The 144,179-nt window shown below is 44.7% G+C and overlaps 1 protein-coding gene and 1 pseudogene across 1 annotated transcript; both read right to left on the reverse strand.

The window, feature by feature from the left end:
• Positions 1 to 212: 212 nt before the first annotated feature.
• Positions 213 to 739, reverse strand: LOC128104207 (eukaryotic translation elongation factor 1 epsilon-1-like; annotated as a pseudogene).
• A 25,970-nt stretch (positions 740 to 26,709) lies between these two features.
• On the reverse strand, positions 26,710 to 117,050 carry LOC128124380 (aromatase). The gene is made up of 10 exons (XM_052760543.1): positions 116,950 to 117,050; positions 63,219 to 63,400; positions 56,278 to 56,428; positions 49,816 to 49,970; positions 44,954 to 45,130; positions 42,150 to 42,264; positions 41,476 to 41,590; positions 40,580 to 40,742; positions 29,191 to 29,432; positions 26,710 to 27,634 (listed from the first exon to the last, which is right to left on the reverse strand). Exons 2-10 carry the CDS (start codon positions 63,361 to 63,363, stop codon positions 27,383 to 27,385), a joined length of 1,515 nt encoding a protein of 504 aa, XP_052616503.1. The 5' UTR covers positions 63,364 to 63,400; positions 116,950 to 117,050; the 3' UTR covers positions 26,710 to 27,382.
• Positions 117,051 to 144,179: the final 27,129 nt, after the last annotated feature.

Raw genomic sequence — 144,179 nt, forward strand, 5'->3', positions numbered from 1 at the left:
GATTTGTTTGGATAACAGTTGAATTTTTACATTAAAAAACTGCAAAACTTCAACTAAGGGGCAAATAAAACATTCAGACTTGAGTTTACACTTTAAAAATTCTACGAACATTAACAAAGAAACAATGATGTCGTATTCATTTACATCAGTTCTGTGATCCAAAATACATTTTCCACTATTCTTCTAATCCTGCTGCCACACAGCAGGGGCTTCTAGTGGGAGTTAGCATCCAGTCTGTTCTTGATGAAGACAACACTAGACAGATGTTGCCTGATGTCTGGGTAAGGCTGAATGTGACAAAACCAGTGAGACACATTGAGATATTTTGCCTTTTCTTGAACCATCAGGCCAACTATAAAGTGATAGAGCCTGTATGTAGTGCAGTAGGCTATCCACCAAGGTAAAGTTACATCCTGCGAGGTAGACTTAATCTTCGAGATAGGAGTTAAGATCCCTCGGCAGAGTATGGGGATAGTCTTTACTGGAGTATCCGTCTGTTCTAAAGACTTTGTACTCTAACTGCTGCTGAACTGTTGCCTCTTCTTCTGCAGTACCCCCCAGCGAGAGTTCTTTATCCATTCGCTTGACTGGATGGGTCACCATCGCAATCAACACCCTTAGACATGGACCATTGTTTATAGAACTGGAATCTGTAGCTTGCTCTGAGCGCTGGACTTGCTGCTCTCTGGCCTCAGTCCCAGAGACTTTTCAGTGGTCTCAGCTCTACGGCCGCAGCCATCTTCTCCCCTTTTCTCTTCTTGATTCTTTTGGATAGCTCTAATACTATTTTTTATATTTTTAACCTTCATTGAAGTGAAATTTATATAACATAAATTGAACCATTTAAAAATGAATAACCCGCCGGGCGGTGGTGGTGCACGCCTTTAATCCCAGCACTCGGGAGGCAGAGCCAGGCGGATCTCTGTGAGTTCGAGGCCAGCCTGGGCTACTAAGTGAGTTCCAGGACAGGCGCAAAGCTACACAGAGAAACTCTGTCTCGAAAAACCAAAAAAATAAATAAATAAAAATAAAAATGAATAACCCAACGGTGTCTGGTACCTTCTCTGTGTTTCTGACCAATACCTCTGTCTAAATCCAGGCCATTTTCATCATCCCACAAGGAGATCTCACATCCAGCCCACTTTTGTGTACTGAAAATGGAACCCAGGGCCTTGCACAGACTGAGTAAGCACTCTACCACTGAGCTACATCCCTAGCCCTTTGTGTTTTAAGATAAAGCCTCACTACGTAGCCCAGGCTGGCCTCAAACTCAGCCTTGCTGCCTGTCTTTGGAATGCTGGTATCACACACAGAGGCCACTGTACCCCACTTCCCTTTGGGCAGTTGCTTCCTAGTCTCCTCTTCCCTGCCCCTGGTAACCACAAATCTGTATTGTTTCTATGGATTATGGATAAATCAAGTGGTTTTTTTTCCATTCCTTCTCTGCCAGCTGGTTAATTACACATTATTTTGCTTTTCTTTTAGTGATTATCTCAGAGGTTACCAATGCCCATCCCTAGCTTCTTAGAGTGTACATAAAATATACCTTTATTGCTTCCAGGGCAAGGAAAATACTTAAGAACACCCACTTAGCTTTCCCTCAGCACCTGTGAAGTTGCTGAAAGCCAAGTTTAGCTGCTGGACTGTTGGTCCCATGTTCTCCTCGGCTTCCTGTCTACTCAGATCAGCAACTATATTGTGGAGGAAGGTGCCCACAGAATACCCAGTGCGCACCAGCATGCTCCCTTCTCTCTGAGACTTCGTCTCCTCGGTGTTAGCTGCATGCATCTCTCCACTGCCTTTTAACTTAGTGTTTTTGATGGCTTTGTAATCTTGTCTAGCATTTTCAGGTGTCTGTGAGGTTGGTCTTCAATAAACTACTCTGCCATCTTTGAGGGCAAAGTCTGGTGCCTTCATTTTGTAGCAAGGACAGAGTGGCCTGGAGGGAGATGTCAGTAGTCTAATTTTACTGCTAATTAAGATAGGTTGAATTTAGAACTCGGGCCTCCTGGTGCCCATGTCAGCACTGTCTACCACAGCAGCCTGGGCGACAAAGCAGTCTTACTCCACCAAACTTCCGATGAGCCATTGTTTGTGCATTTAAGAAATATTTCTTTGGGGGTTGCTCTATTTCCAAGCACTGGGCAAATAAGCAAGTTTTCTTTCTTTCTTTCTTTTTTTTTGCCATTAAGATCTTATCTTTGGATTTTCATCAGTCTTATTTTGATTTGATAATTGTAGTTTTCTTTGAATTTATCCTATTTTGATCATAGTTTCATGAATCTAAGCCAGTGGCCCACAGGGGTCACATTTCAGATATTCTGCATATTAGATATCTACATTATGATTCATAACAGTGTCAAAATTACAGTTGTGAAGTAGCAACAAAATAATTTTATGGTTGGGGCTCCCCACAACATGAGGAACTGTATTAAAGGGTCTCAGTGTTAGGAAGGTTGAGAACCATGGATAAGCTTTGAGAGTTTTTGACAGTTTTGTGATATTATATCTTGAATTATAGCACATGCTTCATGTTCTTCATCTTATCATTCAGAGATTCTACTTGCACGTGTAACCCCTTCAAGAATGCAGACGTGAAGTGTGGATTGGACATAGGCAAGTACATAGTTTAAGAAATGGGTATAGCTGTGTGTTACAGAGACACAGAACAAGGGTAGCTGAAATCAAACATCTTGTTATCTTTACTTAACAAACAAGAGCGAGGCACCCAGGTTTGCCATAGCATCCTTTCCTTTCTGGTGCCAGTTGTCCTCATCTGCTTGAACCTACGTGGCTTACTGCTATAACTCTGCTCGAATCAGCAGGACGGACAGAGGGGAGAGCTGCTCATAACCCCTCCCTTCAAGTTCTTCCCTAGATATCTTGTTCACATAGTCACAAGCAATGTAAGGGAGACTGGGAAATGTATTCTTTTTTTTTTTTTTTTTGGTTTTTTTTTTGAGACAGGGTTTCTCTGTGTAGCTTTGCGCCTTTCCTGGAACTCACTTGGTAGCCCAGGTTGGCCTCGAACTCATAGAGATCCGCCTGGCTCTGCCTCTCGAGTGCTGGGATTAAAGGCATGCACCACCACCGCCCAGCTGGGAAATGTATTCTTTATTCTGGGATATCACTTCTCGGGCTGACATTTAGAGATTCTATTATTGTAGGGAAAGGATAGTAAATGCTGAAGGACAGTAGCTTTTTTTTTAATAAGTAGCTATCTTTTATAAGGCAATAGGTTATAAGCTGAGGCCTTGGAAAAAATGTCACAAAGATTGGGCATTAAAGGGTGAATACAAGTTTAGTCAAAGAGCATTCGGGGTCAAATGCTCATGCCAGCCTTCCTGCCTGGAATGTTCTTTGACTGAACTCGCATTTGCCTGCCACCTGAGAGATTACAGTGTAGATATTGCTTAATATAACTGATTTCTAGGGTGGAGACATGAGGATTTTATGCTGGAGAATGGAGGCCAAGGGATGGGAAGAGCTGTTGTTTCACTGTGGGGGAGAAAAAGGATGCATACCGCTGTGGGTAAAGTAACTTCAGGTAACAGTGGGTATGCCAAGTTCAACCCACACTCCAGGCAGCTGGGAGAAAGCACAGATAGATGTGAGGACTGGAGATGCGGGTTTGGGGCTTACCTTTGGACTGTGGCAGGTAAAACTGTCGGAAAAAGTAGTTGCCTCGAGAAGACATCGGTCAAGAGCCCAGGTAAGGACTGATACCCGTGGTGGGAAGAAAACCAGCAAATTGACAGGATATCTGTGCAGGGCAGCAGTGCCCAGAGGGTTTGCCCTCACCGCCCAGCCTTGTCTCCTCCGTCCCTGGCCACACCACCCTTCTGTATTCTGTTCTTCCCTTAACTCTAGTTAGTCCCCCCCCTAAATAATTCATTTCCTGGTCACCAAACGTTCACTAGCTAGATGATTGCACTTTGTAAAAGGGCCTGAGGCAATATTCCGCTTAACTTTTATTATACAAGCAATGCACATTCACATTTTTAAATATTAGAAAATAGAGTGAAACAAAAAGACATTAATATCACATATAATTCCTTCACCTGAACTAATGTTTTGGCTAAGATGTGTCCAGACTTTTACCTATGTGTCTCCCTCTCTGATAATATTCATGAGCTCTCACTGTATGCCAATCACCGTTCTAAGTCTCACATCTGCATTTCATTAATCCTTCCGGCAACGTGTAAGGTAAGAATTATCATCTCAGATGAAGCAGAGCAGAGAGAAGTTTAGAAACTTACTCCATCGTTCAGGTACTGATAACCTAACCTATATATACATACTGGCTTATTTTTGTTTTTAGCTTTTGATTATAAAAACTTTAACTATACAGCATTGGAGGCGGAACACTAGTGAAGGACCACATACCCAATCTTAGTTCCAGGGGCCAGCAGTTCACCATCAGCCTTGTTTTATTTGTTATGCTAGCCAGCCTGGACCCTGATTATTCTAAAGCAAATTGCAAACTCCACCCCACCCCACCCAAAGCTCATGTGTCTCCAGTGAGGACTTGCTTAAAGCATATACCACCCAAATGAACAACTTGTACGTGATATACTTCACACTAGTGGTTCAGCCTCAGATAAGTGTTTATGCATGGTTTGTTTGACTCAGGACCACACATGCTCCCCCAAACAAGAATCCACAGTGAGACTAATGTTCCCAGCACCCTGTGCTCTTTGCATACACTCAACCTACCTTATGGGCTAGAGAACCTCCATGACTCATGCATCTATTTGCTCATAACATTTTATAGATTTGAGGGATTGACTTAATCAGGCAAATTAAGATATTAATTTGCAATTTTTCTTTCTGAAGGAACCATTAAAAGGCATTAGCATGCTCTATCCTTTCTGGCATAAATTTCTTTTATGACCTGCAGGGTTTTTTGATCTCTAATGAGTTTCCATTCTATTTTTGTTTCACAGTTAGCTGGTCTGAGATCTTAAGTGGATCCTTATAATGCTTTTAATCCATCTACACATTCATCCAGCAAATTAACTGAGTACCAATTATTTGACAGAGAGTGTGACTGACAGATATGTTCTCCTCTTCTATGGATGTTAGTCTATGAGAGAGAAAGGAAAAACATAGGCAGACAAATAATTAGAACAACCTCAAGTCATGATAAATAGCATATAAAAGGAAATAAGGAACAAATATAGAAAAGTATGGTAGAAACTGCTTTTTAAAACATTTACAAATAACTTGCTTTTACTTGCTTGAAATTTCTTTTAAAAGCAGCCTCTATTGCTGGTATCAATAAGCAATTGCAACTTTCAATACGATTTTGGTAACTGGTTACTGCTAGCTACTTATTATGTCCTGGATGGTTTTTCTTTTCTTATTTGTGACCCTGCAGTTTTCCTTCAACATCTCCGTAATTTGAACACTCCCTGTCAGACTTCTCAGGTGGTGGTACTGGGGCCTTTGTACTCGGTTTCCTTGGTTGAAGGAGTGATTTCCCTGAAAACACATCTTCCATTGGGCAGTAGCAGGCTTGCCATAAGGCTGGTCAGTCCTGCTTTTAGATGGTGGTTGCTTAATCCATGAGTTTTCTTTTTTAAAAAACTTAGATTAGAGCATGTAGCATGAATCTTAGAGATTCTTATTAGTAAAATCAAACCCGAGGCCAGTTATTGGGGTGAATGCTGGTAGATCAGAGAGACAGAATAAGCCACAGCTACCTCACCTCGCCGGATCCTCAGCTGGTCTTATCTCCTCAGACGGGAGGCCTCTGAGTCCTCATCCAGAATGGGTCTCAGCTGAATTGCTGCTCAAAAGTCTGAACGCTTAACCAGCCAAATGCTTCTAGTTTCTGGTCTTCACGCCTTATAAACCTTTCTGCTTTCTACCACCACTCCCTGGGATTAAAGGCTGTTTTCTGGGATTAAAGGCGTGAGTCACCATGCCTGGCTGTTTCCAATGCGGCCTTGAACTAACAGAGATCCAGAGGGATTTCTGTCTCTGGAATGTTAGAATTAAAGGCGTGTGCTAACATTTTCTAGCCTAAGTATCTTGTGGCTGTTCTGTTCTCTGACCCCAGATAAGTTTATTAAGGTACACAATATTTTGGGGAACACAATACCACCACAAGAGCAAGGTCATTGAAAAAGAATAAAGGCTCAAATAGTACTTCTTAGTCTAATCCCTAGTCCTCAAGCATGATCTCACACACATTCACCCAACAAATTAATTGAGCACTTAGTATTTGCCAAAGTCTGTGACTGACAGATATGGTCCCCACTCCTATGAACTTATAGTCGATGAACAAGATAGACTGGGGGAGACTGTTTGGCAGGTCTCTAATGGCAGATGTGTGGGATGGAGCTGTCTGGAAGTCAGGCTGATGACGAGGACACTGTGGAGAGCGTCTGAGTCTCTGGGGCACTGTGAACATTACCGGCACTGGCTTCTCTTGTTAATGTTCTTTGAAATTTGCCTTTTGAGCTGGATGCAGCTTAGCACATGGCCACTTGGCAATTTTTGGAGATAAAAATATCACTAAGTGTTGTTATAACCATTTTGTCACTGTGGGGCTTCCGTTTTTTCCAAATTGAAGCAAACCACAGAAAGAGAGGATCTTATGCCATCAAAGTCATCAAGTCCAACACAGCAGGCTGTTTAAAGGAAGGCTGTCCAAGTAATGTCCCAGCAGGTCCCGCAGTGCCGGGGTAGCGCAAACACGCAGGCATAACCACTTTGATGAGAATTAACTGTGTAATTGATGATTACGAAATCAAGTGTATTTAGTTCAAAACACTTTAATCTCATTCTGGAAAAATAAGCCAAATATGAATTTATGAATAATGTTCTGCAGCATGCTGTTTTCACCCATAATAGCCACATTCCACACAGCCCTGTGTCATCCCTTGATGGAGGTTGTGGAGTTCTGTCTGCAGCATGAGTACTCTGAACTGTATCCAATAGCTCCCCTGCTCCTAGATGCTGAGCACGCCTCTAATCATACACCAGGATCAATGTTACAGCAAATATTTCTGTACAATGTTCCTGAATGTGTGTTTCCCATAGGCTAGACTCTTAGAAGAGAATGTCTGGGTAAAAGGATATACACATTAGAAGTGTTCAATAGACCTGATTGCTTTCCGACGCCATTTAAACACAGCACCAAGTATAAAAGTGGTCTTTTTTTTTTAAGGTTTTTTTTTTTGAGGTGGGGTCTTATGTAGCCCAAGCTGGAAGAAAATATGTTAATACTTTTCACATTATTCTTGGGTTTGGTCCATATTTCCTGCTTATTACCTATATATGTACATGTGTTGCTTAAGGCTCATTGGGCAAAGGTACTCAAAGCTGAGCCTGTCAAATCTAAGTTCAATCCCTCAGTTTGACATAATGGAAGGAGAGAACTCCCACAAGTTGTCCACTGACTGCCACATGGACACTGTAGCACACACACACACACACACACACACACACACACACACACACACACGAATGTGATAACAAAAACTTTAAAATGTACTTTTTTTTTAAAGCCGAGGATGGTAGCACACCACGATACTAACAGAACTTGGAAAGGTGAAGCAGGAGGAATGTGATTGTGAGGCCACTCTTTTCTTTTCTTTTTTTTTTTTTTTTGGCTTTTCGAGACAGGGTTTCTCTGTGTAGCTTTGCGCCTTTCCTGGGACTCACTTGGTAGCCCAGGCTGGCCTCGGACTCACAGAGATCCGCCTGGCTCTGCCTCCCGAGTGCTGGGATTAAAGGCGTGCGCCACCACCGCCCGGCCGAGGCCACTCTTCTACAAAGCAAGCTCCAGGCCAGTTAGTTCCACACACACAGACTCTCTTTCATTAACAACAACAAAACATGTATTACTTTCACATTAGAAAAACCACTCTAAACATAGTTCTTGATGAACACAGGGAGTTAGGGGAATTGATGGTTTTAACGGGTCAGGTTGAGATAAAGTGAGGTGTTTGGCTCACAATAAGGATATGTGAATATCCCAGGATGCTCCTGCAGGTTCCTCCCAGGTGTAATTAATACTTCACACACAGACCCTGCTTCCGCATCAGCTTCTGCCCGCCGTGTTCAGTCCTGGACGGTGGACATTGCTGTGTGCCCTGTCTACTGGAGGCTCAGCCCTGCTTTTCCAAGGATCCCTGCTTTCAAGGGACTCTGCATTTCCCTGTCATGATCTAGAGTAGGTAATTTAAAATTGAACTCTCCAGGAATAATTTGATTTCATTTACTTCCTCTGCAACGCTAATGGCTACGTAAGCCTGGACCCTGCACTCATTTGGAGTCTGATGAAGCTGCTCCCCAGGTAGTAGTCAAGAACTCATCACAGTTAACATTTGCTGGGAACACCGCCCACACAGAAAAGTATTGTTCTCATATAGACAGAAGAAAACCCCCTGCACAGAGGGGGCTCCCCAAACTGGATTAGGCATGAACAGCACTCAAACACTGTTTTCAGAGAGATCCTTTACTAAGCAGGGAAGAGAGTTAAAGTGGCTGCTTTCTGACTCAGGGAGAACACAGCAGCAAATGACCTTGCAGGTGTGATTTTTTTTTTTTTTTTTTTGGTTTTTCGAGACAGGGTTTCTCTGTGTAGCTTTGCGCCTTTCCTGGATCTCGCTCTGTAGACCAGGCTGGCCTCGAACTCACAAAGACCCACCAGCCTCTGCCTCCCAACCTTCTTCTCTCTCTTTTTAAGAAGAGAAAAAGGGCCAGGTGGTGGTGGCGCAGGCAGTTAATCCCAGCACTCAGGAGTCAGAGCCAGGTGGATCTCTGTGAGTTCGAGGCCAGCCTGGGCTACAGAGTGAGATGCAGGGAGGGCAGGCAGGGCGATGGGGGAGGGGGGAGGAAGGAGTCTTAGTTCCTGACTGTGGGTCTCTGCCTCTGCTTCCATCAGTTCCTCTATGATGACAGTTAGGGCAGTCACCAATCTGACTACAGGAGAAGGCCAGTTCAGCACCCTCTCCACTATTGCCAGGAGTCTTAGCTGGGGTCATTCTTGTAGATTCCTGAGAGTTTCCCTTACCCCAGGTTTCTGCTTGACCCGGAAATGATACCCTCCCTTTCCAGTCATCTCTTCCAGTACTCTCCCCCTTTATCCACCCTCAAGATCTCTTCTATTTCCCCTTCCCAGGGAGATCCATGCATCTGACCTTGGGCCCCGTGGAGGCACTTTCATAATGGAGGTTCCCTCCTCTCAGATGACTTTAACTTGTGTCAAATTGACATAAAGCTTATCCAGCACAGAAGATGTCATTAATATTCCTGTCACGGATGCAAATCTAGTCATATGGGGGGCGGGGGGAGGCAGAGAGAATCTGAGGATTTGCTTCCATAAGAACAGGCACATTTGTGGGGTATTTTCCTAATTGACCAATTGAAGGAAGAAGCTCCAGCATACTGTGGGTGGTATCATCCCTGGGCAGGTGGGCCTGGGCTGTACAAGAAAGGAAGCCCAATGTGAGCCTGGGAGAAAGCCAGTCCAGTGAGCAGTGAGTGGTTCTCTGCAGACTGTTTCACTTCCTGCTTCCAGGTTCCTGCCTTGGCTTCCCTTGCTGATAGATTGTGACCTGGGAGTTGTAAGATGAAATAATATGCCCCCCACCCCCCGCCTTGTTTTTTGGTTAGTGTTTTATCACGGCAACAGAAACCAAGCTTGGACAAATCCTGGGCTAGTGTTTCCGTGGTGTGCATTCTTATTCCTCTTGGGTCCAAGGGCTCTGGGTCTTTGGGCAGGTGTGTATTCAAGTTTTTGTTGTTTTTCACGCTAGCATTTACAAATCGTTATATAATTTCATATTCCCATCAGCAGTGAATGGGAGCTCAAGCTGCTTCATGTCTTACAAGTATCTGTTCTTTTCGGTCTTTTTTTTAGCCATTCTAGTAGTTTTAATTTCTATTTCTTTGATAACTAATGGCTTTTTAGGGCACAAGCATTCCCCAGTCTTGGTTTTGGCTCATTTTCTGCTCTGTTTCTCTAAAGTGGGAATAGTGTGGTTCCTGAGGTTTTTTGGAATTAAACTCAAAGGAATAGATCACAAAGTTCAAGGATGCTCTATACATTCCTAATTCAGATTACCATAAGCCTTTGTTAATAAGACAAAAAATTGTAATTAATCACATGCATATAATTTACTTGCATTTGTTCTGTTTTGTAAAGCTGATTTCAATTATAGATATTTATAAAGAAAATGAGTATCTGGCATTGTTTACAAGCTAACACTTCCAGAGTTTTTATGAAAATTATATGAGTTAAAAGATGAATTTTCATAAATTTTCCTTAGCAGTCTTTTTTATTTTTAGAAAGTAATACAAACTGTTCAAGGCTAGCATCAACGTATTGCCCGACTTGTGAGTGTGCTTGGTGCTCCACACTGCTTTTGTGTCTGTTCAATACGCCTGCTACATCCCTGAGTGGTGTTATCTGCATTTTACAGGTGGCACCAGAGCAGCCTCAGAGACGTTACGTGACGTGTCCAAAGTGTTGAAGTTGGTACTAGATCATGAATGAAGACAAATAGGTTTGTGTCACAGTTGGCACTGGTTTTAACAGGACTCATCTGGACTCTTCAGGAGCTTGGTGTGTTATCTAACTCTATGAAAACAGCCAATTTGATTGCTTCATTTAACTAGCACCATGCTCCAGCCCCGGGGTCCGGGTCCAGCCAAGGATAGGGAAGGTCTTCATTTGGTTAGAGCGATGGACTAGAGACAGATGTTTCTTTTGGTTTTCTGTAGAGAAGGAGGTTTCTTTCATGGAGAATCAGCTGGGGACAGTAATGTGAATGAAGCCTCTCTAGCCTCGCTGAGGAAACACTTCCATGCCTCAGGAGTCTCTGTCAGGATGCAGGCTCAGCCCATCCTTCCCTCCCGGGCATAGCATTAACAATGTCTTGACTTTCTCCTTTGTTGACTGATAGGTAAGTTCAGCTCATTTTAAGGTGGCTTCATCCACATTTCTAAGCCCTTACTCTGGATCCACATGGTGGAAGCAGCATGCTTACCCAGCTTTCTCACACGTTGTTCCTGGTTTAAAATGGCATGACTATGAGGAAAAACCCCCAACTGCAGTCTACACATTCTTTCCTCAAAGAAAAGACTCACTTCAATACTGTCCATCTAGTAATACACTGGCCCGTTATAGATCTTCTGAACTATGGAATGACTTTGGAATTATAACAAAAGCATGCAAAATAATTTTTAAAGAAAACATCTACATAGTACTGCAAAAGCAAACAAACAAAAAACTATAGCCATCTGCTACTAAGGACCATGTCTGGGTCCCTAGCCCTAACACAGCCAGGTTCTATGTTGATGTTCTTGGTCATGGTACCACTAGAGGCCACACAGATGCCCAGGGTCTGGGCTGCAACCTATGGGCATGTTGGTGTCTGAGGACTGTACCACCACTGGGGTCATGCCGATCTTGGTGGCCTCTACTGCCGCACAGGGCCATCATGTCATCTGGGACCAGGCTGCTGCCATGGACCATGTCTGGGTCTGTGGTCCAGCAGCAGCCAGGGTCTGGGTAGATGCCCATGGCTCCTGTTGCCACCAGGGACTGTGCAGATGACCAGGGTCTGGACAACCACCTGAGACCATGTTGGTGTCCGAGGGCCTTGCTGCTACCAGGTCATCCTGATCTGGGTGGCCTGTGCTGCCACTGGGGCCATGGTGACATCTGGGCTCGAGCTGCTGCCCAAGGCCATGTTTGGGTCAGTGTTCTGCTGTACCTGGGATCTGTGATGACGTCCATGGCCCACATTTCCACAGGGGGTCATAGGAACCACGCATGTTGAAATCCAAGGGCTGTGCTTAGCCAGCCCTCCTCCTCACTGACCCTAGGACAGCTGGCCCTGCCCCTTGCTGGACACTGCAGCAGAGCTGGTCCTACCCCCCATGGGATGGGCATGGGAGAGCTGGCCTCAATGGCATGGGCTAGGAGAGCTGGCTCTGACCCTTGCCTGAGGGAGGCGGTCCCGGTGGCCCAGACCGACCAGCTCAGCTACCACCCAGACCCATATCCTGGGCCTTGAGGTGGCCCACCTTAACATCCACCCCATCTATGACCTGCTGGAGTGTGCGAAGGGACTGGTCCTGCAGAACAATAACCACAGGATCTCCATGACTTGGGGCAACAGAAGGATATCAGAGAGGAGTTTTAGTGAGGGTCCAGTGATGAAGGTGTGCCAGAGGCCTTGAGCCAGACCAATGACTCATGGCAATGAACATTTTGTGGGTGGGGCTGATTGGACAAAGGGGTACACCAAGTGACGCACCATGGCCCACGAATCCACTAGGATGAATGAAGAGGTGTTAGAAAGACAGAGGAGCGAGGGGTTTTTGTTTGTTTGTTTGTTTGTTTCATTTTGTTTTTAATTTTCAGGGGGGTTCCTTTGGGAGGCATGCTGCAGGGGTGAGGGGTGGATGGAGGGACTGTAAGGTGAGCGGGATTCGGTACATGATGTGAAATTCCCAAAAAATTCATAAATAATTATGTTTAAAAAAAATTGTAGCCGGGCGGTGGTGGCACACGCCTTTAATCCCAGCACTCGGGAGGCAGAGCCAGGCGGATCTCTGTGAGTTCGGGGCCAGTCTGGACTCCCAAGTGAGTTCCAGGAAAGGCGCAAAGCTACACAGAGACACCCTGTCTCGAAAAACCAAAAAAAAAAAAAAAAAAAAAAAAAAAAAATTGTAGCTATGGAAGGAGGGGTTTGGACCTGCCTCAGTTGAATGTACCAGGCTCTGCTGATTCCCCATGGGAGACCTTGCCTTGGAGGAGGTGGGAATGGGTGGTGGGTTGGGGGGAATGCTGGGGGGTGGGAGGAGGGAGGACAGGGGAATCTGTGGTTGGTATATAAAATGAATAGAAAAATCTCTTAATAAAAAAAATTTATTTAAAAAAAGAGCAAAAAGAAAAAATTGTAGCTATAAGCTCAACTTAAAAAAAAAGATTAATAAAACCAGAACCTTCCCTCATGCTCTCCCACTCCAAATATCAACTTTCCCACTTTCTTGTCACCTGTGACACTTTTCCCAACTTCTCAACACCTCTTACCCCGACTTCTCCTATCTAGTTTCATGGTCTCGTCCCATTCTTATAAACACTTATGCACAGACAGACATTAAAAGATAATATCTGCATATGAGAAGGGGTACAAGATTTTGTTTTTGTTTTTGTTTTTGTTTTTGTTTTTTTTCTGAAACTGGATCACCTCATTTAGCAGAATGCTTTCTAGTTCCATCATTTTGTCTATCCATAGAAGAGTGGATGATGAAAATGTGGCAAGTAGACACAATGGGATTTTACTAAACTGTTAGTAAAAATGAAGTTTGTGGTGTTCTCCTATGTGACAGTTCTCTTCGTAGAGACACTAATAGGGGAGCAGCCAGGTGCTCATCCCAAACTTTGAGCGGACTCTGCGGTTTATACTTTAGCAGGACACATCTTGGATAGTTGACCAACACAATTTGTTAGTCTTCTCAGGAAGCTGCTCAGGCCTGAAAAAAATGCAGCTCTTTTATTTCTCTTTTGCATCTGCATTGGCTCCAATGTCCCTGTTACAATCTATTGTTTTTCTCTTTACTGGGTCACTTTGTTCCTTACCACACCCCTGCCACATACACACATTTCGCCAGAATTTAATTTGATCTGCGTTTTACATTAATCTCCATGGCTCTCACTTTATCCTCTTCATTAGTTGAACTGTTTCCAGAACAGACTGCTTCCTTTCTCTGGGAGAAGGGCACTCTCATATGCTCACTGGACCATTTGTAGAATTATCTGTTAGTTTGTTATCTTAGTTACTTCTGTATTGCTGTGCCAAAACACCATAGCCAAGGTAACTTTCAAAAGGAAGAGTTTATTTGGCTCTTACAGCTTCAGAGGATGAGTTAGAGGCCATGACTATCATGGCGAGGAGCATGCAGCAGGTAAGCAGCCATGGTCCTGCAACAGTAGCTGGCAGCTTACATCTTGATCTTCATCATGAGGCAGAAAGGGTTAACCAGGGTTGTCTTGGGCTTTTGAAACCCCATAGCCTTCCCCCAGTGACACACCTCCTCCAACGAAGCCACACCTCCCAATCCTTCCCAAATAGTTCCATCACCTAGGGACCAAGTATTCAAACATTCTTCATTCAAACAGGAGCCATTCTCATTCAAATCACTACACTTATACAAACCTCAGAGAAAGTAAACAATTTTCACCTAGTTATAATATGAATATTTCTTTAGTAGCCTCTAAAGTGATGGTTTAACTTCTGGGCATAGCACTAACTATAGTTCGTTTTATAGTTAAGTTAACAACTACTCCGTTATTCCTTTTAAATCACTGACCAACTATTTATCATTTTCTTGTGTCATCCTTTAAGCCAACTTTTTTCACTCTGCCTTCCCTCATTAATGAATTATGTAAATCTTTTGACACATGCTCCTTATATATTTGTATAAAATTATATTTTTAGAATTTTGAAGATTATGCTTTGACACCCCCAAATGTAACTGAAATTGAATTTCTCACCATTCTGGAGAGCTGTCAAAGCTCAATTTAGTTGAGTGAGATAAAATGAAGTAATATGAAATCCTTGCTCCTGAGTCTGGTGATTTAAGAACCAGCATTAGGTATAGAAAATTAGAAGAAACCTCAAATATTTCCTGAGATCAATACTTATAGATTAAGAATATGAAATGCATTGATTGGAATAATGTTCCACTGTGCAATGTATATTATATATTCATTTATTTAAGTAGTCATTTTCTCACCTAGAACACGTTTGGTGCATATCCTCTATCTGCTAGATACTCTTGTAGAATCTAAAATCTAGAATATAGAATATATTAGAATACAGAAGTGAATTAGACTTCTAGAAGTTTTCAGGATGTTGTAGGTGGACACACACAGGGCCCTTGTTATACTAGTGATAGGTAATACACAGTGTGATATAAGAGCAGCAGAGGGTAGGTGTGAGTGTAGCACTATGGGAGCATTCAGAAGTAGCCGCTGACACCTCTTGAGCAATTGTTAAAACTGAGGCTTCATGTATGAGTAGGACTTAATCAGATCTGAAATGAGAAAAGACCATTCTGAGCAGAAAATAATGGGGAAAAAAAAGCCAGGGAGGAAGATGGAGGCACGTGTGCAGAGGCTGTGGTGTGAGGCAAGGAGTGGCGTGCTCTGTGAACAGGTTTTTATCTCTGCGGTGGTTAATTTTATGTCTTGGCTTGATGTGGGCCATGGGATGACCACATAACTGTTTAATCACTACTGGGGGGTTCTGGGTGAGACTATTTCCGGGTGAGATGATCATTAGAATTCTAGAACTGAGTAAAGATGGGCTTCCCTGAGGTCGGTGGCAATCATTCAACCTGGTGTATAGAGCAGGGGGAGTATAGAAGTTGAATTCTATCCCTGGCTGACAGTTGAGACATTGGTCTTGCCCTGCCTTGTGACTGGTACGTACTCCATCAGAGCTCCTTCTTCACAGGGCTCTAGCTCATACTAAACGGAACCACTAGCTTTCCCAAGTCTCCAGCTCTCCTGTAGCAGCAGATAAAAGGACTTCTCAGTCTCCAGAATCATGTGAGCCAGGCCCTCAAAATTTTAAAACATCTGTCTGCCAATTACCTTTCTCCCTGATGACCTAACCGTCTCCCTGAGTTCTCCATGCCTCTCTTTGCCTTGATGCGATTGGTCCCTTGATGTGAAGTCCCAGCATGGTATCTATCAGCCGTCGCTGTTTTGAGACCCCTGGTTACAATACTGTTAGCAGCCCCTGGAAGCAGCTGTTGTCACCAGGTCCTCATCCTGGTGTTAAAAAGCTGCAGCCGCATCCCCACAGTGGTTACCATGCTGCCGTTTATAGAGCTGATGGTGTGCCAGGAGCTCTTGATTTATATTCTGTTGTTTATTCTCAGGGTACTCCTGGGAGGCAGGAGCTGCCATTTAGAACTGGAGAGATCTAGTTTACAGAAGTTAAATGAATCACTGAGTATCACAGAGTGGCTAAGAGTTGGGGTGTATGGTCTGAATATAGGGCTCAATATTCTCCAATGAGTGTTATCAGCATCCTGCATTTTTTCTGAGCATATTATATCCAGACACATGGTGTATAGAGGCCCGGGGTCCAGCACAGATCAGTCTAGGGAAAAGTAGCATTAAGAAGTCCTGACTTGAGCACCTTGTGCCTCTGTCTTTTGTGTGTATGTGTGTGTGTGTGTGTGTGTGTGTGTGTTAGCCCTTTGGAGAACAAATGTCAAAAAAAAAAAAAAGAAAAGAAAATGGTAGTTGGCATTTACTTGTCAATGAAAGTTGCTCTGCCTGAACCTGTGGCTAATTGATAACAGTGTTTCTTCCCCTCACTTGGACAAACTGGTATGTTTACTATATGTGGGGGGCTTGGGGGATGGGGAGCAGTTTGGTTTTCTTGATTTCCTTCAGAGCAGGGCAGTACCATCTCCCCCCACCACACACCCCACATCGGCGCCTCATCATCCTGGCTTTACTGCCGTTAGTGGCTAAGGGTGTTGATTGGCCTCTTGAGAACCAGGCCTGCCCAGATAAGCTGGGAGCCGACTTGAAAGCACTGTTCTAAGGTAAAGTTGCCCATGCTTCACAATTCGATACCTCTGGTAGTAGCAGGAACTGTCACCAGAGACAGGTTTGTCAAAGATTCCCAAAGTGCACTGTAGCATAGAATTCCACTGGCCTGTGTTCATTCTCTCTGGAAAATTCTAGGCTGTCAAAGCAGACAGCATTTCTGTCTAACGCAGCTGCACAGTCCACAGCAGCAGGACAATAATTCTGCTACCCTGCCTAGATTGCTTGGGGAGTTTGTGTGTGTGTGTGTGTGTGTGTGTGTGTGTGTGTGTGTGTGTGTGTTCTTATTCTATTTTTCCATCTGGTGACTTTTGTTTTCTTCTAAATGACGCTGTTTAAATGCTTTCCACAAATGGAATCTTGAAAAATAAACACATTGAATGGATAAGAACAAAAGAGGGATTCGTCTCAATGTTGGTCACTGCTGGGAGATTTTCTCAGCTGCAGAGAGATGGGAGGAAGCAGATGAGGAGGCCATCCATGTGAAAAGCCCCCAAGGGTATGGTTGGTATTCAAGTCTCAACAGAATGGCACGAACAGACAGCCTCAAACAGTGGGCACCGGTCAGCAACCAGAGCCCTAGAAAACTTATGAGACACATCTCATAGCTGGCCCTGGCTTCATGCCTTCTAGAACCTAACAGAAGAGGGAAGACTTATAGCTAAATCATTGTTTCATCTCTCAGAGGTTTCCTTGTCAACTGTTAACATCATTCCCCGACTCGATCCTCGGGCGGTGGTGCTGTTTGGGGAGGTTATGGAACCTTTAGGGGGTGGAGCTTCGGTGGAGGGAGTGTGTCGTTGGAGGCAGACTTGGGTGTTTATAGCCTTCCCTCACTTCCTCACCTCTCTCTTTGCTTCCTGCATGTGGATGAAATGAGATTAGCCGGCTTCCTGCTCCTGCCGACGTGCCTGCCTGCTGCTCTGCCTTCTGGGCCATGATGAATCCTTATTCCTCTAGAGCTGTGAGCCAAGCTAAACCTGCTCTTCCTTAAGCTGCTTCTAATCATGATATTTTATCACAGCAACAAAAAGTAACTCATTTAGTGCCTTAGTGCCTTTCTGTACTGTGGACCTGCAGTATCTGATTTGGGGAAATTGGAATCTTTCCTTCGTGTGTGTGTGTGTGTGTGTGTGTGTGTGTGTGTGTGTGTGTGTATGTATGTATGTATGTATGTGTGTGTATATATATATATATATATATATATATATGAAGGAAAAAGTCACATATATATTCTTCTTTTCATACATGTATATAATGTATTTGATCATACCCAACCACCGTTTCCCCCATCCAATCCTCCCTGTCTCCCCATGCCCCTTCTCCTTGCTCTCCACAACTCAGAGGTGGGCCCAGACTTCTCTCATGGAAAGGGAAATCTGTCATATTGCCTCATGCTTGGCAACAGCCAGGAAGCCTTCCTCACAGAGACAGTATTTCTCTTATCCCCAGAGACATGCCAAGGGTTCCCAGTTTACTAGGTGTGGTGGTTTGAATAAGAATGGCTCCCATAGCTCATGTATTTGAATGCTTGGTCATTAGGGAGTGACACTACTTGAGAAGGATTAGAAGGTGTGGCCTTCTTGGAAGGAGTATGTCACTGAAAGTGGCTTTGGGGTTTCAGAAGCCCAAGTCAGGCCCAGTGGCTCTCTCTCTCTTCCTGCTGCCTGTGGATCCAGATGTAGAACTCTAAGCTCCTCCAGCACCATGTCTGCCTGCATGCCACCATGCTTCCTGCCATACTGATAATGAACTAAACCTCTGAAACTATAAGCAAGCCCCAGTTAAATGCCTTCCTTTATAAGAGTTGCTGTGGTCTCCCACCAGCAACTTGGGAGAGCAGGTCCTGCACCCTGCCAGGGCAGCATAACAGATCTAAACCTGTTAGCAGAGGTGTGGGTGAGTCACCCCTGAAATCATGAGCAAGGGACAGCTGTCCTCATTTCTCATCTGGCAGACCAATGCTACCGCTGCCCAGGCCCAGACCCAGGATTATTTCTTGGCCTCCCCAACATCCACCCCAAGTATGATCTGCTGGAGCACATGAAGGGACCTGACCCACAGACCCAAAGCTGCAGGATCTGCACAACACAGGGCAACAGTGGGATGTCCAGGAAGAGTCCTAGTGGGGCCCAGCATTGATTGTGGAGTGGGGACCAGAGGCCTCGAACCAGACCAATGACTCCTTGCAATGAATACTTCAAGTAGAGATGTACGGACCAAGGAATATACAGTGTGACTTGTTGGGTCACACTACAGCTTCCATGAGATTTTTAATTCCTTCCCTTTTTTTTCTTTTCTTTTTAAATTTTTTTTTCTCATTTTATTTTCTTCATTTTTTTCTCTTGAATTTTGTTTTCTTGAGGAGGATGCAGGGGCGGAGGGCATATGCAAAGGGACAGGAATTGAATGAGATCAAGATACATGATATGAAAAACATGTAGAATAAGTAAATTTTTTTTTTTTTTTTTTTTTTTTTGGTTTTTCGAGACAGGGTTTCTCTGTGTAGCTTTGCACCTCTCCTGGAACTCACTTGGTAGCCTAGGCTGGCCTCGAACTCACAGAGATCCGCCTGGCTCTGCCTCCCAAATTTTATTAATAAAAAAAGAGTTGCTGTGGTCATGCGATGATCATCACAGCAATTGAACACTGACTAAGTTATTACGATTGGAGCCCATGTGGGGACACTCTCTAAAGGTAGTCTGAGTAGCTACCACAGTAGTACCAAGGACTGTCAAGCTTGTTGGCTTTCCCCTCGAAATGTGTACAGAAACCTAGTCCTATTTTGAGGCATCCGATTACCCCTTTATTCACACGGCCATCGTCTCTTGCCCAATTACTGCAGTTGACTACTAAGTGATCTCCCATGTTCTCCACTCCATTTAGCTGTGTATAAAGTGGCCAGGGTGTTTCTTTTGCAGACAACCGATTATGTTCTGCTCAGACCCTTTCCATCCCACTCAGCGTTGACGGACTTCCTTGTGTATAACACCAACTCTCTAGCTTTGTCTCCACACACTTGCCCTTATCTATTGTGGTTTGACTGTGACAGCTGCTTTGTGGGCTTTGTTTTGTTTCTGCTAGCATGCCAAGGACCCTCTCATCTCAGGGCCCCTGTGTTGCTATTCCCACCTTCTAGATGGTTCTTCCCCAGGTTGCTGTGTGACTCATTATCCCATCTCCTTCAGGTTTTCTATAACTAGCCCTCAGTGAAGTGAGGACTTCCTATAAGCACTGCAGGTCCATCTCAGTCCTCTGCCTACCCCTGGCCCTCTGCATTCTTTTTCTCTTTATTTTCTCTATGAAAAGTGTCCCTAACAAACACGCTATATATTTCACTTATTAGTTTTAGTATGTGCCCGCCCCACTAGAATTTTAGCCCTAAAGACAAGTTTTTATTTTTTTTCCTGACATACAGTCCTTCATAAATTTTTGTGAAATGCATAAAATATTTATCTTCTCCTTATTATCATACTGTTGTTACAACTTGTGATGAATAGCATCGCCTGAAGGTCCTGTCAGTGCCTCAGATGCCCCTCGCTCCTTAGGATCCAGGATCAGACCTCCTGGAATCTATATACAGAGTAGAGTGGGGTTGATTGACTTTAGCCTGGGTTTAAATCCCAACTCCACTTCCCCTCCCCGCTAGCAAAGGGTCATGGCACACCCCACCTCATGAGACTGCTATTGGCTTGTGCTCAGTGAGGGATAAAAACAACAGGTCATGAAGCCCCAGGAACAGAGAGCAAACACTCAACAAGCCATTGCCATCACTACTGCTGTCCTTAATCACTCATGGTTTTCTTTTCAAAATGCCCTTGGATCACCTTTTTTTGATGTAGTTAAGAATGAAAACATACGCACTTCTTTCTTGGACAGATTAATGAGAACCTGACTTCTCTTTCAGTTGGGTTGCGTTTCACTTGGGAAGGGTTATGATTCTTCTTTTGTGCTCGGGAAATACTAGAAATAAATCATGTTCTGCTGCTGAACCCACCCCTCCAAGGAAAGTCCTCAGGAGTTTCCACACCAGCATTTATTCACTGTATCCTCATTCTCACACTTCCCTCTCCCCATTAGATTGTGGTAGCTCTGAAACTTTAAAGAGGAAGAAGTAGAATTTAGAGAACATATTAGGCATCTTTTCATTCATACGGCAATGCCTGAGGTAACCAGGCTGTGAGTGATCGATCGGCTTTGCTGCTTTGGGGCTGTGGTGAGGCAGCCCATCATGGCAGGGATACTGCAGTGAAGCAAGATTTCTCACCTCATACCCAAGGAGTAAATAACGAAAGAAAGGGGCCGGGGTCCCAGGGCTTCCTTCCATGGCGTGGCCCTTGACCACCTGCAGACCTCTAGTTAACCCACTTCTTAAAGGTACTGCCATTTCCATTAGTACTATGCCGATAACTGGGACTTTAAACTCATGGAGTGGTGGTGGAGAGTGGGTCCTTAAGGCCCAAACTCTGGTAGGGAATTTGAATAATTTGCCAAGACCACAGAACTAGAATATAAGCACAGAAGGTCCCTAAGTCTAACTCCAAAATCCAGTATTTATAACTTCCCAGTATTGCGCCCTTTAATTTTTTTCACTATCAAACTCCATTGGTCTAGTCAGAGGCCTGAGTCCACCCCCATTTGTCTACTGTTAAATGCCTCCAGGCTGCACAGAGTTCTTCCCAAAGTCCAACTGTCCTGCCAATGTCCTCATCAACCCTGGCCAGGAAGCAGAATACAAGGCCAAACCTGGGCCTTGGGCTAGCGCCTGCTCTGTGAAATCCCCTGAGATCTCCTGCAGCAGTGAGCCTTCCTCAGGAAACTCGGGGCCACAGGAACTAAATCTGACCTCTCCCCATGGTTCTCAGAGAATTGTAAAAGGAACATATAGTAAAGATCTAACTCATTAACTGAATTGGGGGCGGGGGCGGGTGTTAGATGTTATAGCTCAAAATGACAGGTTCATGTGGAACAAAAGAATGTTGAAATGACTTTTTTATATGGGCTTGGAGCTTGCTTTACTACTTGGGAAAGAGAAAAATTATTTACAGGTCTACAGACATGAATTACATTTCTGTGATAATTTACAGCGATGTAACACAAGGCAATAAAAGTCAGAGCCCCTATAGAATCAGATAACCTGGGAGGGTTCCAACATCCCATTAAAAGGCTATTTGGTAATCACCTTCACTTATCCCAAACTCTTAAATGTTTCCTTGCAAATGAGTGATTTCCCATGGGATATTTCTGCTAGTTACTCCATCCCAGGAATGAGTTTCCATTTATCCTTAGGAAGTCTTAGATTGTAGGCTTTCAAGGTTGACAAGCCTTGAGGTCAGAATCTCCATGTAGCATTGCTAACGTGTGGCTTCATGCAGATCAGCTGGCTAAATCCCCCTCTTACTAGAACTGTGGGGACCTAAGTGTCCGACAAGTAGTAATACAGAACCACTTTCTTGATCTTTTTACTCTGTGCAAGTCACAATTCCTAATGCAATCTGTTCAACACACTACCATCTCTGATCTATATTCGTGGGAACTGAGGTCCCAGGAAGTTCTGCCCTGGACCAGAGTCAGGCTCTTTGGAGTTGGGATGTCATGTGGGGCAGTTAGTGTTTGCTGTGCTCAGGGCTGCCAGTCTTTGCATGAACTGGTTTGACTGTCCTTGCTAAGGTGCCAGCTATGAGACTGGTGGTCCATCTCTCTTTCACCTGATTGCTGTACCCAGTTGGCACTGGATTGTGGCATAGGTGCGTGGCTCATTGCTCTTTCTAGGCCTTGCTGGGTCAAGGCTTCAGGGTCTATTTGTGTGTTTATTTTTCAGGTTCTTGTTGTCTATTTGTAATTTTTATTGACATATACTTACAGAAAAAATACAGCTCAGTGAATTTCCACAAAGTGAACACAAATACACACAAGAGCACTCAGATCAAGAAACAGAACATTGCTAGCATCCCAAGACCACCTCACATGGAATCTAGTCCTCACCCCTAGGGTGACCATTCCCCTGACCTCTAATAGCATAGCATATGTTGATATAAAGGCAATCATAGTCCACAGTGTGTGTGTGTGTGTGTGTGTGTGTGTGTGTTTGGGGGTGTGTGTGTTCATTCATCAATGTTCTGTCAGTGAGATTTATCCACATTGTTGAATGTAGTTGATTTGTTTGTTCCCAGTGATGCATAAAGATACAATTAATTTATCTTCTATATAATGGGCAGACATTTGAGAAGATTCTACTTTGTGGTTACAGTATATGCCTTTTGGCCCACAGGGTCCCATATTTTTGTAGTATTTTTTTAAGTTATTGAGTTACTTAGAAAGACATTTTCTTGACTCAGGCTTAACAGATGGGTCTGCCTCATTTCTCCTTCACCACTACCAGCAACTTTTCTTTCATACTTTTCCTTTGTTAGGGTCAAAGATGCCATACCATTTGCAGGCCCCTAATATGTGCTGAGCAAGGTCCAAAGCTGACCTGTTATGGCTCTAATGTTTACAAGACCAGCTCTTTATATCCACATCCGCAGAGAGCAGTATCAGCTTCCTAGGGCAGGCTCACAGTCCCCGGGAGGACCTCGGGAACTCAACAGTTGACCCTGTAACTCGTTTCCCCTCAGACTCAGTTTTCCCACTGTGGAGACGATGCTTTCTGTATTCCTCTTCTCTGAGTCCTGATGGAAAAGCATTTCTATTCTATTGAAAAGAATCCTCCTGCTTTGTTCTGCTCCTAAGATGGATGAAAGTGGCTTCTCTCCTCACCTCACAGCCTCTTCCTTTTTCTCCTCTGCCCACACAGGGGCTGGATCGGGTCCAGGTCTTTACTTTCGTTGTTTGTCCGGTGCAGTGGATTCAGCCTGTCTTTCTCTGAGATGTTTTGATCATTGGTGGTTTCTGTTTCCTCCCCTTCCCCTCAGGCCCCCTTAGTCATTTCCTTACCTGAAATCTCTTTTTCCAGATTGGCAGCCCTCCTGCTCCCAGAATGCCTGGCGATGACTTTCCACCAGGAAGGGTAAAGCACAGGTCTCTTAGATGAAGCAGGTCAGGTCAAAGGTTTATACACTGACTTGGTAAAGTATGAGGCATAAACAGTTGTGAGAGCCAACCAGAAAGAAGAATGTGAGTCAGACAACTAAAGGGATAAAAACAGGAGGAAGCACGGGCTTCAGAGTTGGGCTGAGCTTCCTTGTAATGAAAGAAATGAAAGATTATAGTGTTGCTATTACCATGACAATAGACTAAACCTTGGAAATAATATTTATAATAGGTTTGAGAGACTGTCTTATTATTATTTCTCTTGAACACCCAGCATAGTGTGGTCTATAAACATTTTTAAGGCTAAATTAACAAGTTCCTATTATCCCTGGATCATATGTATTGAATATTCACTAGATAGCGGGTAGTTCCCAATGTGTCACACCTCCAGCAGGTGGATGCTATGCTTCCCCTGTGTTCAAATGTAGAGAGCAGAGCTCAGGGGGTAACTTTCCGGAAGTCATAGCTCTCAGTGGACAGTTTCTGATTTAAACTCCCATGAACTAGTAGAGCCAACCTCTAAGGAATCTGAAATGACAAAATAAATGGGTATTCAGGGGCATTTCCATTTACCAGACAATAATACCAACATGTGGGGAGCGACTGCCAGAAGCTTGGGCAGGCTGTACTCCCCTCCACTGGAAGCTGTCAGACTTCCAAACTAACAAACCTTTGCCACGTCTGCCCCTACTGCCTGATTGGAGCATTGCTGCTCTCTCTCTCCCAGCTTGACAACACATCCTCCTAAGTAAGGGTAGTGGTGCTGGGAGAGCCTCGTTGTCATTTTTTAGGGAGTGGTGTATTGCCTAAATTCCAAATTGGAACCTATGCTCGGACAAGTAAGAATGTCTTAGCATAGGCTCTGTGAAACTGACTGCTGTCCTGGCCATTTTACACCAGAGGAGCTAAAGGTTTGGAAGACATGGGTTCCAACAGAGTCACATCTTCAAGAGAGAGATCCGGTTTAAACATTGAGTTTTTACTAACAGAATCTGGAGATTTCCCATGTGTGATGGGTTATGTGCGGGTAGAAGAGGGGATCTCCGGTCAGTAGGCAACAAACAATGAAAATAGGGAGGTAAAAGGGATGCATCATAAAATGGAGAAATAACTTCCTAAATTCAGTTGAGCATCTAACTGAAAGTATCACATATTCCAATTCATTTCCAAGTTCAGTTTAGCCAGAGGTCAGCCCCGGAGCTGATACAAGAGATGAAAGAGAGTCCAACGAGCATTATTTCAGGACGTCTGCGTCACGTACTACTTGGTGAAAAGTGATTCTTAGAAATACAGAATGGCAACTTCCAACAGCCATTTCCCAATCTGAGAAAGACCTTCAGAACCTGATTAATTCCCACTTGGAAAGAGAAACGTACCATCTCAGTGAAAGCCTGGTGTAAGGGAGGCAATCAACACACAGAGAGAAGGCGTATCTGCGCTCACAACTTGACAGTGATAAAGCTTGCACACACGGGTTTTACTGGTGACACACACAATCTGGAAACTGACAACAACAGAATCTGTGGCGCATTCAAGAGTAGCAAGCGCTTCACAATATACAAGATTTTTGAAGAGATACTAGGATTTTCAAATATGTGTCCATCAGCACATACCACTGCACCGTGCAACCTGTGGGAACACGTGTTGCTCGTGTAAAGAGACTAAGTTCAACCATTAACCAGGGGTTTGATTCTGAGAGAACCTTCGTCCATCGGCCCAGCACTTCTCTTTCTGTCCTGTCCAGGTTCCTACTCCAAACTCCTGGGGTTTTTTCCCCCAACATCACTTTGTGTCCACATTATCTAGGTATAACTCTTTCAACTTCCCGCTTCACTATAAAAAGATAGGCTCGGATGCACATTTACATATGAAATCAAAGTAGATATTCCAGGAAAATTAGGTGAGTGAAAAATACTGGTAAGAAGTCTCTTCAACCACACAGCTCCAGAGACAGCAATAATAATCAATAGACTATTATAATTATTATAATTAGAACAATATATTATTCTATTATACTTAGAATATTCTGATATAATTAGCAATAGAATATCAAGTGAACTAGCTTGAGTCACGGACCCTCACCTTGATCATGAGAGTCAAAATTACTTGGATGAAGCCGGGCGGTGGTGGCGCAAGCCTTTAATCCCAGCACTCGGGAGGCAGAGCCAGGCGGATTTCTGTGAGTTCGAGGCCAGCCTGGGCTACCAAGTGAGTTCCAGGAAAGGCGCAAAGCTACACAGAGAAACCCTGTCTCGAAAAACCAAAAAAAAAAAAAAAAAAAAAAAAAAATTACTTGGATGATTATCTAGATCTGTAAACAGACAGATTTGTGTGGATAGTTACCCACTATCTGTCTTTAAACCATATAACTTCAAGCTGAAATATGTCCTTCCTAACAATGTTCATCCTTGAATTTTTTAGGATATCTATGAACAAGTATGTCTCTGTCGAGCTGATCTTGGCAGTGAATAAGGAAAGTCAGATTAGGAAGGGAGAAAGAGTGAGGTGGGTAACAAAAGACAGTTCATGCTTTAAGGCTCCTACATATATTTTACACCCATCTGTGGCCTTGTTACTAAGCGGTAAGGCAAAAGAATGTTCATGCAGGGCATGATGGCTGTCAGCTGGATGGAAACATGTCATGTTCGTAAGGGAGCTTTAACTTTCAGTTTTTAAGTTACCGAATGCTGACTATTACATATATTTACAGTGACTTTAGAACACAAAGTGATATAGAGAAAATTAATCGTTTATTTGACTCCTTCTAGAGAGCTAATTCCATGGTGTACATTTGATCTATGGCTATAGTGATTCAGTGGGCCAGTTATTTGCTAAATCTCTAAGGTAACTATTAAATCTGAGGTAGGATGAAAAAAAAAAAAAGATTTGCAACAAAGGTTGTAAACAAAGGTTTGACCTTTGTTCTTGGAAAGAATGGGGTCATGGGGGGGCATGGTAAGAATGTATGTCAAATGAAGAGATAGCTTTAGAAGTCAGGGCCCACTGGGATGCTGCATTAGATGTCGACAGAGAGGACTCTCCTTTCCCCAAACTGAACTAAAGGAACTAAGCAACAATGCAAACAAAAAACAAAGACTTATTTATTTGAGGTGCACCATGTGATTTCCCTCTACATCACGTACAGAGTCCTAACGCTATTTTACTTAAGCTAGTATTAATTAGGTCTGTTTGACTTGAATTTATGCCTACTACGGTCAAACTCCATGTCTGGGAGCATGAATTGAGAGTATGAAAGGATACTCTTCATGTTTAACTTTTGCCCCAAACAGCTTACATGTGGGTCCATCAGAAGTAACTGGGCTTAACTTGTGGGAAGAGTCTAGACTGTTGCTTCCTATCCACTCTTAACACACATGCACATACACACGAAAATTCCTTTATTCCTTTATCCACAGTAACAGGTTTGCTTGGCCTTTCTAACAACTCGAGTCCTTCTGCCAGAGGCGTTGGCTGAGCTGACGAGAGCAGCATTGGGACTCTGGCAGGAGACCAGACAGGTTTAACTGATGACTTGTCTTTCCCAAAGTATAGTTTGTAGGCTCTGTCCTTTAAGACGTCAGTCTCTCTCCTTTCCTTTGCATATTGGCTCTCTGGATGAGTGCCCATCTTGCTGAAAAACCACAAGAGCTATGATCATAAGACGCTTCAAGCCATCACAGATTCATTGTGAGGTTGAACCACTCGTCCACTAAAATGGATGGCTTCCATGTCACTACTGACACAGTTTTTTTACTGCTTGAGGTACTTGTCTGAATTCCTCGGGGTGAAAACTATTTCCACGAGGTGCTGGCTGTCCTCATCTGGGTGCAAGGACAAATCGTTTTTTTTCGGTATGTTTTCCATACATCTTTCTTGCAATGTCTTCACATGGAACCGCTTCAAAACTGTGACCAGGACGACTTTCATCATCACCATGGCGATGTACTTCCCGGCGCAGCTGCGGGGCCCAAAGCCAAATGGCTGGAAATACCTGTAGGGAACCTGTGAAAACGAACAGATGGTTATGCAGGGTCACACAGCCGTCTATGGAAACACTTGTCAGTCAGAATGCCTCGGCTTGACCCTCAGCCACCCTGCTTCCTCCCAGAGACAAACAGCTGTGGCTGAAGAAGCACCCTTCTCATCCACTGTGCCTCTCTTGTGACACAGACAGTCCCGGCCTCAGATCGTCCCTGATTTTGCTGTACATGTCAGTAAGCTGGATTGTCAGGGCAAGTCACCACATGGGCAGTATTAGTTATCCAGAAACTCTGCTTTCCTAGTGCTTTGCAAGTTACTGAGACAAAGTTTATTTTTGTGTGACCCGTATAGTGGATAACATGAAGATAAAAGATATGGATTTCCAGACGATTAGTGTCAAGCTTCTTGTGTATGTGAGAGTGGAGGGATCTCTGTGGCCTGGGCTGGCCCCAGAATTCTAGTCCTCTTGCCTCTACCTCAGAGTGTAGGATTCCAGGAATGCGCCACTACACCAGGTCTTCTAACTACTTTTAGTTACTGTGAAAATTAATGTGGATCATGTCTGTCTGTCTTGTCCGATCTAGATTTACATGACTTCGACATACTAGCACTACAAAATAAATAAAATTTATTGACCAGTTGACAAGGCATTGTCTGGGTTTCCTGTCTAGAAACATTAATCAGAGTGCCGAATCAACGCTGGGTCTCTAGGCTACATGCAAGTAGGAAAGGAAGCAACAGGGAGCTATTTGGAAAATTCTGTCCTAACAACATTGTTTTGACATAATGAAGCAAAAATCTCTCCTATATTCCAGCTAGATAAAGAAGAAGGCTGATGCTTTTAATCATTGAGTTTTATTTGGAGTAAGATCCACTGCTTGAGGCCATTTGATAGAATAAAGGCAGTGATAAAACTAAATTTTGTTTGATTTCTATCTAAAGCAGAAATGGATTTCCTTTGCTTAGCTGGTGGAACTGTTGAAGCTAGATGATGCTAGAGCGATGTATTTACTGGTTTTTTTAAATTTTTACTTTATTATAGAAGAAGTGATAAATTCTGGGCCAGAGAGATGGCTTGGTGGTTAAGAGCACTGGCTGATTTTCCAGAGGTCCCAGGGTCAGTTCGCAGTACGCACATGGTGGTTCACAACCCTCCATAACTCCAAGAGATGCGATACCCTCTTCTGAACTCTGTGTGTACCAGGCACATACATGGTACACTTACATGCATGCAGGCAAATTACTCATATGCATAAGAGATTTTTTAAAAATTAAATGATAAATTTGAGTGGAAGAGTTATTTAATCAGTTGCCTTAAATAACTCTTTGCCCAATTAAGGATTTTTCATATTTTGCTTTCCTGGGTGGCAAATTTACAGAGATTTTACACACACCAATAGCTTTGGCTTGGGATGAATGTGTTGGCCATGTTCTAAGCTATAGGGCACAGGTGCTCCCATGAAGCCGTTGAAGGGTGAGTGAAGGAAGCTAAGGACGTCCTGCCCAAGCACAGAACTGGAGCAGGTCTGACCACACCACCAGAAACAGCATGCTCAGGTCCAAGGAGGAGCTCTTACATTTTTTTCAAAGTTTTCTAAGGTAAATTCATTGGGCTTGGGGAAATACTCCAGTCTGTGCATTCTTCCGATATTCAGAATGATGTTCGTTCCCTTTTTGACTGGGTAGCCATCAATCACATCATCATCCAGGGCTCGACGCATGACCAAGTCCACAACGGGCTGGTACCGCAAGCTTTCATTAATGAAGTTTTCTACCACTTTTAAATTTTGGATATCCTCAATCCTTATGTCTCTGTCACCTGTGGAACAGACCAGAAGGACAAAGACAGCAATGCTAGTTTTACATGTGACAAGCGCTATAGCTCCTCCTTTTTTCCATAGAAGAAGTTGTTCTTGGTTAAAAAAAAAAAAATGCTTGTAATTCTAGTGCATACCACCCACTGGAAACAGTTGTGTTATATTTGGTCTGCAAAGGTCTTTATAAAAGTTCAGACGTGAAATCATTTCTGGAAATTTTCATAACCACAACAAAAAAGATTTCCTAAAAATATCAGAAAATTTGCTCATGCAAGACCCACATTCCCACCTGCAGACAATGGGCAGAAGATGTGGTGGGGGCAGCTACCCCTTCAGAGGGACATACACTCTGTAATTCCATGTCGGCCACACCTACTCCACATCTCATACTCCTCTTGTCTGTGCGCCTCAAGTCTTTGAGTGTTCCATCTACTCCACATTCTAGGGAACATTTACTTTGTCTCTTAATATGTGAGCCTACTAGCACAATAACCATCCCAAACATGGGTGCACAGGCTGCTGCAGGGTCAGGGAGATCAACTGAGTCCATTTTATAATGTCACTCCTGTGGTGGTATTTTACTTATACTGAAATGTGATTTTAATTGTATGTTAATAAATAAAGTTGTCTGGGGGTCAGAGCTATTAGAGTCATAGCAAGTGCATGGCGGCGGTGGCGCACGCCTTTAAGGACCTGGAGGGCGGTACATTCAGGTAGTGACGAGGCAGTCACATGTTTGGGTTTACAACCAATGAGAAGGCAGAACAGGAAGACTTTAAAGACAAACACACAGGAAGTAGGTCCTTTTCGGAGAGCTCTCTTACCTGGAGAGGATCCCTGAATCAGGAAGGGTGAGGCTCTTAGCTCTGACCTCTTGGCTTTCTTCTCTGAATTGGCTCTGTGTTTCTTATTTGGTTACATCTACATTTGGCGCCCAACGTGACAAGAATCCATTAAAAACCGCTTAACTTGGCTTGGCGGCAGGTCCGGTTTCCCGCCAGGGCGGCCGGCAGGTCCCGTTTCCGCCAGGGCGACCGGCTCCCTAGCCCGGGCCCAGGTCGGCTTGGCCTCAGGCCGGACTAACTTTGAGCTACTTGCTTAAAGCCGGTGCTACAGACAATTCAGGCCTGCCCTGCCGAACAGGGCCCCTGCCTGTAAAGCCAACACACGTGGTTGGAGCTTAAGGTAGCCAGAGCCAAGGCTTGACTAGGCTCAAGCGGGAACAGGTGCCTGGATTCAAGTTCTTAGTCAGAACTTGTGGCTACGGTTCTTGCGTGTTCTCTCTCTCTCTCTCTCTCTCTCTCTCTCTGGATTCACACCTCGGACACTAGGAGGCTGTTTTGAAATTCCCTTGGATTGGTACTGTTCTACGAGGACTTGGTAAGTCACTTAACATATCGAATATTTTAAAGGAAACTATTTAAAAGAGAAATTTTTTTCCACATTTAAAAAAAAATGGGTTTTCTGTGTTCATTGGAAGAAAATTGGGCTTTGTTTGCAATTTTAGACAGTCTGACAATGGAACAGCTATATGAGAAGATTAATGTTGACCGAATTATGCATTTTATTACTATGCTTATTCTCATTTTACTATTTAAAAAAGATAGTCAATTTAAGTGCCAGGATGACAGCTTTAGAAAAACTTGATAAACCTGTAAAAACTCAGACAGAAGAAACTAACAGTGAAGTTGCTTCAAGATTGGATCATAGGGTTACAGAAAGAAAGCCTGTGTTCACACAGTCACCCTTAGTTTGTCCAGTAACCGTACAGCAGTTGCCTGATCAAATGACTACACAAAATATTTGGGCTCCAATTGAAATGTTAGATTTACGAAGGTTTAAGGAGGCAATAGTATCTTATGGCATGCATTCCCCATATGTAAAGCAAATGTTAAACTCTTGGTCAACATATAATAGGATTGTACCACAGGATTGGCGGGAGCTGGCACAAGCTGTTCTTGAACCCAGTCAAAGGCTTCAGTGGCTAACTTGGTTCAAGGATGAAGCTAAAAACATAGAAAAACAGTGGAGGGATAAAGGAATACAAGTCTGCCAGGATCAGCTTATTGGAGAAGGTCAATATGCTTCAGCACAAGCACAATGTTTATATGATGTCCAAACCCTAATTTTATGTCGAACAGCAGCCTTGAATGCATGGGACAGAGTTGAGGAACCAGGAAAAAAAACTGAGTCATTTACAAAGGTTGTACAAGGCCCAAAAGAATCTTTCACAGATTTTTTACAAAGACTGGCTTCAGCAGTAAAGAGAATGGTCCCGGATTCAGAAGCTAGTAAGATAATAATTGAAACTTTGGCCTTTGAGAATGCGAATGCAGCATGCAAAACAATAATCAGGCCATTAAAGGCAAGATCTGCACCTTTGGAAGATTGGATTAGAGACACGGTTAATGTTGAAGCTCATGAGCATGATGATACGTGGGTAGGAGAAGCAATTTCAAAAGGTTTGAGGAATGTTAGATGTTTTGGATGTGGAAAGGAAGGACATTTGAAAAGGGACTGTAAACAGGTCATTCCTAGAAACAATGTTTCTTCAAGGAACAATGGCAACAGACTGCCCCTTCCTTCTGGAGTATGCAGAAGGTGTGGTAAGGGAAAACACTGGACCAACGAGTGTAGATCAACAAGGGACAGACAGGGTAATCCTTTGCCTCAGTCTTCGGGAAACTCCCAGAGGGGCCTCATGCAGGCCCCAATAGCAAATCCAGTTCAAACCTTTCCTGCAGTCGTAGAGGAAACTCCTACTCAGAGCAATTAAATAACCAAATGCCTATTGGAATAAGTCATGCTGGTCAGGATGATGAAACAGAGAGAATAGAAAATTCAGGAGAAAACATAAAGAAAATTTTTTGGCAAACTTCTATTAATGAACAAAGACCAAAATTATCGATAAAAATAAATGGTGTTTTGTTGTCTGGTCTGGTAGACACAGGTGCGGACGTTACCATAATTGCACCAGAATTTTGGCATCCAACTTGGCCTCTTCAGGAGGTAAACATTCAACTGTTAGGAATTGGGACATTATCTCAGGTGAAACAGAGTGCAAGATGGCTCAAATGTATAGGTCCAGAAGGACAGAGAACAAAATTAAAACCATATGTGGCTAACATAGCTATGAACCTGTGGGGTCGAGACTTGTTACAACAATGGAATACTCAGATTAACATCCCTCCAATCTCAGAAACAAATCATAAACTAGCACATGTTTCTGAGAGAAATATTAGAAGGCATTATTCTGAGTGGTCACCAGCCATCCATATTATACAAGAACAGGGCACAACAACTGATGATCTTCCAAAGACATCAACAGCTCTACCTTTAAAATGGTTAACAGACAAGCCTGTATGGGTCCAGCAATGGCCTTTAACAACAGAGAAACTCCAGGCTTTAGAAGAGCTGGTAGAAAAACAGTTAAATGCTCAGCATATTGAAGAATCAACCAGCCCTTGGAATTCTCCTGTATTTGTTATTAAGAAGAAATCTGGTAAATGGAGAATGGTAACAGACCTTAGAGCAATTAACAAAGTAATTCAGCCAATGGGCTCTCTACAATCTGGAATTCCTTTGCCTACTCTGTTACCAAAAGGATGGCCTCTCATAGTTATTGATTTAAAAGACTGTTTCTTTTCAATACCCTTACAAGAAAAAAGACAGAGAAAGATTTGCTTTCACAGTGCCTACTTACAATAATTCTCAACCGGTTAAAAGATTTCAATGGAGAGTCCTCCCACAAGGAATGTTGAATAGCCCAACTCTGTGCCAATATTTTGTACAACAGCCATTGGAAGTGATACGTAAAAAATTTCCTAAATCTATAATTTATCATTATATGGATGATATTTTTCTAGCTGACTCAAATGCAGATACTTTAGAAAGAATGTTTGAAGAAGTAAAGAAAATTTTGCCTTGCTGGGGATTACAAATTGCTCCTGAAAAGATACAAAGAGGAGATTCTATTAATTACTTAGGATATAAAATAGAGCTACAAAAAATTAGACCCCAAAAGGTGCAAATTAGGAGAGATAGACTACAGACTCTTAATGACTTTCAAAGATTATTTAGAGATATTTCTCATCTAAGAACTATTGTTGGGGTAAAAAATGATGAACTGCATAATTTGTTCAAAACCTTAGAAGGTGACAAGGACTTAAATAGTCCAAGAGAATTATCACCTGAAGCTGAGAAAGAATTGGCCTTGGTAGAAAAGAAAGTACATGAAGGACACGTGGATCGTATTGATCCAAAGCTGGATTGCATTTTGGTTATTTTACCTTCTAGACATTCTCCTACAGGAATATTAATGCAGAGGGAAGATATTATATTAGAATGGATATTTTTACCAAATAAACCAAATAAAAAATTAAAAACTTATGTGGAAAAAATCTCTGACTTGATTTGGAAAGGAAAATCGAGACTTCGTCAATTAGCAGGAATAGATCCAGCAGAAATTGTCGTACCTTTAACTAAGGAGGATATTGAAAAATTATGGACAGAAAGTGAACCTTGGCAAAGAGCTTGCAGTAATTTTTTGGGAGAAATTAACAGCAAATATCCCAAAAGCGATAGAATTGATCTTATAAAGAGAGCTGATTGGATCTTGCCTCGAATTGTACGGGAAAAACCCATATCTGGAGTTCGTACATTTTATACAGATGCCAACAAACAAGGAAAGGCAGGTTACAAATCAGAAAATTTAAGTAAAGTGGTTCAAAGTCCTTATAATTCAGTTCAAAAATCAGAATTGTATGCTATTCTGTTGGTATTAATGGATTTTTCAGAACCTCTCAACATAGTAACCGACTCTCAGTATGCTGAAAGAGTAGTATTACATATTGAAACTGCAGAATTTATCCCTGATGCTTCAGAATTAACTTCACTATTTATTCAATTACAAGATACAATCAGGAAAAGGAGTCATCCTTTATATATAACTCACATTTGATCCCATACTGGTCTGCCAGGCCCTCTAGCACAAGGCAATGATGAGATTGATAAATTATTGATAGGAAATGTGCTGGAGGCCTCAGAATTTCATAAAAAACATCATGTCAATAGTAAAGGTTTAAAAAAGGATTTTTCCATAACCTGGCAACAAGCCAAAGAAATAGTAAAGAAATGTCCTACTTGTTCCTTCTACAATCAAATGCCATTACCAGCTGGATGTAACCCAAAAGGTACTCAAAGGAATGAAATCTGGCAGATGGATGTGTTTCACTTTGCAGAATTTGGAAAACTGAAATATGTACACCACACTATCGATACTTATTCAGGATTTCAGTGGGCAACTGCTTTGAGTTCTGAAAAAGCTGATTCTGTAATCACTCATTTGCTCGAAGTTATGGCCATCATGGGTATACCTGCACAAATCAAAACTGATAATGCTCCATCATATGTCTCTGTTAAAATGAAACAGTTTTTTGCTTATTACAATATAAAGCATATTACAGGCATACCACATAACCCTACAGGTCAAGCAATTGTAGAAAGATCAAACAGAACTCTAAAGGATATGCTAAATAAACAGAAAGGGGTAACAAAACCCCCCAGAAACAGACTGCATAATGCTCTATTAACTTTGAATTTTCTTAATGCCAATGAGAAAGGAACAACAGCTGCAGAGATACATTGGATAATAGAAAAAACTACGGAATTAAATCAGCCTATATACTTTAAGGATGTGCTGACCTCAGAATGGAAACCAGGGTATGTGTTACATTGGGGACGAGGTTTTGCTTTTGTTTCTACAGGAGAAGATAAGTTGTGGGTACCATCAAAATTGATAAAGGTTCGATTTGAACAAGAGAAACCTCTTAATTAGAGGAGGTGATAGTTCTTCAACCAGCATGAACATCCAATTTAAACTAACTTATACCAGTAACACATGTCTTTTCATTTAATCAGATAATAACTTGCCAAAAAGGAACATCCCCAAAATTAGTCTTGGGGAAAGGTTTTTGTTTTTGTCTTTTAGGAGAATGAAGGTTAAGGAATCTGAAGAACACTGGACAAATGAGACAACTGAGAAAAGGGACAAATCATCTATCCCAGGAAACAGAGTGAAACGGCGTATGGGTATATATTATCTAAAAAATTTTATGTCTTCCTAAATGTTTGTTTCTGCTTTTCTCTAAAAATTTAACACTATTGGTCTTCTAATAGTCCCAGTTCAATTAAAATTTAAAGCTGACTTTAGAGTTGGAGAATGGCTCTCTCCTTCTTTAAACTCAAGCATGTTGTTAAAAGGAAAATGCAAACCCCCTGTATCATGCCAGAATAAAAGAGCCATCTTCTGCTATGGGACAGGAGAAAAGCCAAATTAACTAAGGGACTATTCTATTACTAATCTCAACTCTTTGATTCTATTCTGATTCTTTAAAACTTTTCTTAAAGTATAAATTTTATATCAAAATTTACAAGATTAATATATAGATATATAGATATATATACATTTTAACCTTTGTTAAGATATGAATGGTCATATAGAGTATTAATTAATTCTAGAAAAAAGGCTTCAATTAGCTGCATATATATGTCCTTGTGTTCGAGTCTCTTATCAGTTTTCTGCAGGAAATCATGGCCAGGCCTAACATCAACTGAAGTCTCCAGGAAGAAGTTGGGGCCCCACAACAACAACAATTCCACGTGGACAATAATAATGTCACTAAGCTGACAAACATCATCTACAGATCAGCTTTGAACTACAAGGTGCTCATAGCAATTTTGAGATGACTAGCTGAGATGATCCAGTCTCAAAGACTACTTGAATAAAGACTTGAGATAAACCCTGAACTTTGGCATTATACACAGACTGGATAATGAAGGATATGGTTACCTTTCCTAGAATTTGACAATTAACCTAAAATTTTTCTTTCAGGATAAAGATAACTTCGCCCATACCCAGCAGGAAGCAATTTTAAGAATACGATGCCCACATTCCCAAAGAGGTGGTGTGGGGCGGGTGGTTTTTTTGGTCTTTTTAATGGGTTTTGGGTCTGGGATAATTTTCATTGTTTAGGGGAGTTGGTTATAAGTTGTTGTCAAGGGTTAGGAAAAAGGCTAAGCAAAGGAGATTAGATTTAAGGTTCTTGTTTAAAAAAAAAAGAGAAAGAAAGAAGAAGAAAAAGACAATTACTAGTTTTAAATACTTTACATTGGATTGGATTGTTTTATATTGTATACAAATTATATATATTGAAATTGATATTGTTAGAAAATGCTATATGTATATCTCTAATTGTACTTATACCATTCATTTAACAATGCAATTTTCTGATCCTTGAATGTTATTATTACCAACTATTAGGATATAAAGAAATGAAAGTTAGTAGTTACACATTACAATAGAACTTGTAGTCATATTAGATATGTTTTAAAAATTGAGCAGATATATTTTAGACAGGTCATCTTCAAACCCTTCAGAGATCTACAGAATATGGCATTTAAAATGTTTTAATAACTTAGAAAATTTTTCTTGTTATGATTATGAGACATGTCGGCTCCTGGCAGTACCAATCTACTTCAGGGAAAATATGGGCATTGAAGAAACTGTGTATGGAGTTAACTTTCATTGTGGCAAAAGTTAGCCACTGGACAACAAAGTATCCTTGAATCAACTGCTGACAAAATGGACAGACAGGACATGAAACAAAGGACTACTGATTCTTGCCAAAACAAGTGTGGTTAGGCTTTATCAAAAGGCATCTTCTGAGGCCAGGACAATATGGCACCATCCCTGAAGTGGCCTTCGCAATTCGGAAAAGGTACAGTGCCCTTTTCTTCGAAGGCAGCTGAATAAGCAGTGGGCCGATGGCTTCTGATGTGCAATGGAACAGCAGCTGAAACAGTTATTCTTGAAGAGTAACTAAGCTCATGCCTCGCAATAGTAAACTGGCATTTGACAGAGGGATGTGGAGAAGAACGGGATGCTAAGATGAAGCCATATATACACAGCCAAGAAGAATGAACAGCTGAATTAAAAAATCAACAACAATTTCCAGAATTTAAAATCCTGAATCATGACATGACACTAGTGGAATTCAGGTGTTTCTGGTACATGGACTGCTCTCACCCAATGTGAGGTTGAACTGTTGACCTTGTGTACATCCTACTTCACAAATGAGTCTGTCAGATATGCTAAGCCTATAGGCTGAAGATGATGCCCCAACACTGTGGAGAAACCTCAGGTGACTGTCCAGGCAGCTGGCTGTTTCTGTCAACTCACAAATTTTTTGGAAGTTGCTTGCATGCACTTTCTGTTTTTATTTTTGTTAGCTATTATTATTTCCTTCTTGGGTCTCTGAGGGAGTTGAAGATTAGGTAGTTATAGTTGAAGGTTAGTTAGTTATAGTTGAAGATTAATTAGGATAGAAAGTGAATTAGATACATTTTGGACTTAACAAAATAGGATAGATAATGAAATTATTTTCTCTGAATTTGTCAAATACAAATGGACTAGACATTGTTTAGACATTTATTACTTGTATATATTGTATATAGTCATTGTACTTTTGTATATAGTTTTTCTTTTGTTAGTTATAACCTTTTTCTTTTTTTTCCTTTTTATTAAAATAGAAAAGGGGAAATGTGGTGGTATTTTACTAATACTGAAATGTGATTTTAATTGTATGTTAATAAATAAAGTTGTCTGGGGGTCAGAGCTATTAGAGTCATAGCAAGTGCATGGCGGCGGCGGCGCACGCCTTTAAGGACCTGGAGGGCGGTACATTCAGGCAGTGACGAGGCAGTCACATGTTTGGGTTTACAACCAATGAGAAGGCAGAACAGGAAGACTTTAAAGACAGACACACAGGAAGTAGGTCCTTTTCGGAGAGCTCTCTTGGCTGGAGAGGATCCCTGAATCAGGAAGGGTGAGGCTCTTAGCTCTGACTTCTTGGTTTTCTTCTCTGAATTGGCTCTGTGTTTCTTATTTGATAAGACCGTTGGTTACATCTACACACTCCTTAGTCATCTGTACAGCTACCTTCCCACACATGTCACTGGCAGGCCCGCCACGTCTGACCATGAACAAATTGTTCCTGGAAAATGGCAAGACGCTTACTACTCCCCATCATGAAAAGTCAGGACCCCACCTATCCCTGGATGCGGCTCCCACTGCCTCAGCCTGACCTGACATTGGTCAAAGAGGCTTAGATTTGTCCCAGATATGGCAAGATTTCCAAGTACCCTCAAATGAGCCACCACTTTTACAGAATCAAAGTGTCCCGGGGTCCCCAGGTGTCCCGGTCTCCTGTAAAACCAAGCCATGTAGGAAGGTCTAGTTCAGTAAGAAAAGTCTAGGAAGAGAGCCTGCGTTTTAAGTACTGTGCTCTGTAACCAAGGACCAGACAGAGTGGAGAGGCTGAGGGAAGACAGAGGTATTCGCTGGGAAGTAATGTCCATGTGTGGACCACAAGAGGGAGCATGTTGCATCCCGTTCTGCTGCTTTCCCATCTTTACAGAGTCTGATGGAGAGTCAGGGAGACACTAGGAAGCACAAAGCGGCTCACTCTCAAGGAACTTATGTTAGAGGTCTGATAAAAGCGCGCTCTCAAAATCAGTTTTACCTCCTCCATCCTCCTACAGTGCCCTCTCTCTTCACTCCATTACAACTGAGTTCTCTTTCTCCCACCAGCCTCCCAGCCTCCCCAGTGAATGCCTCAGCGAAACATCGAGAAAGCATTCGGGGATTTGGGGCAATGTTACCCTGTCTCTTTGTTCTCCTCCCCCTTTACCGACGCCCCTACAGAACCCTTCTCGAGTTCATTTGAACTAAGGCAGTCTTTCCTTAGTGTCAACTACTTCTAGCCGCCATAAAAGTGCTTGTTAAAGGTGGTGCTGTTTCATGTCCAATAACTTCTTGCACCAGCGCTTCGTCAAGCCGGGAAAGTCCATCTCATACTGTGTCTTCTCCCATTGCTAAGTAAGATGTTCCTAAAAAGATCAGCCAGGTGAAGGCAATCCCTGATAAGTTTTTGGTTTCTCCCAGAAAAGAGTTCTGATTTTGTGTTTCTAAAGCAGTGTGGGGACAGGATGACGCTGGGGCAGAGCCATGAAAATGGGGGTGGGAGAACTGAATGGAGCCCTGGGGGCTTCTCTGCAGAGGAAAGAGTGGGGAGGAAGGGGCCGCCACTGGATTGCAGCAGAGAAGGAAGCCCATGGCTTCGCCTCTGCTCCCCTCCCCTCCTCCTCCTGCCACCCAGTGAAATCCACAAACACTTGTGTAAGCAACAGATAGCTAAAAGGATTTATGTAACCCACAAGGCAGGCAGAGCATACACTCAAGTTCCCCATCTATGGATTCAACTAGGAGCATTAAAAATATTTTGTGTGTGTTTGTACTGAACGTGCACAGCCTTTATTTTGTAGTTACTCTCCAGATTGTACGGTATCATAATTCTTTATACAGCATTACATTGCATTAGGTATTATAAACAACAGAGAGATGGCTTAGTCTGTGGGAGGTTGTAAGCAGGTTATATGCAAGTACTCTAGTATGTTCTAAGACAGACAAACGTGACTATATATATATCTGTGTGCACATGGAGTGAGGTCTCAGGCTGGGTGGATGACTCAACAGGTAAATGTGTGTCCCCAAGACTGAAAACATGGGTTCCATAACCAGAACTCAGATGGGTGAGGGAGAGAACTGACTCTCGCAAGTTGTCCTCTGTGGCATGTGTGCTAACACATTCTCTCTCCTCTCTCTCTCTCTCTCTCTCTCTCTCTCTCTCTCTCTCTCTCTCTCTCTCTCACACACACACACACACACACACACACACACACACACACACACACTAAAAAGCCCTTGAAGAACACACAGAAAACAGGTAGTAGTGGATGAGAACGAGGCTCTAAGGCAGTGAGAAGAATGAGGACATTCACTTTTTGCTTTGCACGTTGCTCTGGTGTTGGAAGTTTTCAATAAGCCCACACTATTTTTGGGATTTATACAACATACAAATAGGAGGGACAGTCATTTTAACCTACTCAGCATAGCCAAGATGTGGCAGGACTACTTCCTTTATTTTTCCTTCAGGTTTTACGTTTACCATCAGATTCTTAAGACATGAGAAGCCACTGACTTTCACATTCAGAAGGGTTTTTTTTTTAAGCACTGTAATTTACAGCTTACCAACAACAGTGTGGATTTCCTTCAGTATTGCTGTTTCGACCTCGGGGTACTCCGCCACGAGGAGTAACATGAAGTACAGGGTGACAGACATGGTGTCGGGGGCCGCGATCAGCATTTCCAGAATACACTGGTTCACGTTCTCTTTCGTCAGATCTCCACGTCTCTGAAGAATTGGACAGAGGAGAAAAAGGTTGGAAGACGGAATCCAAGTTTCAGAAAATGAGGGGAGGTGACTGACCCTCAAGTATCAACAGTCTCAACAAAATAAAGTTACAGGTCTCTGTAATTAGTGCCAACATTTTTACATATTAACACTCTGCTTAAAGATAAACAAATAGTAATTACCTATGTCCCATTGACCCTCCATATACTCGAGTTTCACATCTATGGATTTAACTAACTGGGCATCACATATATTTTTGTTGTGTTTTTATTAAATGGATACTGACTTTTTCATAGTTTTTCTCTAAATAATACAATATCATAACTATTAGCATAGCATTATACTGTATTAGGTATTATAAACAATCCAGAGGTGAGTGGATCCTGTGGGAGGACATAGTATGTGCAAGTGCTATGGCATGGTAGAGATAAGATTTGCATGTTCTTAGATTTTTGTATCTGGGGAGGGTTCTGGAATTAAAAGTTCCAGATATTGAGGGATGCTTTTATTTAGTGTCTTAGGTCTCCTCTCTTCCTGGTTTCATGTATTGTATTATAATACAGAAGAATTTGAATGATGAACGTCATAAAATGGCTGGTGTTTAAGCTATTTTGGTGGACTATCATAAGACTGCCTGCTCGGGGAATTTTTAAAGAGAAACCATGCCACAATTCTAAAAAGAATTCTTTAAATAATGGTACGCCATCATAATGGGGTTCGTTCAGGTCAATACCTCAGCAAAAATCAAATCAGTTGCAAAATCCATACAGTCTTCCAGTTTCTCCGCTGTGGAGACCTTGTTTCTTTTTTCTTCCACCAAAATGGCTATCTCATCTTTCAAGTCCTTGCTGTGGGGGAAAACGTCAAAATTTTCTCAGTTTAGACATCCTACAAAACAGACTCTGCTTGGTTTAAAGCCATTGGCACTCATGAGTAAGTGAGTTCATATTTCATTTCTTCACAAATATACGTAAGTTACATAAAGCATGCGTTCATTGTATGCTACCAGAGTTCACTGCGGTTTCTAAAACACTGGTAGTAATCTCAAAGCTGTGACTTGAATTCTACATTTCCATTTTTTCTAGATCTGCAGAAAGTTCTGACGAGTGTCAATGTTAGGGTGGCCCAGGCTTTTCTGTCAACTCAAAATGTACTGCAGCGCCCTTGTTCCAGGGAGCCCTCGGGCCACACATTTGGCTCCTTGTTGAGCAGGTTCTTGGCCAAGGGTTCCTTTAGTCTTTGGTCTGTCCCAATGCAGCTGCATTGCTATGGATGCTTCCCATGTTACTTAGCCACCACGCCCCTCTGCACTCTGGGGAGCATCGGACATACCAAAGCGGCCAACAGCAGCAGAGACACAAGGCAGTGTGACCACGCTTGTAAACCCTCCAAGCTTGTGCTACTTACACGGATCTTTCATACTTTCTGTAGAGCCAAGAAATCTTAAAGAAGATGTTTGGTTTGATGAGGAGAGCTTGCCATGCATTAAAATAACCCTGGATTTTTTTCACAATGGCACTTTCTGTTGAGACAAAAACAAGAAGAAATTCACTGAGGAAAATACAAGCCTATGAGCAGAACTCTGGACAGGTTCTTTTCCGAGTCACCAGTGATGATCCAGCTATATAATACTATGAGGCAAATCACTTATTAATTTATCTACTTGGCCTCTAAATTGACTAAGTTATCCATAGAGTTGCCAGTTTTCAAGCTTGTGTTTCAGACCACAGCCTGGACTCTCACACTCCCTTTTTTTGTTTGTTTGTTTGTTTCTTCGAGACAGGGTTTCTCTGTGTAGCTTTGCGCCTTTCCTGGAACTCACTCCGTAGCCCAGGCTGACCTTGAACTCACAGAGATCCACCTGCCTTTGCCTCCCAAGTGCTGAGATTAAAGGCGTGGCCACCGCCCGGCCTCACACTCCCTTTTGGTTGAGCTCCCCCCTCCCCCAACTTTTCTGGACAGAGGGGAGTGATTAGTTATTGCATCCCTGCTCCTGGCAGGGGTGTTATTTGGACAAGCTAGATGGCTTAGTGGATGAAGGTCCTTGCTTCCCAATGATCGTAATTCAATTCCTGGAACCCTCATAAAGGTGGGAGGAGACAAATAGCTCCAGAGCTGTCCTCTGACCTCCACAGGTACACAGAGTAGCACATGTGCCCCTCCCCTCTCCCGTTAATAATGAAGATGACATTAATTTTAAACCTCCAAGCCTGTTGTGCTGCTAACACTGTCCAGCTGATTTTGGAGTTTGGTGAGACATTAACTGGACCGTGCATGTGCTTGGATTACCCACCTAATTAACAGTTCCTCAGTGTCTCACTTCTCAGTGCTATATTCATGTGTGCACTCTTCACACAACCTTCATACTGACCTACGTTTGGCCCAAAGTGAAGAATTGTCCTGAGCCTCGTGCATTGTTAGTAACAGATAAATGATAATGAGTTAAGCTGAATAATGAAGAAAAAAGTCATTGCTTATTTTTTTTCACATTACACCAGACCTATATAAAAATGGGAAAGGAATCAACATTTATTCTCAACTGCCAAAATGCCAATCACTTCTAGGTTGCTTTACAGAGCTTTTAAGTTTAATCCTTATAGTCTTGCCAGGGGAGTGATAGTGTCTTTGATTTGCAAATAAAAAAAGTACAACTGATAGAAATTAAGGATGCAGCTGATATGGCCAGCAGGTCAGCTTGGGAGTTTAACAAATACCCGGTATAAAAGGAAACACAGGTAACCCACACTGGTTATACAGGTGTTGTGGCATCACAGTCTGAACCCAGTCATTGACTAAGGGAGAGATCTACAGTTCTCTTGACACAACCCTTCCTGACAATCCAGGCCTGGGGGAAGCCAAGGAGCAGGGTGGGATCAGCGTGTCTAGTTAACCTCAGCAGAAACGTATTCAGGGAGGTTAGAAGCAGACCAGGCAAAAGGTGACGCAAAAACTTCCCAGAGTAAATGCATAGTTAGATAAAGTTTCTATAGCCCTCCTGAGGAACAGTCGACTAGAGAAGACAATCTCCTCCCGGCCATGGGAGAAAGGGAGGTCTCATAGCTGATCTTGTTCAAATGTGGGAAGTCAGGTGACACATGGATGACTCAGAAGGGTTTCCTCAAATGCTAGGGCGTAGACATCGTTCTCCTGCCTACACTGTTGTCTTTCAGCTCTGCACATGGCTGTGACTTCACTTTGTTCAGGCTGTGTTTAAATGTCCTCTGTGAAGAGATCTTTCCTGACCACTCAACTCCATAATGACTATGCCCACACTGCCACCCCGTCTCAGTCCCTGCCCTTTTACCTTGGTTTGGTTTTGCCTCAAGGCATTTATTATTGCCTACTGTGTAATTTGGTAATTACTTGTTTTACTGCCCATACACCCCTACTGCAATATAAGCTCCTCAAAGGTGAAAATTGTACCCATCTTCCTGGCTCTCCTCAGAACCTAAAACATTGAATAGCAGCCAATACATGTTGTTGAGTGAATGAATGAACCAATGAACATGGTTATAAATTAATTTAGAAAAGTCTCATACTAATGTCAATGGCAGAGTGGAATTTACCCAAATAACTGTTTGCTTTTAGGTGGTGGTAGTAATGTGTACATTTAAAAATATTCATCTTTTCTAGCTTAGTGGAGAAGGTGAGATGTCAGGTTGGTATAAATATTAAATGGCAGACATGTACATAAAGTGTCTTTTCATATTGTTTGGTATATAATAGATACTAAATTAGTGGCAGCTGTTATCATCATTTCTGGCATTATAGGCAGCATTGTTACCTCCTTTTATCATATACAGTCAAGTTCTCATAGAGAGTACCTTTGAGAGAAGGAATATGTACCATATAAATAAATAGTTGCATGGGTATATATCATGCCCAAAAGAATGATTGGAAATTGTTAAATACATCCAATTTTCCAGCTCTATGTTAATGACCACACAAACTGATAATCTTTGCCTAGAGTAGAGTGTTATGTCCCAGAGCAACACAGGAGGCAGAGAAGAGATGGAGGTTGACCTCTGCTTTGAAAGTTTATAGCCTAGAAATGAACAGGGAGAAACACTACAGGGAAATGCCCTACGGAATACTTAGAAACGCTCACTTAACCATGAGCAACATACAGAGTAGCACTTTGCTTCAGCGTGCTGTCCCCATGTGCCCTGTTTAAAAGGGGGCAGGAGGCATGAGAATTCAAAATCCAGTACCATCCAGGGGGATCCCCAGGAACAGCATGTTAGAGGTGTCCAGCATGATGTGCCGCATGAGGGTCAACACATCCACGTAGCCTGAGTTGTCGGTGACTTCGTCCAGCCTGTCCAAATGCTGCTTGATGGACTCTGTGCAAACTTCTACCATTCGAATGAGACCGGGGCCTGTCAGAGCTGAAGGACAGAGATTTGGCCATCACAAACACCAGGACACACACGAGCAGGCTGTTTTGCCTTTTTATGTCAGGAGCAATTGCCCTCACCTTTACATTCGATAACAGGATGAGAATTTGCATAATCTTCTCCATACCTTCCTGTGTTATCCTGATTTTCTGTAAGAAGTGCTTATCGTTTTGACTAAAAATTAGTGAATGTTAATTTTAAAAGATGATTCAAATTCAAGCCCTTTTTTAAGCCCTAGTTAATCATTTGTGAGGCTGCAGATGAAACAGTCATTTTTTCTGGGTACAATAACCAACGGTACTTTTTTACACTTACTGTACGTATTTCCCTTGAGATGATGGTTCGGATTTGGTCAGGATCACATTTCCTTTACGTTTTAGCATGTGGAAGGACAATACTACAGAACCAGTGAAGCTGGTCCTTAACCATTTCACCTAAGATGCGTGCGTCCTAGTTAGCACGGGTGTGCAATGCCAGTCTTAGGAACACCGACCGTGTGTCCTTCTCTTACCCTTAGCCGTTCTTCAGATTAGCTCCAGATTCATTTTACACAGCAAAGGCAGGCAGAGCAATTGCTCGTTTGCTTTACAGGCTTCAATGACCAAGGAACTTCTCAAAGAGGGTGACAACTACTTCCTGGCATTGTCCTTCAACCAATCTTGCATAAGGGTCCTCAACACATGTTTGTCAAATAAATGAATGAGCAAATGGATGGACAAATGAGTGGATGGGTGGATGAATGAATGAACGAATGAATGAATACAGGTAAAGTGACTTGGCTCTGCCCTCCCTTTGCTCTGCTCCTGGCCCTCTGGGTACTGGCCCTGGTAGCCCATCGTGGTAGTTTCTTTAAGTTTCCTTTGGGACTATTCTCTATTTTTGTGTCTTCTGTTATTCAGACTTGCTGAGAAAGATCTTTAAATGACATGGAAATTTTTGGGGTACCTTGAAGGCAATCATTCTCTCAAATCAGGAGATCATTCTCTCAAAAAGGAGAAACATATATCAGAAGGCCGACTTAGCAAATAAGAAAGGGCCGGGCGGTGGTGGCTCACGCCTTTAATCCCAGCACTCGGGAGGCAGAGCCAGGCGGATCTCTGTGAGTTCGAGGCCAGCCTGGTCTACAGAGCGAGTACCAGGAAAGGCGCAAAAGCTACACAGAGAAACCCTGTCTCGAAAAACAAAAAAAAAAAACAAAAAAAACAAAGCAAATAAGAAAGGAAGCTTGCCAGCATGGCAGCTCACACCAATAATCCCAGCACTCTAGGGCCTGTGGCAGAAGGATTCTTAGAAGTTCAAGGCCGGTTTGGGCCCCATAATGAGTTTCAGGCCAGTATAGGCTACAGAGTAGGATCTTGTCAAGAAAGAATGTGGTAGACAGTGTGTGTTGGGGGTGGAGGATGGGGAGAAGGAAGGGAAGGGAGGGAAAATGGAGTAGCAGAGATCTGGGGATACCAGTCTAAAGACACTCTAAAGATCCCCAAATGTGTTAAAGAAGGCTGAAGTAGAAGCCTTCCTCCAAGTGGAGGAAGTTCTCTGTTCTCTGGGTAATGATCACATTCAAGAGAAGGACAAATCATCCCTTAATGACTCAGCTTTTGGTATGGAAGGGGTGGCTCCACATGTCACTCACGGTTTCCTTCCAGGTGAGTGCAGGATTTGCCTCTATGACCAAGAACTTGAAGCCATACTTCACAGACCAGCAGAGTACAATATGATGGCTTATGGGCATTAGTGTATGTAGATATGATTTAACGCTTAAATGTACTTAAAAGTACTCTCATCTTGGTCAAGAGAAGAATCAGCAAGTAATCAAATTTCATCTATAAATAGCTCTTTGGGCAGTTTCAGTGCACAACTTCTCTCTACTCCTACCTACCTCTCCCCCATCTCCCAGGATGAACCATTTCCACAGCTGTGTCTACCTGCTTCCCTACACTCCCCATAGATTAACACTTCATAATGTTACTGGCTTAGACTCCAACATGTGTCCCATTTTTTTCTACTTTCCCAGGAAAACCAAAAGACTCTAACTCCAAAAGAAGAGTTGTTGAGATGCTTAGGACTCTCATTAATTTTATAAAGATGTCAGGCACTTCAGTATGCTTTTTAGTAAGTAATTAGCTTACTGTTTTTGGAATTTACTTGGGGTCTAATTTTATAACATTTTATTAAAAAGTCTGATCTCAGATATACAGGGCTAGTCTAAAACATTTACCAAGATGTGTTGACAAATCTCCAAGTTCTGCTAAAATGTCCCCCTTTCCACCGTTCTTGTCCCCATGACCTCTCCTCTGCCTGCCTCTCGTCGCTGCAGTAACCCCCACACGTTTTCATTCTCCGTGGTTGTGTTTTGTTCTCCTTAACTTTCGTCTGTTCCCAAGGACAGACACACAGACATATGTCCATATCATTTTCATTGAAAGATTTAGCGAATCCTTGTAACTCCTGAGACATGCTCAAGTCCTTGACTTAATAAGAAGTGTCTTGAGTGATTTGGACCTGTCTTTCTCTTGCCTGATGTTTGTCCATGAAAGGTTCCTGGATATGCCCTGACGCTCCGTCTTTCTCAGCTGTCAAATATCCCATCCTTTGCTCCTACAGGGTCTTTCTTTGTTACACTTTGTTAGATTTTACTTCATTCAAAATTCATCATAAACATCCACTGCCCTAAAGTGTCTTTCCTGATCCCTTAGTGGCTTCAGGTGGCCCATGTATCTAGTCTCTGCTGTCTGGTGCAACCTCACCTAGACAGTATTTGGTGATACACAGGCCCACCTTACCCAGCCTTCCCATTACATGGTCCTCAAAGGGCAGAACCAAGTCTTTCTTATCATTGTATTATTAGTATCTAATACAATGATGAGAACAGTAGTTTGTTAAAGAAAAATAAATTAATAGAATTTAGAGATTCTATTAATTCTTGAATGTTAAGAGTACAGGATATTGGTATGTGAAAGTTAGCTACTCCTAAATGCTAATTGACATATTCTTAGTAAAGCTGGGTCAAATGACAAAGTAAAATACAATTTATATTTCTATGGAGTCAGACACGTATATGTGTTCTTTACAACAGCTCATGTCCCAGTTCTATAATATGCATCAATTTCTGTGGATTAAGAAAGCACACAGATACTAATTGACTTGCTGAAGTCCTCCTATAAGTAGTAAACGACAGTGTTGGGACATGAGCCCACTATAATCCTGAGACACGTACCTTTCCACTAACCCAGCGTCAGTCTTGTAAGGCACAGGGAGATGGATCTGCTTCAACATAGTAGCACACACACAAAAACTCTCCAAAGTTGTCTAGGGTCCTAATCCCAAAATGATTCAAGTGTGTGTCCTCAAGAAGAGGAGATTATGGTGTGTCATCATGGTAAGCCCAAACCAATCCCAAGAGTCATTAGTGAGGAAATTTTCCCATCTGAGGTCATAAGCGAAGGTGGGGCAGAGGTGTGCGGTGTGAAGAGGAGTGGACCTGTCACCCCCAGACAAGGAATGAACGTGGGGCTCCGAAGCTGGAAGAGTTGAGATCAATGACGCCTCCTATCCACGGGCTTGCCATGGCCTGCTGAGACCCACAACAGACCTCTGACTGGCAGAAGTTTAAGACAGCAAGCCTGTCACTCACCCCAAGCTGTCTAGTGTGTTACAGCAGCCAGAGGAAGCCCTTGGCTTCCTATAGCAGCGTGGCTAGGTCCTAGAGATCTGCAGAGCCTGCATGGAAAGAAGAATTTGGATGGTACACGGTCATACCTAAAATCCATGTAGCTCCAGATGCCATCTCTGACAAGGTTGCCAAGGCATGGCTATCTTTTCTGATACTTGATTTAGCATCAAAAAATGGCCTTATATAGTCCTCAACAGCTTCATTTTCCGAATGATATAGTAAGGGGTAAGTGCTGGATAAGGAGGCTTGGACCTGAGTCTCTGCTGACCTCTGCCTTCTCTGCTGGTGCAAATCTCATCCCTTCTAGGACTTCATTTCTTCAACCACAAAACTCAGAGGCCAGATGAAGTCACACACAGTCTTCCCCTGTAAGATTCTCTCGTTGTCCTCTCTTAAAATGTGTGGCCTGTCAGAGAGCGGGTCTGCCAGTGTGTTGTGTAGTCGTGTTTAGATCAAACACTGAGCTAAAACGCTAAATCCTTAGTTGAAATGACCCTCGGGCAGGTCAATCTCTTCCGTTTGGCTATATCCATAGACTCTGGGATTGTATTCTGGGGGCTAATGTTGTAATCTTGGGCAAGTAATTTAACCTGTTTGAAACTTGTTTTCCTGCCTATAAAATGCAGGTGATATGAAATGTCTCCATATGAGGTTGCTGTGGAATTACAATGTCAAGTGTCTAGGATGATGTTTGATGCATAAGCAAAGGTATAAAGAAGCTTTATTCATATTATTTCAAAATTATGTGGCAGCAAAATTTGAATCATATTTTTTTTTTTTTTTTTTTTTTTTACTTTTTCGAGACAGAGTTTCTCTGTGCAGTTTTGGTGCCTGTTCTGGATCTGTAGACTAGACTGGCCTCGAACTCACAGAGATCCGCCTGCCTCTGCCTCCCGAGTGCTGGGATTAAAGGCGTGCACCGCCACCGCCCGGCTTAAATCATATTTTTTTAAAAAGAAGTACATTTATAGACCTGAGAAAAGAATGTAGCATTCCTGTTTACCTTTCATAAAGAAAGGGCGAATTGTTTTCCAAAGGTCGGGGTTATTGTTAAATATGATGCCATTCTCATGCATTCCGATGCACTGCAGTCCACGTTTACTGCCAAATCTGGAGATGTAGTTACTGTGCTTCATGACATGGAACATACTTGAGGACCTGTAAAGAAAGCGAACCTTGGTGTTAAGCCGACGGAGGGGAGGGGATTTATGGCAGTTCATTCAGACTGTGTGGTGACTTTCTTAACAGAAGCATGTTGATCCAAATACAAAGTATGGTTTCTAGTATTCAGGTTGAGTAAGCATGCTGGGAAGCATGAGAACACCCTAGTTTAATCTACTTTCTGATCCCTTACGTATCACGGTAGGGAGAGGGGGAAGCCCTGAGTCTCGGAGTCCTGAGTCAATGAATGTGTGCTGTTGACAAGGGCACCGCCATGTCAGTGATCAGAAGAAAACGGCAGAGCCTTCCTTCCCTTCTGGTCCACGTGTGGATGTTGACAGTGCGTACAGAAAACACCCACCATCACGTCCTCCCCCGGATGGACTGCTCCCCTATAGAGACTGTTCCCAGTGGGATTAGCTAAAGCTGCCTCCTTGATCCAACTGTATACCATAAACCCCGCCTCCTTATCTGTATGTAACAACCCCAGTCCTTGCTCAGCTGTATGCAGTGACCCTGCCTCCCTGTTCAACCCTACATAATAAGCATGCTGAGTTTGGGGGATGAGGGGAATGCCCGTGGTTTATTCTACTGGAATTAATTTAAAAATAAAAAAACTCTAAAATAATAATAATGCTAAGAAATAACTTATTTAGTTGACATTTATTTCAGAAAAAACTTAAATAAAAGCTATCAAAACAAAGTCTCCCAATTTAATTTCCAATAATATTCTTAAAATGACTCAAGTTTTTGACAAGTTTTTCTTTCTAAAAACAAAAACAAAAATTCACACGGTTCAAATTGAATGCCAACAAATTAACCTGGCGTTTCAAATTTTACTTAGGTAGAATTATCACTCTATAAAACAGACTGAAATTACTGACAACTAAAATAAGACCTATTGCTTCCCTTCCCTTTTCCTAGCTTACTCTATAAGTAAAGCATTCTTCGTTCACAACCTTGTAGCTAACGATTTTCAGTACCTGAGGGATGGACAGAGCCTTGTTTTTTTTTTTTTTCTGCCCTGGCTCCCAAGGATTATGTATACTACATTTGTCTTGTGGACCCTACTGAACGTTAGCTACCGTTTAAAAATCCACGTGTCCCTTAGGGGGCGCTATCGTCCCAGTTATCTTCAGTCGGAAGTTCTGCCAAGCAGAGAAACCATCAGGGGAAAATGCCAGCCGCAGAAAGGCCCTTTCAAGCAAGGTCATTTATCAAAGTGAGGCGGAATGAATAAAGCGGTAAATTGGACAGCGAGGGAGAAGACTATTGAAGGACAAGGGGCCCCAGGCCACGCTCCTCCTGGCCCTCCCAGAGACCTGGCCCTGAAGCCAAGCCAGGCTGGGGAAAACGTCCTGTTTGGGAGAGTGAATATTTGTCAGCAGAGTCCCCAGGTTCAGAAGAGACAGTGAACAGTGTAACGCCACTGAGGTCAGAGGTCATACTTTTAAACATGGCTGAAGTTAAGACATCACCAAAATGGGCAACCCCCCCCCCCAGCTTGGTATTTCTACTCTGTCTCCCTCATCCGTCCTCTCTCTCATCTCTGTTGTGAGTCTGTCTCCAAACTAAGACTTGAGAGATTTTCCTGAGGAAAGAGTAGTAGCTAGAAGACAACCCCTGGGACCCACGCTATGTGCTCGGCCTTCCTTCCCATTGCTATGGTTGAAATGTTATGTCCTTATTCAAGACTAGTCCCCCAACATGTCCCTGAGACAGCTTCACATTTCACATAGCACCCCCTTTTCTTCATTAGCAATTCCTCGGTAGTTCACCAATCCCACCACAACTCCCAGGCGCAACATGACCAGATGCCTTCTTATCTCTAATCAAGTCTTTACCGAGATTCCTTTCAGATTCCTTTCAGGCCCTCTGCCATCGTTGCTGTGCTCCTGCCTCACGGCCCCTGCTTCTGCTGCTCCTTCTGTATGATGCACTTTTCTCCAGAGCTCTGTCTGGATCACATCTTCACTTCGAGTCTTTTGAAAGGTGTATTTTATCTTTCCTTTTTCGTGTGTGTGTGTGTGTGTGTGTGTGTGTGTGTGTGTGTGTGTGTACCTATGTCTACATCTATGTAGGCAGACGTGTGTGAGTGTAGACACGGAAGCCTTCAGTTGATGCCAGGAATCATCTTTGGTCAATCTTCCACCTTATTCATTGGTGCATTTCCCAGCCCTCCTTTTGAGTCTGCCATCAACAAGGCCTGCCCCAAACTACCAACTCACTCACAATTATACATACAACGATCCCCACAACTAGTCCTCCTAACCTCCCCCCACCCCATATAGTACATATCTACTAATATATATCTATACATAACTACATATCTATAATCCTTGGGACTGTCTCAACTTCAGCACTAAAAGTCCCCTAGCTTAGAAAATCTCCTAATCTCAGGCAAACTGAACAGTTGGCCATCATGTATACACTTGCATCACAGATGGACTGCACAGTTAACAATGTGGCCCCATGAGATTATGTCACTTAATTACTATAGTGACCATCTTATATACTGTATGATGCTCATACACTGACAAAATATCCTAAGAATGCATTTCCCAGAATGCATTTCGCAGAATGCACCCATCATTAAGGAATGCATGACTAGACTGTACATTTCATTTGTTTATTCACAGCATACTAACTGTATGTTGTCCCACGATGGCGGGAACTTTGAGCCATTTTTATTCTCCAAATATAATACTACTGTGTTCCTAGAGTAGAACCTGGTGTTCAGTATCTTCTCATTTATCAAAGGAATAAAAAGCCAATCAGTACTGTTAGTGTTAAGTCTCAAACCTGGGACAAATGGCTAACGAACTGAGGGGCCTATTTAACATACTGCTCCTAGGTATGTTGGAGGAGAAAGTTTATTGTAGATATGAGGTGCAGCATAGGCAGAGATGGAGATAGAGACATCTGGGAGAGTCCAGGGTGAACATGGCCAGACTGAACTGGGCCATGTGAGGAGAGGAGGCGGGGAGAGGGGACAGCTGCCAACCAAGATGGGTGGCCTGGGCCAAGAGACTGGCCAATAGGGTAATGGAGAGACTAAAAGAGCCAGGTAACCAAAATGGCTGATTATACAGGGAAGGGCAGCTGGGGGAAGGGCAGCCCAGTCCCAGGGCTGGAGAAGTTTAAGGTAGGGGGCAAGGTTTGCCAGCCACACCCTGTAACAGGTAGGGGCTGAGGAATGCTGGGAGAACCTGGCAGCCAGGTCCACTTTGATATGTTAAATAGGCACCTCAGTTAGCCATTTGTTCAGGGTTGGAGAGCTGACACTTAGTACATACGCTCTTAATATAAGTTGAATGAATTCCTTGTAAATTTACACATAATTAAGACAGGTGTGCAAATGAAACTTTCCCTGCCATATTAATCGTGAATTATCCTTTACGAATGCCATTTAAATTATTTTATTTTTGTATTTGTGACAAAATGAATTGTACACACATACTGGACATACAGTATAGCATCTGTAGGTGTGGAGCGGAACTGCCCGAGGGCACTGTGCTTGCTCTTTGGCGGATTCCATAGTCACGCACATCTCAGAGCCTTACCTCAAAGCCTCCAGGATGTGCAGGCAGCATGCAAGCAGCCCCCCTCCTGACTGCCCCCCCTGAAATTCTGCAGCCTCTGATCCTTTGGGACAGGGCTGATTGGAAAAGTTGGACTGCCGTCACTCCACGGTAGTAATGACTCTACACCTCAAACTTTTCAAAAGGAAGAGAGATCTGGCGAACCATCCAAATCAAAACAACAATCTTGCGGAGGTCCGACGGGTTTGTTTCAAGAGGTACAGGTAGTTCTGGAAAGGACTTGAAGAGCAGGCAAGGGAAGGAGATGGGAACAAACTCATCCTATTCCAGAGGGGAGCTCAGCCCTTAACAATAAAATGGAGGGCTTGGAGGCAATTAAGGAGATCACAAAGGCTCCAACAAGTGAAAGGACTTCGGGAACATAACAAGAAATGAGCTGGAGGAGCTGGGGGAGGGGAGGTAGGCTGTATCCGTGCCTGTGCCTCCGTGACTGCTGGCCAGAGTCTCTAAAGTTGCTTCCCTCATGGAGAAGGAAGGGTAGGATGGTCCTGACTGTGACAAGGACCCCACTTTAGGAGTTGTATGTGGACATCCAATGGATTTGTCTGGTGACCTAAGTTTCTAAATGTCCACTCTCTGGGAGCAACGTTACCTAGGACTCGGTTCTCAAATCTATCATTCTTCGTTTCAAATCTAGTCTTAGACCCATCACCTTGGCTAGTCTCAAGGGTAATGCAGCAAGAGGAGAGATACTCCAGAGCTGCTTAGCTGTTTGCCCTAGTCCCAGAGAAAGGCGCTCTGGCTCCAGGAACAACTTTTTCCTCCTTTCCCAAGCTCCACAGGTAGGAGTTTCCCAAGCTCCACAGCTCTCTGGAATCACCCAGAGAGCTTAAACAGCACTGGCATCTGTCCACACCCAGGCTTGATCTCAGAGCCCAAGCATTAGGGTTCCTACTGCTCCCTGGCTGGCTTGCCCATGAAAGAACTGCTGCGCTTCTGGATAAATATCCCGAGGCATATTTCACCTGTTTGCCAGGGGAAAGGGGAAAGGAAGCCATGCTAAGCAGAGTAGAGCTAGCAGGCCTGTCGATGTGCCAAAAAGCAGAAGTGACTGTCCCCATCCCCAAACCTAAATGGCATCAGTTACAAGACATTTTTTTAAGACAATAACCAATTGAAAAGTGACTGAAACACCGAAGACATAGCGAAAATGTGTCAAATCGGCTTGAGTTAGGCTGGCCAGAGCTCAGTAGACCATAACAGAGCAAATCAAAGCTGTGATCCCGGCATTGGAGCAAGGCCTCGGAACCATCTGGAAACTTGTCAAAGCAGACCATGGGGGCCTAGTCCAGATTTTTATTTAGTAGGTCCTGGTGGAGTACAAGCATGTACATTTCTAATGAGTTCTGAGCTCTGTGGTGGTTTGCTGCTGAAGGAATCCTGCCAGGAAACCTCAGCGTTGGTCCGTGAGGAGCTTGACACTTTCGCCCACAGCTGCTCAGGACTGTGTAGATGTGGTCTGCCTTAGCCGTTCTTCAAAATGCTATAACATCAGACTAAATGAAACAAGGAAACCTCAGGCCAAAACTAAGGAACTGGATAGATCCAAAACAGCACCACCGGGGATATTGAAATATTTGAAATTATAGGATGTTTTTCTTCCTTGTGTCCCTTCCAGTATTTACTTCAAAGAACTGGGCTTCAGGATACTATTAGATTCAATAAAATGATATATATATATAATCAAATGAATCAGTAAAACGCCTCAGTAGATTTTAGCTTGTGGGAAAAGTTCTATCAGAGGTTATAAAATATTTATGATATGGTGGTTGTAGATAACTTTGCTAAAAAATTAACTTGAGATAGCTGGAAGTCTAGTGGCATATACCTTCTTTTAATTCCTCCATCTTCTCAAATCAATAGACAAGAAAACTAGCAAACAAGAAAACAGTTCATTTTTTTTTTTTTTTTTTTTTATCATTCTTAATAGTCGATTCGTATTTAGTTAATCCTAGGACAGATGCAATCCAGCAAAGTACGGCAGTGTGGGAGGGAGGGCTTTGGTTTGTAATGGGCACTTCTGATCCTGATTGGTTTCAGGTGAATCAGCCATGATGCCAGCACAGAGCCAGAGGGCAGCAGCTGGTGGCTTCCCTCTGTGCTGTTTGCTGCCTCAAAGATGTCCAGGAACCTGCAGGGTGACCACGCTAAGATCAGCCTCTCTTTTGCTGCTGTTTAAGGATTGGGGGGATTGTTTTGGTTTGGTTTTTATTTTCTGTACACTGACTTGTAGAAATAATCTCAGGAAAGCAGAAAAAAAAGTTATCTTTTCCCTAAAGCATGCTTGGCCAAAACCATTTGGACCCTGAGTTACCACATTTGCTACTCAGAGAAATTTTGAATGACTTCCCAACTGTCTATGGTTCTACGTGTCTCTGGCTTCGACTCAAGAAACTTTCAATTATTTTGCTTATCAGACTGCTACATGGCCGTTTTTCTGTCTTCATTTCCACAAGGGTGGGCGGGGGGTGGGGAGAGAAGCTTTACCAAAATATGGTTTTTTTTTTAGTAGGAAAAACTCAATATTGTTTTTAAAAAATAGGAAAAGTTTCCGCCTTGCTTTAAAGGGAGCAACAGGAGTAGTCGAAGCGGTAGTGGCGTTTGTACGGAGTATTGAACCCAGGCCCGGCACACACTAAGCGCACATTCTTGCTGAGGTAACCCTCCTCGGCCATTCCAGCCCGGTTTAGTCATAGACTCACTTGCTGATAATGAGTGTTTCCTCTCCGCTGATCCAGACTCTCATGAACTCTCCGTACATCTTATTATAGTAATTGCAGGCACCTCCAATCCCCATCCACAAGAATCTGCCATGGGAGATGAGGGGTCCGATTCCCAGACAGTAGCCAGGACCTACAACAGTCATGAGATGATGGTGAACTTCTTAATAACGCCAAAAGAGTTGTTCTTCCTTTTTTAAAAATAATATGTATTTGTATTTTATGTACATTGGTGTTTTGCCTGCATGTAGGTCCGTGTGAGGGTGTCAGATCCGCTGGAATAGGAGTTATAGACAGTGGTGAACTGCCACGTGGGTGCTGGGAATTGAACCTGGGTCCTCTGGAAGAGTAGCCAATGCTCTTAACTGCTGAGCCATCTCGCCAGCCCCAGAGTTGTTCTTTCATATTTAATTTTTTTTTTACATCTTCTGGTCTATATGGGAGTTCAACATGATTTAGAACAAAACACGAGACTCTCTACCTCTTCATGAGTGAGAAGCACATGGCTACACACTAATTCCTCATGGTCTGTCATTTCAGTCCCACTCAACAGGAGGCTCTTTGCTAATTTCTGAGAGTCATGAATAAAAATCATTTGATCTGTCTGCTAATAAGCATAGAAACTGTGACAGATGACAAGCTGAGGAACTGTATGGCTTCCTGCTGCTCTTTATCCGGAAGCTCTTGGTTGTGAACAGCCCGGTTGAGAGAATGAATGGGTTAGAACTGAGCATGGCTTCCTTTTGTGAGAGAGAAGGTCTGCAAGGATAATGTCCAATCTCAGAGCATCCACTGCCTACAAAAGGCTCAGTTTATAAAGAGGAGCCTTAAGCAAAAATCTTACGAGGTAACACAAACCTGAGAACTCATTACCTATGCCAGAGCTCATGTACCAGGATCCAGTTTCAGCCAAGAGCAATAGCCAGCTTATAGCCTTGCTTACATGGATAATGGCAGCAGCGTTCAGAGCATGAACTCGGGGAAAAGGTAGGAAACTTCATGTGGTTTATATCACAAGATGAACTGGTAGCTTGAATTTGTTCTGTTAAAGTGCTAGGTTAGCATGCAAAGTAATGGGTTTCATTATGTTACCAGCATTTTTACACATATGCTCTGTGTACTTAGTTTATTTTTTTTTTTGAGAACAGGTTTAAACTACTTAGTTCAGGGTGTCCTTGAACATCAAGATTCTCCTGCCTCAGTTTCCCAAGTATTAGGATTCCAATCAAACCTGCTAGACTTTATTTTACTAGTGACTGATAAAAAGTTAGATAAAAAGAATTCAATATTATAAAAATTGCCATGTAAAATAATTTTCCTAAATCTTTTTTAAAATGTCATGTTGTCAATGACATTGCTATAAAGCCGAACGTGTATGAGACAACAAGAGCGATGTGATAATCTGGAAGGTGTACGCTCTTAGTTGACTCATCTGACCTGGATATTTACTCCCAAGTTAGCAATTTTAACCACTCATTTTATAGTAACGAGTTCCTATTAATACAGTTATCAGACTTCTTCCCCATGTTTGAAGCAAAGATCTTTGAATCAAAAGAGCAATAGGATCAAAGTTTTCAATCTTCTAACTCTAGTAGCACTACATTATCCCATAGATGACTGACATATCAAAGTAATTCCCTTACATTCTTTCAAAGATGTAAACAAGCAGATTTGACTGAATATATATTTCTTCAAAATATCAGCTGTATCAACTTTTAATCTATTAAAATATGTGTTGTAAACAAAATACCATTTATATTATAAATTAGTACATCACAGATGCTTACTTAGTAAATGTTTTCAAATAAACAAGGTATGTGCATATAATATAAAGAGTGAACTTTTGAATGTTGTTCTTGACACACACGTACACACAGAACACACACATATACAGACACATACACATGCACATACAAGTAAAATTTTTAAATGCAATAAGAGCAATTTTTATTCTTCCTTAGGGTGCTTTAGGTTGTATTTACATTTTGATAAAAAATGGAAGACTCACAGGGCAGCAGTGGTGCACACCTTTAATCCCAGCACTTGGGAGGCAGAGCCAGGAGGATCTCTGTGAGTTCGAGGCCAGCCTGGTCTACAGAACGAGATCCAGAACAGGCACCAAAACTACACAGAGAAACTTGTCTTGAGAAGAAGAAGAAGAAGAAGAAGAAGAAGAAGAAGAAGAAGAAGAAGAAGAAGAAGAAGAAGAAGAAGAAGAAGAAGAAGAAGAAGAGCAAGAAGAAGAAGAACAAGAAGAACAAGAAGAAGAAGAAGAAGAAGAACAAGAAGAACAAGAAGAAGAAGAAGAAGAACAAGAAGAAGAAGAAGAACAAGAACAAGAAGAACAAGAACAAGAAGAAGAACAAGAAGAACAAGAACAAGAAGAACAAGAACAAGAAGAACAAGAACAAGAACAAGAACAAGAAGAACAAGAACAAGAAGAACAAGAACAAGAACAAGAAGAAGAACAAGAAGAAGAAGAAGAAGAACAAGAAGAAGAACAAGAAGAAGAACAAGAAGAACAAGAACAAGAAGAAGAACAAGAACAAGAACAAGAAGAACAAGAAGAACAAGAACAAGAAGAACAAGAACAAGAACAAGAAGAACAAGAACAAGAAGGAAGAGGAGGAGGTGAAGGAGGAGGAGGAGGAGGAGGAGAAGGAGAAGAAGAAGAAGAAGAAGAAGAAGAAGAAGAAGAAGAAGAAGAAGAAGAAGAAGAAGAAGAAGAAGAAGAAGAAGAAGAAGAAGACTAACACAAAATCTGAAGCTCTCTGAGATCTGTCTGCCTCTACCTTCCAAGTGCTGGGATTAAAGATGTGTGCCACCTTGCCTGACCAAAGTGAAACATTTGTTTAAAAAATATGACAATGGAGATTTTTATCTACTGGAAAATGAAGATTGCTAGACAGTACATGGGTTAAGAACCTGAGGGTTCTGCCAGGATGAGAAGCAGAGTTTGGGGTCATTAATGACCACCTGTCTATCACCTTAGTTTATCCAAGAAACACTTATGGAGGCCCTATTGTAGACATTTGTTCCAAGTCAGGGTCTAGAGATTCCATGGTAAGTATAATAATTCTATATTCTTCAGGGTAGTTGAGAAGATGTGAAAACTATAAAAGCAGGTAATTATAACACATTGTGGGTGTGTGTGTGCACATATTCCTTGCATCTACATGAAAATCTTGCACTACGCCCAGATGGAAAGCTACTCTAAGTGGTAAAATATGAGGGAAGTATTCTAGTCACTTCCACATTAGGCAGCTCTCTGCTTCTCAGATTGGGAATGCTTCTCTAGGCATAGGATGATTGTGAGAGACCCCTCACCTGCTCCAGGAGCAGTATATACTTCACTGTACACTGATATGCCCAGATTGCCCCCTAAAAGCTAGCAGCTAGGAACACTTACCAGCTCTCCTAGTCAGAGAATGATATTCACACCTATGAATATACCCTCAAGAGCCTCAGGCACACACTGTTACAGCAATGCTGTCCACAGTAACCCAACTGGAGACATTGTCTGATGAATAAACCATGAGATATGCATAACATCCAAAACTATATGATGGCGAAAAGGAAGCACACTGATATCACCATCATGGATGGATCTTACATACAGTAATCAGAAGGGGCAAGAAAGACAAGTAGTATACAATTTATTGCTAAAATATTTAAAACAAGACAAAAACTATATTGTCTGGGAATGTGAAATTGGGTCCCAAATTGTAACATAACAAGGCAGTAATTGCTACAAAATCAAGCAAAATGTTTACCTCTGAGTGAGACCAAAGGAAAAAGAGAAGGAGGCAGAGACGGGGAGAGGGGAGAAGAGAGGGGTCGGGAGAAGGGGAGAGAGGGAGAAGGGAGGCGTCAAGAGCATCTGGCACACTGTTAACATCCTATTCCTTGTGCAGGACTCTGACAGCAAATCTGTCATCACCCTGTACATTTTTTTTTTTTTTTGTGAATTATTCTCTTAAGAGAAAAAGAGGGACATGTTGTCATGTCCGCTTCCTCGTGTCTTGCTCTGGGTACGTGATGCTCAGGGAAGAGTGTTATCTGGAGGGAGAAGACCAATGTCAAGACTGGAGTGGCAGTGTGTTCTCCAGGTGGGGAGGGTTACCAGGTGGCTAACAACAAGTCCTGACCAGAGAGCAGAGGACTTGGGATATTTCTCAGAATCGAAGTGACACCACCTCCCACAGGAACCAGTTTTTACTCCTCAACACTCGCAGCCCCCTCCCCCTCCTTATCAGCCGGTCTTTGCCACTCTCCAGGTCAGGACCCACACCTTTCTTCTTTCCACAAACCTTGCCGCCAAGCACCAGGTCTAGCCGGAGTTTTCAGCAAGAATAAACGAAGCAGCTTACACCTGAGCCCCTGAGCCATGACGCACTGGGTCAAATCTCTCCTCTTCCAGACCACTTTGGTCTCCAAAAAAGGGGCACTGTCACCAACCTCGCCTGACAGAGAGGAAGCTGCTGTAACTGGAACTTACTAAGTAAGGGCTTTTAACCACGACACCTTTTGAATTCCCTTAGGGTTTTTGAGGACCCAAAGTACCCTAAAACTTGTGAATCAAAGAGCCTGGAGAGCCATGATTCAAGAGCAATGACAGAGGAGCTGGGAGAACCGCCAGTTTTCTTATTTCCTAGGCCTGACAGGAGCCCAATAATCCTGGGCTGTGCCCCTGGAGAGAACAGACCAGACCTCGTATTTCCAAGGCAAAGCATGAAAGTAGGTAGGAGCTCACAGTCTGAGACTAGAGACTCCCAGCCCTCTGCTGGGGCTCCTATCTTCCTTCTAGCTTGGCATCAGCAAGCCATTTCCCTCCTCCAGGATTTAATCCTTTATTTTGTTTGGACTTTCTGCCTTCTCTTACCTGTCATAACACATTACCCGGCAATACAGAGCATCTCTCAGGGGCTTTCCCCTTCTATCACGTGGAGGATCTCTGTGGCTCTCAACCTTGACTGCTCTTGAAACACCAAGGAAGGTTTGAGAGTCTCAACCTGGAGGCCCTACCTCAGACAGAGCTGAGGACCACTGTACTGTCTAGGTGGCTGCCACTGGTGACAGACAGTACCATATCAGTGGCCCAGAAGTGGTAGGTACAAATAAGTGCCACCTAGCTTCCTGATTCAGGCCTGGGGGCTGTCAGTTCTCACTCTGCTTCTTTTCAAAGTACATGTTTTAGCTGGGTGTGGTGGTGCAGGACTTTAATCCCAGCACTCAGGAAGCAGAGGACGGCGGATCTCTGGGTTCAACACAGGCCTGGTCTACATTACGTAGTAAGTTCCAGGCCAGTCAGATGGCCAGAGCTACATAGTGAGAACATTTTAAGGGCATTGCAATTCAAACACTCCGGGGAAGGGCTTGAAGATCAGCTAGCCTACTCACACCTTCCAGGTTGTTTTTTTTTTTTTTTTTTTTTTTTTTTTTTTTTTTTTTTTTGGTTTTTCGAGACAGGGTTTCTCTGTGTAGCTTTGCGCCTTTCCTGGAACTCGCTTTGGAGACCAGGCTGGCCTCGAACTCACAGAGATCCGCCTGACTCTGCCTCCCGAGTGCTGGGATTAAAGGCGTGCGCCACCACCGCCCGGCTCCAGGTTGTTCTTATACTAAAATTTGACAGTGTGTGGCTTCCTTGATTGATGGCCAGTGCTGACCTGTTTGCAAGATGCTCTTATAATACAGGTGACTTGGACTTGAGCACCTGAGCCTATGACAGGACAAAGAAGGAAAAGCATTGTACTGCACCCTACCTTCAGTCTCAACTTCAACTTCTTTACTCTGACCAAGGACCTCCCCATGGGAAGGGAAATCTGTGGAAGGCGGCATCCAAGCCAAAGTCATGGAGGAGTTTCCTTCAGACCTTCTCCTCCAGAGGTGACCCCACCAGGGAGAAGAGAACAAACTCAACAATGCTCAGCTAAATTGGAAATTCAAGTAACCTGAAGTGCAAGGCTGAATCGGAGAGATGGGCGATTCTCTGGACTACTTCAAAAAGAATTCAGACACAGCATTTTGTCCCCGCTGTCCCCAGGCCAGCTGCTACTTTCAATCACCCTGTGCAGAGCCTTGGCATGTTTGTGAATGGGTGGTCCCTAGGATGTTGACGCAAACCTTATTGGATATCTTATGGCGTTAGAAACTAGTGATAACCGTGAGGTATTCACACCCAAATTTAAAGACATTATCTGGGCTTTCTGTTTATTCTGAATTAATTTGATAATTGATCACTTCAGCAGCAGTGTCAAAATTTTTCACTGGGATTATCAGAATAATTATATCAGTCTCTACTTATGATTGACACACAGACCTGGTTGACAATTCCTTCAGGATGCGGTGCTCCCAGAGAATGGTTCCAGTTCCTATTCTCCCACTACTCAGCTCCCAGTCAACCCTATGGTGACACCAGGATGCCAATAAGAGAAAGTGAAGGATAAGATTAAGAGAAAGAAGAAATACAAGGAAAGGAGAAGGTGTGGATGAGACAAAGAGAGAGAAAACAGACAGGGGCGGGGGCGGGAGGCACAGAGACACTTCCACCTCCAGAGCAGAACTGGAATGAATTTGAATCAGTTGTTTTTCTTTTAATTAACAAAATCTCTAGAATTTTACCTTGCCCCACTCCATCTCAAGCTTGCCTTTAAGGTACTTTCTGTGCCAAATCAAACCTTCCAAAAACACTATGCAGACTGGAGGAAGCATCTACACAGCATTTGTGATGTGTTCATCTGCCACGTGCAGATGATCAGTTTAACATTTCTCATTTCACTGCTCACTTGCTAGCACAGCTGTGGTCTTCAGAAACCTTCCGAGGTTTGCTCTTTGTCTTTTTACAAACAAATATTTTTGTTGCCACGGACCAAAGAGCCCAGTGAAACATTCTGCTTAGGTATAGAACTTAAAAAGTGGCTTACCTGGTATTGAAGATGCGCTCTCACAATTCCAAATCAGGAGGAGGAGGCCCATGATCAGCAGGAGCGGCATGGCACTGATGGACATAGCTTCAGGGACCATGTTGGTGACATTATAGTGCATGGGATTCAGCATTTCCAGGAACATCTTGTGATCTTTGGCCTCAGAAGAAAAATTCACAGTTCTATAGGAACAAATCGGTGGTGAGGTCAGAAACTAAACCCCTGGGTTTGGCTACGGCTCCTGTCACTTCTAGGGGTGCTAGAAAGGAGAGATGGGCACTTTGTTTTATAGTGATTGGACATTTAGACAAGACAAATTTGTGGTTACAAGTCAAAACAAGGATGGCCTTGGTAGACTCAGGTCCTGTTCAACGGTTGGTCTGATAGAACTTTATCATCTTGCCCTTGAGTGTGTAGAGTGACGTACATGCTCAATTGAGAGTCAACTCTCTGAAGTTCATTCCAGAGGAACAAACACTGTGTTACTTCAGCAGCAGCTTGACTTAGGCAATCCTCTTTCTTTAAAGCAGACTCAATTAATGAAACAAGTCAAGGGCAGGTAAAGGCTCCCACCACTAAGTCTAACAACCTGAGTCCAGCCCCCGGGACTCACATGCACACTCGTGCGCATGCACGCACGCACACACACGCACACACACACACACACACACACACACACACACACACACAGTAAATATATCAATACAAAAATAAAGAGATAAAATTAAACAAATACAAGCAATGTCCCAGTCCCTTCCCTTGATCAAAATTACTTTCTCAGATTGTACATTTCTACAGAAAGAATGCATTTCTTAGACACTATCCAAGTGTTCTGGGTCTTCATTAGGGTGTCTATGAAATTCAAGACGTGCTACACGTGACAGTCTTTCTCTGGTGGCTTTAATGGGGATCTAGGGAAGTAGAACCCCAGACCAGTTAGACAATGTTCTTGGGGGTAAGTATGAGAGGTGGGCTGGGGGTGGGAGAGGCAGATAGGAGAGAGAGAATAAAGAGAAGAGAAACAAAATGAAGGGGATGGAGAAAGAGAATCAGCAGAGCAGCATGCCCTGGCAGCAGGCTCAGGGGCCACGCAGCCGGCGGGTCCCAGTGATGGCGTGTATCCTGTGCAGGATAATTCCTTTTCAGGCTGAGTTGGTTTTCAACAGCAGTGTGCTGCTGGGTCTTTCAGTGGTGTTTTATCAACTCTGCTCACAGGAAGGCTCTGTAGGGATGGATGGCAGGGGCTCCAGAAGCCAAGTTGAAGAAACTCCTAGCATTATCATCAAATGGATTTTCCAGTGGCAGATGACACTCTCCATGTTTTGCCCTTATGTAGAAAGTGACAGAAGTTTAGGAGACTCGCCAAGACTGGCTGGGTGTTACCTCATACTGAAACTCAACTCAAATTGGATGTCAGGAGCTGTGTGGATCCCCTGATCTACTACAGAAAATTTTGTATGTACTCATATACACTTTTTTTTTTTTTTTCAAGACAGGGTTTCTCTGTGTAGTCCTGGCTCTCCTGGAACTCACTCTGAAGACCAGGCTGGTCTCAAACTCAGAAATCAGCCTGCCTCTGCCTCCTGAGTGCTGGGATTAAAGGCGTGCACCACCACTACCTGGCTTCACATACACTTTTTTCAAAAGATTTTATTTTTATTTATGTGTATGTGTTTGCATGTGTGTATGCACACATGTGTGCAGATGCTTGAAAAGGCCAGAAGAGGGTGTCAGGAGCCCTGGAGTTAGGGATACAAGCATTTGTGAGTTGCCTGATACAGGTGCTGGGAATTGAATGTGGGCATTCTGTAAGCAGTCAGCACTCAGCCCGAGTGGCCTCTCCAGGCCTCACATGCACTCTTGAGAAGAGAAAGGCCATAACTTTCACCAGATTCTTAGGCACTATGTGATAATATTTCTCCCCTGATCTCTATGCAACCTTTGATTTCTAGTAACTATAGAAATTTCACAATTGAACTCCTTCAGTGCATTCATCATTTTGCTAATTCATTATATTACCCTATCATTTAAATAATAATTACGTGTGTGACACTGAAGATGCCTGTGCATATATCGAACAGCTTAATTGTTACAGGTTCCCAATTGATCTACTTGGAGAATGAAGAATCGGCCACTGTTCTTAGCTGCTTCCTTTGTTAATGAGCAGCTATTTTGAATGGGTTGAGGCTTTTTATTTTGCAGAGAAATAAAAAATGCTCAATGGAGAAAGAGAGCAGGCCAATACAGTGGCTCAGCAGGTAAAGGCTCCTTCAGCCAAGCTTGATGACCTGAGTTCGAGCTCTGGAACACACATGGTAGACGGAGGGAACCTCCTCTCACATTGACCTCTGACTCCCACAATGGCACTGAAGCATTTGAGCATGTGCACTTGCAAGCATGCACGTGTGCACATACATACACACACACACACACACACACACACACACACACACACACACGCATGCACTAAATAAAAATTAACAAATTAAATCATGGAAGAGAAGGAAGAAAGGAATGTTCAAATACTTTTGATAACTTTTTTTTTTAATAAGAAAGGTGCAAGTTATAAAGCTCAGGTTGACTTGGACCTTGAACTCACCTGCCAATACTGGGCTTATGAGAATGCACCACCATGCCCAGCTTACGAACCTTGCATGGGTCAGACAATGTTCACAGACACCTTTAATCCCAGCACTCAAGAGGCAAAGTCAGGTGGATCTCTGTGTTCAAGGCCAGCCTGGTCAACAGAGTGAGTACCAGGACAGCCAGGGCTACACAAAGAAATCAGGTCTCAAAAAACAAAAAAAAAGAAAGAAGATAAAGAAAATCACTTTAAGGCATGAACTGTTTTAAATTATTGTGTACAAAAACATTTATTTTATTATTTGTTTTTCTAAGAAGTATAAGTTGTGATAAGAGTAATGTTTTGGCCCGAAAATTTAAAGGTCACAGAATAATAACAAATGTTCTCTAAAGTTTCAAGACTGTTTTGTGCAATTTCCAATTGCATGTCTGTGTTTACAGTAGTTAACCACCACTCAAAGCAGAGGCTGCTGATGTCTAGATCCAAACAGGACTCAGAAGCCTGGCTTCCTAAAAGCATGTCAAACCCCCGTGAGAGCATCACATAAAGAAAAACAGAAAAAGAATTTTTGTAACACTTTCAAAACATTGGCTGTATGGCAGATACTATTCCAACATCAACCCTGTGAGCAATGTATGATTGTCCTCATTTTACAAGAAGAGATTGAGCTGTGGGAAGGTCAGGTGACTTGTGACTTGTCCCAGGGTACCCAACTTTTGTATGGCAGAGCCTGGATTGGCACCCACGTGGTCTTCTCCAATGCCCATGTTTTTATTTGTGCCATGTTGTTGCTTGTTATGACAATCTTGTCATAACAATCTTGTAATGACAATCTACATGCGGATACTATCCCATCTTTGATGGGGTAGGTTATTTAGAAAGAGCTTGTTTAAGGATTGAATTTTTCTGATGTCTGGATGGCGCAGGTGGAGCGTTCCCCTGAGTCCTGTCTTACTAATCTTTGGTTTTTGTGTTTGGCAGAACATTCTGATGAGCTACCTGGGTTGGTTGAACAGAATCTTTTGAATAGCAGACAGGAATGTAGACAAGTCCTGGAACTTCAAAGAGGTAGCTTCAAGTCCCCTGCCAGTAACACCATGCTCTCACCCCCAAAGCCCACGTGCCTAGCTGTTTGCCATGAGTTGAAATGTTCCTTCCTGGAGGCAGACGGGAGGCTCAAGCTCAGTCTCTTCAGAATGTTGTATGACTCATAAGACCTCCCTCCAGAGTGGTTGGTAGAAGAGGGAACAGTTGCTGTGGAGAGGAGACTCTATCCTGGGACTGCCTACAAGTTGGTGAGAGAGCTCCTGGCAAGTCACACTTGTGAGACATAACCCAGGTTTGGGTGGGCCTTTGGTGAAGCACCTGCCTTGGACTCCCCTATGTTCCTGTGACACCAATACACTCATTGTCCCTAAGCTAGATTTGGGAGGAATTATACCTGTAATCTGTTGTCAATGGCCTATCAGGGGTAAGTAATTTTTTGTACATTTCCTCAGGAGAAACCACACACCACACCACACCACACCACACCACACCACACACACACACACACACACACACACACACACACACACACACATACACACCACACACACACACACACACACACACACACACACACACACACACACACACAAGACTTTCAAGTGCTTAGCGATATCAAGAGCAATATTACTACCTGAGTCTCTACTGGCTTTCTGAGGGTCATCACTTTGGAATCTTCTATTGCTATTTTCAGGTAGTCTTTACCTATTATGGCATCCCATGCTTGGGCCCACCTGATACAGGGCTCCAGACACATCTCTCCAGGCCTACCTCGGGTGTCCTGGCTAGTGTCTATTGAAATTTTCCCAGGGGCCTGCCCTGAGAAGATTTCTCCCAGAGTCCTGGGGAGACGCTACGGCCCGCATGGGGTAAGCTGAGGAAAAGAATCTATGGACACTGGGTTCTTATGTCCGTTTACTTTATTCCTCTGAGATGAAATTCTATCTACTTCGAGTGGAGGGCCGTTTTTTGTCTGGAGAACATTCTGTGCTTAGAAGTAAAGGGACGGATGCATAGCAGACAGGGTAGAGGTGGGCAGGAAAGCTCGATGCTAATAAGAAAAAATAACCATCAGTTAAAACAAAACACACAGAGAAAGCTGGGGACCTAGAGCTCCCAAAGAGGGAGGCTTGTGTGAGGTGCGCTAGGCTGGACACATTCACATAGACTGTGATAAAGCTGCTGGGATTTGAGAAGCTGACCAAGTGTGACATGGGAAGAAATGAAAGGTGTTGTCAAAATTTCTTCCCCAGGGAAGAAAGAAACTATTCCCTCCTTGGAAGGTCCTGAAGACAATGGAGGTGTGATTCCACCACAGCTCACTCTGGGGAGCCAGTGAGTTAATTAGGCTTCCTTGCAGAGAAAGACTGTGGACAGGAGCACCAGTCTCACTGGGAAGTCGGCATGGCTCTTCACTCTCCAGTAAATACATAGATATAGAGATGAACCCCCTCCCTAGCCCTTCCCACTTTATAGACTCCAGTCCCTCCCTGGCTTCACACGCAATCAGGGCAGAATTGCATATACGACTGGTTAGGAGGAATGCCCGGATACTCAAGTGAGGGTCCCACAACCCTCCTGCACCTCCAGCCCACAGGTCCAGCTGTGGTGAGCTTTTGCAAGTGGGCACAGCTGCACTCATGGAGACAGTGGCGGTTTGGCTTGAAGGATTGTCCTGTATATCAAAGGACAATCATAGAAAATCAGTCAGATCGCATTTTAAAACACTCTGGCTACAGCAGAAAGAATATTATGGAGATAGTGAGTGTTGAAGTTGACAAGAGGCAAGCTGGTTATCTTCCACAGTTTTGTGGGCAGGAGAGAGGTGGGAGAGCTATGGTCGCAGGTGGCAGAAACTGATGAGACAAGAGTGTTAAATACTGCCCCTAAGTTGCCAGACTGGAAACTTCTACATGAGGGGATGGTGGTGCCATCCTCTGAGATGGAAGCACGATTGTTGTTTGTTTTTATCATTCATTTATTACATGCTGACTGAAGTTTTCCCTCCCTCCGTTCCTCCTCCCAGTGCGCCCCACCCCTCCCCCATCTCCCTTCTTCCCCAGGTCCACTCCTCCTCCATTTCCAAGGTGGGGGAAACTCATCATCAATGTTTAGAAAATGTGAGTTCTGGGAACGGCTGAAACACTCAAGTGCTAATGTCCAGTAGCTCGAGGGTCGGGGGGCAGCAGCTCTGAGCCAACCAAAGACAGAACTGATGTGTAGGTCCAAATTAACCCCTGGGCTGTGGAAAACACTGGACAAGGAAGCCATTCAGACCGAGACATTCAAAGGACACCAATATTTAATGACAGAATAGAAAAGGGAAGACCGTGGGGAGAGGAATGATTGTACAGAAGACGCGTGGAGAAGCTGGGGACCAGTGGAGGCAGAAGTGCCAGCATCCTGGATGAACGAGGAGATGGGACAGATGTGCAACAGTTGATGTGTGTCCAGAAGGCATGAATCACCAAAAAAGATAATTAGAAAAAAAGAGAGCATCTTTTCCTCCCAGTTTTACTAAAGGAGTAAATGGTGTTGACATAGTGTCACTGGTACCCCCGATACGGCCAATCTATCTTCTGGGATGTCCCATCAATTGGCATATGAACTCTGTTTCAACAGTCACAATGGCCTTACAGAATATACTCAGTGCTATATCTCATCTTGGTTTCTGCTTGTTTTTGAGACAAGGCTTCACTGTATAGTCCGTGCTGACCTTGAATTCATGCCCCTCTTCCTTCAGTCTCCTGCGTGCGGGGAAATGAGGCTGTGTGGGAGCCAGCAGTGAGGGCAGAAGCTGAGCATCAACCTTCCTGACTTGGAAGTTCACTCTCCATCCTAACCACACTTTTGTTCTCTCTACCACCTGCAGCTCGTTCTCATGATTTCCACAACGCCAGCTCCTCCCTCGCTTTCTTCGCCTCCAACTTCCTCTCTCTTCTTGATGCCATAATTTCTTTTTCTTCATGACAAATAACCCACGCCCATTGCCTCTCTTTTGACACATTTCCTGATTTCTACTTCACACCACTGATGCCTGCCTCTTAGTGATGGCACACGACCTTCCTACTGTCCCATCTGTGCCTTTATCCTCTTTCTAAAAACAGATTTTGTGTGTGTGTGTGTGTGTGTGTGTGTGTGTGTGTGTGTGTGTGTGTATGTGTGTATGCATGTCGGTATAAAGTGAGGGTGCCCTTGGAGGTCAGAAGAGGGCACTAGACCTCCCTGGAGCTGGATTTATGTACAGTTCTGAGCTGCCCAACATTGGAGCTGGGATCCAAACTTAGGTCCTCTGGAAAAAACAGCATTGGCCATCACCCGCACCTCCTGTGGCACTGGACTCGTGTACCACTCATCCTAACACCTGCTCTATGACTCGAAGCAAGCTTTCCCGTTTCTTCCATTGCCCTGCTCCTCTGTGCCTGTCCTTCAGGCCTCCAAACAAGAGCAGCTCCAGCTGAAGTATTTGTCTGCCATGCTTCATACTCTAACACTCATTGCGTTTCCCAGCTGTGGCTTTCACCTCTCTGTGGGTATTTCCTCCATTCCCTCCTGCCCTTTCCCGTCCGTCTCTCAAGCCCCAGCTGCCTTGTACACACAGCCATCTGGATGCCTCATCATGACTCCACAGTTGTGTTAAACCCAGACTTGTCAAGCCCCTTCAGACCTCCAGACCCAAACCTCCTTGTGTTAGCTTCAGAATCTTGGTGTCTCTCACCCTTTCCTCCCCTTTCTTTTGAACCTGTATACCCTTCCTATCTTAGCCCCGCGATGTCCAGCCACTGCAAGATATTTCCCCCAAAATACCCTGGCCCTAAATCAAAGCATTCTCCTTCATTTCCTTGGCCTTCTCGACCATATTTTACTTTTTATGAGTACAGACATGTTTAATGGTTGAAGAGTTATCATTGGCTCTGACATCTCCAGAAAGGCAACTTTTCATGTTTCAAAAACAGATTTAACAGATTGCTTTGCTCCTAAGTTGGTAATAGTCATAGAATTCCCCCAGTGCACAGGGCATCACTGGGCTGGCAGGTGCTGCCCTTCTCCAGGCCCTGCAAGGAGGAGAGTCTGGCTGGGACCACTGCCAGCATCCTGGGAGAGGGAAACCAATGCAGTTATGAACCAGGCATTTCCTGTAGCTCCCCTCATGGGCCTGGATTCTGGTGGTCAGACCCCATACCCATGGGGATGTGGAGTCCCTGTTCTGGTACCTTTAGTGGGTAAGACCCGAGTCTCCCCTCTCTATTCCTGCAGCACTCACCCTAGAGACTTTAAGCCTGTGTCACCCTGGCCCTCCCCAGCTTCTTTCTACACTCCTCTTCTCCCTAGCACTCCAACCCCCACCTACTCTGTTCCAGGGGGAGATTCCACTTCTGATGCTCCAGGGGTCCTGGGTCTCTGGGACCCAGCCAAGCTTGCTCAAGGGAAAGATGGGGTGCTAGCTTTGTTTTCCTATCCTCGTGCCTGCCCGTTTTCTGGTACTCAAGCCCAGGTCTCCTTCTGACAAAGACCCAAGGCCCAGAGCATCAAAGATCCCTCTGAGAGAGAACACATTTAACTGTATTTCACTGTAGAATAGCTCCTCACAGTGTCTTCTGCTCAGTTCATGATGAACAGGTATTCTCAGCGGTTGGCTGAATGCAATTTGTATCTTCCTTCTAGATTCTCTAGGATTCGTTTTTTAAAAATCTCCTGTGAAAACTCTGGGTTCCTGGGAGGCTCCAGGCCTCCAGGGGCTGCGCAGGTGACATGCATGGTGAGGGGCATGGGCTGATAGCCACACAGCATGATAGCACAGCCTTCCCCTAAAATACCAGGTACAATGTCAAAGTATCTGTCCGTGAGTCCAGCGCCCACTCTGGCCGACCTGCAGCCTTTCCTCGTGCTCATTATCTAAGTTAAAGACAGAACCACATGATGGGGTCTAATTGGTGGTATCTTTTTTGAAATTCGTTTAGTCATTCTTGGCTGCCAGATGGTAACTGACCCTCATAAGATCAGCTCTGTGAAACTATTTTATCTGCAGAGAAGATGTTGAGAATAACAAAATCATTTATCTATACTTAGCCTTCAGATTTGCGTGTTTTACTATAAAACTGCTTAAATCTCTTTAAAGTAAAATGGAGTGTTAACTGATTAAATTTTGTGTCTTTACTTCTGTTTCTTCTCGAATGTGAGTTCCCCAAAGACAGGAGTTTGTGCCTCTCTCCCTCACACCTACATCCCACTTCCTGAACCACATCCAGGTCTTCAGGCATGCTCACAGCAAACCTGCAGTGGCTTGAGTCTGTTCCTATTTCACTCCCTACAGTCGCCCGGGGGCCTTCCTTTCAGGCTCCCCCTTCATTCTGTCCTGCACACGTAAGGCTAGATTGTTTCCGGCTCAGTTTTACTCTTATGCGCTGGTAAAAATCCTTCTCCCTTCTTCTTGGCTGTAAGGGTGCCAAAGGCGTCCTCAGTCCTCATCTGGGTTATCGCTGATCTCCACTCACAGTCAGAGTCTCATTGACTTATAAACATCCCACCTGCTGATTCCTTTCCTCCTCCCCATCTCCCCCTCCCCTTCTTCCCCTTTCTGCTCCCCCTCCACTTCCACCTCTGTGCCTCCCTGCTCTTTCAGGTCTTCCCGCCTCAGATAAGCCAGCTTCCTCCTTTCCCAGAACTATCCTCCTATCTGCTACAAATCCCTCCCTTCCTTTTATTCTCTGAAATGGGCCCCCGGGCACTCTTGCTTTAAACTGGAAAGACACTACATAAAAAGTCTCAGAGGGTTTCATCAAACAAACATTAAGGAGTAAGGCATAGTTAATGGTTGCTGGGGGAAGAAGCATCACATTCCTCGGTGATATGGCCATTGTTAAGTTATCCATGCCCAAGTGAATAGCCCCCTCTACCCATGTTCATGCAAGCAATCATCAAATGCAGTGGGATGGGCGTGCGTGCGTGCGTGCGTGCGTGCGTGCGTGCGCACACACACCCCAAAGACTTAAGGGATTTTCCTGGAGAGAGAGGGGGATAAATAAGAACAAAGAGGAATGACCAAAGTATATTATTGGATATGTATGTGATTATACTATTTAACAAGCTGCTACATCCAGTTCTCTTATCTAGAGATGAAGGCAGTAAGACAAACAAGCCAAAAGTCCCAGGGGCTGGGTCATCTTGGTACAGCCAAGATACTCTAGAGCCACAGGCTTAGCTGCCCAAGATCTTCTCCGGTGAGGAATCACGAGGTTCTCAGTGTTGGGAATATGCTGAGGTGTAATAATCTTTTTCCTTTAGAAATGAAGCAACTATCGGGGACTCAGCAAAGCAAGATCCCTCATTCATGGTCATTTAAAAGTGGAGATGCTTTAGCCATGGACACATCCTGCCACTGTTCTCTATCGATTGACCTGGTGGGGCTGGCCATCCTGCTCAGCAAGCTTCCAATTAGGAGTTACTTGTTCTATAACAAGAGAGAGAAAATGAAGACTTCACAAGGGAAATTCAGATCAATATGTGGTTGTCTTGAACCAACTCCAGGGCAAAGGTTTGACCCACTCAGTGTTTCCACTGAAATTTCAGACTGATTAGACATGCAGAAAGGGGATGGGGGAGCAAGAGGCACACTGAGACACCCCACCCAGTGGGTTCCTCACACAGGAGGACTTGATAGTCCATGAAAGGCACATGCGGCCCACCCCACATTTCAGTCAGCTCACAGTGCCCATCAGTTCTCACTCATCTTTGAGGCCCAGCACTAGCTAGCACAAGAGGTTCACTGAAGTCCTACTTTCTTCACAACTTGCCCATCCACCTCCAGCAGGCCCAGGGCAAGGACATCCTTTCGCTCCGACTTCATCTGTGCCCCAGATGGTGCCTCTTGTTTCTCAGTGTATGATCCACTGCTTTCCCACTGTGGTACCTAATGTTACCTCCCCTGGATGTCAGCAGTGACTGACCTAGAAGTCTTTGAGACCTTGGTAGTTAAAGGCATTTTGAGCCACATGACAAGTCGTGATTATTTGGGGGACCAGAGCCTTAACAAGGGCCCTAGGATCCAACTGGGCTTGTCTGACATCAAAGCCATATTTTTCTCACTGATCCTGTCCCTGAGAGGAGGAAAAGAACAGTTTAAAAAACACAGTGGTTTGTCTCCTGCCACTTGTTTGTTTTGTTTGTTTGTTTTTTTTCTGTTGCTTGCCTCATCAGAATTTTTCAAATTTTGGCTTTTAACCTGAAAGAGGAAAGGGACACCATATGAAGATTTGGGGTCAGAAGGCCTGAGTTCAACTCTGAAAATAACTAGCCCCATGAGCTCACTCACTTCCCAGGTGGCTTAAGCTCTGACTAGGGAAGTGAATTCTCCACTGCAGGGGGCAGGTGTGTGTGTGTGTGTGTGTGTGTGTGTGTGTGTGTGTGTGTGTGTGTGCTGAGATTGGGGGGGGGGGGCTTGCAAGCCACACACCTGTGGTGTTGGTTGTCGTTCCTTGGTCTTTACATTAGTCTCTATGACAATTGAAGCTATGTGATCCCATGATAACAATGGTAAAAGGTCCCCAAGAGAATACACAATTCTTAGGGTGGTCCACATACCACTGAATCTGTGTCTATGGCAAAATTCATACCCATACCTGAGCCTTGGTAGCCAAGATTTATCACCTTGAAGTCTAGGTGGCCTTGCCTCTTTGACCTGAATATGATAGGCTCTTTTAAGGGCACTCCACCCCATCCAAATAGCCAATTACCTCTGCAGGATCGTTTGTCATCATAATCACAGCTTAGTCCCTCCTTACATCTCACGTCTTACTTCTGTCCTTAGCCTCCACAGAGGCTGCCATGGATGCTCAATTAATGTTATTGAAGTGAATGAATAAATGGTTAGCATCTTAAGCTTTTTAGGTCAGGTGTCAAAAACAACAACAACAACAAAACCCAACTCTAATACACTCACATATCCCCAGAAGAATGTTTTCCTTGTCCTATCTGTGATTACAAATGCCAAGTTCCAACAGCACAGTGGCCTATAGCTACTACCCAAACAGTCAGATAGCAGCAGCACTATTGGTCTTTCCTTGTGAGCTTATCTCTTGTTTAATGAACAAACTGTGAGGCCACAGAGATGTCCTAGAGCAGGGCCACTCTCCGGCAAGGAAACTACTGAATGACCCCAGTGCTGGGGTTACTTAACCTCCCTGGACCTCCATTTCCTTATCTACCAACAAGGGGGTTGGAGCACAAGACTCCACAGTCCTAATGCCTAACATTCCTAACCTTGTCCTAATTCTCTAGCTTCTGCAGTCCTTCTCTGTAGCTAGAGTTTTCCTGCCTGGCCCACAGTCAGGACAAATCTCTCTCACCTGCCAGTCCCGCAGCCGCTCAGACCCAACCAAGTAAACACAGAGACTTATATTGCTTACAAACTGTATGGCCGTGGCAGGCTTCTTGCTAACTGTTCTTATATCTTAAATTAATCCATTTCTATAAATCTATACCTTGCCACATGGCTTGTGGCTTACCGGCATCTTCACATGCTGTTTGTCATGGTGGCGGCTGGCAGTGTCTCTCTGACTCAGCCTTCCACTTCCCAGCTTTATTCTCCTCCTTGTCCTGCCTATACTTCCTGCCTAGCCAATGGCCAATCAGTATTTTATTTATTGACCAATCAGAGCAATTTGACATAGAGACCATCCCACAGCACTTTTCAGTGCCTTGGCCCTCTTGTCTCTATTCCTTCTTCTCTTCTGAACTACTGCTTTATACTAGACCGTGGTACCTGAAGGCCTAGGTAACCAGAGCTGAAAGCTGGAGGTGGGGAAGGTTAGGGTGATGAAGCGTTGGCCACCATTCTCCCCTTTGTTCTCAATCAAGCCCCAGGCCCGTTCTGATGCTCTGGAGGCTCTCTGGAGCAACACAGTCAGCAATCAACATGCAATGCTAGGTTTCTGAACTTCCTGAGGCCCATCAACTAACCTCCATTGGACAACTTCTTAGCAAAGGTTGTTTTTCAGCTTCAGATGTCCAACGTCCTAGAGGTTCTTTGCAGATCCAAACCACCTCCACTGACCAACTGAGTATTGCTTCCAATTTGTATGTGAAATTCCCTCAGAGATTGCTCGTTTTTAACTGGATCCCAAATCTGCAGAGGAAGACTTGATAAAATTCCAGATTATTTGACCCATGGAGCCAGTAGAATGACTTAAGGATAGGGTAAAGGGCATGTCTGAAACCCTAAGACCCCACCTGTGACCCATCACAATCTGCCACTGTTCAGGGCTACACTTATCTCTGAGGATGTCAAAGATCAGGGTCCTTCTCATTCTCTTTTTTCCACAGAAGAGCCCAGCTCATGGAATGCCCATGTTGGCTCAGACTATTGTCTTCACTCCAAAAAAGTAAGTGATCTGCTACATCCTACTCATTATTCTAGACTCTAAGCACGCACACACACACACACACACACACACACACAAGTTATACCCTTAATGAATTACTTTAGTCAAGACAATATCACCTCAACAAATACAACAAAAGTCTGGTTGCATGTGTCCAGTAGGGTAGACTAAGCCAGTGTGGACAGAGAGGAGAAGGTCACGCCCTACAAAGGTGGGGCATGGCCTTGTGAGCAGACAGCCAAGGGTGTTATTTTTCCAAGTTACCAAGATGGGGGAAAGGCATATGCGGTTGAGAGAATGGGAAAAGAATTGACAAGCGAAACTCACAGCTGCTCCTGTTTCCTCCGCTTCCCACCCAGCTTCCCTGTGTTCAAGTGCATCCTCTATGTTATGCTTTGCCTCAGTTTCTTCATCAGGAAAGAAAAACCAGGAGGAAAGGGTGTCTCCTAATAAGCGTACCATGAGGAGGAAATTAGGTAAAGCCTTGCCAGAGTGCCTGGCACATAGTAAGAGATCCATAAAGGCTAATATCAGGGGGCTGCAGTGGTTTAAAGCATTTCTCTTGCAGAGGACTGGAGTTTGATTTCAGCACCAACATGGTGGCTTCACTCATCCATAACTCCAGTTCCAGGAATCTGAAGCCCTCTTCTGACTTCCTTGGGCACCAGGCACACAAACGGTACACAGATACACAGGCAGACAAAACATTCATACACATAAATCTAAAAAAAAAAATTTAAGGTTAATATTAGTCCTCTGTCTTCAAGGAGGGTGCAGGTGATAATGACCAGTCCTGGGAATGGCCAGAGGGAACAAACCTTCAGGCTGGAGTTGTGTCCTTGGGGGCCACTATGCAGATGTGAATTTTGGGACAGGTCACATGTAACCATGCCTCACTTGGGAACCTAGAAAGACCTGCAGAATATGGCAGTCTCCAGGTTCTCTGCAGCTCTGTGACTTCATATCATTAATATACTGAGGATGGATACTTGGGAAACACTGGGATAACCTGAACAGAATATGGAATCATTGATATCCGAATACAGTGCTCACCTTAACCTATACTTACCCACACTTGGCTTTCTGGGTCATGTTTTCCACATTTTTTGGTGGTGCCAGGGATCTAACATGAAGCTTCAGACATGCTAAGTAAGCTCTGTCACCGAACTGCATCCCGGGCTGGGTCCCAGAACTCTATGTGAACTATCTCATCAGGAAGGCCAGAGCTGGATCATCTACCCTCTCTACTGGTTCCAAAGGACCACTTACTCTGCCTGAATCAACTCTCCCATCACCGAGTGCAGAATGGGCCTACTGAGATCACTGTAATGAATCACAGACCTTTTCAATTCTGGGAAATTTTTGGTGAATATTTCTTTAAATGTTGCCACCTTCTCTGCCCTATTTTCTTTCTTCCTGATACAAATATCAGGGCTGAATGTACCAATTCCTATTTGCTACTTGCATTCCCCATATTTTCTCTTTGTACTGTATTCTTATTTGATTTCTTGTTTTGCTAGTTGCTATTTACTGGGCCTTTCGGTCTATCAATTCAGATATTTAACTTCGAAGATCACAATATTAGCAGTGTCCACTGCTAATGTCTTAGGGACGCAGCATCTGCTGAGGTGTCACTAATGGTGAATCTGTGAGTTCTACAGGCTTCAGCTGAGGGGTCAGTACGTCTGTATCCTCACAACTTTTCTCTTGGCTCTAATCAAATATGTGGTGACGCCTAATTATGAGATCATTTCGTGTCAGGAATTGCCATTGGCTGCCACTGCTTGCCCGCTTTGTAGGAAGGAAGAGAAGACAGGTGATGTCCAGTGTGTACCCCAGTCTCTTCTGGAAGGGGCAGCAGACGCCACTCATCAGAATGTGTTAGTTAGAGCTCTGGCCGTGGGCGTCCCCTGCGCTTGCAGCTGAATCCTTCCACACCCACAGTCGCTCTGGCCGTGGGCGTCCCCTGCACTTGCAGCTGCATCCTTCCACGCCCACAGTTGCTCTGGCAGAGTCCTCGCTACAGGTGCGTGGTAAAGGGAGGAAGGTGGTCAGGAGCTCCTGGAGTCAGATCTCCAACCTGGAAGTTACCTCTGGTTTCTGCCTACTCATTAAGCCACCATTTCCAGGTGCAGATCCCTGTTTGATTTCTGCCCTGCCCTTTTGGGGTATCCTCTTTTTTCCTGTGTTCATGTTGTTGATCTAGTCCATTTACCAGATTTAATCCAGCTACGGTTACGCTTCCAAGATTTATGCCCCAAGGAGTGTTCTTTTTGTTTTAAAGGTCACTAGAGGGCTATAAACACACACACACACACACACACACACACACACACACACACAAACACACACACACACATACACACGCTCATACATACATGCACACACATACACAGACACACAGACACACACACACACACACACACACACACACACACACGTCAATCTAACAAGCCCTGAGATTTGGAGTGAGAAGAAAGGTTGGCACATGTACTTTGTTCACCCATAATGGTGCAAAAATTCCCCGAAAACATGAAGTTTTCAGTGCCACAGGTTCAAACAGCAATTCCCAAGTGGTTTTGATGACATCATTAAAATAAAGACTGAGGTGCTCTGACCTCCCCTGAGTGAGGAGGGTCTCCTGCGAGATACAGAACACAGAGATGTTCAGAGATCAATACCAAGGAGAGACACCGTCATAGGCCCACACAAGCAAGCATGGCCAGCCAGGGAGACGAGCCAGCTGGGAAAACAGACATACAGAAATATAAACAGTTTCCCTGAGAAGAGATCTGGAAGAGATTTGGGCCAGATTTTGGCCTCAATAAAAGAAGCCAAGTTCTACAAAGCAGAGTGTGCCGGTTGGTTAGTTTTTGTAAACTAGCACAAACTAGAGTCACTTGAGAAGACAGGATCTCAGGAGCAGAATTGCCTCCATCAGATTGGCCCTGTGCACATGTCTGCGGGACATTTCGATGATGACTGATGTGGGAAGCCCAGCCTACTTTGCACAGCCCAGGCTTGTTTTTTTTTTTTTTTTTTTTTTTTTTTTGGTTTTTCCGAGACAGGGTTTCTCTGTGTAGCTCTGCGCCTTTCCTGGATCTCGCTCTGTAGACCAGGCTGAGCCTCGAACTCACAGAGATCCGCCTGCCTCTGCCTCCCGAGTGCTGGGATTAAAGGCGTGCGCCACCACCGCCCGGCTTTCAGGCTTGTTTTTAAAAGCAGCCGAGCCAGCCATGAAAACCCAGCCAGAAATCGGCTTCCTCCCATTTTTCCTGCCTCTGGTCCTGCTTCAGTTCCTGCGCGAACTCCCTAACAAGATGGATGGTGATGTGAAGCGTAAGCCAGACAAACCAAGTTGCTTTGGGTCTGTGTTTTATCACAGCAACGGAGAAGCTCAGCTAGAGCACAGGATAAGCGTGCAAAGAGGCTAAGTCTCAAGAAAGGGGTGGTTAAAACTCTGCATGCTTTATGACCAGCCTGAATCTGGAAGTAAGACGTAATCAGCATTGCTACAGGTTTATCGCCTCAGATATTGGATAGCACAGCGGGGAGTCACGCTCTACCCAAGCTGCTCCATATTGTGTGACTTTAGCACGCTGACCAGTTTCTCTGCAGGAGAAACTTCTTTGCCTTGAGAAAATTTAATTGAAATAGCCACAAATGAAACCATAAAATGATATAAAAGGCAGGCAAAATTTTGCCTAAGGCTCGCTCTTCCAGGGTTTAGGAGGAAAGTTCACCACGTATTGTCCTCTGGAGTGCAGCATCTCCAACTCCAGGCAAGCCACCCAGGGATTCCGGCTAGGCCCTGCCTGTCACAACCAGTGGACCAGGCACAGTCCCCCAAACCATCCATCCATTCACTGCGAGCGTTCAGAGTCAGGCGCCATGCTCAGCGCGGGGGGGGGGGGGGGGGGGGGGGGGGGGGGGGAATGAGTAACAGAAAATCTCTCACAGAGCCTGGATGCTGCAAATGGAGCCTTAAAGGTGAGTGTGGACCAGAAGGGATGACCAACAGCTAGCTTAATCCATGGAGAGAGACCAGAGCATGCAAAGGGCCTGTTGGTGGGGGAGGCAATGCTCTCATCCAATGCAGGAGCATTCCCCACTTCAAAACTATACTCCAATTAGAGCATATTTCATTTGTCCCGAGTGTCCCTGGGTTAGCTGGGCAGTAAATTCCCACACGGTTCTGTGGCCTTGAGGGTAAAGAGAGGGGAGCCTTCTGTGGGGAGAAGCTGGCCTGGACTGATAGCATCAATTTTTCACTCACAGGTATGATATGGGAAATAGAGACCATAAAAAAAAGCACAGAGAAGGTAACTTGAAGGAGTCTTTACTCAATAGAGTATTTGAGGACACTTTGATATGCTTATGAATGAGTACAGAAGGGAGGCTTTCCCATGTTCTACTACTCAGAACTAGGTTCAAGTTAGGTCACCGATACCCTGGAATGGAAACTGTCTCCGATATCTAACTTGAACCAAAGTTACAACTTTCAGACCAAAGTCGAGGCTTGCTGGCTACTTTTCCCAAATTCTATAGGGAAGGTGTTATCCGTGGACTTGAGAGCCTGGGGGGAGGTGGCTCAGTGGTTAAGAACACCAGCTGCTCTTGCACTCCCATGCCCAGCTCTCACAGGACAACTCACAACCATCTGTAACTCCAGTTCTGGGGGACCCAACACCCTCTTCTGGCCTCCACGGGTACCAGGCACACTTGTGGTGCACACACAAAAATGCGGGCACATACCCAGATGGCAAAAAAAACACCCATAAACATTTTAAAGTCACTATGAAAAAAGAACCTGCTGGCGATACAGTAAATCTGCCACCTGGCAGGTAGGATGCGATTGAAGGAATAGGGGTCACTTCGGGGTAGGTACTGGGATAGGACAGGCTCTTGAAGGATGAGTGGATAGTGTGTTTGTCAAACAGCCCTGTTTCTCACACTTGCTCTGGGGCTACAGGATGCCCCTGTATCTAGTACTATGAAAACTGCCGTGCTAAACGTTATGGCTCCCACACCGAAAAGGGTGCCCAACAGTTCATCTCAATTCACAGTATCATCATCCAGCTCTATAAGAAATTCACAGTATCATCATCCAGCTCTATAAGAGCCCTGTCTTTGTTCACACACAACTGGACAGAGATAATTCCCCAGCAAACACAAGGGCAGAGTCAAAGTGGGCATTCAGGCACAACTGATCTGTTTCGGCACAATTTATCAATACCTAACTTATCAAACAAACCAATCACTAGCTCTTCGAAATCTGGTTCCCCAACTATCTTCCACCCTAAGCAAAAAAATAAAATCATCTTAAGATTCCACTTTCAAAGAAACCAGAAGCAGGTCGTTTTTTAATAGCCTTTGTTTTATTTTATTTATTTTTAGACAGGGTCTTGTATACCTTGGGACTGTCCCAAGTTTGCTATGTAGCTGAGGGTGGCTTTGAGTTCCTGATCCCCCTGCCTTTCCCCTCACCAAGCGCCAGGATCACAGGAATGGGTAAGATCCTGATCCAACATATTTCTATATAGAACTCGATATTTAAAATAAACACATAATAACTTTAAAAAATACACCACTTAATAGATCTATAACGTTTGTTGGGAAAGTTACTAAATCTCTAGATCCCATTGCCACATAATGGAGGAGCACCTGGCTCTCTCAACAGCGTGAGGATTACCAAGCACAGTGGATAACATACTCCCTCTCAAGAACAGTGGTTAGAACATTTACTCCCCCGATAAGGGGCAGCTGACAGCCATGATAAAATAGTACTCTTCAAAAGAAAGATATTGAGGTCAGGGTGGGGCAGCACTCAGGAGGCAGAGGCAGACAGATCTCTGTGAGTTTGAAGTCAGCCTGGTCTACAGAGAGAGTTCCAGGACAGCCAGGGCAACACAGAGAAACCCTGTCTTAAAAAAACAAACAAATTAAAAAAAAAAAAAAAGATACTGAACTGGAAAACATTTTTTTCACCAAGAACTTTGAAAAAGGAGATCAGATGAGGTGTGAGCATTGTATAGACAAAGCATGGATGGTCTGCAAGACAAAAATCAGTACTGCTAGTAATGCTTCTCCCTTCGACACCAAGTGCCCTGGTTCAGACAATTTCTTGTCACTGAGCGCTTAGTCACCGGTGTTGACTCCACAGTGGCCAGCCCCGGCTCTCCACTTGCAGTGGGTACTGCTATGGGTGGTGATGGTAGTGGCTGCCACCAAATGAGTTTACATCTACACCTCATTACCTACGCCAGAGGCAGCGCTTCTTCTATGGTACAGTGGTGATTCTGTGATAAGACCCACTCTGCAAATTTCCCATAGTAAGGAATCCAATTGTCTCCCAAGATCCCAGAGCCATGAATGTAGAATTCCTGCAACACCTCTGGTTGCGGCTTTTAGGCCTGGGAATTCTTGGCTTGGTAGCCAACAGAAGCATTACTTCAGTTTCATGCTTCACATGGGGATCACAAAAGGCATTTTGTGTGTGCATGTGTGTACACAGTGGCAGACATATACACACCCATGTACTTCCATGCAGCTGTTTGTTGAGCACTTACTCTGTGCCATAGTTCTAAGCAGTACTCTCGATTCATTCTCACACTGACTTGAGGTGGGTGGTATGATTTCAGGCCAGCTTGCCCAAAGTTGCCCAGTGAGTAGCAGAACAGGACTGACCCAGAGCATCTGCCCTGGAACCGTGGTCTTCTCTTCTCTGCAGCTTCTTGTCTGCTTTTCCTGTTCTTTGTGCACTGTGGCCAACACATATTCACATCCTTCCTACCTCGGAAGGACTGGAGGCTCCTCAGACAGGCCCTAACTAGTACTCCAGGAGCCCTGTCTCCTTTCAGGGAGGCTTGCCCACTTACCAAGTCACAGTCTCCTCTCCACAAAGCTTGGCATTCTCTCAGCCTTCCAGCAGCTTTTCCCAGGCCATGTTGCTTACATTCTACGTCCACAGTTCAATTCAGAACTTGGTGTATGTATCCTTAGTGACATTTCGACTATGCCTATATTCCTATGCAGTCTAGGTGCTTATTGAACTTGTTTACATGTGGTGCTCAAAATGTGTGGCACTCTCCGTGGAAGCTATAGAACCTTTAGGGGGTGGAGCCTTGTTAAAGGAAGGATGTCACCTGTGTGTGCCTGCAATGTGACCAGCCGGCTCCTCACTCCTGCTCTAACCCTCCAGGATCATAAGAATTCCCTTAAGTTGCTTTTGGTCATGGTATTTTATCACAGCAACAGAAAAATAATACTATCACTAAAGCCCCCAAATTTCCCTTCTTGCTTAAAAAAAAAAAAATGGTGTGTTCATTACATAACTATTGCTTCTCAGAGTACACTCTGTTTAGAAATACTTAGAGATGGAGAATTCCTTTTGGCTAAGTGCAAGGAAATATGATGTAATACAAGAACTTGAGAGACATCTTGTGCTCCAGTCCCATTTCAGGGGAGATTTGGGAGGGGCAAATTGGATATTACACATAGGTTTGTCGGTCCAGGATAAACAGCTCCTTCGTCAAGGAAGCAGCTCTTAAGAGGCTTCCTCTTGGAGGTTCAATGGGTTGGGCTGGGAGAGGGAGACCATAACAGGCCAAGAGACACAGAAAGGAAAAGGACAATTCTGCACATCCAGAGCGCTCCACCCTGTAGTCCACCTGGTTCACTAGCTGCAAAATGAACCAGAAACAGGAAACAGGGATGCAGGTGCCAGGGCCACAGGAGCCTGGAAAGCTTTAGAGGTAGGAAGAAAATGCCAGGCAGATGGGCCGAAACCACAGGAAGCCAGGGTGTGTGGGCAGAGAGAAGGAGGAGGACTTTCAATGTGAGCAAGACAAATGATGCATTTTGTCAGGGAGAAAAATAGCCCAAACCACGTTTGTGATCCATTGACTCACTTCTTGAACTCCAAGCTCCAGCGAAGTGCGAGGCAGGGTGTCAACCATCCAGTATTGAGGGAGGGGGATGGAGAGGAGGAACACAAGACAGCCTTATTTCAGCTTTAAGGCCCAGGGGAAAGAAACAGCAAGGGTTATGTGATACACCTCCAGAGAAAGGAAGCATGCAAATTACCAAAGAGTAACAATGGACAGCTTAGCCCTGCTCCGAGGAGGGCAAAAGGAATCAGAGTCATTTCCTGAGCAACTTTCTACCTGGTGTACAAGAACTAGAAATCTGTTCAGAGTAAATGCTAATGGTGTGGAACAAAAATGAAAACGTATCTTGAGTGCTCTCCCAGAAACATCGGTCCTGGAGAGTTGCTAAAGCTTTAGTCAACAGTGGGACAGCTAAGGAGAAATGAAAAGTGAAAGAACCAAACTTGTGCTTGAAGTTGGGGGAGGGGAGCAGGGAATCTGCTTGGGTCAACCCAGAGCATATCTGAATTGAATCATGCTACAGTATACATCTGGTGTGACTAAGTGTCTTGTCCCATTTAAAAGGCTACCCAGATTGCCGCAGCGTGAGCACACAGACGGCTTGGGAAGAAGTAAATGCGGAAACAGTTGAGCCTAGCAAGATATAAAGCGATTTAGACGCTCAGCGGTAGTATCTCAGACTAGTCTGGAGTTGGTTGGTTTACTCTACAATCAGAGTAGAAGACCAGGATCACCCAGGGCCTTTATGTTAACCTCACCTATGTTGAGATCAGTCTGTGGCCTGCCCTACATTACTTCATAATGTGTAAAGTACTGCTTTTTCACACTGGCTTCTGTCTAACAGATCATCTTACAGGCAACTTCTGTCTCCATTTTGAGGATACCTTGTTGGGCACATAAAATACCATCCATCCAGCACCACCCACATGACATTGACTGGTACCTTATTCCTGAAAGTGGTAAGGACGTCATTCTATAAGTGTATCAAAATAACATGGGACTATAGGAGCTCACGGGTGTACCAAAAACGAGATCAGGAAAACCAGGCCTGAGGCACACCAGCCTGAGGAAAACGTGTAACTCCCTCGCTTGTACCCCATAAAGAGAGAACACGTGCCGTGGCAATGGCCACGGTCCCGATCACCTGTCTCATCTCACCAGCTGGTATGCACACCAGAATATTGACAGAGAATTTCTTACTATCCCGGGGGCTTCAGCTCAGCTAGCTTCCCTGATGTTTCTACATCCAACGCAGATTGTCATCTGCCTGTCTACTTGTTCATCCATCTATATCTTAATCTTTGGTCCACTTGCTCATTTGCCTGGTCCCAGCCCTGCCCCTGGACTCCCCTGCCTCCAAGCAGACTCTCTTGCCTCCACTGCACCTCACTCTAGTAGCTCTAGTTTGAGTCTGAAAGGACTCAAAGGCGGCATCAGCATCAGGGGTGCTTACAGCAGAACCCCAGTAGAGGTAGCTCTCTGACTCACCCCGAGATGCACACCCTGCTCTTTTGCACACCAGTACTCTTTTGCATCTCTATGGGTCTCCCAACTTCGGCCTCCCGGGCATCTTTGAACTCTGTTGTGACCTTCGAGACACTTTGTAGCTATTCTGTAGCCTATGTCCATAGATTATATTTACTATCTTAAAAGGTAATTTTAAGATTTGAGAGTTAATTTTAGTAATTAAGATTTGAACAAAGGAGGACAGGGGAGAGGGCTCAGTGATTAAGAGAGATGCTCTTCTTGCAGAGGACCAGAGTTCAGATCCATCTGATGCACCCACATCATGTGGCAAACAATACCTATAAAGGCCACCTCCAAGGATCTGATGCCTCTGACGTCTTCAGGCACCTGCACTCTCTCACACACACACACACACACACACACACACACACACACACACGATTTTAAATAAAAAAAATCTATGTTTCCCTTGACCTATCAAAGAAAGTGATACTGCTTGGCACACTGCTGCCCAAAACAAACATGGCTTGTGAAATTCTTGTTATTCAACAAATTCTGACATTGTAGTAGGACATAAGCGTGTTTATGTTCCCGACAGCATGTTCATGACCATCAGAGAAATGAATAATAGGCATTATTAACAGACTTCATCAGAAGTTGTGTTAAAATCAAGGGAAAGAATGCATCTATCATCTGCTTACCATCATTTACTAACAACAGTAAGCATCCCTTCTTAGATTTACAAGATGTCTTTTCATCAGTTCCAGTTAGGAATAGCCATTTAACTTCAGATAGTAGGCACAATGCTTTGATAAAGTCAACATAAAGTTAAACTGTTTCTTATTAACCACTTGAACAAAGTGCTGGAAGGTGAGGGAGAGCTCTCTCTCTCTCTCTCTCTCTCTCTCTCTCTCTCTCTCTCTCTCTCACACACACACACACACACACACACACACACACACACACACACACACACACACATAGAACTTCATAGAGATATGTGAAGGGGACAGGATTCCAATAAGAGAAGGGTGGGGAGCTGGCCATTCCAAACAGAAAGAGCAGTGTGTATGGATGACCTGGAGGAGGAGGAAAGGTAAGAGAACCCGGTAGTCTATCACTGCCTACCAACTCACTCCTACACAGAAGTCTACTTTTATCTTGGAAAGTTTCATCTGTCCCCTTCTCTAATATCAGCCATACCTGTGACCTAAGACTTCCACCAACCCTCTTTTGGAACAGAACCACAAACATTCCTGCTACTGTTGACAAGTTGTCAAAACTGTGCAGTTCCTCTTGGTACCCTAAAACTGAAGAACACACACACAGCCAACTGATAGTAATGTTTTCTTACCATTAATATAGAATGTTCCCCACTTCTAGCAAAAGGAAGTATCCGAATGTCTGTTCTACAATGAAAAACAGCCACCCACTTAAATCTAGAGAAAATACAGACATGACATCTCCTAGGTTAGATAGTGCCATGGGGACACCCATGGGTCCACCAAGCAGAAGTTAGTCATCAAGCTTGGTCACCTACTTTCTAAGTTGATCTGACAGATTGTAGTAGTAGTGAATAGAGAACACAGTGCATGCCCTTGGCTCTGCTCTAATAGTCTAGAGGAGAAAGAAATACTTCACAGATAAACAGCCAAGTAAGTACATAACTGATATGATAAGGTAATATTTTAGCCAAGATTAAGCCGGGTACCTAACCTCAGATGGTGCTTACAGCCATGGGAGAAAATGGAATTGCCAAAGGAGATTGTGTGAAAAAGGCTTCCTAAGAACTTAAGGGTTTGAAATTAGAAGGAAAAATGGGTGGACAGGTGAGACATCGTGTCTTATAGCGGAAGGCAAAAAGACAGAGTGCTTCTAGAAGGAAAGTGTGATAGGGAGATGAATGCTTCTCAGAAAGCAAGTCAGATGAAGGCTGAACTGAAGCTAATTCGGCTAAAGCAAGATGCTCCAAGTGGCTGCAGCAAGGTCAGCTTCTTTGATATGGTGACTTGGAAGCCAGAACTGATGGGAGGAAGGAAGCTAAGAGGAATTGATTTCTACCCAAGTCTCAGAAAAGTAGCTACAACTGGGAGGAGACAGAATGTATGACAGCTGGCTCGAGTTTGTTGTACAAAGAAGATTCTGGTATATATTTAAGAGCCGAAGGGAAGAAAACAGTAGTGAGAAAGAAGTTGAAGATTTACAAAGTATATCATTACCTGAAGAGGCCTCCAGCCAGGGAGTGAGGGTCAGAGTGTCAAGGGCCTGGCCTTAGCTAGAGGAGGGACGTAGAAGGCATTGTATTTTCTTGCCAATCTTTTCTCTGGGAGTGGAGGGGTTGGGAGCATTCAAACTCTAGGAGTGATTGTGAAAGAAGGGAGCTTCTGAAGATGGAGAGAAGGAAAACATGATCAACTCCTGAGGAGTGCCAAGGATACTACTGAGTGGGAAGAATATGACGTTGGAGCTCTGCCACGGTGTCCATTTGTGTCCCGTCCTCTAGTAATTCTTGCAGGTGCAGGCCCAGATGTAACAAAGCCAGGAAAGAACATGCATGGGGCAAACAAGAGGCAGACTAATATTTTTAGAACTAGGAAAAAAAAAATCATGCCCTCTGATCCAGGTAAAAATGAAGATAGGCAGTTTCAGAGGATAGGCTGAGCAGAGAGGCTATGGGCTGTGGGAAAGCCTGGAGAACTCTTCCAGCAGGCACTTGGTCAACCAAATGGAAGGTGAGACTTTAGGGGAGGAGAAAATGCTTAATGTTTCCAAGCAAGATTCCTACTTGGATAAGCACATTTACAAAATCCAAACTTTGAGGGCAAATACGCTTACAATTCTACCCAACCAGGTAGCAAACCCCACATTTCTCTTTACATCTGATGATACTGCCATCCTCCAGTTTTCTTCCCTCTGTCCAATCACGATGCCCCTTCCATTGCTTTCTCAGAAATTAGTCTGAGGTTAGGAGCTATCCTCTGTGACTAGCGCCATTCTTGATTAGTCCAAGAATTTCAAAAGTTTGACTTCAAATATTTAATTTCTAAGTTTAACTCCTTAAGCATGGTACACACCTTTGATCCCAGTACTCTGGAGGCAGAGGCAGGCAGATGTTCCTGAGTTTGAGGCCAGCCTGGTCTACATAGTGAATGCCAGGCCAACCAAGGGCTGCATGGTGAGACCTTGTCTCCAAAAAAAAAAAAAAAAAAAAAAAAAAAAAAAAAAAAAATTGACTCAGTCCATGCTTAAATAGATAATAAAACCACTTGTTCTGCACTGTTTAGATATACAAGCGCCTACAATAGCAAACATCGTTATAATGTGTCCCTATTTCCATTCACCAAATCAAAACTGCTGCTTTTTGAAGTTTTCTGTCAGTGTTAGAGATTGCCAAGTGATGTGACTACCTCCAAGAAAGACTCCAGGAAGTACTGGAGAGGGTCAGTTCACCCTTCCTAGAGATTTCCAGCCACTCCCTTCTACGATCCCCTCCCAACCTGGGTAATTCTGCCCCAGCTGCACACATTCTCTGGAGGAGCTGGAATATGTGGAGGGTAGAGGGTTGTCGGGGGTAAAGACTCCATCTGTGCAGCCGTGGAGAAGCCGTCGTTCAAGCTGGGGTGATGCAGGTCAAGCCTTTCTGGTGATGTAGTTGTTTGAGTGCTGTCATCTGCACTCGGGGAAGTAACCTTGGACACTCTTTCCCATGGTCGAGCCTAGAAAACTACTCATGAAGCCATGGTTGAGTGTCTTCTCCATGTTCTATCACCAGTATGCTATCTGGGCTAACCCAACACCATGCTCATTGTATTACCCTTCTGTGGGGACTTCCTTCAGCTAAGAGAAGAACCGAAAGGCTTCCTAGTCCTCTGTGTGATGTAACCACCTCTTCCTCCATGTCCCTTTCTCTTTTTTTCTTTTGTTTGAGGCAGGATTTCACTATGTATTCCTACCTAGCCTAGAACTCACTAGGTAGACCAGGTTGGCATCGACTTGCAGCAATATTCCTGCTCCTGCCCCCCAAATGCTGGGCTTGCCAGCATGTGACACACTGCACTCCTCTTTTTCATGTTTTTGCCTGTTTTATTTTATAGCCCCCCCCCCCACCTTCTAAAGAGTAGCTCTACATTTTGATATCCTGGTATTCCTTCTACCTTCCTGGTATTCCATTTCCGACCTTCAAGATGTGATCCAAAATAAACTTCTTAGTATCTACTTTATTAAGTCCTTCGTTATCAAGGTGGATTCTTAAATCACATGCATCGCCAAGTTAATTAGACCTGAGCATCGTTAGAGTGTGAGCTTCTTCAAGACGAGGACCATGTCTTATCTAGCTTTATATCACCAGCTTCTAGCCCACTGCTGGGGACATCATTTCAGTGCTCTGAAGACTTGCCCAACAAACATCACTCTATGATATGGTCCTCTGTTCTTTAAATGCAGAAGACTCTCTACTTTCTCACATGGGAAAAGGATGCTCAGAACACCATCATGCCAGGCTATCAATGTCAAGTCTACACAAAGGTGTCAGCACAGAATGTGACCCTGGGAGTTCAAGACTGAGGAGTTCACCACTCAAGGTTTGGACACCATCATCAGCATTTCTGCAGCTGTCCCTCTATGACAGGGTCTCTTTGATGCATCTTCTCCAGGAGAGTCAGACTAAAGCACGGGAATCATGGTCTATAGGAAGGAAGCGTGCTCCAACAGGAAGACAGTCTGATGGCCACCTCTTCACAGCGCCCGTCACTGTTTGAGGTATGGGCGGTGGCTCGGCGCTTTATCCATGCAGACATACACTTACTTCCTTTCTGAGGAGTATATAAATGGATGATCTATTTGGACACTAGGCTTCATAATGGGAGGGAACATTTCCCCGCCTCTTTTTCTCCCTAGTCACACAGGGAGGAACTTGTGTGGTTTTAATAGGCTGAAGGGCCCTTGGGCACTCCACGTGTCTTCACTTTAGCACCAAACCACACACTTACATTACAGAAAGAATGAAGATGGTTAATTATGGGGAGCTGCTAAATCACGTTCATGGTTTTAACAGTTTTCATGTATTTTTGCGTAGCAGTCATTGTCCTTAACAAACTTACTCACACCCGCAGTTTTTCCTGTCTTTGAAACTGGGGTCGTGGTCTGTGCTACTGCATTTTTCACAGGAATAACAGTTATTATCACACAGCGGAAAGAGCACTGGACTGGGAGTCAAGAGAACTGGGTTCTACCTTCGGCTCTAATTCAACACTTGAGAACATCTTGCTCAGTCCCCTCAGCTCCAAAACGGGAAGTCCAAATTATGCAATTTCCAAGTCAGCTCCCAGATCAATCATGATGTATGCATTTCCAAGAACTAAAGTGAGTAGTCCAGTGGTGGTCTTCTGCCTAGAGTCGTCAGGTACAAGGAGACTTGGTATACACTAAGCAGGGGCTGGGCTGCAGCAAACAACACATATGCTAAGGTCACAGGGTGTCGGCACACACGTTGCCTATATGTCATAGCACCACACACCAGGCAGGAACACAAAGAGGGATGGGGTGTCTCATCAGACACAAGAGTCCTAGGAAACTGGAGGCCTAAAGACTTCTTGTCCAGTTTTGCACAAGGATTGTTCTTATTCAAAAGTGAAAACTACCTATAAGCAAGCGCTTCAGACTTCCTAAGCTATCTGGCATATGAACAGAGGGAGTGTCCCTAGGCATAGCTCAGCAGGGAGGAAGAGGAAAAGGGGCAAGTTGTCCCCTACACCTTTTGGAAGTACTAGACACCCTTCTACTGGGGTGGATTTGAATGTGGTAAGTGAAGTTCTGCCTCTATTAAGTTCACTTAATGATCATGTCAAGTCCAACCCCCAAACCACTGTGGATCCCTAGAACCCTGCAGAGTATTTCTGCCTAGATGTACCATCATCTTTCACAGACAGAAGAGATAACCATAGCAGCCTCACATTTACACAAGCCATCTGTGGCTTTCAGCAAGACTGCCCAAGTCTCTGAGCCAGTTGATGCAAGACCAAAAGAAATAGGGAGGCATGGATGGTTGTCTTCTGGGCTAATCACAGCTGCCCTGTCCTGCCCTTCTGCCTTCTAGAAACCATTTCAGGAGAGTGTTGTTGAGGGAACCTTGTTAAGACGGAGCCCTTTGTCAGACACATTTGAATGGTTGCGCCGGATGAGGACAATGTTTTAAGCCCAGGGAGACAGGGTGCAAAATAGTGACCTCACGTGGAAGCCGTGTTTTCTCAATTACTGTCCTCTCTCCACTGCCATGTCTACCCAGCCCCGGCTCTTCCCTCCAGTCCTACGCTTTCCCTAGATGGCATGTCAACTTGAACTATTCTGCATCTTGCTATGGCTTCTTCTCTGTAGGAGAAGCTTTCCACTGTTGTGGTCCAGGAGCGGGTTCCCACCAGGGAGGCCTGTCTCAGGCAGCTCTCACAGAAAGTGTACGTAAAAGAGTCCGACTCTCCTTCGCTTGAGACATACATCACGGCAAGGAATGGCAACATGCTCTGGGGCAGCTGCTGCCACAGCCTGACTGAGTGTCCACCTCCAGTTCATAGACCGAGGCAGCCCCAGGAAAGCACAGGACCTGAGTCTCTCCCAAAGGAACATCATCTTTGTGAAGATGCCCTGCTCATCATCTCCAGCCCATCCTAGAGCCTTTTCTTTTTAAGGGGGACTGTTCCAACGGCCTTAAGAAGCAGCTTGTGCCATTGGCACAGGAAATCTCACAGGCTTGGGAGTCAGACTGCCCTGGGTTTAACTCCCAATTTTGCCATTCACTGTTTAGGGGACTCCTTGGCAAACTGCTGAACCTGGCTTACTTAACATGTGCGTAAAATAGAGACACCGATACCTATGCACAATTGTTGTGAGGATTAAACAAAACTACAACGTCAGCCACTGCCCAGCATTCATTGGGTACCCCGGCCAAAGCTGCTGCTCTGGTTTTAACTCTTGCTTCTCTTGCACCACAGAATGCAAGAAGTATTGCACCAAGTATGTCCCATTTAGGATGGCTAAGTCATTGCTGCCCAAGGCCAATTGCATAGCAGTTGAACAAGTTTCAGCCTGATTGTGTTCATCTGGGCGTTAAGGGATCCTGTGAGTAAATCCATCGCAGCATATGGTACTTCCTCACAGCAACACAGCAGTGGACCTACTAACTGCCACCTCCATCTGACTCGAACCTAAGGTTTGCAGGAAAGTGACTGTCAAGTTTGTCTAGGGTTTTTAGACACTAAGGTTGTGATGCAAATTGTCTTTCCTGAAATGAAAACTCTCCTTTTCCTGGTAAGCTCTCCTGGCTGGGTCCCCTCTCTTTGACACTCTCATTTCCACTGAGACCATTCATTTGCATGCCTGTTTGTGTCGGAAATGACTGATCTCAAGACTGCAGAGCAACAACTGCCTTAGTCTACAAGGCCAATTTGTTCAGAGTGTTTCAGTCATATATCTCAAATCCTGCCGTTATTTGTCCATCCTAATAAATGGCTTGTCAAGTCAGCCAAAAATGATAAGCTCTACTATACCTCGGGCCCTTTGTCACCTTATGCATAGACAAAACTCAGAATATATGACCCACACAGAAATGGTTTCATTTGAAAAATCCCAAAGAGCCACAAAAACTCCCCCGCCACCTGCAATACAAAGGTTATTGGCTCTTTGCTTCTCTTCTAAATCCCCTCCGTGTCTAAGAGACTACGGTAAACTGAAAACTGAAAACACACCCAGCACATTATACAATAGGATTATCTGTCTAATTTCCTTAACATTAAAGCCACAGGCACCTTTTTACAATCATCACCACACTGCAGTAGAAATCCAGAGAATATTTAGTCCTAAAAGACCATGTGCTCCTCTGTGTGTTCGTAGTATACTGCTTATTAAAGTTTCTGCAGCTCAACTAAAAATTCATGCCTTACTAACTTCCAACCACAGCCAGCACAAGAAGGAATTCTGTCTGGTGTTGCTAGCAAACACAAAAACACAAGCCATCCGAGAGTACTCTTGAGGTACTTCTTAGGGGAGCAGTCGTCCGTCCCCAATTGTCTGGTATTGTCCTGATTTGGAATGCCCTGATCCGAGCCGTGTATCCCCCACAACCCCCATCCCACCCCAACCCCCACCCTTTGTTGTTTCTAGAGACTGTTAGCTAGTGACTTAATTTGGCGGCACCACAGTTCGTACAGAAACCGGTCACTGTCACTATCCCAACTCGTCTCCCCCGAAGCTGCGACACTCTGTTGTCTGTGATGTTTCTTCTGTGCAATGCTGCTTCTGAGCATTCTGTGAAGATTCTTTTGCTCCCCCACTGCCCCCCATCAAAACCTCTTCTCCCTTTCCTGTACTCCATTGAGTACCCCCAAAGTGGGTTGATACTTATACAATCTTAATTAAAGGACCACAGATGAAATAACTGTTTCTCTTCCCTAACTCTAATTTTCTAGAGAGAATTTTAAACATCAACTTTTGGGTACCTGAAAAGAGCGAACGAGACACAGAAGGCTGTAATTTCTACTATTTCTAGTTTGGGAACGCACCTTATTTTTTTTCATAACACTAATGAAAAAATGCTTTTGTGTTATGAAAGGGAGGGAAAACAGTTTCTACTATCTGCAACAAATGGAATTGACACTGGATTAAACAAACAGCTGAAGTTTAGAAGTAAAAGAATTTTGCTACTCTTTAAATATTTTGAGAATCTAAAAACACACTTATTTCCCTACAAGGTGCACAGCTTGGGTGAGACATCCTGCATATCTATCTTCCCACAATAGAGATTATTTGTCCCTTCAAATGAAAATCTGCAAAAGATAAAATGCTCCCCTCCTCTGTTCTCATGTCAACGAAATGTTTTGAGAGAGCCGTTTCCTGATAACAAAAATCTACGTCCAACTCATTTTTTTAAAATCAAGAAGCAGATATTTAAAAGAATACATTCCCTTATCAAAAGTTAGACAAGACCAACAACTAAGACTTAATAAAATGAGTATATTTCAAAGAATTTTGTTCTCTTCAATAGTTGCATGAGGTTTTTGGTTTCTTTTTTTTCTCCAGGAAAATGTGCAAATAGCGTGGTTACCTGGGTCTGCTGGTCACTTCTAGTTTTTGGACTCTTGAAGATGGTGAGTTTTGCTAATGATGCGCAGCCGTTTAAAAACCGGATAGCTTTTCTGGCAGTCACTCTTTGTGTGCCATCTTTTATAAAGGTGCTTCTTGTTGCTAAGAGATCAGTTGCTTAGAGACCAAATCATTAAAAAAAATATATATGTCAGGGGCCAACATAAATTATAACCAAATTGTGTCATTTCATCTCGGCCTCTGGATGTTTGGCTTTGTAATAGATCTCAGCGTACCAAGAGAAGCCAATTACTGATCACAAAGAAGAAAACTGACCACGAGGAGGAGAAGATCTGTGCGTACTCTCTGTGAACAGCGAGTGGTGTCCCCGCTCCTTTCGATGGGGTTACACTATCTAAGGACTGAAAAACTTTTGCTCTTCATGGGATGCTAGACAGGTTCTCTAAATGCACGGTTTAAAACACACTAGTGCAGGCGTGTACATGAGTATACATATACATACATACATACATACACACACGCACACACACACCTGTCAGAGCAAACTTGAGTGCAGTTTTGAGTATGGACATGTGCGGGAATTGTCAACTACTTTAGTGCTTTCCAAAAGAAAATTAAAAGAGAAATTCTACACTTAGGAAAACATAAGTTGGATCTTTAGCCTTTAGCCAGGTGTTTTTATGCTGTACTGATTCAGGTCTGGGAACACATATATGAGGGAGGTGAAGGCTAGCCTGAAATGTAAAAACTCCACCTGTTATTTTCTCCTTTGTATTCAGATATAGGTTAGCTGAAGGGCAGACACAAACATAACTGGTTAAGTTGGTAAGTTTTGGGCATTGGGGGTCTCAGTCAATATTTCTTCATAGTAACTTTGATCAAAAGAGACTGCCCCCATCAAGTTAACTCTTAGCTAAATGTAGCACACGCACATACACATAAGCACACACCTGGGTGATATTTACATCTCAGGAATAATGCTAATAAATGAAAATCTTACTTTTTTTAAACATTGAAATGAATGTCACTACTTCAAGCTCCAAAAGAGATAGGACTGGAGGTGTTTGGGGCAAAATAAGCCATCACCGTTGAGCTGCATAATGCAACTCTCTTCTGAATCTTGTCTACTTTCATTCTTAAAGGTCTCTTTGACCCCCATGTCTTAGGTGGAAACAAAAAGTACATAAGACATCAAAGTCTTGGAACTGAAATCAAGGTAAGAGATAAATCTGTGCATGGTAGCTCTTTAATCCCAGTGCTTGGGAGGTAGAGACAAGTGGATTATGAGTTCAAGGCCAGCACAGTCTACAAAGCAGTTCCCTGCCAGCCAGAGCTACACAGTGAGACCCTGTCTCAAAAAAGAAAAAAAGAAGGAGGAGGAAGAGGTGAGAGATGAAAAGAATACCTTAGCTCTTGAATTTGTTTTCTGCTTTGGTTTCCCTCTTAGCCTCCAACAAGGTTACTGTTACAGACCTTTATGCCCTGAGCTTTATCAGTGTATTGTAAGAGTAATCAATGTCCTATAAGAGAGATGGTGAGCTGAGGCTAAGGGATGGAGTGGGGGCCTACACTAAGGTGAAGGGGTCCTGTTCTTAGCTCAGACCTAGCCATTGTAATGGCCCATTGTTAATCCACAAAGCAAATGAAAGGCACACAATGGGTTTCAATTTGTTTACACAGAGATACCCGTGCCCCCCTGTAAAGAATCACCCCTGTAAAAATGTGACACAGTTAACACCCAGCAAAAAATTAAAAGAGGAAAAGCCTAACTTCCACCAACCCACACTCTAAATGGACACAGCATTTGAGAGTCACAGAACGAACTCAGGTGTGCCAGCTAAACAGATGTTCCCTTTTTCTAGTTCCAGATACTTGCCTCTGCGGCCGCTACTTTTAAAGAGGCAAGGAAGCAAACTGAGAGGTCAGAAATAGGAGGGGCTGGGGCTGGAAAAAGACAGAGAAATAAAGTATCTAGAAAATGCTAATGAAGAAAATGAGAGAGCAAGAAGAGCAGAAGAGGAAATACTCATGAGCTTGACTGTACACTTGCTCCTTGAGGGCAGAAATCATCTTCCCCTTTTCTCTCTCTCCAACTGCATGCACTTTGCAGGGGATGTTGCATTAGAATGCAAGTACACATTACTGTACAAGTCAACTGAGAAAGAGAGAGGGGGGACTCGGAGAAACTGCAACACTTTGTAGCCCTAGACCTTACGTGAGTTGGTCCCCCATTTAGAAGAAGGCTCTACAGAGACATTCGTGTTTTGGACCTAAGCGCATGCCCAGCCTTCTTGTCCATCCATTCTGATTTCTCTATTTTGGCTTTGGTTTGTCTTTCCCTATCCCGTGGCCATTCACTTTGAAATTTCAGCTTCTATCTCTAGAGCATCTACCTGCCTTTGGCCGCTTCCTGCCCATCAAGAGGTAACTGAGGCACCATCCTGGATTCAAGACATTGGCAGGCCAATGCCTGGGTGTCAGTGGGAAGATGCAATGAAGAACCCATCCAGTTGCTAGTACTTGAGATAACCAAAGGAAATAAGCTTGGCAAATGTTCCAAACTTGAAGTTCCACAACAAATGTTTTATTACCCATGTAACTTCATACTCAGAAGAAGTATAACCCATTGTCATTTCAATTATTGTTGTATGGCAGGCTACTTGTCCCTGGGTACCTGGACCACAGGGTCCCCACACCCAAAGCACACCAATGCTGAAAATCTGCCCAGCCTCTGTAAGCTGCTTCTCCCAGTCTCAGGAATGGGCTAGCTGCTCTATACCTCATAGGACCCTGGAAGTGTAAGCCCCTGTCTCCAGGTCAAACAGATGGTACATGCAGTGATACCAAGCACCAAGGCATCCTCCGTAGAGATGCCAGGCACTGGAGAAGCCAGCAAGCATTCCCTGACGCCACTCTCAACTCAGCCCAAAGATCCTGGTGCTGTTCCCTACTCCTCAATTGCCAGAAATCCCCACCCCCAACACCAAAGTCTTAACACGTCTTGGCGGCAACCCAACAGACACCATTTCTGGGAAGGATCAGACACTTCCTCATTAGCTAGAAGGAAGGATCCTTTGTGCCCTGGGAAGGTTCCCATGTAGTGACTCTTCCTATTTATCCAGGAAGTGGATCCAGGAAGAGCCAGAACAGCTTCAAGAGAAACATGATCATCTGGTTAAGGATGGAGAATGTTTGAAAGGTCTAGGTCCCCCCCCCCCTTAAAGGCTCTAGGGGAACTAATAGAAACAGAGTCCCTGCTAATAGAAGGCTGCTTGTTTCAAGCAATCTCACCCTCCCAGATGCCTTCACTGGACAGAAATTACTCTTAGAAGCCAAAGACTGAGGGAAGAAAGGAAAAGAGGATCTGCCCGGGAGCAGTCCCACCCGACCCCAAAGCGACCAGTGAGCAGGGCTGAGGAAGTGTGGGGAAGCAAAGCACAGCGGACTCCTCTTGAACTCTAGGCCAAGAAGAGGAGGTTGGGAAGGAAGAAGCATCTGCTCTTTCAGAAGTTTGCTGCTCCTGCCAACTAAAGGTCCCTTAGCAAGCTTCTGCCTGAGCTAACTGCCTCTGGGGACTCTGTAAAATCTTTGTCAAAGTCCCCAGGAACCTCTAGTGTGATAATTCTTGAGAGAAAGAGCCTGTGGTCCATGAGTAGCAGCCCCCAGGACATGTGGTCAGAGCTACCTTCTCTGATCTCAGTCATCTGTCAAAGACCACTCACGTCACCCTCTTTCTGGGACTGCCCCTCCAGTCTACTCAGCAAAGGCCTCTTAGCCCCTTGATCCCCACCCAGACTCCTCACAAGTACGCCGAACCCTTCTGCAGAATCTATCTCAAGGGCAAGTCAGATGGCATCCCATGGAGTGTAGAGCCTGATGAACTCCTCAGGCAGGTTGACCTGTAACCAGTACCCACCTCCCCTTTCCTTTTCCCTCTCCACTTCCACCATAGAAAATGTCTTCTGCTTCAATCAAACGCCCCAGACTTTAGCCCACTAACCGTCTGGCAGCAGCCCTGCCGTCTGATGGCTCAGCAGCCACCCTCTGTCAGGAAACTATCGGAGACAACCTCCAAATACAGAAGAATGCAAAGAGCACACCAACTGCCTTGAGCTCCAGAATCATCATACACGTCCAACTTTTCTAGTTAGATAATACACATTCAAGGTAAGAAATCTCTCGTGCTGCAATTTGTGTAATAATTACTGTGACAAGAGATCAAAGTTTAATAAGCACCCAGCTTCAATTTCACTTTTCTTGGAGAAAGAGCCCTGGTGTTCTTCTCAGGGATCATCTGGCTCTGGATGGCCCTCTTCCCAGCTGATCATTTATATCCAGTTACCAGGTGACAATTCTCAGGTGTTAACCGCACTCACATAAAAGTCTTGCTTAGAGGAAAAAAAACACAAAACATGAGGTGGGAAATCAGAAAGACTGCTGTGGTAGTGAGGGGGCTTCGGACAAAGAGAAACCAAATGTCCTCTTGAACCTATGAGGGGTCTGTCCCACCAGACACGTGCACGCCTTATCAGTCCTGTGCATATTCCCCCCGGAACCAATGGACTCTGGTACCTTATAATCCTCAAGAGAAAAACCTGAGGTAATTACTAACCGCGACACAATTCTTAGCCAACAATGGCGTTTTAGCAAAGTACAGCAACTAAAACAGGCCAAACTCCCACTTATTCACCAACGCTGTCTTCTTCTCTATTTCCTGACCTCGGCAGTTACCTCTTCCTGTCTTCCTCCACTCTCTACCAATGTGTCCCTCTCAGTCATGGCTCATCTGCAAATAAGCAACACTCCCCAATCTCCCCACCACACACACACACACACACACACACACACACACACACACCCCTCCTCCAAACATCAAGGTACCAAGCCTGGGACAGACACAAATCTTTAATGAAGTGAACAGAAACGAAAGCCCAAGAGCAGCAAGTCGAACTGGTCCATCTTTGGACACTTGGTTTTCTTGTGTTTCATTTGGGTCTTGCTTTTCTCTTGGGAAGACTGATTCTTCTTTTGTGAATCAGTCTTTAGCCAGCAGGGTACAAAATACTTTCACACGCATAAGGAGTGCATTTCAAAACCACACATATCCTGACCAGGCTTGTCCAAACACCCCAATGTAAGAACACTGTCCTTAGAAGAAAGGGAAGACTCCTTCTCAAGAAAAGCAAAGGATCTGGCCTGTTGAGTGCCTGCTTCAGACAGCACCACCTTTCCTGCCTGACTCTAAGTCCGGGAGTCCCCACGTTTCATTCTTTAGAGTTAGCCCTTTGTAAACATGCAGGATACTACCGGAAGGTTCATCAAAGTCACGCAGAAGGCAATAAAAGGCAGGAGCCCACGCACAGGAGAGACATAACTATGGGCAAGACCGTTCACCCAGGATGTTAGGAGAACGAAAGTTCCAGCAGGTTCTAGATACGTGCCCTGGAGGCCTCCGGAGGACACAGAAGGCCCTGCTCCCCCAGGCTTATAAAGCTGATTCCAGCAGAGCCTTTTATTTATCCCATCCAACACTCTAATCCCTGGAGCGGCACCTATGGGAGCAGAACCAGCTGGAGGGGTTTGCCACCATATATTCTACCCATACCCATACATGACTCACCCCGTGACACCAGCTGCACATAGGCATGGGCTCCAGACTACATGCAGTCCTTTGGGGTGAATATGATCAAAATACATTATATACATGTATGAAATTATCATAATGAAATCTATTCTGTAGGGTAAATATATACTAATAAAAATAAAAGGCAAAGTCAAGTCCTTTGGGAATTAACTAGGAAACTGATCACAATTTCCCACTTTACTCCTTGATACTTGGTCTTTCCCAGACCCCTGGGCCAACGCCCAACCGGAATAAGGAAGGTTGTATCCTTCAAGGAAAGAGAGAATAATCCCTTTCTAATTAGGAGACAAGGTGTCTGAAGAAGACCACCAGATGAACACCATCATTTCCTCCAAGAGGCAGCGCTGGTGTGAGGGAGCCCATGTTGTACACAGGCCCATCCTCTGACAGGCCCCGGCTAGTCTGATCAGAAGTGGCTAGGAAGCAGGAGGCTGGGCCTGCTTGAATTCAAGCTGTCTCCCAGCCAGGCCCTCTCAGATTCTGCAGGTGCCACTCTTGAGGATGGTAGGAGCCTCTCCTGTGCTGTGGGATAATGCCCTTGTACACTGGTTTAATAAAACGCTGATTGGCCAGTAGCTAGGCAGGAAGTATAGGCAGAGCAAGCAGACAAGGAGAATTCTGATAAGAGAGAGACAAAAAAAGGATAGGAGAGATGCCAATGAACTGCCTAAGGAGCAACATGTTACAGGACGCAGGTAAAGCCACGGAACATGTGGCGACACATAGATTAATAGTTATGGGCTAATTTAAGATGAAAGAGCTAGCTAGCGAGAAGCCTGCCATGGCCATAGTTTAAAAATAATATAAGCCTGTGTGTGTTTATTTGGGACTGAGTGGCTGCAGGACCGGTGGGTGGGTAAGATTTGTTCTGACCACAGGCCAGGCAGGACACAACAAAACTTCAGCTACACTCCCGGGGATCTTTGAGTCACTGCTGTTGAACTTGGCGCCTCCAGCTGTTACTGAGCACGCTCTCTGCACCCAGCCTGTGCCATGTCCTAGGGCCTAACCTTTCTGTCCAGCTCTACTCTGACCAGTCTCTACCTGCTCTCATACGCCCTCCCTCCTTCCCTCTCCCCTTCCCATTGTCCAATAAAACCCACCAACCAATGATTACAGAACAGACTCTTGGTTTTCTTCTGGCTAAGACTATAAAATGCAGCAGAAGCCATCTCTTCCCTTAGTGATGGGCCAGCGCAGCACCACACATCTGCTTCTGCTTCTCTCAGTGATAAGAGGGATGGAAGGTGATGGCCGTGCGTGTTGAATGTGGAGCACAGGTAATGAAGTTGGGTTGCTGTTGCAGAATTATGGATTTGGTGCATTGCAGTCATTGGAAAATGCAAGTTTCTATCAACCAGACATGCTGACTTGTCTAGGTCTAGCCTTCCTGTGACATTTTCTTTTTAATGAAGTCGTTTAACATCTCAAATATCTCATTAGATATTACACAAAATTCCAAAAATCGTTCTCAAACAACTATTTTCCAACAATACCAGCTCAATGGGAACCAACCAAAGCCTGTGTACACCTTGGTGGTTGAGTTGAGGGGTGGAATGTTGAAAAGCTCAATGCCTCCATGGAAGAATAGAATAATGGGTACCACTGGAAGAAAAAAAATGTAAGGAATCCAAAGCTGTCTATGTGCAGCTATGAGCTGGACTAAGTATCTTAAGGCCTTAACGTCTCCCACCACCACCCCCGTCCCCATAAAAAAAAAAGTATGGCCCTCTCAAGAGTAAGAACCACGTCTTACTCATCTTCCTAACCCTGGGCATGCCAAGGGTAGTGGTCAGTAGCTCTGCCTGGCCTGATGCCGACAGCTGAGTTCTCTTCATGTTCAGTCCCGACACCTTCCCAGACCACTCGTATCTGAAAGGCCAATTCTTACTCAAGGCCCAAATTCAAAGCTCTGCCCGCTATCCAAAGTGGGGTCCTACTACCTGCCACCCATGACACGAGTTGAAGCCTTGATCCCTAGAGGCAAGCACTAGTGTTCTATAGCCGTGAGCGAGTGCCAGGCTTTCCACAGTCCCACTTGAGAGCCTCTGCTGCAACCTGGAGTCTTGCACCTGAGAGTTCATCCAGAAGGCTGCTGGTTCATTCGAGTCCCTCTCCTCATTCCGGAGGAGTCATTTAGTGAGCACCATGGCTTTGCCCTTCCCCTTTTGTCTGACTTTGGCTCTTTTCCTCACATTCTGTTCCTTCTTTGCTAGAAGAAATGCCTTGATTTGAACCCCTGGCCAACATCTGGCTCCCAGCTAAACTGTCCCCTCTGTCTCTGCTCCAGAGCTAGGATCTGCTCCGCTCCTGGGATGACAGGGCCTCTCAGGTCTCACCCCTCTTTCTCAGCTTTCTAGTGATGACAATTTGTTTAATTAGGATGGGGGTTGCTGTGCCCTTTGCCCTCCCAGCCGGCCCTACACTTAACATCCAGTCCATTTCAACAGGAGGCCCTAACATCTTCCAGGCTTCCCCGCCAACTCTCAGCATAACCACAAAGGGTCTGCGTAAAGCGGTAATCCCAACGCACACATTACTTCCTTTCTGCATTACCAAGAGAAACAGAAGGTAAACTCCTCTCTCTCTCTCTCTCTCTCTCTCTCTCTCTCTCTCTCTCTCTGTGTGTGTGTGTGTGTGTGTGTGTGTGTGTGTGTGTTGGGGCAGGGGCTGTTCTGAAATGGAGTTATTGCTAAAGAACTAGAGGTTTTGTTTAATTACATTCTCTGTAAGAGAGTGGGTGATACAAGTTTCTGACAATGAGAAACACTTAATTGTCTGGGATACGTCCTACTTTCTACGGAATTTCATTCTTTTTTGGTGAGGGAAATTTACATTTCAAATACCCTGCTAGACACTACACAAGGTCCCAAAAACATTTTAAAAGAATTCCTTTCCAAAAAGTCATAAATTTAGAAACGAGTCCCTTAATGAGAGGTTGGCCAACTGGGTGGCCATTGCCTTTGCTGCATCTGGGACAATCTAGGCACAGAACAGACTTCCCAGGGCCACTGCACCTGCCTGCTGCCCTGGGACTCATGTTCCAATGGTATGCTTTCCTCAAGAGGGACACCGTCTCAAACCCACTCCGCATCACTTTGTTCCTTCCAGAGAAGGGTGCAAATAGCCATGCTGTGGAAGGCCAAGTGAGAACTTCTACAGTGCTTTCATAGGAAGGACTTAGCCCCTAGGGCTCTTGGCTCCCTTCTTCTCCCTACCCTCCAGTCAGCCAGGCATCCCGGGCATCCTTTCTTCATCCCTTACAGGAAAAGTCCCTGAGTCTTTTATCTCTTCTTGTAAATGGGAGACAGAACTGTTCTCTATCAGTATTTATAAAAGAAACATTTGACATTTCGCCCTGGGGTGGGGGTATAGAAGATTGTGTTGAAAGGCCTGGGGATGGGGGTGGGGTCCTCTTCCAACTCCAGGTCATACACAATGTTTCTGCCACCAACTCAGCAGAGGCTGACAGAATGGGGCGTGAATGATCCTACAATTTCTCTTCTCCGATGCTCCTGCTCATCACTGAATTGCAGTCCACTCCTGACCTAGAGGAGGGCAGGCATGATGCTGAGGCTGAGCTGTACATACCATGGCAGGTCCCAGACACCAGGGGCTCACACACCCCCAATCTCTCAATTTCTATTTCCATTAGGTTCCTGCTCAGTTTCCCAGAAACCACATAGAAATGAGGTGGTATTGCTCTTCCTCAAGTGCCTGGCACATAGTAAGCACTCAGTAAATGTTAGCTATCAAATAAGGATAAATCCAGTGTGGAGCCACGGCTGGTGCATGGCTAAGAGTAGGCAGAAGACCTAAGTAAGTAGCAATGAGCAACTGAATTCTTAGCACGTACACATAGAATAGACCCCTGCACTTAATATTTCAGAACTACAAGGAGTTTCAGCTCTTTAAAATGGAAAAAGAATGCCTTTTAGCCAAAAGATAATGGTTACTGGAACCCCTTACTGTTTCTAATCTCCAGGAGAATCTAAAGGTCTCTCAAAAACTGGCTAAGCCACCTGGGACAAATGGCTAACTGAGGTGTTCATTAACATATCAAAGTGGACCTGGTCTCCAGGTTCTCCCAGCATCCCTCAGTCTCTACCAGTTCCAGGGTCCTCCTGGCAGGCATACCCCACCCCCTACCCTGAACTCTCCGACTGGCCTTCCTTCTCTCCATTTCCTCTGGCCCCTATATAAATTCCACCATTTTGGCTAGGCCAGTCTATCAACTAGTCTCTTGGCCCAGGCTGTCCACTCTCGGTCAGCGGCTCCTCTCTTGCTCTCCCCCTCTCGCCTCACATGGCCCAGCTCAGGTTCATGTTTACTCTGGACTCTCCCAGATGTCTCTCCTCTCCCCTCTATCTACAATAAACCTTCTCCTTCACCATGCCTAGGAGCAGTCATGTCCTTTCCTTTTTATTTCTTTTTTTCATTCAACAACCAAAACACCAAAAGGCCACCTCTCAGTCTTCTGTCTTGAACATCAAGTTTCCAATTAGCCAGGTACGATGAAGAGTTACTGAATTAACTTGGCATCTTCTGTGGAAAGAGGTCATTCTAGTAACGACAAACCCAAAAAGCAAGCATACTTTTCAAGACATGTATTGATGACAATAGAAACGGAAGTGGGTTCCGGTAGCCTCCGAATCTGGAATAAACCTGTCTCTTGTGCACAAAGGACTGCCGTGTTGCTTCAAGTCCCTCCCCACCCCCATCCTGTTTCTTGATGCTCATAGACTGGAATCATCACCTCCGTTTTCTAAGGCTCCCTGGATTGCCACTGGTCTTTCATTACTTCCTTCAATGCTAGACTGCCTGGTGAAGTTACCGTTCCGACCTTCTCCTCTGCCTAAGACCGCCCATGCCCCACGTGCCCTGAGGACAGGAACCTAGCACCTACGTGCAGATGAAGACTCACTGGACTTGGAGTGCCGTTGGAGAACCAAGAGGATGCCCCCTAACCTCCAGCCTGGTTACCTTTGTATAGGATACTGCCTCGCCCACTCCCCAAGGTCCCAGCATGCTTGACTGACTGACCCAGCCAGCCTAAATTTGGCAAAAACAACAAAAAAGTAAATTTGAAGCAAATTATAAAAACAACAACAAAAACCCCAACAGCCTTCCCTACCCCTCACCCTTAAACCACCCCCCCAAGGGAAAAAAAAACTTCGAAAAATATGGAATCCAAGGTAAAGGCACTGAGGGGTTTTTGAGCAGTGAATGACTCCAGTTAGAACTGTGCTTTTTTAGTAAGGGGTGGTAGGCAAAGGGGCCATTAGATGGGCAGGCAGAGTCTGGGGCCAGGGACCGGGTACACGGGTCTAAAGAACTTCCCTTCAAGATGGGAATGAGGCACCTAGGTGAGAGATGCTTCCGAAGAACTCACGTGGACTTGGGGAAGTGTCAGGGAAGGGAACATGTCCTGTTAAACAGCTGGGCTGTACCAAGCCCACTTCAGAGGCTCAACGTCCATGCAAACGGGAAAAGGGGACCAGCATTTATCCCGTGCTTACCACACAGTGATGATCATGGTGGTACATGCAGAGCATGAGGAAACAAGAATTTGCTTCTAGAGACTGCAGAGCAAAGTGCCAAAGCAGGATTCGTGCCTAGGTCGTGTTCCCACCCACCACCCACCACCCCCACCCCCTCAAGTCCTTCATGTGTCTCTGGAGAGGCCAAAAGGAGGAGCAAACTGCAGGGGACTAAACACACTGAGGGACTCCAGGCAACCTTCAGATCTGTGGGCAGGGGCCAGGAACAGAAGACACAGATCTGGAAGGCAGCGGCAGGGTTGTCATGCTGGAGTCCCCAGGCTCACATAAGTCAAATCTCAGGGACAATTCTCTGACCAGAGCCAGGAGGGATAGCCTCAGCTTAAGTCCCCATAATGAAGCGCCAAGGGAGCCACAAGAGTACAAGGAAAATCAGGAGGTAGTCATTTAACAGGAGTCCAAGGAGGGCAGCATGAGAAAAAAAGGGAGGGAAGTGGTCAACTCAGATCTCTTCACGCTGATGTGCTGGGGGCGGGGAACAAGGCCAGCAGCACCAGCAATCAGAAACACATTGTTTTCTCATCAGTCTGATTCACCTGGATGATGGGGACAAACTATTGAAACAGCCAAGTACGGATTCTTGTTTCGAGATATTTGGCAATCAGAGAACGAGGGGGGAACCTGAGAAAGGACAGCAAGGCAGGGAGACCTGCTTCGAGCCAGTCCGAAAAAACACAAAGACAATCGCACAACTCTCTTCATTACCTGAATGTTCAAGACCACATCCAACCATATTGCTTCCTGGCCCTAGCCAGACCACACTTTCAGTCTCCCAGGCTTAGAGCACCTCGCCTTTAACCCCAACTCCTTGCTGATTGCGATTTTGCAAATGTCACCAGCCTACAATTGATCTCTAAAGTCCTTCTAGAATCTGAGAAACCACGGTGTCTGACCTGCCATGGAAGTGCCTCAGCCTAGGGTGGCAGGAGCCTCGTGGAGCCAAAGGTCCATAACACAGCTACTTTTATGGACTCAGTCTGTCACCTAGCCTCAGCTCCCTTTTCTACGTTTTAATTGCCTGGGAAGAACAGCGCTAAACCCAAGGGGTAAGAATGGCCGCCTTTACTCATGGTCAACAACACTCAGGAGGGAAATCTTGTCTCTGCACTCTTGGTCAAATTTTGTATCTATTCATGTGGGATGCCTTTCTCTAAATTGCTAAAGAAACATGGGCTAGTGGGTGCTCTGTCTGTACATTTATGTTGGGAGAAAAGACAAGCCAATATCCTTCTACATGGTTTGAAAGGAGTGTCTCCCCAAGAGACCATTTCTCTCTCACTGGGGCCTGATCCCCAAGACTCCAGCTATTGTGGTTTTCTGCCCTGGGTGGAGAAACATACCCAGAAGAGCTCAGGCTGGGCCATCTATGGGCAAAGATGTAGTGGTCTTGGATGGAAAAGTCAGCCTTGGAGGAACGCACTAGATAAAACATAGAAAGAGGCTGAGACAATTCTGTTGAGTTGTGGGAACAAGCCTTGGAGTTCCATCCTCAGGGCCAAACATCACCATTTGTACAATATCTACACAAATGATTTTAAATACTCTATTAGTCTGAGGTAAAAACCCTACCTGAATGAACCAGGCTACGAGAGGTTAAATCATGTGAAAACTCCTGTTTTTAGATGGAACTACATTTGGCTAAGAACCGCTGGTGTAGGATATGTCTCAAATAGTGTTGCCATTTGCCAGGGAGGGGGGAAGTGCTTTGATGCCTTGATGCCAAAGAATGCCTGAGACATTGTATAATGCGACTAGAATAATTGAGTTATTTGTTCAAAGACCTCTAGCTAAATACTCAAAATTCTTCAGCAGCTGAGTGGGTTTGGAGTGAATTAACAAGCTCTTTAAAATAAAAAAAAAGTAATAATTTGGAGGTAGAACTATTACAATAGGATTTTGTGAAGCTCGGTGGATGTCTTTTACTCCAAGAAGCCCTGTGCATTATTCTTCGTTGATACTGCTGGGGTGATTCAGAAAGACAAGAAAAAAGTTAGCCAAGAATCTTCTATACGAGTGCAGATGCAGCACACCCCAGCCACACAACTCTAAGTCTCCTCAGGACCTGCCTTTACCTCCAGCCTTTGATAGTTATTCTGTGTGGGTCCTGAAAGACTGCCCCCCTTTGCTGCAGAGGGGAGCACCTCTGTGCTCATGAGCTTGTGAACCCTGTGAACAGGGGGCCTATCCTTCATTATCATCCCAGCTCCTCCAAGCAGGCAGCTGTCAGAATCCAGAGCCCAGGAGATCTTGGGAGGCACTACTGTGAGATAGAGAAAGCCAGAGTCAGCTAAGAGAAGGGAAAAACCAAGTCCAAACTCGGGAAGACACATGCTTCCTCCACGCAGCCAGCCATTACTGAGGCGTGGCGCCACCTATCTCTTCCAGGAGGAGGAAGTCCAAGTCAAGAGGGTGTCCTTCTTGTCCCTGCCTGGCTGGTTTGGGAGAGCTGGCTGAATCCCATTACTACGCTTTGATAGTGAAGGTAACTGGGGAGCGGAGAGGAGAGTGAGAAAAGAGAGGCCTGACATCATCCAAGGTGGCCCGACCCGGAAAGGCAGGTGAGAGGATGTGGTGAGGAGCAGAGTGTGGCCGTTTCCAAAAGAGCAGAGTCAGGTGGAGAACGATGGCAGCCAAGAAGGGGCTCCTGACCCTCCGAGAAGTTGAGGTTTTCATTGCTTCTGCTGGGACGGGACAGGGAGGCAAGGACTTGGGGGCGGGGTCAAAGCTGCCCCCCCCACCCCCCCACCCCCGGAAAGGTAAAGTAGAAGAGACCCCTAGTTCAGACTGCAGCTGGGCTGGAATGCAAGGGTTGTAGTTCTTAAAAAAAAAAAAAGAAAAACAACTTTCTGGGCTGCTGTTACAGTAAGGTAGAAGAAGAAGCCTTGACAGAAAGAATTTGCCCAGTGTGGGGGAAGGGTATTCTTCCAAGCCTGGAGGCACATGGAAAAGAAAGGCTGCAGAACACACACACACACACCAGCCTCTCTTTCCCATGGGCTCTGTGACTAACCCACTCCAGGTCGTTATGGGACATGGTTATGACGCTCACTTCTCCGCAATGAGCACAAATTCTAAAAAGAACAAACAGTAACACTGGCCCTCCTCCTCAGATGGCAGTGTCATTTCCAAAGTGACCTCCCCCAGCCCAGGGTCAGTCTAGAGTAAACTAGTCACTAACATGGATGGTGAGGGCTTTTTTCACAGGGCTAAATTAAGTGCAAAGGCTGTCTTTTAGGCTAAGGTCACATCTTTTTACTTTTTTTTTTTTTCTAAGTGTTTAAAATGTCCTTTGCTGACCAGGAGACGGTCTTGATACACAGACCAGAATTGACAGCTCTCCCTCTCATTTTTGTCTAAAAAAATTGAAAAATGGTATTTCTAGCAGTCTCCCTACCACCACCACAATTTTTATATCCCTGCTTTTGAAATTATTTGAGAGACATAACTAAGAAACTAGTGTTTAAATCATTTCCAAAATACGTATTTTTGGAAACAATTTTTTTAAAAAATCAAGTTCTTTTTGAACACACATGAATATTTCTGGTTAGGTGGCCTAGGCTAGATTTTACAGCTTCGTCCCAATATATCAGTTGGGTTGTGACCTGTCCTTTATGAGATGTAATTCAAAGATGATCGAAAAGGACCAAGCAGGAGGCATTCTGGAGACACCAGTGAACAGGTCTACACTGGTGTCATCTAGCCTGCAATCCCAGCAAAAATAACCATTAGCACATCTCTCATCCACATTATCTAAGGCCTTTTCAAAGGGAACAGATTCACCCAAGACCTCACAACCAACTGACATCAGGGCCAATAGAGAGAGGCCAGGTCTCCAACATCCTTTCGATGGTCCATGAACCTAACTGAGGATTTTATATGTATCAGCCTCTTCCAAAGCAGACAAGCCTTGTGTCAAAGTGGCGGCCTTCACACAGAGTGGGGGTGGTGGGGCGGGGGCGGGGGCGGGGGGGGGGGACCTGTCAGGGACTACAGATCCCCCTGGGCTAGAGTGTACGTTCTCTTTGGATGGCTGCCTCGGTCATCCAATGCCCTCCAGACTGTATACTAATAGCCGCCGCCGCCGCCGCCACCACCACCACCACCGCTGCCACTCTGCCCTCCCCAAGAGCAGCTTCTTTCTAAGGGTCAAGTCCAAGGCCCAAGCTCTTGGAGTCTGCCACCACCTTCACAATTGTAGCAAGGCTTTCCTGCAGTGCACCCCCACTCCCCGGGCTCTGCCCCTCAGGCATTGCATTTCCCTTCCTGCTTGATACCTCCCCCAGAAGTGGCATCTTGTCACTAGTCAACTCTACTTGGTGTGTGTCCCAATTCTCCAATATTGACACACAAATTCTCTTCGGAGTCTTTGAGGCTGAAGGATCAGGAATTACAAGTATACTTGCAGGGCCCTATCCTCATGACGCTGCATTAGAACCAAAGGAACATGATGGGCAGGGTGCCGTGAGGGCTTTTAGACAAAGGAAGGATTTGGGCCACTCTAAAGAATGAGAGGAGACTAGGGGAAACGTCACGGAGAAGACATTTGAGCTGTGTCTTGGGGCATGAGTTAGAGGTGCAGAGAGGAACTTCCACATCCAGTTCTCCACCCCTTGCTACAGAATCAACCCTGGGTACAAAGCAGGAAGGACCCAGCAGCTGAAGCACAGGGCTGTGTCACGGGAACTAGGCAGGAAGCAATGGCTCCCTCCTTGCCCATTCAGGATAGCCCCCGTCCCCCCAGTTGGTATTAGAGAGTTGTCTGTCCACTGATACAAACTGAGATTTCATATCAGGGTCTCATTTAAGTCTTCTTAGTTTGTAGAAGGGTTTAGCTTTGTGAAGGCCGTGCCATGGAAGAAAAGCACAAAATGCAGCTTATGAAACGCACATTTTAACTTGCTATGTGAACAAGGTCAACGAGTTGTAGTGTTATCTCACCAGCATTTCAAACAGTGCTCAGCCACTCTGGAGGTTCTAGCATATTTAGTCATAGATCACGAACCTATGCTATCAAGAGCTTTCTAAAATCAAATGACAGATTTTAGCTGTCTTGGTCTAAAGAGTGTTCGTGTGAGAATCAGGAAGACCTGGCTCGGCTCCAAACGCGAAGTATGCCCCCCCTGCGTCACCATCTGCTTTCCTTTCTAGAGTGGAAGCAGTTGCCGCGGGCGGGGAGGGGGGGGGATGGAATAGATGGTTTCTAAGGGACTCTTCCAACTCTGCCATTTCCAGGACTAAATTCAAGGCATTCTTTTGTTGAGCAGAGGCCCAGAACATTCCCTTCATGCCTATCCATCATGGTTATCATTGTGTCCGAAACACTGACTCCCCTTTCTCTCAGGAACTCTTAGTATTGGTGACGCGTTGGTTGACTCAAAAATTGCTCTACTGGCAGTAATCACGGTCCTTCCTGCCCCACTTCAGCTGGGGGCTTGAGAAGCTAGCTAGCAGGGCCAGGGGAACTGAGAGAGAAGCAGCAGGTCCCCAGACAAAGAATCACCTCAGGGGAAGGGGCTGGCTTAACAACTGTTGGCCGGAAGCTTTTTGCACAGCTATGGAAAGGAGGGAAATGAGGAAGGGGGAGGTGCAGGGGGGTGGGGGTGGGGGGGAGGCGCAGGGGGGATGGCGGGGTGGGACAGACCCCATCTGAAAGCTCAGAAGAGGCTTGATAAGTCAGCAAAGGCGCTTTTTTTTCTTTGTCTTCCTCAAATCTCTCCCTCAGAGTAAGGTGAAGAGCTTTGGCTCAGGCAGGACCCTTCCTCCTTTCCGAAGCCCTGTCTACGTCTGTCTGTTGTGGATGGCTCCTCTGTCTGAAGGGTAGCTGGGCTTCTTGCCACCACCAGACTTCCATCTGGTCCCCGGTTTACATGGCTCTCTACTGAGCAAATAAACCCGCGTTCCCACCTCTAAAAAGACAAACGTCCATTCATTGGAGCTGCTGCCCAGCTGACAGCTGCCCTGGCCTTCTTGCTGTGTGGCCAGGCATGTGCTGACCCCAAAGGTGAAAGGCTCTGTCACCCATTCTCATCCCCCAGTTGGCCAGTTGCTACCAAGGATCATCCAAGAATTTTGACATTTGTCTTTCCTCCCCTACTCCTGCCTCCACAGCTCCCAGTGACTCTCAGGACAGAACTGATTCCAGTATGGCCTTTCATCAGGTCAGCTGGAAGGAGGAAAAGACGGCTGTGCGGTCAGGGAGCTTGGCCACCATGACTCCAACACTCCATCTGCAGCCCGGAGCTGTGCCTCTGTAAAGGCAAGGCAAGCAGAAGCCTTTTGTGTACTTCCTTCCTTTAACAGAGAACAACCTCAGTGAGAAGTCCTTTGCAGGAATTTAACTGTTAAGGGAGAAAAAGGTGCCACCTTTTTAGCTTAGAACCTGGGTGTTCAACAACCACACACACCCCCATTTACTCCACAGCCTATGCTATATAGCTTTTTTGAAGTTTAAGAGCTCACTCAACCAAATGGTTAATTGAGCCCAGGGGTGAGAACACAGAACTCCCATGGGACATTCATGAGAGGCTCTATGGAAGAGGTAACATTTGAACTATGCCCAGAGAAGATGAAACAGAAGTGGGGAACTTTCATAGTACTGTCTCTGTGGGAGGGCAGAGTGTAGGACCAATCTAGGCAACAAGATAGTATGATCCCAACCCAGAAGGCAGGGCCAGTTACCCCCAAATGTGCTCATCAGTCTGTCTGGAAGACCCATGCCACTAGGCAGGACCAAGCCCCAGGTGAGTAAAAGTCACATTTAGACCATTTTCTTCCTAGAAATCCAAAGAGTTTTGAGGCAAAATGACTCCTAGGGAGTCCTAATAAGAAGTAACTCCATGATTTCAACTCAACTTCTTGTCTGGGCATTTTTGGAGTCTTTAAACATTTTTCCACACAAGTTACTGAGTGTAGCATGCTTCTATCACAGACCACACTCCTAAAGAAGGCTACTACAAGCCTATCAACTTGCCCTAGAGCATTCTAAAAGTCACTTCAGTTCTTCTAGACTGTTTGCATAAGAGATTGTGTCCATGGAAGGTGGTTGTGACAGAAAGAGGTTTGAGTTGCTCCTGGAATACTGAGCTGAATGTGCTAGCCTGTCAGCTGACAGGGCACTGTCGCAGGAAGAAGACCCCACAGGGCCTACTCTTACCACAGCTGTCCTGCCTTCGGGCTCTGGAATCCCCTGGGCCCAAGCACGCAGGGACGAAGCAATGCCATCACCAGTTCCTCTAGGCCTCCCCTGGGAGCTACACCCACGCTTGTCCCCTGAAAGCAACAGCCCTTTCCCGTGAGTGTGTGTGTGGACCTCCTATCCGTTTCTTCTGATATCAAGTGTTTGGACTGTAATCTCTGCTCGTGTCCTATCCTCTGGCTGTTGTTGTTAAAAAATACAATAAGACATTCGTCTTAGGAAAAGCATTGCTCTTAGAGATAGAAAACAATAGCAAGGCCTGACCTGAATTGGACAGCAATGAGAAGTGCCAAGAAGGAGAAAGAAGCAAAGAAAAGTGAACAGAAAGCCAAGAAAGGAAACCACCTTGTAGGGAGAGAGAAAGTAGTCAGCTCGTGGCTAGGGGGACAAGAGAAGTCAGGTCCGAAAGAGCCTGCCACGTTGAGGGTTAAAAACAGTCCTTTGCTTGGGCTTGAGAGAGATGTGAGAAAACTGGACTTTTGAGGCAACTTCCTGGAGTCAGACAGAAGCTGGGAAGTGGGGGAAAGAGCAGGCATGGAGGGAAATCCTCTAAAGGCAATTTCTCCCAATGTTATTAGTCCTTTTGCCTTCCTGATTTCCTCCTCTCTCTGGTACCCTGAGATTATCTGCAATCTTCTATGATCATTCTTGTCCCACAAGTGCAAACACTGAACATAAAACTGAGATTCCACAAATCTTCCTTCCCAAATTAAAGCAATTTCTGCTCCGGACTTGACCAGAGGAAGACTTGACTTCGTTTTGAATGCAAGAGCCACACCTCCAAGGCCAAGAGCCACACCTCCAAGGCCAAGAGCCACACCCCCAAGGCCAAGAGCCACACCCCCAAGGCAAGAGCCACACCTCCAAGACCAAGAGCCACACCTACAAGGCCAAGAGCCACACCCCCAAGGCCAAGAACCACACCCCCAAGGCCAAGAGCCACACCCCCAAGGCCAAGAGCCACACCCCCAAGGCCAAGTTCCCCCCATTGAACTGGGTATATAAAAACTTCAGAGACTGCTCCTTTCTCACCCAAAGGTTCTTAGGATCACCGGCCATGGCCCCTGTGCTGACCTCACTCTGACTGATCCGCCCTATCTGCCGTCCCTCCCTTATTTTGCTGTCTAAAACACACTACCGCTTTCTCTGGCCTGAATCTTGGGCTCTTCATCCTTTGGATGACTAGACCTCATTTATCTGTCACCTTCTTTCTTTAGTGGATCAGTGAGTTGTCTTTTTTGAGACTAAGGTTACTCCTAGCTAAATTTGGTCCATCGGGATGGCTAGAATCCTGGAAAAAATATTATTTTGGGATTTAGAAATAAAACCCAGGGATTAGAGATGGCTCAGTGGTTAAGAACACTTGCTGTTCTTGCAGAGAACCTGAGATTGGTGCCCAGTACCCTCATCAGGCAGCTCACAACTGCCTGTAACTTTAGATCCAGGGAGATCTGACACTCTTGGGACTCACATGGATACCCACACATATATACATATGCAGACTCATGCACACATACCCATAAAAATAAATCTTTAAAAAAAAATCCCAGGGGGTAGGAAGTCACCATGGATTAAATAAAAATTAAGATTTCTATAATGATGTCCCTGCCATAGAAGAATCTTTATAAGATCTTTTATGTATTCACAAAATAAGTAAAGCTGCAATTCCAAAATGAAAACAAAAAGAAAAAAAGAAATGGTCTAAACTTTTTATGGTCCCCCCTTTTATTGCCCACTTTCCCCTTTAAACCCTGTTTTTGAGTTCTTACCAAGGAACTCACTATCAACTCTTCCCCACCCAGTGATATCACTCCCCTCGCATATTTTTCAAGCCTTCTTGTCTTTTATTTTTCTTTTAATTTTATTTGATGTATATGGGTGTTTTGCCTGAATGTATGTCTGTGTGCAAACATGCCCAGGACCCACAGAGCCCAGAAGAAGATAGTCTAGAGTAAGAGTCACAGATGGTTGTGAGCTACCATATGGGTGCTGGGAATTGAACCCAGGTCCTCTGGAAGAGCAGTCAGTGCTCTTAACCGCTGAGCCATCTCTCCAGCCCCCCTCTCACATATTTCAATTATATGTCCACGTGGTTCCCCAGGCAGACCAGGTCTAAACATTGAAACCATTGCAAATTCAAGGGAACAGTTCTGATTGCGTTCATTCTTCCAGTTCTCATCTCGCATGCTAGAGTGAAGTGCGACATTGGTCACCCAAGAGAACAGAAAGCCCCCTGCCCAAGTTAAGGTGTGCCACTAACTCCCCCATCTTCCAAATCACAAGTTCATAGAGTGCAGGCAGGGTCAGGAGTTGGCCTAAGTGCCCTCAGAAGGGCACTTTTCAAATCTAGGTCTCAGTTGACAAATTGTAGTCATTTACTCTAAATTATTACCTATTTTTGTCTGGGAAAACACTGGGGGAAAATGTCAAGGCAGCCATGTTCCACTCTCCTTATTCTCTATGTATTGTCTCCCTAGGCCCTTTTCCTAGGCAGCCCCTAGCCCCAACACACACAGACCACAGACTTGGCATCGTAACTAACAGTAGCCCTGATCAGCACATATAGGTAGTCTCCTGGAAAGTACACAGAGGTGAAGTTGAAATGCAGCCTCCTTTAAGGCCTATCCTCTTCTGAAGTCACATGACCCTTATGGTTGCCTTTGCTGTCTACTTGGTGGCCCCATTTTTACCACCAGAAAGTAAGTTCCTCGAGGGCAGGATCCATGTCTGATTCATCTCTGGGTCCCCCCGCAGGGCTAACTAAACCCAGGGGATCCCCTGTGAGGCCTGCAGGAGGAGATGGGGATGAGCAAAGCCCTAACTGTGGCACAAAATGCCAGGAAGCTAGGAGGAGCATGGGATGAAAGTCTACTTCCTTCTAAGGCTGGCTGCGACCCTTCTCCTGTGTTCCTGCTTTCCCCCTACACACTCCTGAAAGACCTCTCTCTTGCACGAGCTTCTGCCAACTGTCACCATGGGACAGAATCCCCTGGGGAGCCTTCAGCTGTTAACTGCTTAGAATGCTGCTGTTCCCAGGAGTCTTTGCACTGAAGGGCAGAGATGGTTTAGGGATGGGGGATTGGAAGTAGTCAGAGTTGGAAACTTCTGCTCCTGAAGGACATGTTCCCCTGTTAGAGGGTTTAGGCAAGACAGGAGTTATTTCTTAGTGGAAGGAGTCAGGTTTATTTAAGGCTGGCCCCGAAGAACAGAGAGGTGATTTTTCCATCTCAAATCCCCATGTTCAGGGGTGCTCAGAGTTGCAAAGAGCTGTGAATCATGCAACAGAAATACAGTAAGGTAATGGGCAACAACACCCTTGCTGCAGCAAGGACTCTTCTCTTCAAAATTAAATGTGGACTTCAGACCTTGACCTCACAGGCCGGCATCTGTATTTTCAAATAAATACGGTACTTCTGCAAATCAGTTCATAAGCCATGAAAAGGAGGATGCATCACAGAGACCTCTCTTTATGATTAGAATACCAAGTAGAGAAGATGAGCAGTTAAAGAACACACACATAAATTAAGAAAAACAGTTTCAAAATAAAATAGAAGCAATATTAACACTGCCATATGCCTTACATACACATAAAAGTAAATATATATTTTGTAAAAGTAAGGGGCCTGAGAGATGGCTCCGTGGTTAAGAGAACTTAACTACTCTTGCAGGTAGCCCAAATTTGGTTCCCAGCAAACATGCTGAGTAGCATACAGCTGCCTGTAACTCTCACTCCAGAGCTTGGGTAGCTGCACACATGTGCACATTCCCTCCTGAATACATACACATAATTAAAAAATAACGCCATTAAAAGATGCTTAAGATAAAAATGTCTACAAGGTTGGGGTTGTATTTAAAAACAGGTCATTTGCCGTACCTTAAGTGGCAGCTGCTGTCAGAATAAGAGACCGTTCCTCCGTGTGTTACAGACAGATGAGGACAGAGTTGTGAGGATGTGACCTCTGCCTGGGAAAAGCTCAGCTACTAGGAAACAATGGAGGGAGAGGTTTAATTATTACAGATCCCGAAGCCTAAAGCTGTCCTTTACTTCTATCTTATCGTCTACGTTTGCCAAATAGTCTCTGTTGGCCTGCTTCTGGGCTGTCTATTCATTGACCAATCTCTACTGGGCACCTAGGATGTGCATGCACTGTGATTTGGCTTGGAGACGTGACATGGCGGAGGCCCGGTCCTGGAGAGACTTGAGAACCAAGAGGTGTAGTCCTATCATATCACAGTGAGCAGATGGCCATGCACATAAAGGCACATACGGGTCTGGTGTCAGGAGCACAGGAAGTTCCTGCTGCACTCTTGTCACCCCATGCTGGGATTTGCCTGCTGCTGTGATGGTGGTGTTGAGAGGTGAGGCTATGAAAAGCTGACCGTGCACTTCTCTTGGGACCAGATGAGTTACCTCAAAAGAGGGTTCTCCACTGAGGCAGCCTGTTTCTTCTTACAGAATGTGCTCACTTCTCATCCACTTTCTGCCCTGAGTCGAAAGACCAAGTCTTTACCTCTCTCATGCTTTTGGTTTTCTAAGCTTCTAGAACCCTGAGCCAATAAATCACTATTCTTTACAAATTATGCAGTTAAGAGATGACGCAGTGCCTCGGAGCACCGACTGCTTCCAAAGGACCTGGGTTCAATTCCTAGTGCCTAGAGGGTAGCTCATAACCACGGGAAAGTCCAGTCCTAGGGAATCGGATGTTCTCTTCTAGCCTCCAAGGACATTGCATGCATGTAGTGTACTGGCATGCATACAAGCAAAACACACAGAGAGAAATAATATTTTTAACGTCATTACCCAGTCTCGGGTACTTTGTTATAGCAAACAGACTGAAACCACTCCTGCTTCTTCTTGAGGGAGGAACTGAGGAGTTGGAGGGCCACAGAGTAAGACATATTTGCATTGGTTTACTAGGAATGCCAGGGAGGCAGGAATAAAAAGGAAGAGACCACATCGAGAACAGAGTGATCTAGAACCCGTGTTTTCAAAACATTACACAGAAAATTAAGCTCTACAGACTTAGGGCCATAAGCAGGTAGAGGTGTGTCAGGAAGAGTCCTAAGATATTCAAGATTCCGCTCCCTGGCACACACATCTGGATAACCAATCCCCTACCCTTTTGATGATGAGCAAGAAGTTTGAATACGATGCAATTCCATGCCCTGTCTTGCCACGTATGTAAAAGAGATTTTTGTGGATGTAGTCAAGGCCCCTAATCAGCCGACTTGGAGACAATCAATGAAAGGTTTTTCCTGGGTGACCCTGACCTAGTCACAAAAGCATTTTAACAGCAAGTGGTCTTCTCGGAAGTCCACAGGGACAAGCATCGGCAGGGATGCCTTAAGGAAGGAACTTGTGCAGAAGACTGTGCCCCAGAAATGGCAGGTTGCCTCTCATAGTTGGAATTAAATTCTGATAAGAAGCAAAGAGCTTGGAGGACAACCTATACCTCAGAGGAAACTGTAGTTGAGACCAAAACCTGATTTCTCTCGGTGAGACCCTCAGCAGAGGACATAGCCTACCTGTGCTCCTGATCTGCGTCAGAAAAAATCCAGAGGCTGTGTCAAACTACGGCACTGGAGGTCACTAACCGCATAGCAATCAAACAGCAATATGCTCGAAGGAGTAGACGTGAAGAGCAGAAGCAGATATAATCGATAGAGCCCTCGAGAAACTAGGCAGCCAGGAAACCTCCCAGCTTCAAGACTCTTGATAAAATCATGAAGCAGATTGAGTGCCTAATGTGTGGCAAGTGACTGGGGCCTACCTGGAATACCAAGTCCTGTAGAGGACCCCCACCCTTCTCCTCAAGTGATACCCACAAAGGATTAATGTTGTAGAATATTATTCTAAGGTATGTTACTTTTGTTTATGTTGCATGTGTTTAATTCTGTGAAGCTGTGTTACTGTGCCTGTCTAAAACACCTGATGGTCTAATACAGAGCTGGACGGCCAATAGCAAGGCAGGAGAAAGGATAGGCAGGGCTGGCAGGCAGAGAGAATATACAGAAGGAGAAATCTGGGAGGAGGGAGAAGTAGCCAGAGAAGGAGGAGGACTCCAGGGGCCAGCCAGCTTCACAGCCAGCCACGGAATAAGAGTAAGATTACAGAAGTAAGAGAACAGGAAAAGCCCAGAGGCAAAAGGTAGATGGGATAAGTTAAGAAAAGTTGACTAGCAACAAACCAAGCTAAGACCAGGCAGCCATAATTAAGAATAAGTCTCTGTGAGTGGTTTATTTAGGAGCTGGGTGGCAGGACCCACAAAAGAGTAAAATCCCCCAACAACAGATTAAACCCAAAGTCCTCCCTAGAGGATGGGAATGGTAGTGCTCAAGGAGGCCCCTGGCTGGAGCCCCAGCTCCTGCCCAATAAGCACCTCGGAAAGAGAGTGAGGCTGAGCTAAGGGCAGCAAATGCTTCACTGCTGTCCCAGGAAACTCAATTACAGAACTGTTCTCTAGAACTTTCCTTGCTCCCGGTTCACAGTTCTTTCAGAATATTGAAAATTTTACTCACAGCTAGTTTTTTCTGTTCCTTCTCTCCTCTCTCCCTTTCTTCTTCTCTCTTCCTCCCTCTCTTCCCTTTTAGAAGACTCATGGGAGGTTTTATAGCTAGTGAATCATTTCAGTGTTTGAATCTTTTTAAAAGGGTTCAGAGGAACTAATTTTTTTAAACATTAGGAATAATCAAAAGTTACATAAGATGCACAGGGAAAATACCTTTAAAAAAGAAAATCTTCCACCTCCTCTTTTTCTGTGATCTCAAAGGCCCTAAATCTTCACTGGAAAAAAAAAAATTTTAACGTCAAACTTTATGAAATTTTGAAGTAGACCGAACCATAGAACGCTTAGCATCCGTTCTATGGGGGAATAGCGTGATGATGTTACTGTCACATCTGTAGGTGGAAGCAAACCACAGGCCGACAGAGATAGGAGTCCAGAAGAGCCATACGTGGATGAAGAAGCCAAAGAAATCACCAAGTGTTACTGCCTGGGCGAATGGAAGCCAAGCAAACGCAAGGTGACCAGACTGCGTCCTGAACCCTTGAAGCAAGGGGGATCCTCCCGAGGGGTAAAGAAGGAGACATGGCGGCTGGAAGAAGGCAGGTGTGAATGTAAGGAAGTTGGAAGAGTCTGGACATGTTTGTGCGGCAATAAGCCAGTTGAGGAAGAAAGGGACATGTTTAGAAAAAGCCACTAATGGGGAGGTTTTAATTGCGAACGTCCAGGCCTTTCCTGTAGCGAGGAAAGCTGCTAAGGGCTTTTAGAGTGAACACAAGCAAAAGTTTCGTGATGATTCACAGTACTGAGGTTGTTTCCACGGTGGAGGGCCTGATGGAAGTCTATGACAAAAGTGACAGGGATGTGCGGGACAATGGTAGTGGGAACGGAGGGGATATAGTGACGTCACTCGGGAATCTAACACCACGAGCCTTCAAAGGTTTTGGTGGGAACCCCTAGCCTCAGGCAGCCTTCTTTTATCTTTGCATGATTATGAGATGTTCATGCAGAATTCATGACACAGAATTTCTGAAATTAAAATATGAGTCACCTCCAGGACAGAGCATCTCGACAGTGAAGAAAAGCCCACTCCAGGTAAAGTATAACTCAATCTTAAAGATGCTCCTTGGGTAAAAACGGGCAACAGAATGTGCAGCTGTGGCCCAGAGAGCTATAGGATATCATACATCTACTGGTCCCCAGGCCAGCTGCCAGTTCTTGGTGGGCCTCAATTTCCTCGCCATGGGAATAATGTCTCATAAGAGGTGCGCCCTGAGATGTGGTTAGCGTCAAAGTCAGTCATGTTTCCACTCTTACCCTTTTACATTGTTTTGACCTCTCCTCACAGTTCCTGTGAACTTGAGCAATTACCCGATGCCTTGTACCTAGAGACTAGGGAAATGGCAGTGGAGACAACAAGGGTCAGGGTGGCCACCCACGGAGTCCTCTGGGTAGCAGGCGCTCCACCACAAACCAAAGGAACATATGGGATTACAAGACTTAAGCCAGGTCCACTCTGTCCTCCTTGTTTAGACGAGAAGATTGGCAGGAGGAGAGAGGAGGAAAGGAACTAGAAACAGTAGGTAAGAAACCGGCACGATGCAGCCCCAGATGCAGATTCAATCCCAGCACTCGGGAGGCAGAGACAGGCGGATCTCTATAGCCACTGAAGGCTAACCTGGTCTATGCAGCTAGCTCCAGGCCAGCCAGAACTCCATAGTAAAAACCTGTCTCAAAATGAAATTCCCACCCCAGCCCCCAGAGGAGGAGGAAGAGATGCTGCCCCTCACTGTCTACGAGAGAGAGAGAGAGAGAGAGAGAGAGAGAGAGAGAGAGAGAGAGAGAGACCCTCTGTCGCCACATGTAAATGCCCCCAGCTCTGCTCTGAGCCACAGCCAGCAGTGATGGTGGGTGGGGGACAAGGGAAGAGGACCTTGCTACCCTGAAACTGTCTTCTCTGATCCCCACAAGTCAGTCTCACACTCCTGACTCACCCTCCTGGTCAGAGGGACATGTTCTGGAAATGATCCCTGCCTTCCCTGGAGCCCAGGTGGCAGGCCTGAGCCCATCTTGAAGCAAGGATGAGTGAGGGAATGGATTAAAGGACTAAAAGAGGGCAGGCGAGAAGTCGCGAAGACCGGAAGAGTCAGGCGCATTGACAGAGGCAGGACAAATTACGGGGAGCTAGGCAAATGCTTGGGGAAAGCACCTCGTGATGCTGGGTTTCCATTTCTTAAGATAATGTGCTGGCTGGTTTTATATCAACTTGATACAAGCTACAGTCATAGGAGAGGAGGGAGCCTCACTAGGAAAGCACCTCCATGCGAGCTGGCTGTAAGGCATTTTTCTTAATTAGTGATGATGGGGGAGGACCCAGCTCATTGTGGATGGTGCCACCCCTGGCCTGGTGGTCCTGAGTTCTCTAAGAAAGCAAGCTGAGCAAGACAGGAAGCAGCACCCCTCCATGGCCTCTGCATCGGCTCCTGCCTCCAGGTTCCTGCCCGGTTTGAGTTCCTGTCCTGACTTCCTTCCAGGATGAAAAGTGATATGGAAGTGTAAGTAGAATAAAGCTTTTCTCCTCCAAGTTACTTAGGTCATGGTGTTTCATCACAACAATAGGAACCCTAACTAGGACAGATAACTTTCTGAATGTCTTAGTTTGGGGAGAAGGAATAAGTATTTGCTTGAATTACGTGCATGGAGGTGGGGGGAGTGGGGACACAGGACTTGAGCTTAGCTTCCCAGCAGGCATCTTCCTGTCTTGTCCATCTCTAGGCCTCAGTGTTGATTGCAGGTTCTCCCTTTTTCTGACACCAATATGACCAGTATATGACTTAAGAAACTACAGTGACTTTATTGGCATAAGGACAGAACATAGATTCCTAATAACTGCCACAGTGGAGAGAGCAGAACCCACACTCAGGAAACCTAGACCCTGGTCTGCAATCTACTGGCCAATACCTGGAGAAAAACCAGGTGACCCCTTAGTCTCAGTCTCCTTGTCTATCAAGGGTAGCAACACTTACAACACAGGCCTATTGAGTTGTCCTGAGGGTAGTAGGCAAACCAAGGCACAGAGCACCCTTGCTGGCACATGACAACTTACCAGCCATCGCTAAATGGCCAGAGTTCTGTTCCTCCTACCTTCAACCTCTGTTCCAAGATTTGGTGCTCCAGTGTTTCTTCAATGTAGAAAGAGTGAGTACAGAGGAAGCATGGAGGAGTGTCCTGAACTAGAAACTTTCGTGTCCCCCAAATGCACACGTTAACCCTATCTAATGTGATGGTATTGGGAGATGGTGAGTTTTGTATGTAACTCAGTCATGAAGGTGGAGCCCTTCTAAATGAGATGAGTGTGTCCTTGCAAGAACAAAGTCCAGAGAGATTTTCAGTTGTCTCTCCACTTTCCAAAAATATAAGTTGACAATCTGGAAGAGTGTCCTCACCAGAGCACAGCCCTACAGGAAACTCACCCCAGACTCCTCATCGCCAAGACCATAGGAAGTAAATGATTGCTGGCTAAGACATCAGTCTATAATCACCTGTAACAGTAATCTGATCTATTACAACAAGGATGTAATCTTGTAAAGAACTGGTTCCTGGGGCTAGAGAAATGTCTCAGGGTCACAACCTACAAAAGTGGTTCTCAATCTGTGGGTCATGACCCTATTTGGAGTCACATATCAGATATTTATATTATGATTGATACCAGTAGTGCAATTATAGTTAAGACATAACAATGAAATAATTTTATAGTTGTGGAGTCACCACAACATGAGGAACTGTATTAAAGAGTTACAGCATTAGGAGAGTTGAGAACCACTGCTCTAGAGGATCCAACACCCTCTTCTAACTTCTTCAGGTTCCTCAGACACACATACATTAAATAAACCTTTAAAAAAGAAGTCTCCTGAGCAAATGGCCTCAAATTCCTCTACTCTTTTCAACTTGAAATTTTATTTTATTATTTTATGTGTATGGATAATACATACACATGAGTGGATGTGCCCTTGGAGGCCAGAGATGTCAGGTCCCCCCTGGAGCTGGAGTTATAGGCAGTTGTGAGCCCCTCAACATGGGTGCAGGGAACCAAACTCAGGTCCTCTACAAGAGTAGTATATGCTCTTAACTGATTACCTGTATCTCCAACCCTCTTATGGTGCTGGGGTCTCCAGCCTCCTGTGCATGCTGAGACCATGTTTAGTGGGCAAGGAAACGGTAACAGACACTGAGGCATGTTGTAGAGTTCACAAAATCAAAAGAGCACATTGAACTTGGTTACTTCTGTTTCTTCTTCTTAGAAGGGAGAAGCAGTCAGAGACATTTTCAGGAAGTCGAAGCTCCAGAAACAAACTGGGAAGTACTTTTGGGATTCTGAGGACCCAGAAGCAGGCTGGGAAGTACTCTCTGGGGTTCCAAGGCCCCAGAAGCAGGCTGGGAAGTACTCTCTGGGATTCTGAGGACCCAGAAGCAGGCTGGAAAGTACTCTTGGGATTCTGAGGACCCAGAAGCAGGCTGGGAAGTACTCTCTGGGGTTCCAAGGCCCCAGAAGCAGGCTGGGAAGTACTCTCTGGGGTTCCAAGGCCCCTAAGATATCTTGGGAAATAGACCTGCAGGGGTGAATTCTAAGGTTTTGGTCCAAATTTCTGCTCTTCCACACTTGTTTTAGCCACTTTAGCACATGGCAGGACAAATATATACACCATGATATTAAGAGTGAACATCTTGTTTCAAGTATCTACCCAGAAAAGATAGAAAATTTGGAACTACACATACCTAACAGCAGGCACCACTAGGTCTGGGTATACAGGGTTCCCAAATACAGTCTTTCCAAAGCCCTAGGGAAGCCTGACCAGAAGAGGTGATTCTGAGTGTGTTCTAGACCTCCAGTTCCCACCAAATAGAGGGTGTGCACTGCACTCGGCTTCTCTTATTACAACTCTCTGAACCAGGAACAGAGAAAGCCATTTGCTGAGGGCTCTGAGAAGAGAATGAGAGCATTGGAGTGGGGAGAGCATTGGAGGGGGGAGAGCATTGGAGGGGGGAGAGCATTGGAGGGGGAAGAGCATTGGAGGGGGGAGAGCATTGGAGGGGGGAGAGCATTGGAATGGGGAGAGCATTGGAGTGGGGAGAGCACTGGAGTGGGGAGAGCATTGGAGTGGGGAGAGCATTGGAGTGGGGAGAGCATTGGAGGGGGAAGAGCATTGGAGGGGGAGAGCATTGGAGTGGGGAGAGCATTGGAGTGGGGAGAGCATTGGAGGGGGAAAGCATTGGAGGGGGAAGAGCATTGGAGGGGGGAAAGCATTGGAGTGGGGAGAGCATTGGAGGGGGGAAAGCATTGGAGTGGGGAGAGCATTGGAGGGGGAAGAGCATTGGAGGGGGGAAAGCATTGGAATGGGGAGAGCATTGGAACGGGGAGAGCATTGGAGGGGGGAGAGCATTGGAGGGGGGAGAGCATTGGAGGGGGGAGAGCATTGGAGGGGGAGAGCATTGGAGGGGGAGAGAAGTCCCACTTTCACTCCTGACCACTGCAGTGGTCATGAGTGTCTTAGAATTTTTCTCCTGGCTTTGCCCAGGGATAAGCTGAATGGTGCAAGTGCATACTGCCTGCCACAGCACAGAAACAGCCCAGGTTTCTGTCCAAGTGGCCTGCAGAAGAGACTCAGGTAGAGCTGAGGATATGCTTGAGTAATACAGAACTGCCTCACAGGTATATGGCCTCAGGTTCAATTCCTAATGTCACAAAAAAAAAAAAAAAAAAAAAAAGAGGCAAGCCAGAGAGTGTAAGAAAAATCTTTGTCAGTTTTTTCTCTCTCCACTAAACCCAGAGGCTGCATGCAGCCCCCAAACTGCCCTGTCTACACGAAGACATCACCTTAGGTACAAAAACCCCCCCAAGAGAAAAATTACCCCTCTAGATAAAGTCATAAAAAGGACCCATGGGATGAAGAGGGTGGATGACTTCTCATATTTTTCTTCCAGAATTTTTTAAATTATGAGTTCATGTGTTTGTGTCTAGGTGTGTGCATGAGTGTGCGGTGCACACAGAGGCCAGAGGCATTGGGTCCTCTTAAAGCTGGAATTACAGGCAGTTGTAAGCTGCCCAGTGTGTACTGAGACTCAAACTCAGGTCCTCTCCAAGAGCAGTATGTGCTCATAACCTCTGAGCCGTGTCCCAGCTCCAACTCCTCATATTTCCCTCTTACCACTTTGCCCTGAGGGCAGGCCTAGTGGTGTGAAAGCCCTGGGCTCCATCTGTTAAGAAAAACCCATCTTGTCAGAAAACCATGGATGGGGCTCGCGGTGTTGGAGGGGCTAGAGAATGTGAAGGAGGAGACTGGAGAGACAGTTCAGTGGTTGAGAACCCTTGCTTCTCCCTCGTGAGGACCAGAGTTTGGATCCCAGCACCCAGCTTGGGCAGATCATAAATGCCTGTCACTACAGCTCCAGGGGTGATGCCTTCTTCTGGCCTCTGTGGGCATATACTTACACATGCATGTGTACACATGAATATGCACAGAGAGAGAGAGACAGAGACAGAGAGACAGAGAGAGACAGAGACAGAGAATCTGCATTGGAAAGGGAGAAGACTGCATGTGAAACTCAAGTCATCTACTTACCTCCAATTTGCACATGTAACACACTCAAATAACACACCAAAGTCTTTGAAAATGAGAGCAATATTAGAACCACTGATATTGAATGTGATAATGCACACTTATAATCCCTGTACTCAGGAGTTTGAGGCAGAAGGATCACAAGTTAGAGGCCAGTCTGAACTAGCAAAACCTTGCCTCAAAAAACTGAATAGTAAAGAATAAAGAACTTTCAAAGTGAACATAACAGAGCAGAATTCCTGCTAATGCAAAATAAAACATATCATAATTTTAACAAGATCCAAGTCTCATAGCATGCTATCCAAAATACCCAGTATACAATCTAAAAGTCTCTGGAATGACAAGGACCAGGGAAAGTTAACCATTTCTAAAGAAGAAAGAACATATGAGAATCATTAAGCCTATTATAACAGCTATTATAGTCATTCCTTTTGAAGTACATCTAAATTAATTGAAAGATAGTGAAGACATCCAACTTTAAGAGAACCAAATGAGAGCCGGGTGGTGGTGGCGCACGCCTTTAGTCCCAGCACTAGGGAGGCAGAGGCAGTCGGATCTCTGTGAGGCCAGCCTGGGCTACAGAGTGAGTTCCAGGAAAGGCACAAAGCTACACAGAGAAACCCTGTCTCAAAAAACAAAAAACAAACAAAAAAAAAAAAAAAAAACAAAAAAAAAGAGCCAAATGAACATTTTGTAACTATGCAATGCAATATCTGAGATTTTAAAAACCCAAACAACTCAGTGGATTATAGAACATTGATTCCTATGATCTCACTATTGAGGCTGAGACAGATGGGTCAAGACTTCAAGACCAGGTTGAGTGAGCTACGGAGAGTCCAGACTGGGACAGCAGGGTACAAATAACAGAAGAAAGCAGTATACTGGAAGGAAGACAGCAAAAAGCATCCACCTTATAAGCAGAATGGGAACAGCGCCTCAGTGCTACCTGAGACGACGCCAAGCAATGCTCAGGTCCTCAGTCTGTGCAGAAGATGGCCATCAGTATAGAAAATGTATTTGAAAAATAATGGCTGGAAAAATGTCCACATTCTGTGAGAGGCATAGTTCAAGTAATTCTACAAATGCTTAAAGAAAAACAAAAGAAATTAAACATCCTACCACTTCCTAGCACCTTACCCACTTCCTTCCCCAGCTGGGCCCTGAAAACATGTTTGTGACCCTGAGCTAGGGAAAGAAAGGGTCAGACCCCTTATAGTGAATGCTGTTTCTCTAAGAGTGAGAGCTATAGGAAAAGTTTCTGGGAAAGAGAGTTAGCTGTTAAGAACACATACTGCTCTTCCTGAGGACCAGACTATATTTTCTAGCACCGGCCACAGGCAGCTCAAAACTATCAGTAACTCCAGCTCTGGGGATCCTATGCACCTACCCCCTCAAAGAAAAAAACCAAAATCCAGTTTTCTGGAAAATATTCTAAAGTAAGGTAATCCCAGTTCAGAAAGACTATACTGTATGTTCTCTCTCATATGCAGAATCCCATCTTTTAATTTGTGTGTGTATATGTGCCTCTGTGTGTATCTCTGTGTGTGTGTGTGTGTGTGTGTGTGTGTGTGTGTGTGTGTGTGTGTGTGTGTGTAAGTGTGAGTAGACGCCAAGAAAGTAGAAAGGGGCCCACGAGAGGAGAAAAGGGAGAGTGGGGACATAGCTGGAGTCATATAAAACTGGGAGCAGGAGCTCTGGAGGTGGACGGGTACAAGCAGGGTCAGGGGTGGGGAGTTAGAGAGGAGCAGGCCAACCAAATCTAAGTGTGTATTAAAATGCCAAAAGGTGGCCTGTTGCTGTATATGTTGACAAGTATGCTCTTGAAAAAAGTCAAGTTCCTCTGTCAGGGTCTCAATTCCTTATCTGAAAAAACAAGCTCAGGATTAAACCAAATGAGCTTTAGTTCAAACGTTTCAACCCTCCTCAGCCCCTGTGTGGAATACTGAGGAAACAAATTCAGAGCCCAGTGCTAGGGCCTTTTCTGCCAAGAGTCTTAAAAACCTCCACAATGGTGCAAATGAGTGAAATGAAACAAAACACACAAAAAAGGAGGTTCCTGGAAACTGGCAGCATAGGTGTGCCCTTTCGTCGGCTCACTGCAGAGTCCTGCACATGCTGTGGGAAGCCTAGAACCCAAGAACAGGGCAGGAAGCTCTGTTGAAAACTTTTCCCTCTCGGTAAGTACAGTTTCAAATTCTCCATGTTTTGAAGATGCTACAAAATGAACTACCTTGTAGAGTCACATTCTGAGTTTGATGCCAAGTCTGTGAGAGTATTTCGATGTGCCTCTATCTGTAATGGCTCCATTTGGATCCCTTCTTACACGCTGCAGAAGCGTCCATGCGCCTTGCCCTGCTTCTCCCAATGTGGTAGCAATCATGTGTTTCCTTAGAGGAAGGAGTCAGGGCGGAGGGTTTTACTCTGGAGGACCATCCAGGACAAAGCTGGAGAAAGAACCAGTCTTTCTGGCTTCCAATTTTGTCGTTTTCAGCAACAAGATCAGGAGTCCTGAGTCCTTCAGCCAAGTTGTGAGTCGCAGCCATGGGCCAGGGACCAATCATCTCACATCTAAAGAGGCAGCTGAGGTAGGCTCGGGTCATCTCCGCTCCTTCCTCCAGAGAGCAGCATGATTTGAAGCCAGCTCCAAGAGTTTTCCATCCTTTTCCATCTTATTTGTCCCATCCAGGGTGCTTGAAGAGGCTCCCAAACACAAACGTTCTGGACTCCCACACCCTACAGTTGAAATATTGTTCCTCTTCCCTCTTTGACACTAGAGAATGCACTGGGGCTTTGGTTGCATGTGGGGGGGGGGGGGGCGGGAGCGGGGATGGTTCTCAGGACTGCTCTGCAGGTCTGGCAGCCCTGACAGGCTTTCCTGATGTCCCCACATCTGCTTTCCCTGGGCTGCCCTCCCTACCAGCAGAGTCACTTGATCCCACTCAGCTCTACAAGAGGTCATCCCCCACACCGTGAGCCATTGTCAACTCACTCATTTACAATGCCGCCTTTTCAAGAGAAATACAAAGACTGTGTTAACTCTGAGTCACTGTGTCATCTGTCATCTATTTAGAACAAAAAAGAATTTTAAAGAAGTGACAGGTTCATTTTGTCTACACATCTCTCTCTCTTTTACCCTTTGTGAGTCATTCAACACAGGCCAAAACTTAGAGCTGGACATGGTGATGCATACTCGGAATCCTAGCACTTGGTGGAGGCGAGAGGATCTGGAGCTCAGGGTCAGCCTCAGCTACACAGTGAATTACAGGCCAGCCTAGGATACAGGAGATCCAGCCTGAGATACATGAAATCTCAAAAACAATACTACCCCAGAGTGACTGTGCTTTCCTATTCAGGATTTGAACCTCCTATCTTCTCGTGGCTTAGGTAGCGGGAGAGGGGGAAAAAGCATAGTTTGATGCTAAACTGACAGGTTTGGATATCACCTTGCCCATGTGACCTTGGAATAATTAACTTCTCTCAAACTTATTTTCTCATTCTTGTGTTTATGTCTGTTCATTTAAATTTACTTTGCTTTTGTTTGTTTGTTGAGACTGTGTAGTCCTGACTGTCCTGGAATTCACTCTATAGACCAGGCTGGCCTTGAACTCAGAGGTCTACCTGACTCTACCTCCCAAAATGCTGGGGTTAAAGGTGTGAACCACCACTGCCTGGCTTGTTTTCTCATTCTTTAGGAGAGAATAGTAGTACTTATCATGAGCACATTGTGAAGACATACCATCTGTGAAGTATCTAATACCTTGATTGCCTCAATATCATAGATTGCCTCCAGTTCATAGATAGGATGAGCAGGACAGTGGACAGGTAATTCCAGGTAGTTTGGTACATAGCCCGTGGATCATCGTTATGTCATTGATAAAATGGAGACAGAAGCATGATTTTTTTTTTTTTTTTTTTTTTTTTTTTGGTTTTTTCGAGACAGGGTTTCTCTGTGTAGCTTTGCGCCTTTCCTGGAACTCACTTGGTAGTCCAGGCTGGCCTCGAACTCACAGAGATCCGCCTGGCTCTGCCTCCCGAGTGCTGGGATTAAAGGCGTGCGCCACCACCGCCCGGCTCAGAAGCATGATTTTTACAAGAGAGCTGAGTATTGGAGATAACATGCTAAAGAGTTCATCACAGCATTGGGTCACGATAGCCCCTGAAGGGATGCACAGTTATAATTACACATATCTTAGAGGTCTCCAGCAGGGGCCAGGATCTCTAGCAAATGGTCCCAAGGAAGGTTGTAGAAGTCCTTAGATCAGAACCAGTGCAAATATCAAGGCTGGGGGAACAAAATAAGACACACCACTGAGTTCTAAGCTGTTAATGGCCAAGCAAAGACCAGTACCAGGTGTGGAGCAAGATATCCAGGCAGCTCATGGGACCTGGCAGGAACTTGCCCCTTGGAACTGCTACTACATACGCCCAGTCATATGGTGTGCCTTCCACAGTCTTGTGATCATGTAGTCACCCTGATGGGTCTGATGGTCTTCCTCATCAATGCAGGCTGCTAGGTAAGGTTCTGCAGAGGCAGGAAGTCATGAAGCTGGACCCTGGAGGAGGTCCATGAGCTTATTTTTCTCACAATTGAAGACAGTTTCTCCTGGGTACTATCACAAACTGAGTAGTGCCCACAGACTCCTTGAGCTTCCTACCCAGGTGACCTGGGGAAGAACTCTGGACCCAGGCACCCTGGGAGAGCAATGAGCTTCATCTTTCCAATCCTACTTTACAAGACTTTTAGGAGTCTCCCTGGAGAAGCAACCTACTCTCCCAAGACCACATCTCATCTCACAGTGCTGCTTCAGCTCTGAGTGTTAAGGTCTTATTTGTCTCCTTTGTGGATGCTGGTTTGCTCTATCTGTCCCCTTTCTGTTGGGCAATCAGTCACCAAAGCCTGTCAATCATACTCAGAGATCCCACAGACCCATGAACAACTCATGAACTGTTTAGAGCCATTTCCAGGTGCAAGCCACCATCACCACAGCAACCTCTACCTAAAAGGATTCCCCACATCTTGCCCTGCCCCCTCCAATCCACTCTCCACCCCGAGGCTCATGATTATGATTATACAGCACATTATTGTATAGAGTCATGCCAAAATCCACTCTCCCTCTCTTTTATTTTTATTATTACTTTTTTTTAAAAAAAAACAGTGCTGGGGAATTGAACTGAGCTAGGCTCTTGTACTTGTTAGGATGAGCCTACCCTCCCTAAATTTCCTTATCAATTTTATTAGAAGTAATAACGTACAGAGTTTGAAATATTCTCCACTCTCTCCTTGAGACTAGATGTGAGCCAGTGTCTAAACTCCTGCCAGTGAGATGTAAGGGGACATATCCCATGTGACGTTCAAGAAGTCTACTTTGAGGAACAGAACACATCCTTGGCCTCCCTTGGCCTTTCTGCTGGATTAATGAGTGTGAGATGTCTGAAGCCTCCCTTCCATAATGGATTAGGAGCTGAGGTGCTAAGAATATTGGAACATCAGGCCAGGAGACTGGGAACCTAGAAGCCAGAGTTAAACTTGCTTCTTGTGGGTTTCAATGACATGAAACACAACTCGTACCTTGTTTAAGCTCCATTTTCCGGTCTCATACAAGCAAGCCTAATTCAGGATAAAGGAAAAAGTGAGCAGGCTTCAGACACACAAAGGCGTGGGAGTACAGGCTTTTTCTGAGGGTGAAGAAGCATCAAGAGGAGAATGGAACACTGTGGGCATGAGGAGGATGGGGCACGTGGACGTGTGAGAGGTGGTTGACCACCAGGCTGGTGAGTTTTGACTTCATCCCGTGGCAGACAATCAATGCAGAACTTCCTCTCAGACAGGGCTGCCCAAGGTCACCCAGCAATCCTGAATCATCCCACAGTTCTAGGCGGCCTCTGGAAGAACTTGGAACAGAATGGGGATTGGAGGTTTTGCTCTTTGACTCAGGCAGAGCACCGGACTGGGATGCCAGATCCCATTCCCACCCTCACACCTCCAAGAGGAGACTTCAGGTCTGCCAGCAAGCTAAGGATCCAGGCCTACCATTAACTCAGAGGACCCCTTGTAGGCCCCTGCTCAGCCAAACTTGGGAAGTTTAGTAGCCAGGGCCTATTTAACTTGGCCGTGAGTTCAGCATGTCAAGCGTCATTTGGTTGCTTTATAATACCTAATACTCTGCTCTGTGCAGCCTGATAGTATCACCACCCTTTTGCATGGGTGAAGAAGTCAGATCTCCAAGAAATGAAACCGTTTACCCAAATCTACCCAACTGATGGTAAAGTTGAGGTATAAAACCATGTGTGTTGTACCCCAAGGACAGCCTCTTCATACCACATCCGAGCAACTTCTCAAGCCCTGCCAAAGCACCAGACAGTCTTGTCACTGCTCAAACTGCCAATTAAGAAAGCATTCAAGCTCAACAATTACAATAGATAATTGCAACTTTCTCCACAAACTCCAGGCTCTGGGTGCTTACCTGAGTTGCTGTGCTGACCAAAGGCTTCCTGCCAGATTCCAGCTCTGTGTGCCCCCTACAACCAAGACCAGCATCCCATCCTGCAATTATAGCATCCCCACCCTGGCCTAGCATTAGCTAGTCATGGGGCTGGGCTGTCAGAGTCCTCCCAGTCTAGGTTCTAGAGGTCACAAATTCCAACAGGCTGTTCCACGGAATTAGGGACACTCCGTTCTTCATGTCCTGTTGTGGGAGACAGGGAGGTCCTTGTGCTCACAGATAAGCACTAGGGGAACCTGGAATGTTAAACACACAGGCTTATTCCTTCAAAGGAAGGGATGCATTACCTGTTATCCACCCTGAAGGCTAGAAGAAGACATGGTTAATAGCCTGGTGACCTCTGTGTTATCTGTGTGGGGAGACCACACCCAATTCTCCTTCAGACCCTTATTGTGAGCTTGTCAATCTATAGAACCTACCTTTATGGAAGGTGTCACATGTAGTCAATCTATAGAACCCATCTTTATGGAAGGTGTCACATGTAGTCACTCTATAGAACCCATCTTTATGGAAGGTATCACGTATACTTTACAAAGAGTTTCAAAGTAGTCACATCTTAAGCTTTATTTTGCACATGGGATTGAGTTATCACCAGGAAAAGTATCACCAAATCATGCTTTACTTAAATATACATAAAATAAATAACTCAGGTCCAGACTCCTGAAGTTTGAACAAACACTGGCTACTTAGACATTTTGAACCAAACTACCTTCTCACCTAGATCACTACTCTGATGTCTATGTTGGTCACAGAAACCCCAGCATAGTCTGTGGCTAGCATAGCTAGAATGTATTTGTTATTCATTATTTGAGCCAAAAGTCTCAGGAAATAAGTGGTCATTGGAAATGAAAATTTTCTTGTTACCAACATTTGAAAAGTTGAGTTGCATTCTGTTAAGCTTCCAGAGGGCATCTTTCCAATAATGTGGTAAGTCCAGCATTCTAACATGAACCACATATTCCCCCAAGGTCATTTTCCTGCCTTCTGGAATGTCCACAGGGAAGACCCTGAAGAGCCAAAGGGATGGAACCCTCTTGTAGAAATGGCCTCCAATTATGAGGGGACAGCCCTTTGCCAGGCTCTGCCTGGGCTGTCAGCTGTCCACATCATTCATGTCTATCTCAGCCACCCTTCCAATCCACTAAATTCTTCATGTTCCCTTCCAACCTTACCTTAAGTGTCTTAAGTCCAATATCCTCTCCCTGAATCAGGGAAAAGTCAAAATGTGTTCATGTTTTATATTATAAATATATTGGACTTAACCTAAGTTCTAGCAGATTTTAATTTGTTAATAGAATATTCATCCATTCCCTTAAAATCAATATTCCCGTTCTCAGAAGTAACTCTTAAAGCACCAGAAGATCAGACTGGAAATAACAATTTAATTGTGTCTGTAATGAAGAGATAAGCCAATACAAGCAGATTTTGGTGCATGCTCTGTCAGATGTGAAAGCAAAATTCTTACAAATACTTTCAGTCCCTAGTGTGACCAAAAGAGCTGACCACAGCTTTCCATCAACCATGCAGACATGCTGAATGGTTCTCGTTCAGTTTTCATAGCTTAATGGCTATCATCATAAGTGACATCCAGTTAAACAGCTGGATCTATATCATTACCAAAGTTTTCTTCATCCGCTGCTGCAGTCTCATGAAGGTATGCCTTACATGCTTCATACACAGTGATGTTACATGTCGACATATCCAGCAAGAGTAAGCAGCTGGTGTTCATGAAGGGCCTTTGGGCCCTGAGTATCACTGTCCACATCTATACTCTGCTTTTAGGCAGGCCAAGACTAGTGGGAACCATCTTGGGCTGTAGACCCAGTTCTGTCCTGAATGGCCATGAGATCTCTATAAAGCAGTTCTTGTAGGTCATTTGCACTGTCTGCACCTCAGATTTTCCATTTGTAAAATGGAAATCATAGTAAGGCCTGGCCTACAGTGGGGATAATATGAGATAATAGACGTAAAAACACTGAGTCCTTGAAGCATCTGGAATAGCACCCTTTATAACCTGTCCATACACGGCAACTTTGTCATAGTGTCTCACCTTTCACAGACATGGAGAAGTAACCAAGCAAGCACCGGAGGACTAGAGGCCCTGAGCAGAGAAAGCAAGCTCAGTCTGCTTCTCCCAGTATTGCCCCCTCCCCACCCCCGTGTGCAAATCACTCCTGTGATTCCACAGTACATGAGAGTTTCTCCCCAGCATCCAACAGGCCATTCTTTGGCATAAAACACCAACAGAGTGTCCTCTAATTCAACTCATTCTGATGCTATCAGCCTGGATATAGCAGTAGATTTCACAGGTCCTGGGTGGGCTCCCAAGACTACCTCCACTTCAAATCCTGTTGCTAGTCTGGACTTTCAGAATTTCTGGTGAGCTGCTAAAAATTGAGGTTCCTACATTCACCTCCTCGGGTCTGATTTGCCAGAGAGACTCACAGAAGTCAGGGAAATGCCATGCTCATGATTCACCAGTATATCAGAAAAGGTGTTTTAAATGATACATCAGCAGCCAGATTCATACCTAGCTGGTGTGGTGATGTGGGCTCGTAACTCAAGCACTTGGGAGGCTGGAGTAGAGGATTGTCATGAGCTTTAAGCCAGCCTTGGCTACAACAGAGTAGGAACCTGTCTAAAAGAGAGGTCGAAGGAGGTTATCTAGAGCAAGTTCTAGAAGGGTCTGATCCCATGAATAGTGTCCTGGTTATTTTTATGTCAACTTAAGCCACAATCATCTGAAAGGAGAGAACCTCATTGAGAAAAATGCCTCCATAAATTAGGGCTGTAGGCAAACCTGTAGAACACTTTAATAGTGATTGATGGGGGAGGGCCCAGCCCACTGCGGGAGGGGCCATCCCTGGGCTGGTGGTCCTGGGTTCTATTAGAAAGTAGCCTGAGCACGCCAGAGGAGCAAGCCAGCAAGCAGCACCCCTTCATGGTCTCTGCATCAGCTCCTGCCTCCAGGTTTCTGCCCTGTTTGAGTTCTTGCCCTGACTTCCTTCAGTAATGGCCTGTGATATGAAAGTGTAAACTAAAGAAACCCGTTTCTCCCAAGCTTGCTTTTGGCCATGGTGTTACATCATAGCATAGCAACCCTGACTAGGAAAGATGAACATGGGTTCATTAATTTTTTTCAACAAGTGAACTTTGTCTGCCTTCCTACCAGCTTTGGCATCCAGAAGCATCCTGAGCCACTTCATCATGGGTTTTTATAGACGCTATTGCATATGCACGACCAAATGCATGGGTACACAGTGGAAGCATGATTGGACAAAAGGGTGTGATCGCATGTGAATATTCTGAGTGGGGGCCTGGCAGAGCCTGTCTGGATTCTTCAGCATTTCTTTCTCAAAAGGTGTGGGATATTATGGTCTCCCATGAGACAAAGACAGAAGGATGCTGCTTTAAGGCCAGCTCCAGAACACAAAGGCAGAAAAAGATGGGTATTTTGAGTTTCTGTGACACTTTGAACAAAAGAAATTCTACTTTCTATAACTTGCCTTGGGGGAAAAAGGGACCAGGGCAAAAGGAGGAAAGGAGGAAAGAGTCTGCCCTTTCTGGTGCCCAAATAGGCATTTGTAAAACAGCAAGGTCTGTGGGAGTTATGAACCAGGAATTTGGGTGTATGTGGGGCATCATAACAGAGCAGTTACTAACCCAAAGCTCCCAGTCCAGTGCTTTTTTTTCCTACCCCCCTGCCCCCAAGCATGACTCACAGCCCCTACTCTGGGGGCAGTGACAGGGTCTGTGCACTGCAAATTTCAGTCATCAAGCCCTTGACCTCAAGTCTGGAATCAAATCAGTTATCCAGAGCATTGGGACTGTGGCGGGGGTGGGGAGAGGAGAGGCAGAGGAATCCAGCCAAGCTTCTGTAGGCCACAAGCCTGAGCAGACTCTCCTCACTCAGTCTGGGCACATTTGCCATCCTCTTGTGGAAAATCAGAACTCAGAGCTGCCTACCACATCTGGCTTTTTTTTTTTTTTTTTTTTTTTTCCCAATCCTTTCCTTTTCCTGCCTGCTGAGAAGTACCTAGCTACTACCAGGTAGGGCATTAGTCATGGTTCCTGTAGTGCTTCCAGAAGAACTCAAATGCAGATGCCCCACAGCGGGATATAACAACTTAGTTCCCCAGAAAACTAACTTTAAATAGCAGGATTTGAGGTGCCTAAGAGAAGCAAAGAGAAGTGTTCTGTGGCATGGGAGTTTTCCAACACAGAGCTGTAGATTGGGGAGGGAGTGCTTTACCTCCCTCCACCCCAACTTTGTGGTCTTGGGAAATTTATTTCACTTCTTCCAAAATCCATTTCTATGGCTATAAAATGATGATAAACCTCTGGTGTTTCCCTAAAAGATAATGTGGAAAGAACTTGCATGCTGTAAAGCTCCACACAGATCTCAATGCCCATGCCCACAAGCCTGTACCCTTCCTTCTCTGCCAGTGGCCATATCAGAGGAGGAGCAGCAGATGGCAATTGAAGTTCAAGGAATCAGCCCACCAGGAGGAAATGCTCTGATGGGTGAATCTCAGTTAGTCAAAGCCACAAGACCACAGACCCTGGAGTGTCTTTTGCTTCTGCTGTGCCTTTACATGTTTGCTGCTGTCTCTATCTTTCTCTGGTATCTGGCATGGTGTGGATGGGTGTGGGGAGATCCCCACTGCCTATGATGTGATGTGTTTATCTCATGGAAACATCCTGTTCTACTGGGCATTTTTATCTGTGGATTGTCATGAAGATGATTCCTCCCTCGGCTGTACTGTCTAATTGATAATAATAATGATAGCTTACACAGAGTTTTGATGAATAAAAACAATACAAGGAAATGTTACACAGCTAGAGCCTATGAGTTCCACCTAAGGAGCTGCATTAGGTCACAGTTCAGCTTAATGATTAAGGAAAACAATTGAGTCCTCAGGAGGCAGGCTAGCTCGAATTCTCTTAATGCTGAAAGATGCAGTCACAGGTTTTGGCATGCACCATTAGCCGAAACAAAGCTTCCAAATAATTTCAAGTTAGACCAGATGCTTTGATAATAGTTTTAAGATGAATAACCCCAGAAAACAATCTAAAATTCGCAAGGACACATAGCTGAGTCATAGATTCATTAGGCTAGGGACAACAATACAAAGCAGCCTGATTGTTGCTAGCTGATGTACTTTACTTGCTAGGTCTGATTGAAGATCAAAGGTGATGATAATTCCTTGTACTCATTCCTGACCTCAGTTTTCTGATATAAACAATTGGTGAATGGTACATATCTATGTACCCTGAAGATTCAAATTTCAGCTGACAGATTCCTTACAAGATTAGCTTTCAAGGTAATAATGAAGTGATTGAGTCTTTCTTTGTAACTGCAAAATACAGCTTGCCAACAAGATAAATAGGCTGAGAAAAAAAAAACTTTTTGTTTGCTCGTGTTCTGTTAATCTGAAACAAGTTACTTAGATGTAAATGTATACGGGTTATCAGGGTGACTCTGTTTTTAATCATGCAAGGGAGATTTCATCATGGTTTTTACCTGTATTCATTATAATCATTCACTTGAAAAATGGGACACAACCACATTGTGATTCCTGTATTACCTGAAAGATTTTGTTGGGGTATATAAGCTGTAAAAGGAAAAAAGAAGTATGAATATTAAAGAAGGAAATCATCAAGAGAGTGGGAGTGTCTTTTTCCCTAACCCCCTCAGATAGAGAAGTCTAGTACGTGCTGAGACTGTGGATTTCCCTTTGAGCCCTGTACTGCTTAGAGACAGGCCCCACCAGGCAGCAATACTTCTCCCTCCTACCCCAGAGGGTGTCTATCACCAGATACTGTGTCATTTCTAACTAAGCTCCAACAGGACACCTAGACGTCCTGCTGAGAAGAAGCAAGGAGCAGGATGTTCCCAGCAGTTTTCTTCCAACTCTACCCACCTCCAAACTCACCACAGAGAAACCAAACACTGTTGTACTTAGATGAACTTGTTTTTTTTTTTTTTTTCTTTTTTTCCTCTTCAAGAAAACTCTCCAGCTGTGAGTGTTGGTACACATTTGTAATCCCAATCCTGGGACGGATCATAACTTCAGAGTCACACATATATACATAGAAAGTATAAGGCCACCCTGGAACGTGTGAGACTCTATCTCTAGCAACGACAAAAACACAGGCTACATTTTACCATGAGATAATGCCTAGGGCAATAGAAAACAGCGAATGTGTGCAGTTTTTCTACATCGTGGATAAAATCAGGAAACAGGAAGAGCTGCCCAACCCCTGTCTCTTAACCTATATAAAAACATGTCCCTTCTGACAATATTCACCTCTTCCAGTCCCATCAATGACTGAGCAACATGATAGGCTAGGCCTTATTTTAGAATTAGACACACATAGATGGACTATTCCCAACACCAGCCCTCCAGCCCCCAAGGAGAGGATACACCTACTTAGTTAAATGTGGGCATTATGTCATTTCCACAGATCAATAAACCCATTACTTTCTAAAAAGTGCCCTAGATATTCCTAGTTACCATTAGGCTTATATGATAACAATTTATTCCTAAATAAGTTTTAATGCTATAAAGACAGAAGAGCAAATAAAACAGTCAATTTAGAGGACACTGGGACACTTCGAGGAAAGGGTCTATCTAGTAAGTCTCATTTTGATGAATTAAGTCACACAGCCTGCTTGACAAGGTCTTGTGCCAACCCAAGCTGGGTTAGACCCAGTTATCTGAATCCTTCCTTCTTGCTAATAAACAACATAGTAGTCAAACTAAGCCCGCATGTACTTTGAAAGTTTGGGGTTTTTTGGTGTTTTGTTTGTCTGAATCCAGGGTAGAGAATGGCATGACAATAGAATAATAAAAACTCAAACATAATTATGAGCCAAGAAAGTTGGTTACATATTAAATGCCCATTTAATCCAACTAATGAACATAAGAATTAAATTATAATGCACACACACATGCACACATATTACTGACCAGTAGAGTAAGTGTTATGTAAAAGTCCTTTTCAGCTGTCTACTCATGTGTTCTACCAGGTCTCAGGATTCTAGAGGACTTGAATTCTGAAGTGGAACTGATGTTACATTTTGAAAAATACAAGTTGGAAGTGCAAGTGATTTCTTATGCAGAAGGGTTCCAGGAGACCCGGCATGACCACCATCAGACTGGACGGGAAGTCCACTTAGTTCGCATCACTGAGTAGGCAGTGACTTCATCTCCTCCCCATTGGCTGGAGTCGGACCTCACCGTCTTTTGAGACTGGCTAGTTTAAAAAGAATACTGGAACCCTGACCTTCAACAAAGGCCAACACCTCTCACTCCTCACTTCAGCACTTCTCACACAAGGCAAAGGCAAACAGAAGCAAAATTCTGGGATTTGTGTTTGACGTCAGTTGAAGTAAAAAAATAAAGCTGTAGCCTCATTTTTGGTGAAAATTACCAAGAATAAATTCAGAAAGAAGACATTTCCTTCTCCTCTCCCCACAAAATGTAATAAAATGTCAGAGTCTCTCTCTCTCTCTCTCTCTCTCTCTCTCTCTCTCTCTCTCTCTCTCTCTCCTCTCTCTCTCTCTCTCTCTCTCTCTCTCTCTCTCTCTCTCTCTCTCTCACACACACACACACACACACACACACACACACACACACACGGTAATGTGGATGATGTGGAGGGCACACCTACAATCCCAACATTTAGGAGGCCTCAGAGGTCGGGCAGTGAATTTAAAGCCAGTCTGGAACTGTTTTGAGACAGGGAGACTCTATTTCAAAAACAGGAAACAAGGTGGGCAAAGAGCACAGGAAGAGGAGAGAGAGAAGAGACAGGGTGGGAGACCGAGACGGGAGGGAAGGAGAGGATCGAAAAAGGAGGAACTAAGAAAATTCCTGCCCAGACAGCATATCCCACTTGATAAGAAAGTGACCAAGCCGGGCTTAGCTTTTGAGTTGCTGCTTGAGAAGGGCTTCGTCGTAGATTTCTGTCATGGATACATAGGTGACTACTGGACCTCCCAAAGCCAGACTTCCAAGAGGCCAGAAGCAAAATTCTTTAGAAAAATAAAGAAGGAGCACTCTGACCAAACAAACAGCAACAACAACAATGCTCCAGGACAAGGTTCAAAGCAGCCAAGGCTGACCCTGAATTCGGCTGGATCCTGTCTCCCGACCCTAGAATTACAGGAGAACACCACCACACCCGGCATTTTAAAACATACCTCCAAACCATGCTAAGGACCTATGGAACAATGTTCATAGAATACAGATATGATAGAATACAGTGGTACTCTTGAAACTCAAAAACTGTCATCTATAAAATAGAATACAGGTGTATAACAGAAAATGTCCTTCTTTTAGCCTCTTGCCTAGAACTTTGAGTATGAACAAGTAGGGTGGCAATGTCATCTGGAAAATGAGGCACTGGAGTAGTCCACGTAAGAAGCCTGAAAGTGTATGTTAGTTTCTCGGTCAGTTGATCATGAACACATCACCACACCATTTCTTTAAACAGTTGCATACTGTACTTCACTGACTTACAGACTTTAAAGCCTAGAAATATAAACCAGCAATGGCCACCCAGACAGGAAAGTCGAGGGTCAAGCCTAGTCTTTTGGATCCAGTTATGATACTGTTTCCCCCAAGATCTACAGTGTACCCAACTATTTTGTGTATACCACTAACCATCAAAGTGTTCATATTTTTGGCTTGGGTAGTCAATAAAAAGTCTCAGCTATCTAACATCTTGTTTTAAAAATTACTTCTAGCATTTACAACTCATCTGCCATTTAGTCCAGCCTGACTCAGAAGCCATGGGGTAATACACAGCACCATGTGACAGTCTAGAACTCCCCTGCCTAAGCTCACCATGCATCAATCAAGTGCCAGGACTAATTAAGCTTCTGATTAAAGTCCAAAGAACCACTAGGGGCTCAGCTAGCAAGCTGTTACAGCTAGGTATGGTGGCACAGGTCTGTGATTCCAACATTTGGGAAGGAAAGGCAGGAGGACTGGTAGTTCAAAGGCATCCTACAGAGAGAGATCTGTCTATACTTTTTTTTTTTTTTTTTTAACTGATTCTGAGCTCTGAAGAGCCCTGGATGACACGCCCAGGCATGTCTGAGCCAGGTTCTCACACTGGCCTGCCTTCTGATCTCCAACTCTAGAGAACTCTACCATCTCAGCTTTTAGTCCACCCTTAAACAACCTGAACACCAAGAGTATCATTGGGGTGCAACTTGGGTCTACCAGGAACCAGGCAATAGCAAGTAGGGTACGGGAGGACACCAGCAGACATCCTCTGAGAGACAGTATTTCTTTGGGCCTTCAGGCTTGGGCCTCTTGTGAAACAGAATGGGACTTTTGGGTGAAGTAATTACCTAACAATGGTAATAGGGAGATGGACAAGGCCAAGTCCAATGGCATGGGGAAATCTTACAAAGCAAGTAGATGTGCAGACTCTCCTTCAAATCTACCCAAGGCAGGTAGTGTTGGCTGGGCATGAAATTAACTACTCCCCCCCGTTCAGTGGGGAAATCCATGGTCAAGAAAAGTCTCAAAAGAAAGTGTGGCGAGGTTCTTTCACCTCATCCCATATTCGCTCATTCAAAACTGTGCTGAATCTCTACTATACGGCAGGTGTGCATCAGGCTCTGCGAGTGTGAAGAGTGAGACGTATCTTAGCAGGGTGACAGACGGGTTAAAATAGCCACTTTAAAAGGATGGGATGCCAGTGGGAATACATAGTTGGGGCAGCAGACGCCCCAGGAGGTGAGAGCAGAACACAGGAAGATTCCCTAGAGAAGACAACAGAGATGAGTTTTAAGGAAAGTTTACCGCCGGGCGGTGGTGGCGCACGCCTTTAATCCCAGCACTCGGGAGGCAGAGGCAGGTGGATCTCTGTGAGTTCGAGGCCAGCCTGGTCTACAGAGCGAGTTCCAGGAAAGGCTCAAAGCTACACAGAGAAACCCTGTCTCGAAAAACCAAAAAAAAAGAAAAAGCAAGTTTACCAGTCAAGGAGAATGAGTGGAAGACAGCAGAAGACAGGTTGCTGCTGCAAGGGCATGGAGCGAGGAAGGAGCAGCACACCCCAGAGGCTGGAGGAACTGTGAGGCACATGTGAGGAGTGGTGGGAAATGGGCCAGCGACAGCAGGCAGGGGGTGTGTCAAAAGAGCCTTGTGTGGGCCATACAGAAAGGCTTGGTTTTCACTTTAAAGGAAATGAGCAAACAGGGAGCTGCTGAAATACTGTAAGCAACAGAGCAACGTGATCAGATCTGTGCAATAAGCATACTACATGGACCAGAGACCCAGATGTGGCTGCACAAACTAGCAGACCAGGAGCAAGAACACCAGAAAATGTTACAGTGACTTGCTTGAGGGAGGATGATGACCCAGATTAAGTCATAAGACAGGGAAGGAGGGAGGAACATCAATCAGGGAACACACGTGCACATATGTGATTGATCACTAAAATGTGAAACCGAATCTGCTGTCACTAATAGAGTCATAAAAAAGTAAATAGTACTTTCTACTGTCAATTCAATATGGTTCTCTCTCTCTCCCCCCCCCCCCCCCCCCCCCCGCCCCCACTCTCTCCAGCTCCAACAGTAAGTGATGAAGGCTGATGAACAGAGGAATCTGGGGAGGAAATGGGAGGGGAAGAAAGCCAGGGAAATGGAAAAAAAAAACAAGAGAAAGGAGTGTCACAAAGGCCAACATGGAAAGACCTATCAAGGAGAAAGGTCCAGTGCTCAGAAACTGAGGCAAGATTATGAGTTCAAGGCCAGCCTGGGCTACATGGAGAGCTCCTATCTCAAAAGGTGAGAGTAAGATCGGGAAATGGAAAAAAAAAAACTATAATGAGATCTGTGCATGAGAATGTAATAATAAAACCGTTGCTTTGCATGCCATCTTTAAAGTCAAGTGTAAAAGACATTGAAGGGGGAAAAAAGGACGTGCTAGGAGCGTCTGAGGCTGCAGAGGGACAAAGTAGCATGGTCCTTCTGATAGAAAGTGTCTATTGTATTTGGTACAGCATCCCTCTGTGACCTTGGCCAGGCAGTCTCCGTGCCTGACTGGGATTAGAGTGATAAAAGAAGGTGAAGAAGTTGACATCAGAATCACAGCCGCTGTCAGGATGGATGCTGGCTGCCCATCCAGCAGCGTGTAGAAGAACAGGTGGAGTTAGGGTTTTTAGGAGGCCCTCAAGATTCGTCTTCTATTTTTCCACCAAAACTATAGACCAATTAAGTGTGAGGAAGAAAGAGTGAGGCAGACGGAAATCCAGGCACCAGCCACCTTTACTAGAGACAAAGCAAAGGTTGCGGAAGGTAACATCAAATGACCAGCAACTATTTTCTAAAACGAGAAAAAGACCCGTAGATCCTGGCAGCCCTGGAGCTCACAGCCTCCCCACACAGGGACGCCCTTGGAAGGCATGTGAGAACAGACATGGAAGGAGCTGGCTTAGGCAGGCTGACTGTCTAGAGGG

This window comes from Peromyscus californicus, unplaced genomic scaffold (genome assembly GCF_007827085.1).
Source record: "Peromyscus californicus insignis strain IS unplaced genomic scaffold, ASM782708v3 Scaffold_11__1_contigs__length_118956290, whole genome shotgun sequence".
Taxonomy (NCBI): domain Eukaryota; kingdom Metazoa; phylum Chordata; class Mammalia; order Rodentia; family Cricetidae; genus Peromyscus; species Peromyscus californicus.

Coding starts and splice junctions, on each gene's coding strand:
- LOC128124380 (XM_052760543.1), bottom strand. CDS start 63,363: ATGTTCCTGGAAATGCTGAATCCCATGCACTATAATGTCACCAACATG. Junction 45,131..49,815: donor TCGCCCTTTCTTTATGAAAG/GTAAACAGGAAT, acceptor TCTGTCCTTCAG/CTCTGACAGGCCCCGGTCTC. Junction 27,635..29,190: donor TAGAAAACTTTGAAAAAAAT/GTAAGAGCTCCT, acceptor TCGTTTTCACAG/GTTCCCTACAGGTATTTCCA.